Source organism: Plectropomus leopardus, chromosome 8 (assembly GCF_026936395.1).
Source record: "Plectropomus leopardus strain MGB_pleo_1.0 chromosome 8, ASM2693639v1, whole genome shotgun sequence".
NCBI lineage: Eukaryota > Metazoa > Chordata > Actinopteri > Perciformes > Serranidae > Plectropomus > Plectropomus leopardus.
In genome coordinates, this window is record NC_142183.1 from 23084030 (window position 1) to 23227448 (window position 143419).

General features: G+C 40.2%; 6 protein-coding genes and 1 long non-coding RNA gene across 11 annotated transcripts in view; 5 read left to right on the forward strand and 2 right to left on the reverse strand.

Moving 5' to 3' along the window:
- Nucleotides 1-9152: 9152 nt before the first annotated feature.
- sh3rf2 (SH3 domain containing ring finger 2) lies at nt 9153-34542 on the forward strand. Its single transcript, XM_042493205.2, has 11 exons — nt 9153-9398; nt 9721-10147; nt 16417-16713; nt 19519-19614; nt 20702-21097; nt 31317-31438; nt 31619-31789; nt 32015-32289; nt 32385-32689; nt 33491-33795; nt 33922-34542. Exons 2-11 carry the CDS (start codon nt 9722-9724, stop codon nt 34100-34102), a joined length of 2574 nt encoding a protein of 857 aa, XP_042349139.2. The 5' UTR covers nt 9153-9398; nt 9721; the 3' UTR covers nt 34103-34542.
- A 1775-nt stretch (nt 34543-36317) lies between these two features.
- kif3a (kinesin family member 3A) lies at nt 36318-53679 on the forward strand. 2 transcript variants are annotated; one of them, XM_088081198.1, is made up of 19 exons: nt 36318-36494; nt 37614-37896; nt 38105-38249; nt 39003-39087; nt 39254-39359; nt 40388-40527; nt 40672-40869; nt 42112-42286; nt 42377-42475; nt 43134-43214; nt 45430-45438; nt 47088-47244; nt 47425-47605; nt 48829-48939; nt 49169-49294; nt 50468-50521; nt 50638-50706; nt 50844-50974; nt 52574-53679. In XM_088081198.1, the coding sequence occupies exons 1-19, from the start codon at nt 36489-36491 to the stop codon at nt 52620-52622; spliced, it is 2205 nt and encodes a 734-aa protein (XP_087937324.1). In that variant the 5' UTR covers nt 36318-36488; the 3' UTR covers nt 52623-53679. The 2 variants fall into 2 exon arrangements, with proteins under 2 accessions (XP_087937324.1, XP_042349142.1); XM_042493208.2 differs by lacking the exons at nt 43134-43214; nt 45430-45438.
- Nucleotides 53680-53975: 296 nt separating this feature from the next.
- Nucleotides 53976-55053, reverse strand: LOC148188939 (uncharacterized). The gene is made up of 4 exons (XM_088081200.1): nt 54840-55053; nt 54705-54758; nt 54432-54536; nt 53976-54241 (listed from the first exon to the last, which is right to left on the reverse strand). Exons 1-4 carry the CDS (start codon nt 54990-54992, stop codon nt 54116-54118), a joined length of 438 nt encoding a protein of 145 aa, XP_087937326.1. The 5' UTR covers nt 54993-55053; the 3' UTR covers nt 53976-54115.
- Nucleotides 55054-60989: 5936 nt separating this feature from the next.
- Nucleotides 60990-70158, forward strand: LOC121947986 (uncharacterized). Its single transcript, XM_042493204.2, is given in 10 exon segments — nt 60990-61070; nt 61072-61129; nt 62442-62551; nt 62670-62737; nt 63140-66294; nt 66703-66772; nt 68036-68121; nt 68246-68360; nt 69036-69135; nt 69421-70158. Coding segments are annotated over 10 exon segments (4068 nt in total). The 3' UTR covers nt 69646-70158.
- A 2266-nt stretch (nt 70159-72424) lies between these two features.
- On the forward strand, nt 72425-115242 carry atrx (ATRX chromatin remodeler). 2 transcript variants are annotated; one of them, XM_088081202.1, is made up of 35 exons: nt 72425-72623; nt 73299-73441; nt 74805-74866; nt 75008-75057; nt 75161-75282; nt 75380-75460; nt 75642-75751; nt 75843-75910; nt 76507-78617; nt 79220-79292; nt 81180-81316; nt 81408-81563; nt 81674-81788; nt 81898-81997; nt 82282-82458; nt 84234-84375; nt 84511-84620; nt 85156-85302; nt 85456-85633; nt 86198-86335; nt 86721-86896; nt 86992-87109; nt 89059-89189; nt 89449-89543; nt 89658-89797; nt 90920-91070; nt 91222-91322; nt 92172-92280; nt 93257-93434; nt 93536-93727; nt 105767-105916; nt 109709-109822; nt 111547-111642; nt 111818-111946; nt 113642-115242. In XM_088081202.1, the coding sequence occupies exons 3-35, from the start codon at nt 74810-74812 to the stop codon at nt 113846-113848; spliced, it is 6159 nt and encodes a 2052-aa protein (XP_087937328.1). In that variant the 5' UTR covers nt 72425-72623; nt 73299-73441; nt 74805-74809; the 3' UTR covers nt 113849-115242. The 2 variants fall into 2 exon arrangements, with proteins under 2 accessions (XP_087937328.1, XP_087937327.1); XM_088081201.1 differs by lacking the exon at nt 73299-73441.
- A 3864-nt stretch (nt 115243-119106) lies between these two features.
- fgf16 (fibroblast growth factor 16) lies at nt 119107-128255 on the reverse strand. 2 transcript variants are annotated; one of them, XM_088081203.1, is made up of 4 exons: nt 127473-128255; nt 127108-127389; nt 124213-124316; nt 119107-120544 (listed from the first exon to the last, which is right to left on the reverse strand). In XM_088081203.1, exons 2-4 carry the CDS (start codon nt 127376-127378, stop codon nt 120299-120301), a joined length of 621 nt encoding a protein of 206 aa, XP_087937329.1. In that variant the 5' UTR covers nt 127379-127389; nt 127473-128255; the 3' UTR covers nt 119107-120298. The 2 variants fall into 2 exon arrangements, with proteins under 2 accessions (XP_087937329.1, XP_042349357.1); XM_042493423.2 differs by having other exon boundaries at nt 127108-128255.
- A 15135-nt stretch (nt 128256-143390) lies between these two features.
- Nucleotides 143391-143419, forward strand: part of LOC148188940 (uncharacterized) — a 29019-nt gene continuing 28990 nt past the window's right edge. For both annotated transcript variants that reach the window (XR_015777135.1, XR_015777136.1), the window contains exon 1: nt 143391-143419. This exon is cut by the window's right edge and continues 61 nt beyond it. This is a non-coding gene — a long non-coding RNA (uncharacterized LOC148188940).

A 143419-nucleotide genomic window follows, 5' to 3' on the forward strand; every position in this document is an offset into this window, starting at 1 on the left:
CTCATTTTGCTGGATGAAATATCAGCATCTGGACAATTGTGTTTTTAAAGTTACAAGAGGTCAGGTTCAAGTAAGTGAAGTCAAGGTGAGGGAAGAAAGTCAACTGCGTTAAAAGCAGAGTGCAGGTGCTGGGTAATACTGAGCTGCCTTGAGTGTGTGTGTGTGTGTGTGTGTGTGTGTGTGTGTGTGTGTTGTAAATCCACAGTTTGGGTGCCAGCCATGAGTCAGGGGCAGGCCTGCTGAGTGATTAACTTTAGATAAAGGAGACTACAGACCTGGCCAAGCAGGATCAGAGAACCTCGAGGAAACGGAGACGAGACATACATACAGGATGAAGAACACCTCACTCTCCGCAGGATCATCATTATTCTTCAGGACAGTGATTCCTAAAGTCGGGTCCATGGCACTCTGCCAGGGGTCCCTGCAAAGTTTTCAGATTCATCATTGAAATATGAACAGATATAAATATATACTCTTTATTATCATCATTTTTATAATTAAGCATAAACAGTACCTGTTGTTTATTTATGTGTGCTAACCCAAATGCCAGAAGAAAATATTTGCATTATATGTTTCTTCAAAACATTGCAAACATTTTTTTTTAAATTTGTAAATTATTTTGTAGCACATGCACTGAAACATTTTTCAACAAAGCCTGGTTATGGGAAGGAAAAGATCAAAAAAAAAAAAGTTTAATGGCACAAAAGTTGATGAAAAAGCACAGACGGGTCAGTGAAAATATATAGGTTCAGTTGCTTTAATACCATGTTGAAAATGCTAAAAACATCCAGGTTTGACGGCGCAAACTCCCTGGGAAATGATGAACAGTGGTCTGTAGCTTGACAGGTGTCCTGCCTATGTGACACATCATCCCCTCCACGTCTACATGACAAAAGTGGAAACATGCAAATGTAACATATTTGTGGTTTGCAGAAACAATTTCTTCTGTCAACTGGGCTGTGTATTCAGTAAGAGTGAAACTGTGTCCTGATGTGTGTACGTTTATGTTCTGACATGCACTTTAAATAACATTTCTTCTCTTGATTTGCTTTTGACATTTTGTTCGGATAAGTTGTTACTTGCAGCCAATAAAATCAATGTCACGATTTTATTTTTTTTTTCTAATTTTTTTTTTTTACAGGTAATTTGTGTTAAGATGCTGTAAATATTTTTTAAAACATGTCCAATATCTCTCTGATACATTTCTCTTGTTATTTTTTTCACATAACTAAGACTATAGAAGTGTAAGAAGGGGCAGCTGGTGGCTAGAGCGACGCCCCATGTATAGAGGTCGTATCCTCGCTGCAGTGGTCGCAGGTTTTTTTCTGGCCTTGGCCCTTTGCTGCATGTCCCCTCCCTCTCTCTCTACCTCCTTCATACTCAGACTGTCCTGCCCTTTACAGACAATAAAAGCCAAAAAAGAATGAAGTGTAAGAAAAGTCAAATTACTCCAAGAGACATACATTAGGGGGTCCCTGGTATATTTCTCCATCTTGCAAGTGGTCCTTGGCTTACAAAAGACGAACAACCTCTGCTTTAGGAAAATAAGTCACGTAGAGTGTTTAGAAATCCATGTCTTGTGGTAGACTACTTGGCAGAACTGTTACTAAATCACTCAAAACCATGACAGAAAGTGAGTATGACAAAAACAGTATTTGGTTAGTGCTGCTGCTGCTGGTGTGTGTGTGTGTGTTAGTGTGAGTGAGTGAGCCTGGAGCATGTACGTAAACCCCTCCGAGGGACTGGTGACATTTCCCGGTTTTGTGCGCAATACAGATTATATCCACGGTTTAACAAGGAGGCGTGATCTGGCCCCTAGTTGGCATTCACCCTAATCACTTCTGACACACTTTTCATCAGTGCCATGACCATATCCACTATCCAAGAATGTCACAGGATATTGACACTTGACTGACAGAAGGGTTTGCTAGTATTTAAAAAATCTAAACCTGATTTTCACACATATATTCACCTTTTCGTGCATCTTTAATGTTCATTTTTTCCAATCATCCACAGTAGGTTGGCCCAACAGGTAATTTCCTGAACAATAATTTAGTTGGCGTGCTGTATCGCAGATGTGTGTTTGTAATGGACGTGCATGAATAACGATGAGGCAGGGAGAGAAAGGAAGAGGTTGCATAACCTATTTTTGAATGCTCCGAGTCTTTCTCCAAAATTGATACCGAGCAAACAGTGTGACACATGTATCTGCCTACTGAATGGGAATTAGACACACACAAAAGCACATCAAAGGGTGTGATTGAGGGGGTTTGTTCCACAGGAGATGAGTGAAAGAAACTCGGCCAGTCATTTCAGATGCGAATTACTTTCATCATCCGCGCACATACGGCAGGCCATAATAATCATGTTACTGCGTTTACTTTGTGAAAGAGAATTTTCCTGTTCACAGCGTCTGCGGGGAAATAGAGGCCACTTTCATAGGCCATGCAGCATGCATGTATGCATGCCTGCTGGATTTTTGTCCCTCATGGGAAAGAGACATATCTTTGTCCGTAATGCTGCTTCACCTTTGAATTGATGCTCTGCAGAATTACACAAAAGCATTTTATTGCTCTACTTGGAAAAAGACAAAACCAATAGAAAACAACTACAAAAGTCCATCTCTATATATGCTCAGTTCCCACCAAAACACCCGTCTGACCAATAGCAAACAGCGCCACTAAACACGAGCACACGGCTCGATACACACAGCTGTCAGTTATGGCGGAAAATCCCCTTTTTGTAGAATTAAATAACTCTTTAAAACCAAAATTATTAGAAAAATTATCACTTGAACAAACATCAGGGTGATGAGAAGTACCTAAAACAACAGAAACCATTTTTGGGAAAAAATGTATTTGGCATGCACTTTCAGTTTTTAGTTTGGACCATGTCCCATTCAATAACATTTTGTACTTTTTTTTTATATACTAAAAATATTTGCATCATCTACCCAGTTTGCTAGGCTTGAAAATGTACCATTTATCACACAGGCTCCTGTGTGATCTATCTCATCTATTAATGAATCTCAAATCTGCATCTTTATTTAAATTTCAGGTCATTTAAACTTAAATTATAGCCGTAATGTTATTTTCTACATTTTATGGGTTTTTTCTTTTACTTTAACATAAAACACTTGTCCGCCAAGCTAGCTAACTGCTTGTTAACTTGATTTTCGGGGCTCTCAGGTACTTACATGTCCTCTGTTCCTTTCTCGGTGGTCCATGGTGGAAATTGGGAAAATAGCAAGTTGAAATTCTTGAAAGGTGTAGTCAGCAGCATTGTTCCCTGGGAGTTTGTAAACACAATTTTCAAATTTGGCCTCTCCTTCTGGGCGCGTCCCCACCGGAAGTGCACACCCACTGTATCTGACAGGAGTTGCGAGAACACACACACCCAGCCGGCAGATATCAAAAAGCTTGAAAATACGACAGAGAGGGCAGTAAATCAGGCACGATAGCGTGCTGAACTTCATAGCTCAATCAGCACCCTTTCTCCTGAATCACTGACTCTACCTTTAATGAAGTGTTGTCGCTGCTTACCCTTCATTTTGCATAACTATGATTTCTTCCTAATATTAGCCATTGATTCCCCACAGATATTGCAAAAAATAAGAATTTAAAAAGGTTGGTGTTGAATAGGCCTATAATAAGGAGTTTTGTAGAATCGTCCATTCCTGGCGTTCTTGTCTGGCAATATAATTTGTGGCGACATGTCACTAATCCAATGGTGAGCAGTTTTTGGACAGCAGAGGAAAAAGCTTGGGAGTTAGCTACACAGGAAATATAGTTAAATTAATTTATTGTTGGTTTGGGTCTTTTATTTTTCCTCTACACTTTTGAGCCAAAACTTGATGAATGGACAATGCCAGAATGACTATTGTCAGATGTCAGATGAAAAGTTGTCTGTTGAGATGGAAATAAGTTTTTTATTATTAAGCAGGAAAAGAGTACAAAGATAAAGCTCCAACTGCACCATGCATGCTTGATGTCCCGCCAACCTTGGAATACAAAAATATTTGGCATTTTTCTCAGATTCGATTGAAACGCATTCTTATTTTTATAATAATATCCCTTTTACCACCAGATTGTCTTTAGTAAGGATGGATATAAACTTCTATGTTCTTCTCAAATAATTGGATCCAAGACTCATGAGACAGAGACTTCACATTTTCAGTGCTGTGCCACCGTGTTCCAGTTTCCCATCAGGTTGGATAATGGACCACAGTGAGGGGAAGCGGTGTCCCATTTCAGGCCTTTCATGCCAGTGCAGGACTGGCCAGACACACAAGGCCTGATTCAGAGACTGAGAAAAGTCAGGAAACAGAGAGAGAGGGGGAACAACAGCCACTCCACGAGACGGAGAAGAGCAAGAGGCCTGAAAGAGGAGAGAGGGGAGACGCAAAGGCAGTCCCAAAGGCAGTGAAGAGGCAGCTGGCTCAGAGGTGTGTGCGTCCTATTTTTAGTTTCCCTCATGCACATCTCCAACTCAAACAGCTGCTGGAACATTTGCACACCAAAAGACTTCAGCACCATCGTTCCTGTAGACACGTACACAAAAAAAAACATATAAAACAAAACGAAAAAAGCTTAAACTTTACTCTGGCTCAGGTGTTTCAGCTCAAAGCTAAGGGCCCGCCCCTCAGAACCACTTCCCTCAGGTTGTGTTTATTAGTTAGGTTGAGCTACCTTTACACACGAACAGAAAGGACAGGTCTAGCATGAAGTCACATGATCCAGAGTGCTGCTGATGCACATTGCCTGCAGTCTGATAGGTAAGACAGCTATGAATAGCATATAGATCCCAGGTGAGTAATGTATGGATGGTCCCAGGAGGCTGAGAGAGCAGCCAAAGGAGGTCAGTAATGACACTAAGATGTCACGCTGGTGTCATCTGGAAAACCATTGAGTTTCTTTTGTTATATTTTGTGCTTGTACCCTTGTTTATTCTTCTTTTTCTGTGTTGTTTTGCTTTATTTTATTTGTGCTTTTATTTACCTAATTATTTTATTGTCTATTTATTTGTTGGTATCATTTTTACCATTTTTAGATTTTGTATATTTTTACGTTTTAATAATATCAATTATTTTGGTGGCTGTCGAGGAATGTGAGAGGAGTGTATTCATTATTTTGCTTAGGACATACTGAGACACTGCTGTGGTTACAAAGTATTTAATTTATGACACACTTTTATATGTTTTGTTTTGTTTTATTATGGCTTCTTCTTTTTTTTAAAAAAAAATTTACCAATTTATTTTATTGTCTTATTATTGTGCTTTTTTGTCGGCATCATTTTTACCCTTTTATGTTTTGTATATTTTAAAATTTTTATATGTCGTTTTTCAGTTTGTTTGTCTTTTAACTTGTGCTGTACTTTTACCTGGTGTTTTATGTGTTCTTTTTCGGCTGTGGAGGAATGTGAGAAAAGCATATTTATTCTTTTGCTAAAGAAACACTGAGATCCTGCTGTGCCTACAAAGTACTTATTCATGACATGCTTTGTTTAGTTTTATTATGGTTTCTTCTTTTTTTTTAATTTACCAAATTATTTTTTTGTCTACTTATTGTAAATATTTGTTGGTATCATTTTTACAATTTTTATATTTTGCATATTTTTTATATTTTTTACATATTGTATTTCTTTTCTTTTTATTTTTAACTTGTGCTGTTCTTTTACCTGGTGTTTTGTATGTTCTTTTTTCGGCTGTGGAGGAATGTGAGAAAAGCATATTTATTCTTTTGCTAAAAAAACACTGAGACACTGCTATGGTTACAAAATATTTAATTCATGACATGCTTTGGGAAATCTTAAAATATACCTTGATAATGGCTCCAAACTGAACAGGAGCACCCACTATTGAGGACACTTTTTGTTGTCAGTGGCAGAATGGATGCATCTGATGCACATTTGAAAAAAAAATGAAAATACCCCTGAGCCAAATCTCATTTAGGCAATGATGGAAACAATGTCAGAACTGCGATAATAAGCTCCTGCATACGTAGGTAGGGGAGCAACCAGAAGTAAGAAAAGAGGTTGTTTCATTTATTTATCAAATATGAAATATTTATAGGTTTCAATCCGCTGGCAGCGGAGGACCAGGCGGAACAAACTGTGGGTGGAAGAATCGCAAAGTTGTTTCATGGATGGATGTTAATGACAGCATCTGGTGGAGGCTGCCTGCTGCTCTGCATACATTTTTGTCCTAAATTACATTCCCAGGCTTTCAGGCAGTCAGCTGACCTGAAATGACAATGCACTGTGAGCTATTAACACAGGACTCTTTTGTCAGATGGACTTTTGTCCGTCACACAATGGGAGTGGACACCTCACCTGCATGAAAGGTGAGGTGTCTGCATATCAAAAACAACTGCAGATGTTCCAGTTGAGCTGGTTTAACTGGTGTGCTGTGTTTTACCTGCAAACATACTATAGCCTCACCTCACATGTTTACTTTGTGAGAGAAAGCTGGCTTTTACTAAAGCTCGTCAACAGTGGTGTAATCTAAGTATTAAAAAATCCTCCGTTTTTTGGGGGGAGTATCTGTACTTAACTTGAGTGTTTATATTTCTGTCAACTTTTACTTTTATTCCACTACATTTCTTACATAAAATGTATATACTTTTCCTCCACTACAATTACCCTAAGCATACTAGTTACTTACTACAAAATAGGGAAGGAAAGGAGGAAAGAAGGATGAATGAAGGAATGGGACAAAAGGGACAACAGGATTTTGTTCTTTAACCCCTTAGATTTTTAAGTCAATTTAGAAAATTGGTTTTAAAAAGACAGGGGAACATGTGTAGTGGAAAAAAGCTAAAAGATATATTTGTAATTATCATCATTACATTTTTAAAATTGTATTACAAAATTATTACAACTTTTAAGCACTTTTTTTACTTTCTTTTTCGTTTTCCTTTTATTTTGTTTTCTTCCTTTTTTCATTGACTATTTTCAAGGTAATTTTCTTGTCCTTTTTACCAGTTTGTTTTGAACTTTTGGGTCATTTCTTCTTCCATTGTTCAGTGCCCTTTTTCTCTTTCTGTTTGTTTTTAACAATTTAAGCCAGTTTGCTCAGGTTTCAAAGGGTTAATACTTTAAGTTGTAGAAATACCAAAATGTTCTTTTTTTTCATGTAACGTCGGCTCCATTTTCCAGGTGATGTTAAGAAGAAATAAACGTCATAATTCTCAAAAGTTTGACAGCTTCCTTTTTAAATGAATAGCTTGTTCTTGTACTTTCAGTACATATATCTAATATAATAAATGACTTTCTGTAAGAACTAAAACACAGAAGTAATAATCTATGACTTAAACATCTACCAATATTATTTCCTTGTAAGATATCTATACTTTTATTCAAGTTTGGCTTTCAGGTACTTCGTCCACCACTGCTAGTCACTTCATCTTTCAGAAAAGAAACAGAAACAACAATAATCAGCACCTGGCAACTGCTGCAACTACACCAAGTTTTGGGTGGAGGATTAGTTCCCTCTGAAAGAGAGAAGTTAATTACGTGGCTTTGATGCACCTAAAGTACTGTTCGATTTGTGTTTAATCCTCATCAAACTGCTGCACAAGGATTATGCATTTTGACTGACACCTTGTTCAAATTAAACTGCTGAAACACATCCTCGTGCACTTTGAAGCACATCTGCACATAACGCCGAGCAGCGTCAAATGATCAAACAGAGCCGCAGACAGAGGGGGAGAAAGAGACCCACAAAAAGAGGCAAAGGCAACGCTGAGACAGATCACATACAATGAGTTAGCAGCGCTCTCTGAGTAAGACAGCGTTTTAAATAAAACATGAAAGCTGGAGAAGAAGGCACTCCTCCTTATACAGCAACTTGTGACAAGCCATGATATTCTGAGAGACAGCGCACCGAGCTCAGAGCCCTCCCTGGGGAGACCCTTCCCTCTTCATCACATGGACGATGTATCAGAACCATCAAACAGGGGCCCTCATCCCGCTGTAGCATCCAAGGCTCCCCCGTGGAGGCCAAACTGACCGTCGGGCTCTCTAAGAAGCTGATAAAAAGCACTTAGACTTCCTCTGTGCACTTCCTCCTCTGCATCTTTGACTGGATGACAGAAGATCCATCACTCAGTCAGTGATACAGTCATCAAGAAGTTAACTTCCAATCCAGAAAAAAACATCACTCAGACACAAACTCAAATCAAGCCCTATTTAGGCTCCCCGTTTTTCTCTGCCAGAGCCATTAAACTGTGAGAGGCTTGAGGGGAAAGGCCTGTACCAACATTGATATGAACATGTAAATAAGTCATGGCTAATCTCTCTCTCTCTCTCTCTCTCTCTCTGTAAAAGCCGTGTGCACATTTTTAGAATTCCCCGAGTTCTGCTGACGTGAAAAAAGAAATGAAAGATTCATGCATGTTTAAAAAATTCAAACAGATGTCCTGAACTTTCGGTACATAGCCAATATGGATAAATTATTTAGTCTTGGGATGCCAGAAAGGGAATGTGGGGTTTGGATTGTGCGCACATCCAAACAACAATAAAGCAAAAACCAGTAATTGTGCACCATTATCATCTCATTCACTAACTGTGACCGCTTTGCATGTCCAGTTATATGGTGGCCGTCTAGAACAGTTCAGGATTATTTGATTTTCTGCAGCTCAGCTTTTTCCACTGGGACTGGTGTGATTTGTGCTGCTGGCACTTGCAGGTGAAGCTGCAGAACTGGTCAAAGAATGCACCAGCAGAGGGAGACCATGTCACATGACAGTGCTGCAAAACACTGCCTTTATTCCCCCCTTGTCCTACACGTTTTAATCAATGAAAGTCGGGCCGTTCACATAAACACTTACATAAATAAGGATATATAAATATCCTAAACCATTAACAGACTTAATTAGAAGGCAGAATTTCATAATTTAGACATTTACTTTGCCTAAAGTAACATAACTAACTTTAAAAAAAATAATACTTATTAAAAAACCAATATAGATAGCTCATAAACTTTTATCTTGACATATACATTTTTTTAAATTATTTTATTTATGTGGATTTTTTTTTAAATACGCTGTCAATATTTCCTGCCATTAAAGTTAATGATGTTATAAATTAAAAAGCTGATCAGCCGTTAAGGGTTAAACTGAGTCGGACATGGCACTGAAATCTGATACAGTTCCTGCTGAATTGGCGTGGTAATGACTGAGACCTCACAACCAGTTTGTTTCGAGTCTGCTTTTCACAGGTGGTTTTCCTGTCGTCATTAGTTTTGGCACGAGTCGCTCGGCGAAGCTCACGCGCCCGTCCTGCGTCGTACTGTCCCGTCCTCAGCGCACTGCGTCATGGCGACGGACGGCGGTGAAAAAGTTACGCATTTCCTAATCGGAGTGTGCTGAATATCACTGTGGCAGTCAGCAGATACACGTGTGAGTACTTTATGTTTCTGTACTGTGTGTTATTGAGGCGAATATGGCGATATTTCGTCTTCTTCGGGTATTTCCTGTTGCTGTCATACCTGTGCAACCAGGTGAGCTAACACCTGTAGACAAGCAGCGTGTAGTGTTTACTTCAAAGCGTCTTATCTTTGTTGTTCCTCCTTATCAAACTATTTAAAGTTATGACAGTGTCTTCTAGTATCATTTAATACACCGGAGGAGGACTTCCAGTGATGTTGTCACTCATTCATTGTAGATTATCTGACATAAACTTCTGCCATTAAATTAGCTTCTCTCTTCTCTTGTCTCTCAGTATGGTGGATTACAGTGTTTCAGATGCAGCCGGAGTCTCAAAGAGAGGTGGCCCTTTTAAAATGGAGGAGCTGGCTCTGAGTGCACTGCTGGAATGTCCTTTGTGTTTTGTGCCACTGGATGTGTCAGCCAAGGTCCTGCCCTGCCAGCACACTTTCTGTCTGTCCTGCCTGCAGAGGCAGGAGGCGGCTCACTCCCAGCTTCTCTGCCCAGAGTGTCACGCTCCTGTCCCTGCCAGGACTGTGGAGGAGCTTCCTGCAAACCTCTTGCTAGTGAGGCTCCTGGAGGGGCTCCAGAGCTCACAGGGGCCCAGCAAGGATGGACAGACAGCCCGCTACGCAGTGCCCTTGGTCAGGGGCGGTCTGACTGTCAGGGACGGTCAGCAGCAGCCTGAGAGTCAACACAGAGAGAAGCAAGGGCACAATGAGGTCAGTGCACGACCCCGGCCTAATCCTCTGCATATCTATAAGAAATATAACCAAAAACAGCAAGGTCCAGTTTGTAGGATGTAGGACCATTTTTTAAATTATTTTTTTTTATTTTTGTAGTCTTTGTTTTGGGTTTTTTTTTGTTTTTTTGAAGAAGTTTATTTTTAGTACTAAACATCCAGTTTATAGGACATAGGGGTATCATTTTAAAAAAAGATTTTACTTTGTGTATTTATTTGAAGCAGTTTATGTTTACAACAAGTATTAAAGGTCCAGTTTGTTAGATGTAGGGGCATCTTTTTTTAATTCTAAATTATTATTATAAAAAAATTTTTAAGCATCAGTTTATGTTACAGAGCATACATCAAGACGGACACAGTTTCATTTCCTCTTTTGTTCAGTTTTTCCAAAGTTTGAGAACTTTATACAGTTTGGGAGAGATTAAGTTTATGCATACAAGCTCTGTAAAATATGTCAGGAAGAGGCTTGAGAAAAAAATAGAATAGCAGTCAGAACAAAACAACATAGTGGGGTCATTTATGTGATACCTCCGCAAAATCTGGCTGGAAAGTTGGTCCAGAGCTCGATGAACACACTTGTCTGAGGGCAAAAAGAAAAAGTAATCTTTTTTCATAACATAACTAAAATTTACTATGTCTATCCACTCCTGTATCGTGGTGGGTTCATGGAGTAACTAGCACCTTGTGGGGGCTTTCTTGCAAGTAGATATCAAAATACCAAACATATATTTATCAGGGTGATTTGCCTGAAAATCAGCACATATGGAAAATTGTAAGGGTGGATCAATATTGAATGCTTTTAGTACTATGTGAAATTATGCTCAGAAAGGTCTAATCACTGGACACTCTCAGAATACATGACAATGATTGGCTTCCTTAAACCCACGTTTTCAGCATGTTATTTATAACCACAATCATTAGTTTATAATCAACTGAAAATAAGAATAATTGTGCTTTTGTCACCTTCGAATCAGCTGTTTATAGATACATCTGGAGCAGGTCCTCTTCCACAGAGTTAGCCCTGTGGCTTTACAGCAGCTCAGAACAGACAAACCAAACTCTGGCCCTAGATAGAGCCAATCTCATTTTTGTGTTGGCCACTGTAGTTTTACCACGAACACAGGAGAAGTTTCAGTTCTGCAACCTCACTGCAAGATACCAAGATACGACTAACGGCGCAATCACACTGGACGCGGTTTAGAGGCAAAGCGCCCTGATTTTTCACAGAGCACCGGCTCTTTGCTTTCAGTGCTCCTGTTGAACATTCAGACTGTTCGCACCGCCCCTGAGCTCCACACCAGGCTGACGATCTGCAGCGATAGTTTTGGGCGTGTGATCTATTTTTTCCATGAGCCGCGAGTGAAACTGGCTGGAAAACACACTCAATGCAATATTATGAACGATATCAAGAATATATTACATGTGATATACACGATCTGACCATGATCATCCACAATGCTTGTCAGTTTTGTCTAAACAGTAAGGGACTGGGTGAGCAGACATACGGAGACAAACAGGCATACAACGACGCACACACACTCATACACAAACACATAAAATGTCATACAAAAAAGACCTGAAAATTAGCTTTTAAAACAGAGAGAATCATTGAAAAAATTAGGAAAATCTGGAGTGACCACACAAAAGAAGGCTGAATTGCTACTTCTTTTTCATTAAATCTTCATTTTGAGAAACGAACCTGTTTTGCTTACAGCTTCATCAGGTTTGTTTGAACTATACTTATAATTATTTATGTAAAATTTGGATGCACAAAATACAATAATTATTATTTATATTTATTATTTTTATTCTATCACTTTTTCCAGGCCATTTCCTTTTTTGGGCAAATTTCAAGTAATTTTCTTGTAGATTTTTTAAAAATAATTTCTTGATCATTTTTGGGTCATTTCTTGTTAAGTTACTTTCCATGTTTTTCTGAGAAACCAAACCAATTTGCTCAGGTTTCAAAGGGTTAAACATGACCTCCTAGGGTATGCCACGGTATTTATACAGAAGGTTTCTCTTGATACAGTGTAAATCTTCTGGAAAGTCAATTAAAAAACATTCAGTGGATGAAATCACCAGACATGAATGTCAGTTTTTAGCCAATCCAGTTAATTAAATACAAATCAAAGCATTTAATCACATTGGTGCAATAAATCATTTTCTGAAAATCCAATATTGCCTTAAAGCAACTGTGCTCACTGGTTTGCCTCATTGCCCACAATATCCTAATATGCCCACACATGTTAAAGGGAGAGCTAGCTCAGTATAGACTTTGTGGTGGAATTTCTTACCGTTGACAAGTGTTCATTCGCTCATGTTGTTTATTGTCTTCTCGCCCAACCCTGCGATGTCTCATTGATTTAGTCCTTTGCACTTTGTGAAATTGGACCTAGTGTCTCATTTCTGACCTATTGAATTACTCACCAAACTTAAGTTTCACTGTATGAGATTATGTGAGGCATAAGAGCTGGAGTGTGATCTCACCTTCTGAAATGTTTCCTCTTACTAAGTGTGAGTCCCTCCAGGCCCGAGGCAATGAGATCTCCTCAGACCTGTAAGATTAGTGTTCGTCGTTTTTCTACAGGTAAAACAGAGGATGATTTCCTTTTCACATCACAGAGAACACAGGAAACCACAATACTCCTGAGTCTTTTACTTGTCCCCAGACATCACCCGAGTGAGGAGAGCTCTATTGTAACTTTAAAGGGGCAGTTCACCCCAAAATCAAAAATGCATAAGTTTCCTATAACCTGTAGTGCTTTTTATTAGTGCTGAATGTTTTGGTGTGAGTTGCGAGTGAGTTGTCAGTGTTGGAGATAAAAAAGCCAACATTTTGCAACCATTGCCGGTCTTCGTCAAGGTTTTAAAAACAAAGTGGCCTAAACATGTTGGCTTTTTTAATGATTTAGCCACTACAGTAAAGGCTTTTTTTTATGTCATTCCTCCTCCTTTTTCATGTTTTTCACATTTTGGGAGTGACTGGATTTCCTTGTTGTTTATTAATGCCGTCCTCCTTGGCTGAATTGTAACATTAGTGAGCTCAGTGATGCAAAGTGAGCCAGCAGTAGATGCACGTTTCCTTCTGTGTGGTGATACAGTTAGCAGATGTAGTTCGGTAGAAAGAAAATAGTTCCTACATCACGTAGCCTAACTGCTCAAAACAAGGTCTGTGGATTGTCTTGAGTAACCGGGTCATGATTTCTGGAAAGAGACATTGCTGTTAAGTTTTCCAAACATGTTTTTTTTTGTCGCGGTGAGCACCACAAGCAGAGTGCCATCTAGTTCCATCATTTTTGTGAGGAGGCAGACATCTCTACGGCCGATATCTCCGCCACTCAGCAGCTCAAATCAAATCAGTCTGAAACAATAAATTTAAGGATCTATCAAAATAGTTGTACAGTAGGAATTTGCTAAATATAGCAAATAGAATGGGAGAAATGAGTGTGTTACAAATATTCAAATATTACAGAGCAAAAGTTACGTAATGAAAGACAGGACTAAAAGAATGGATGGATAGAAAGCAAACTGCTGCATGTTTGACATAAGGGACTTGACATTACAATAATGATTTGATACCTTAAACTGAATCACACGTTCCCTGTGATTATTATCATTTAATATTGCTGTTATAGAAGTGTATATTATTTTCAAGCAAACTTTAAAAAGTCTGCACAGATATGACTAAAATAAGACTGTGGTGGTGCGTGTTTAAAAATCAATTCAGTATAAAGCAGGTCTGAACATCTGTCACCTAATATAACCCATCAGAGATCTGTGGATCATAAAGGTACTTCACCGTCAGTAAATCATACGCAGTGTGTATTTGATGCTGATGTTTTATTCTCTGAGGTGGTGAGAAACACAGAAACCTGCCTTCTTTATAGTCCTGTGCACAAACTGCTCCGAGCATTTAAGAGTTTACTTGTAATCCGTAGCTTGAGTTCAGCCAGAGTTCAAAAAGTGCAGCCAAGTTCATGAGTGTGAGTTTGTGATCATTCCGCTGTTTAACGGAGTACCTCAGAAACCCTCAGCACAAAACGATTTCATATACTATAACTTCCTCCACCATGATCCTTTAACTAAGGCTGGGTATCACAGCAGTTTTATTGCGCTGGTCTCAAAAGAAACATGTGACCTGTAGATACATTTGCCAGGAGGAACCTGATTATGAAAGAATGCTCATATATGTTATTTAAATCAGGGGCGCTGGGGATATGTTCCCTCCATTATCTGAGTTGGATGATTTTGTTCCCATCACTTTTTAAAAGTATAATTTTTTAAAAGTTCTGCTTATAATGCTTTGTGAAAGGTTGGTTTGCACAATAAGAAAACATACAATGCAACGTAAATATAAAAGAAACAAATGTGCATTGTTAAAAAAAGTAATGTAAGCTTAAAAAAAAGAAAATGCAAAACATCAATGCACCAATCAGTAAGTCATACAAATTCTTGACACAGTTTTGTCTTGCCTAACTTTTGCATGCTTTCTCTGTGAACATGACAACACATACGAGCCATGAAAGTCTAAATTAATTTAAAAATGAATTAATGTATCATTGACGTGAAAAGGTGCCACACGCACATTTAAAGACTTTACATCCCCAACAAAAGAGTATGGATGAGTAAATCATGTCTACAGGTGTGTTGACTCAGCAGAGATAACATTAAACGAGTATAGTTGACCTACGGGTGAATAAACATTTGAAAAGTGATGCAGAATTCTTTAAAGCCTTACTTTATTTGGGTCTGTGTCCATGTTATGCTTTTTTTCTGAGCACCAGTGCCTTTTTTTTACAGTATGTCAAATTAAAGAGTGAGCCCCCAAGAGAAAGGGTGCAGTTCTCTGCGTCTTTTTTTCAGAGCTCTTCAGCTTTTTTCAGAAAGGCGCTGGTGTTGTCAAAGCATGCACCAGCACCTTGGCACCTCTTTTCTGCCACAGATAAATACTATGTGGACACAGGCCCTGATGTTGTATCATATTACTATATTTTGAATTGTCACTTGCCGCCTGAATTTAGTATTTTCCAATGAATAAATAAAGACATTTCCATCATATATGTAGGCATAAAGATTCACCAGAATGCAGAAAATGAAGTGTTTGATGCTCAAAGTTTTCTGGGGGACAACCCCTAGGCACCCTGTCCCCCCCAAAATGTTAAAACAAAACCTACACCCCTGGTATTAGACGAGGCTATGCCCTATTAATGCACCGTTTTTCTCCGACCCAGTAATTATATAATAATTATGTAATAATTATGTTCCTACCACTTTTCAGCACAAAGTAACACCCTCGGCCAGGCCTCACATTAAGAGGGAAGAGTAGACTTATGTGGACAGTTTAGTAGATTCTGTTATTATTTGCAGATTGACTTAAATTCCTGAAAACCTCTATTCAAGTTATTTATATAAAGCAATCTCATTACTTTTACTGTCATCACAGAGCTGTACTTGAGTTTTTTTCAGCTTTAATAAACAGCACAAAATTGAGTTACCTGCAATGACAAGATCATCTTTGGAACTTATTTAAGGAAATTATCGCCAAATGATACTTAGCATCTGGGAAATCATTGGTATTCTGTCAGTGTGAGATGAACTGCGTATTAATTTATATTATTTTATGTTCACAGTCCATGACTGTGTGTCACTAGGATGACACACAGTCATGGACTGTGAACTGTATTTGTTATTAACACTGTATTATGCATAATTCTTTGCTAGGGCGTCTCTGTATCTGCAGTTAACAAGCAAGACTTAATGTCACCAAAAAGGTCATAAACAGCAAAGCTTGAGCCAACACTTGATATCATCTGTAAAGGGAAAAAGGATGTGTCATATTAAAGCCATCTGCATATCTAGTTAAGAACATCACACATCTATGTCCGCTCAGCACAAATCTGTTAAGAAGATGCAGAGGTTTGTCACCCTGCGCTGTTATTAATAAATGTTCTGTGTTAAAATGAATGAGACACACTGATGGAGTGACATGCGAGTCGCTGGCCACAGTTTATAACAGTAAAAGTAAAGAACAAAATAACTAGCATCTCATACCACCTCCTGAAAATGCAGTTGTATTGGCAAGACAATAGTTTTTGGTTTTCTAAAAGAGAGCGCAGTCTGGAAGGCAAAATCTTTAAAGACATTGATTTTACCATCTTCAGAAATGTGTATCATCACCACTTGGTTCGAACATATAGTACTTAACTAATTTGATTATTTTTTTTGTTTTGTTTGTTTGTTCCTCAGCTCGCTCTGAGAGCTTTGACGCGTAACCAACGAGGTGATTCGTCGGGAGAGCTGGTCCTCACACCCGGTAACAGTATCACCCTGAAGCACAAAGTGGATGAGAGCTGGCACCGCGGAAATGCCGGTGACAGTAGCAGCGCATCTGTCAATGCCAGCATGCTGCAGGCCGTCAGCCAGATGCCTCAGCTGCAGCCCTTCCAGCACTCCCAACCTCTGGCTCTCTGCAGGGCGCTGCATGACTTTAACCCCGAAGAGATGAATCTGGAAGACAGTAAATATTGTCTCAGCTTCCTCAAGGTCTGACTCTCAAACTACTGACTCAACACGGCAGGAAAAGTTACTTACATTCATGGGGTTCAGTCTTGTGTGTGTAGACTTGATCTTTTGAAGGGATGCCTAATTTTTAATTAATGTGCAAAGAAAATAACTACACTTAGCTTTAACCTACAGGAAATAATGAATCGGTAACCTTCAGGGGAAAGAGGAAAGGTGCTATTTCACCTTAATTACATTGTATTTAATGAGCCTGGGAACCAGACGAATCTGCTCACAATTTGTGAATTAGTCTGGCAATGTCAGGCTAGTAAGTGTTGCTGTTGTTTAGGCCATCATCTGTTAACTGAATGGATCTTAAGGTGAGATGCATCAAAATCCGGGCGGCTATCCAGCTCTGCTAAAAGATTACCTTGGAAAACTTTGGTGCTAAAATGTCATATGATAGATAATTCCAGTCAAGTGTGGACAAAACCTCAAATATTTTACATTATTTTGATTATTTTTTCAATTGATTGTTGTTTATAAGTGAGCAAAGGAAACATCTCAAAGGTGTTGCTTTGTCTGACAAACAATCCAAAAACCAAAGATACTCTATTTACTATCATGAAAGCCTACGAAACAGGATTGTTCCAGACTCAGTTAGGTCAGTCAAATTGGATTTGGATGTTCAAGGGGAATACTTGAGTGTTTATTCCTTTTTTTTCTATAATGAGTTTAATAGTTTGAATGGGGTTTGGTAGGACGTTTAAGGTGACAGCGGCGTTCAAGTAATTTGCTAAACAAGCCCTCCAAGCTAATGCAGGCTTGCTACGCTACCAACAGATTGGAAATGTGCAAATTGCTGACACTAATGTTAGATATCAAACAAAAGCCAGAGACTGTATCATATTAAGTTGCTCTGACTTTTTAGCAGAAAGCAAAAGATAATGTAATCTCAGAGCTTGACGGGGTGAATCCTCTCTTCCTCCGGGCAGCTGTCTCTGTCTCAGACTCACTTTGGCTCTGGGTCTGCAGCTTCCTGTATCGGAGAGCAGCATGACAGTGAGGAGGAGTCACATTGCAGCTACATCTGGGGACTGAAATATACCCAGAAGTACACTGCACACTAACGGACAAACAGAAAACAAACAAGAAATGACTGCTCAACTTGAAGGAATCTCAGTTGACTGAAGAGTCTCTGATTGATGATTTGAGTCTTTGACTTTTAGGGGGCAGCTTAAATAAGAAAATCAGAAAATATTTGCATGTGCAACTAGAATTAGAAAGTTTTTCCCATTTTTGTTTAAAAGTGACTTTTACAGTTATTTGATTATCAAAATAGTTGAAAGGATGTAACAACACATAAACCTGGATCAATTTATATATTCAGTGATCCAATACAAAGTGACGACATCAATACATATCATTTTTAAGATATGCCTTTATTCTAAAATTCCCATGACACATCTGTATCACCATCCCTGTCTAAGCACAGCTTCTTCCTAAGCATTCAAACAGCATCATATAAGGATGGATGATGCATCTCCTCTTATTCCAGCTGTACAAAATTAAGCTAAGATATTTTGGATTCCCCCACTGCCATTCTATGCCAGTGACATTTGGCACAGTCAGTCACAGTCATGACGTGAAATCCCCTTTTTATGGAATAAACTAACTAATTAAAAGCAAACATATGAGAAAAATAAAACTTGAACAAACATCAGCATGATAAAATAAACCTAAAATAGCAGAAACCATCTGGGAGAAAAATTAATTTGGCATGTACTTTGAGTTTTAAGATTGAAATGGTTCTTTTTGTTGTTTTTTTGTTTTATTTTATTTTATTTTTCTGGAGTTTTTGCCTTTAATGGATAGAGAGAGAGAGAAGGGTCGACATGCAGTAAAGGGCCAAGGCCGAAATTGAACCTTCGGCCGCTGTGTCGAGGACACAACCTCTGTACATGAGGCGCCCCGCGATCAAGATGTTCTGGCTTCACTTTGGGGAGCCGTCATATCATCCATCTTCATATACAGTCTATGTCAAACAGTGCTAGCAGTCTAGCTTTAAGTAGACAATGGTAAGCAGCCCAAAAAATACAATGAGGATATTTACTGATATTGTTTCATATCAATCACAGGCCCCTAACTTTAGTTGAATCAAAACCATATCCTGGAAGACTTTTGAATATCAGCAAATTTGGAATAATTTCCCAAAAATTGATATATCACTTATGATTAACTTACGATTTACACCCCTAAATTGCTGCAGATTAATTTTTTCTGACTAACTAATTGACTAATCGTCTAATTGTTGCAGTGCTAGAATATTTACTTCTTACAGTTTCATGAGTTCTAAAATTAGCCTGATCTCCCTGGTTAATATCACTTCTTTTTGTTCTTTTCACGGCTTTGCGAGACTTGCGGAGCTGGAGGCTCAGACCTCTGCTGCAGCGGTTGTTCCGAGCCCTGAAGGATTTCTGAGACAGTTATATAAGGGCCTCGGTACTTGTGTGCTCTCCATTAAAGCACACTTGCGCTCAGCTTTTTTCTTTTTTTTTTCAGTTTTAATGCAGATGGTCAAATGGTTTTTAGAACGATGCTGGCCACAGAGAGGACTCGGCCTGCAGACACAAAGGCAGCTGATGTCACATGCTGCAGGAGAAATGTAGAGCTCGGAGAGTTTCTGAGCTGAGTGCTCAGTCTCCAGGGCGAGCTCACAATGTTATAAGCACCTGGCATCCTGAGTTTTCATTTAGTTTTGTTTTTTTTTTTTACAGCTGTGTATCTGCCTCTTACCTTTTATTTTTCAACGTTCAGTTTTGTGTGTTTTTTACTTTTGGTTTACAGGGAGACATCCTTGCTGTCATCAGACGGGTGGATGAACACTGGATTGAAGCCAGGCTCGGGGAGAAAGTTGGAATTTGCCCTCTGCAGTTTACAGAGGTGAGTCATCCTCAGTACTCTTTCTGTCTTCCTTCCTTCATTGTTTGAATGTGTGTCATGGCCTTTTCAGCGTGATCAAGGTTGACACCTGCCGCTTGGCACTGTGGTCTGATGGTGTAGCTCTTGTAATGAATTGAACCATAGATGTCGTCCCTGGATGTCGTTAATTCCAGGTCACTGCCGGGGCGCTACCTTGATTTTTATTCAAATCTTTGATTCATCCGTAAATGTCACTCCTGCGCTGCAAAGTGCTGAGGCAGAGAGCTAATCTGTGAAGCCCTGCTGTGTCTGCAGCTGCTCATTAGTGTGTGACTATGTGGCTTACTCAGGTTGGCAGCGCTCGCTTAGCTAGCTGACTGTCATTTGTTTTCCTCTGTACTTTCTGCCTCCAGGAATTAACTTCATCCGTGCTGGGAGAAATGTATATTTGTTCCCACAGTGGGGTTAATGTGGTGCCTCATTCAGTTCTTGTTTATTTCCCTCACTTGTCATCTGTTTTGCCATAGTGTATCCTAATATTTTGTTTCTGTCCCCCTCCTCTTACGCCTCCTTTCATCTCCTGTCCGCCCATGTCTTCTCCCAAAGCCCCGCCTCAGCGGTGCTCTCCATCTTTTTCTACCTCTGTACTCTGTTTTTTTCATCCTCCTCTTTTCTCCTCTTTTCTCTCCTCTCCGAGCCTGCCTCTCCTCGTGTCGTGCAGCCAGGCGTGAAGACACAGTAATGCTTTCTCTGCTTGGGTGGCATAACAGCACATCACTGTGGGGAGTGAAAGCATTAACCCTGCCATGCCTGTCTGTCTGCCTGGCTGTCTGTGCAGCTCCTCTCTCAGCACCCTTCCTGGCTTATTGGCTGGTACTTATGCTCCTGCCTGCCTGCCTGCCTGCCTGTCCAACAAGTTGTAGGGGTGAGTGGAGTGGTGATAAGTGGGTGTATTTAGAAAGCCGTTTCGCTGATCAGCGGGAGCACAGGTTGACAGGCGCTAGTAGCAGGTAGGAGCTATTTGGAGAGGATTTTCTTGACTGAGGATTGACTGTTTTCTGTGTCAGGATTCATCCCGATTTTCTCTTTATGTTTTCATCTCTTTCAGCCAAACTCAGTGGCTGCCAAACTGCTAGAGGGAAGGAATCAGAGGGGGAGTGACTCAGCAGAATTTCACCATCGGACTGGGAGTGGGAGCAAAGACAAGGCCACTGACGTATCCAACAGGACCACCCATTACGGAGTCCCTCAGGTCCCGGCAAAGACACCCATCATCAATGCTTTGCCCCTCTCCAACCAGCGGAGAAAACCTGCAGCCAGCAACTTTTATCAGACTGCCAAAGGAGAGACGAACAACATCAGCACCTTCAACAGCGTCAACCGTCAGGGTCATCCTCAGCACCTCTCTGTGCCCCGTGCTGCCCGGGGCCACCCTCATTCCTCCAAAGTGAACTCTCAGCGAATAAGACGCCACTCTGACACTACACACAGACACCTGTTACAGGTGAGTCATGTGCCAACACCTCTGCCTTCATGCATGCTACAATGATACGCTAAACATTCTTAGTTTTATCAGATTTCTCTTTCTTGTGATCTTTGAGCTAAAATATGTTTGGCTTTGTTTTGTTTGCAGTGATTTGTTTTAACAGAAAACATGTGGTTGGCAAAAGGCATGACGGTTTTCTGTGAGATAATAGGTGTTTTTATTTGAGTCACAGAGGGATCAAGTTTTTCCTCAGGGATGCAGGGAGAGAACCGTGACACTAGGCTTAAGGAATGAGTGAGAAAGAGAGGCATCGCCCTCATGTTGGCCGCTGCATGATTAAGTGGCTCTCATTAAGACAACACAGATGTGGAAAGGGCTTGATATAAAGGGAGTGAGGGCTGGAGGTGAGCAGACCAAAACTTTGAAAGGTCTTTAATCAAGAGTCCTGGGATATAAGCCAGGGTTTCTCCTCATAGATGAATAACAGGCTAACAGGGTGTGTGTCCTTTTTGTCTTTCTACAGCTCAGGGAGATATAGCACGTGTGGGGAAGTTGAGTAATTGTCTTATTGTGTCTTAAACCTCCTCTGGCTTTAACGTTTGATAAAAGGATGAATATTTAAGAATAAAACACATAGAGGGCAAATTTAAATACTTCTATTATCTTCTAGGAAGCACACTGGAAACCTGGGCTGGCCTTTACTGCTATCATGTTGTCTAAATTACTCACAAGAAGAGTGTATGCGATAAAGTCTCTGTTTGTTTTCACAGCTTTATTTAATAGGCGTTTTTGAAACCTAACAGTTTTGGAAAACCCCCGAGAGTCTATACCAAACTGTCTGCTAGTTGGTATAGCAACGTCATTCTACTGAAGATATATATTCAGCTTTGAATCAGCTTAAACTTTTTGGTTTTCCCCCGTTGCATATGTGCTGAGTAAAGACCTGAACTTCACCGTTGGTCCATTTCTTTTTCCTTTTTTTACATTACAAGCTGTTGTTTGTATTTTGTGTTGTCTGTTGTTTACAAGGATAACAAGTTTTTGAAAATGGCGCTTACTGGTGTTGCATTGGCTCATGTTCAAGCAAACGTATCTGAACATCACTCACAGTTCCTCTTGTGCTTGGAGAGCAGGAACTAAAGAAATATCTCCAAACAGTGTTCTATAAACTACAATTGTTACTATTCTTGCAGTGTGGTGCAGATAAAAGTGAGTTCATAAAAACTCCCTTCAGTCCAAAAAGTTCATTTAGGGCCCTTCTAGCATCTCTTAGTAAAACCTTTGGTTATAATCTAGGAACATTTTGTTCTCAAGCTCTCAGGATGAAGTGCTAACCCACTCTTTTCATGTAACCAACATGATTCCTGCTACATATTTTATACATCCTGTATCACATGGCAGGATGATGGATGGATGATGAACCTTGACAGGGTTCCCACAGTCATGGAAAGCCTGGAAAAGACATGGAATTTCTCAATAATATTTTCTAGGCCTGGAAAAGTTATTGAATTAGTAAAAATCATTGAAAGTTTTGGGAAAGTCTTGGAGTTTTGTAATTAAATTTTTTGAAGGAATCATCCGTGGATAACCTTCTACTCAGTGTAACATAATAGCAAATTTATTTGCTGTAGGAGTCGATAACATAGCACTAAAATGTGTCACTGTGTGAAAACCTTTTTTTCCCCACACTGTATCTCTCTCTTCATGTAATGAGATCTTGCTAAATTATGTTCTCATGTTTGAAAAATGCTGATCAATTCGGGCAAAATTAAACTATTTTTTGTTATGGGTCCTTGAAAAGTCATGGAAAGTCTTGAAAATTTGTCCATGAAAATGTGTGGGAAACCTGCTTGAGACTGTTTTTTTTTTTTAAGTTATGTTAAAATAAAACATATCCGAGGCAACATTATAGCAACGCAATATCAATTTTAGTTTTGGTCAGCTTTGCTTAAAGGGATAATTAACCCCAAAATAATTATTTAAAACATCAGGGATTGTCAACTTTTTATTATATAAAGTGCCATTTTTAAATGTTCTTGTTAATCTGTGTCTGCATATATCAATATAACGTCAATCCCTCGCTCCGCTCCTCAAATTGGTCCATAACAACTTTGCTTATGTCCTCACCTTTTGTTGTTTGAGACATTGATGTTAAAGCAGCAGGTCTCCTCCCTTACTGTCAAATCACAGGACCTTGCCATGACTGCCAGGCTTGGTAAGGCATTCACATCCAAGCTCTTGTCAAGTTTGATGTTGAAATCAGCTATCTGCTGCACTCTAACATCTTCTCTTTTTATTACACATACTGTTAGTGTATCATTGAATAAGCTACTGGGTGCCAATAGTGGCACATGTGCGCTGGGTGGCTGACCCCTGATCCAGATGGATTTGAGTGTGTGTCGAATGTTGGAGAAATAGGCCGTAGAGTTGTCTGCCTTTTCTCAAATACAATGAAACTACATGGCACTTGGCTTGTGTTGCTAAAAGTGCCAAAGAAATACATTTGAAAAAGTCAACAGCAATGTTTCATTCCAGAAACAATGAGTTGCTCAAAATAATCTACAGACTACTAATCTACAGAGCAGTTTCATGTGGGAGCTATTTTCTCTCTACCAAACTACAGTCGCCAACTTTATCACAGCGCAGACAGAAGCTTGTATCTGCTGCTAGCACCACTGAGCTGGCTTGCATCACAACTCAGCCAAGGAGGACACCATTAATGTTCACATCATATGCTGCCAAGAGCACAAGCTTCTCATCCATGAATAGATGCACACTTCCTTCTGTGCAGTGATTGGGTGGGTGGGTGTAGTTGGTAGAAAGACTATTTGAGAATCACAAGCTGAGTGCCATCTAGTTCCATTACAATTGAAAGAAGACAGACATTTCTGCGGCCGATACGTCCAGCACTCGGCATCTCACACAAAACAATCTAGATTGATGAATGGCACTACAGGTTAAGAGATAAAATATGTATTTTTTGTTTTGGGGGTGAGCAGCCCCTTTAAATGGTTGGATACATTTCATGTCAACAATTTTTATTAAGCTGGACATAGTGGCATTCATTTACATTAAAAACAATGTTTTAAGGGTTCTGTGAATGCTGCATAAAGTCAAAGCCAGCCAGTGCCGGAGTGCAGTGCCAACATAAAAGCCTCTGCAAGGTTTAATAATGCAACCTGCTGCCAAGTGCCCTGTTCTCTGAGATAATGATTTCCTTTGATTCAGCTCAAATTTCACAGCTTTACCCGGCAATTATACATGTCAGAACCTAAAATGCAAAATCTCATGCAGGTCAGACGAAAACCAAAGGAGGAAGGGAGGTGCAGGAGACGTAAAAATTGAGAACAAGATAACAAGCAGGAAATGGGCGAGATAAGACAGGAGGATGACAAGGTGAGAGGAAATACTGGGAAAAAAAAGATGGCATAGTGCTGGGAAGAGAAACAGAAAACAAACTGTGTGAGCTGCAAAATGGCAAAACACAAGTAGGAAAAAGGAGGAGGAAAATGAGAGATAGATGTAGAGAGTGGGAGGCTCGGAGAGTCCCTCAGTGCGTCTGCTTATCTCTCTCATGCTGATGATGATGAGTCACTGGTGAAGTTGGTTACATAACAGACCCCTCTCTCCCCTGCCTTCAAACTCCTTCCTCTTCACTAAGCAGGTAACACTCACTCTCACATCAGCGGGCCAGTAATAGCAGACAGGCCACGCACCCTTTTTAAAGGAGTGGAGGGCCTCTGTCCCTAAAGCCGAGGCTGAGCTCCCCACTGTCCAAGCCAGCATGTGTGCTATTCTTAGCACTGCATCCCATCAGCCCTCACCTCTGGCTCCACTGTTTCACAGAGCAATGCTTCTTCCCACTGACTGTGGATGAAAAGATGCGTATTAGTGTGAATATTGGCATGGTTATATAAGAGCAAAATTTAGGATGGAAATGAGCCAAAAGCAAAAACATCTTCAAATGTAACATAGAAAAGTTCACATCATACTTCACTGGCAGCACTGCGCTGATATTACTGCTACAAAAAGCTTATTTTAAATGAGCTCCTCCTGAAGCCTGTCAGTTGAAGAGAATCGACCTGCGGTGATTAAACTATTACATGATCAACATGAAATGAATCGGCAATTCTCTTTGTCATTGATTATCAAGTAGGTTTATTTATAAATCACCTTTCAAGTGCAGAGCGCAACAAAGTGCTTCACAAGACAAAAATAACCAATATGAAAAAACTAAAAAAGAGTAAAAACAACATAAATAGAAATTACACGAAAGCACCTCTAAACTTGTCCATCTTGAGCAGTTTTTTTAAAGTTCCCTCAAATATTAAAGGGACAGTTCAACCCTATATCGATAATACATATTTCCTCTTACCTGTAGTGCTATTCATCAGTCCAGATTGTTTTTGTGTGAGGTGCCAAGTGCTGGAGATATTGGCCGTAGAGATGTCTGCCTTCTCTCACACATAATGGAACTAGATAGCACTCGGCTTCTGATGCTCAAAACACCAATAAATAAATAAATGTTATATATACATTTGAAAAACTAAACAACAATGTCTCTCTCCAGAAATCGTTAATGGTCCAGTTACTCAAGATAATCCAGACTGAGCAGTTTCATGTAGGAAGTCTTTTCTTTTTGCCATACCACACCTACCAACAGAATCACTGCACAAAATATGCAAAGTAAGGTCATCACCTTGGGTGCTGAGAAATTGTCCAAGAGTTTTTCTCTATTTTCTGACATTTTTACAGACCAAATGTCAAACTGATTAATCAAGAAAAAGATACCAAATTAGTCGATAACGAAAATAATCTCCCAGCAGTAGTCTGGCGACCTGTCCAGGGTGTACCCCGCCGGATTGGCTCCAGCCCCCCCGCAACCCTTACGAGGACAAGCAGTTACGGACAATGAATGAATGAATGAAAATAATCTTAAATTGCCGCCCTACCACAGTGCAAAAAAGCTGCAGTTGCTGTGTTGTTTAACTTTTATTAGTCTACCCAAAATATGACTATATACTACAGAAATTTGTTTTTAATTATTTCCTGTTCGATCAGATCCTGACCCCTAATAAAATGCTTATTTGTTAAATCTTTTCAGCTTATGTTCAAAAATATTCATATACTAAAAATGCAGTATATCTGTGATACTGACATGGCAGCATTTAAATGTAAACCTCAGTATTTAATGACTGCTTCTCTGAGCTCATAAAAGTTGTCAACAGTCACACATATATTCTGTTAAAAGAGTAAACCTATATAGTACAAAATGTGACTAATAAAATCCAAATATTTACATTTAAGCAGAAAGTAAAGACTTTCGACACAACATAGTGTTGCTCGTCAGTTACCTGACTCAGTGAGCTCTTACACTAGTGAACAACTAGGTGTTTCCCATAATGCTCTGGGGTCAAGCATTATGTGGTGATTGCTGGTGGCCTTACTCATCTAGAACAAGCCTTGAGTTACCATTTAATAGAGTATGTTGACATCATATAATTATAAAAGCTCCAACCAACTTCAACCTGATTAGAGGTTTAATTATCCCGAATGATTGAAAATACCAGTGTGGGTGTGAAGGGCCTTTACATCACTAATTAATTCTGACACATTTTTTAAGTTTGTGTTCATCTCACTCACAAAATGTGTCCAAAACCATGTTTTATTCAAAAAGTTGATCAGCTGTGGAGTAATACTTCACACATGGCCGGTATCAAAAGACAGGGGCTCCTTGGATCCAAGGGCATTTGAGACCGAATAAGGAGAGGATAGACTTGTACTTGGCTTTGAGATCAGTATGTCACAAACAAAAAATAGTCAAACTGCTTTGCAAAGCAGTGTATTTGGGCTATTTTGTGGTTTATGACATATTGATCAAAGTGCAAGTGCAATCTCTCCTTTTTTGTGTCCCACATTTTATTTACTTTTGAAAACCTTGTCTGAGTTTCACACTTTAACACACACTCATTATTAGCTTGTGTTGAGCTTTACAAATATATATTTTTTGTTGCGATTGCGATTGTGGCTATCGATTTCTGATTCTCAACAAGGAGCTGTTTACTTTTCTTTTTTTTTTTTAATTGCTGAAGGTGGCGTCGAAATCATTGAAAGTTTATTCTGGGTGCTCAGGGATGCAGATTCCATCCTGGCCGTCAGTGGACCAGTTTTATAACCTCGCAAGGCTGCTGAAGGGGTTGGGGGAGTTTGGGGTCGTTACTACAAGGTATCCAGTCCTTGTATAACCAACGTGGGAGTTATGTCTGTAAAGTTGGCACAAAGTCAAACACGTCTTCAATGGCTTTTGGCCTCTGTCAGGGGTGTACCTTGTCACAGATTCTATTTGTGAAAATTTTGAGCAGATTCTTCGGATGCAGTCGGAGTGAGAAACGTGTCGGGTTTGGGGACTTCAGAATTGCATCTTTGTTCTTTGCAGATGATGTGGTTCTGTTGGCTTAATCAGATCGTGACCTCCGCTGTGCACTGGGGTAGTTTGCAGTCGAGTGTGAAGCTTTTGTGGTGAGAGTCAGTGTCTTTTATTTCTGAGACCATGGTTTCTTTGCAGGAAAACTGAGGATTGTTCCCTCTTAGATTAGAGTGAGTTACTTTCCCAAGAGTTCTGCGTAAAATAAACAAGCAGATTGGTGTGGCATTAGCAGTGATGAGGGTGTTGTGCTAGTCCGTTGTGGTCAAGAAGTATCTAAGCCAGAGGGCGAAGCTATGTCAACCCTCCACATGGTCTTGAACTTTGCGTAGTGACCACAAAAATGAGATTATGGATACATGTGACCAAAAATTGTTTGAGTGTGAGGAGCTCAGACATTCAGAGAGAGCTTGGAGTAGAGCTGATGCTCCTTCATGTCTAAAGGGGCTACTTGAGGTGGTTCTGGCATTTGATCAGGATGGCTCATGGGTGCCTCCCTTTAGAGGCTTTCTGGGCACAGCCAACTGGTAGGTGACCCCTGGTTAGATCCAAAACAAGCTGGAGGGGATTAGATATCTCATCAGGTCTGGGAACACCTCTTGATCTCCCAGCAGGAGCTGGAAAAAGTATATAATACACTGACTATAAATATATCTCATATACATGTATATATAAGTATCTCATACAGCCCCACTTACAAAATCCCAAACTATCTATTTAATATTCTATTAATTGGTTTATTTCTGATTGCAGTGATTCTGGCTGCAGGAGTATGTCAACCATTTAAACCAAATAAAACTTTATTCACTGCATGACCAAGAGTGGAATTATTATAGCTACTGCCACTGCTGGGTCACTGCACCTGGCCATTGCGTGACTGCAGCATAACTGAAGCTGCATCAGATAAAACACAACCCAAGAATAGAAAAAGGACACAGGGTAATGAAAAGAAGTAAATAATGCATGAATAAAGGGCAGTTGCTGGGCTTGTTTGTTGTTGCATTACACAAGAATTTAGGAAGATGGCAGTGCTCTTCTGTTTAAAGACATTGATTAACAGAACAGAAAGATGTCTGCTGCTTCTGCTTTCTCATCTTTTCTTTAAAGAGAAGTGACAGAGAAATCACAAAAAGTTGCTTTTTAGTGTAAATGTGACATGAATGTCACAAAAGACAAACTTAGAAGATAGTGATGCTCATTCATCCACTCCCCTATATGATGGAGGGCTTGCGTGTCTGCAGGACATCATATCGTAACTTTACATTACTTCTGCCTCACAGCACTGCCTTTGACAACTGAGGGCTGCATTTATAGAAATAGCTTCCTCTTAATTAAGACTTCTTTTGTACTTCTTTGAGGTACAGTGTGAATGCATTGCAGCCTAATAGTGGCAGAGCTGCGGGTCCCAGGCACATGCTGTATAGAGGGAAGCCCAGGCCCACAGGCCAGTGGTTGAGTGGTAGTGCTGTAAATAGTAGCAACCCTCTGTAGACGTCACTGTAGAGATAATAGGCACTGAGAATGTTCTTGCCGCCTCTCTGCAATGATAAGAATAAGAAAATGTTATGTGAACAGGTTTTTTATGGTAGGAGAAGAAAATAAAATGCATACATGAAAGATCACTAAAAGTGTCTTTGCAGTTTGGCAGTAAAGTAATTATTGATTGAGTTTCATACTGCTGTTTTCGTGAGACACACCTTAGTGTCTGTCCCTGACTCAGTGGCTGTGTCAGGCCTGACTCACAGCCTGCTGACTTCAAGCCTGTCAGAGTTTCTGAACTTTAAAAAGACGAGCTTGGATCTGTAAGGATAAAATGCAAACGACGCCTGCTGGGAATTATATGCATTTTTACTTGAACTTGAGCAAATTGGTTCGATTTCTTGCAAAATGTGGGGAGAAGGCAATGAGCAGCATAAGAGGACATGGCCCAAAAATTAACAAGAAATTTGTTAAAAAGTTGCAAGACAATAACCTAAAATAAGCCAAACAATAAAGAAGAAATGACCCCAAAAATTCTGAAAATTTGTTATATTTGTATTTGTATTTTATTATAATTATAATAATTATGAATATATATTAATTTCCCCTTTACAAAAACAGTTTTTTTGTCACCTTTTACAAATTTCTTGCAATTTGTGGGACATTATTTGCCAGATTTTTCACTGCCCCCCCCATGACTTCAGAAGAAATAAAACCAATTTTCTCAGGGTTAAACAGCTTGTAAAAGGCTTCTGAATGCAGCACAAGAAAACTGTTGTAGATCCAGGTTTAATAGGGTTAATGCATTTTACATAAATTAAAATGTTTGCATTATAATTTTTTGTTTTGATGAAGTGAGAGCTAAAACAAAAAAATTCAAAAGAAAGCCCAACAATTCATATCTAATAAACAGACAGGGGACAAATTAAAGAGGACCACCTACAGGAGACTTTGGAGTCCCAAGTTAGACTGTCTCCACAACCATCATTAAAACACCACAATTTTAGTTTGGTTACTGCTCATTTGACATTGTGAGAAGGATATTAAAGTATATATTCACATCTTTGTCTTAAAACACACATTTGAAGCAGTTTTTGCCTGCTGTAATCATTCCTTCTGTTCATTATAGACATTAAGAAATCCCTTCCTTGCACACTGAAATATATCCCAAAGTTTATTTGAAGTTAGTTTGAGGCTTCGGGAGTCTGCGTTAGATAACTCAAGTGTTTATCTTCTGAAGTTACTCAAAAATGTCCTCTTTCTAGTACAGAGTTCTCTCGAGTCAGCCCACGACTTAAACCCATTCTGATAAACTATTAGATGCTAATTGCTGACGGCTTTGCTGATCCTGTAACTTTCCCTATACCGCTTCCTGCAGTTTGAGTTCAGGCTTTTTGTAAAAGATCTTCACTACTATGGGATGGACAGACATAAAAGTTGGTACATGCATTAATTTTCCCACATTAAATGGAGAGTTTGGATCCTTTGAAGTGGGTTTGTATGAGGTACTTATCAACCAGGGTGCCTGGTGGCTCAGTGGATAGAGCGGGCGCCCTATGTAGAGAGGCTGTGTCCTCGCCGCAGCGGCCGTAGGTTCGATTCCGGCCTCTGTCCTTTGTCCTTTGCCTCTGCCCTTTGTCCATAGTTAGTGTATTGCATATGGTTTATGTTGGTCGCCTTGAACAGTTATTTCATTTGTGCTATTGTGTGACTTTGGCGTTAAAAAGGGTTAGTTTGGGTACAACAAAGTAACACAATAACATAAACTAACTGCATGAGGCATCAGTAGAAAAGCATCTATTATGTTCAGCCAACTTAAATTTTTCAATGTTTTCTCAATGGAGCCTGGTGGCTTTGAAGAGAGTATAGATGGGGAACTGAAGTTGTTAAGAGTTTTCCTGTCAGAAAGGGCTGTCTGTGGCAAGGTAAAACTGGTTTTAAGTTGGGACTTAATTCAGGTGGCTAAAATTTGTTTTGGCTGCTGCCCCCATCCACAGAAGTACATTGCTTGGCTTCTGTGTCAGCACTGCTGCCACTTCTCCGACCTGGAAGCATGCTGACTGACATCTAGTATATGTGACCACACTGACTATAGATAAGAGTCCCATACAGCCCCACTTCAATAAGAATGTGAACTATCCATTTAATGTTAAGACAAAGTAAAATTAAGACTGTGAACATGGTCAACATTAAACCAAAACATGCCAGATTTTTCATGAACCTCCTTACAGGCTGATCTAAAGCAAGTGAGTTTGCAAACAAATTCTAAGATAATGTGGCATGCAGCATCCTTTGCATTCAGTACAGTGATCATTTGAATCTATCCCATTACAGAGTGAGAGGAAGATGACCAGTGAGACTCCACCCACCATCTCTATGGCTCTGGTGAACCCCCAAATGTCCTCTGCCTCTGCAGACAACAGAACCTCCTCCACGCAGCAGCTCTCCATCAGTGTGTGAGTCAGTGTTTTAAACATTATATTAATGATATGATAATGTAAGATCACGGTTGCAAGATAAGAACATAAAAAGAAACAAGAAGCACTCAAATACTTGTAAAAAAGGCAACATAATCTGGATGTATTTTGTACAAAGTGTGGCACTAACATAGATGAACCCTCTGTGTGACTCCTCAGGTGTGCCGTCCTGTACTCCTACAAACCTCGACGGCCTGAGGAGCTAGAGCTGAGGAAAGGAGAGATGGTAGGAGTGTACGGAAAGTTTAAAGAAGGATGGCTGCGTGGGTTATCGCTCAGAACGGGCAAAGTGGGCATTCTGCCCAGCAACTACATTACGCCTGTGCTCAGGTGAGAGGCTGTGATCCCTGACTGCAGAGAGTGGGAGCTGAATGACATCTGGGTTCAGACAGTGATTTAGTGTGGGCAGGATGACATGTCATCATGCACACATTTCAATGAATCGTGAAACTGAAATAAAACGCTAAGGCTGGTGCTTTGTTCAAAGAAACTTTTAACTAGATTATAACAATTGATATTCAGTATGTACTGAGGTGTCTCATTGCCTCACTGCAGAACCTCGGCCAGACTCCTGGAGACCAAAGCAGCTAATGCATCCTCACAGTACAACACAGTCACCGGAAAGAAACCCACAGCTGCCAAGAATCCTGCTGTGGTCCTTGCTCTTGATAGGGTAAACTCTGATGGAGCGATATACTCAACAGGACAGGTCCCATCTGTGCCAAATGGAGCACAGCATGCAGTATCATCCACTGGCGCTGGAAAACCGTCCCTCTATGGGGGTTCACAAGGTTGGGACACTGTGAGGCGCATCTTTAACCCTCATAGAGGTGAGTGATGAACTGCCACATCTACCTTCTAACTGCTTGATTAAATAAAATATTTCACCACCTGGTCAATGAATGCTTTTTAAATGCTTCCTCAGGCTCAAACCATTTCTCCCACACGTCCAATCTGAACGTCCCGTCCAACTCACAGCACTTTGCACAAGTTCAGGCGTCCGGTTACTCACCTGCCATGCAGAGGAAGAAAAACAGCAGCATCCTGTTCAACTCTGGCAAACCACGAGGCTGGATGACTGAGCCAGCAGTGCCCTCTGCTGCTGCAGTATTTAAGGAGAAGGACTTCACTACCACAGCTGAGGCAATATATCAGCAGGACAGACAGCCTCCCACTGGCCCTCACTCAATTCTTGTCAGACCCGACTCACATAAGAATAATACAGACAAGGTAATGCATGCATTTATGTGACATTAAGTATTCTATGTGCATTGGACTTCATTTACCTACCAAGAAATGTCTTTAAAAAAACACAGTTTTTACAAGTATTCATACATACACTACTGTTTTATTAATTGGGATTTATTCCTAAGTAAGAACAGAATCTAAGCACACTTGAGAGCACACTTAGACACATTTTTTGCTGACATGTTTGAGCAGAATCATTTATTGCCTTTTCTTCATTTCTACAGTTATATCATATTGTAGGATTTTAATCATAATATATTTTATCATTTATAATATTTTTTAATAATTATATTGATTTTATTTCACTTTTTCAGAGAAAATGAAATTTGTCTTGTTTCCCAGGACATCAGCTGTTTCTCATAATACAAAAATATAAAACAGCATTGAACCAAACAACAAAACCATACTACAGATCACATAAGACATTACTAAACGTGGCAGCAGTGCAACAAATGAATCATTCCTATTTTACGAGAAGCATTACTTTTCTTTTAAAATGAACACTGGGCTACACTAAAACTTCAATTAATAATAGAAAGTATCCAGTCTAATTATTTTATTTAAGTCATTTTTAGTGCATCAAATTCAATGTAGTGGATGGAAAAAAGGGATTTTTTTAGGCAATGGGATTAATCATTATAAGAACACAGGTGCAAACAATTCTGGGGTTTAAGAACATGTCATGAACGTGGCGTAGACTTTTCTTAAGAACAAATTTAAGAGAATATTGACTATTCCTGTAATTGCTGCATGTGTCTTACAGTAAATATCTTACTTTCCTAGCCGGCAAAGTCAGTGCGGTTCTTCACCGATGAAGACTCCCCTCCTCCAAGACCACGCACCTCCTCCTGGTCAGCAGGAAATCAGGTTCCCTCCAACTCCCGCCCTGGCCCCCCTCTGTTAGAAGTGTGGGCCCCATCACTCACCCTGGGAAGAGATGGACCAGGGATCATTCTCAAAGAAGGAAAAGCTCCTGTTCTCAGGAAAGGCCTTGAAACTGTGGTCTCAGATCTAAATTCAAACCCGCAGAAACCAGTATCATTACAGCCGTCCCTATTAGCCATGTCAGCTCAGTTCAGCCCCTGCAGGTACGTTGGATTTGTATGTCTGTCCTAATATTGATTATCAGACAGGCGAGGCAGATTAGACAGTTTTTCATTGACTGGAAGAATTGGACAAAAGCCTTTTACATCTTTTGCTTTTTTGTTTTCCAGACACCGAGTGACCACAACGCATTTAGCTCAGACAGACTCAGAGCTCAGTCTGCTTCAAGGAGAGTTTGTCCTCGTTCACAGACCTCGACCTGATGGACGAGTCCTGGTGACTCAGGAGAGCAGTGGGCAGACGGGCTTATTCCACAGCATGGTTCTTCAAGACCTCGAGAGGCTCAGCTGACTGTGTAGAGCTACTGTAGTAGTGTATATTTCTATGCTCCATGTGTTCAAACTGCCAAAAGACTTGACTGACCTGCTGAACAACAAGCTGCGTGTTGAGCTCCAAAGGTTAATACTGCCATTGACAATCCTTTGAAGGAGGTGTTTATTTTTGTCCTGAGTGCATATGAGAGTGTGGTTAAAATCCCCCAGAGATATATTGTGTGTTCTTCAACTTACAGTAAGTGCATGTTTGTTACACATGTAGCCTACTAACTATTATAAGATTTTGCACAAAATCCCACCTAATGACTGTTCCTTGTTCAATACCCATGTTACACGCAATGGTGAGTGCCTTTGTCAAAACCCACAAAGAAACAAACTATATTTAAATATATTTAGAGAAATCTTGAGTTAAGATATATGTACTGCTTAATGTGGTAATAAACTATACTTCCAGAACATTTGTAGTTCAGTGTCTTGCTTTAGGTACTTATTTCATCTATAGTCCGTTAACTAACAGTATCATAATTGAGGTTTACTGGCTTAAATGCAAAAGTCCTCCATTCAAACGTCAACTGCAAATTAAGAGACGTAATTATAGCAAAAACAGACCTATCTGTTCTTGCAGCAAGTTAAACTAGGTAAGCAAGAACTACTTTAGTATTGCAGAAGAGTTAACCAGTGTTATGTTGTGGGAGTTACCCCATCCTCTACATGTTAAAACTTATTCTGCAACTTTGCTGACTGCAGCACACCTGGATTACCTGTGCCAGATGGTTTGCGGTAATTTTATTAGTTAAACAGAGTGATTGGGAATATGTAAAAATAAAGCACAATATCAGTTAACATAAGGAGGAGCTTAAGGTAGGTCCTGCCTGAGTTTGTCTTGAGGAGTGTCCCTAATTAGAGCCCAACTGATTTTTGATTTTTTTTACAGCCGATGCCAGTATCAATATTTAAGAATTAAAACAAATGTACAAACATTGCATTTCATTTCATTTTTTTCACATAAACATTTTATAATGATCCCTTCCATTTGGTTATGAAAGAGTTTTTACTGAATAAGACATATTACAGTTGAAAAATGTTTTTTTTTTCCCCAGTCATTTTATGTCTTCATTCATGTAAAGCACTTCTAACCTCAAACATTCTTACCACTAAATAAGAACAAGATTTTCTTGGGGTTGTCTTTTGTGTAATTTGATTTTTCTCATTGGCTGACATATATACTATTTCAATATATTTGCAATAACCTAATATTGGCCAGACCAAATTTATTATCTGCTTATTTATCAGCCTTTGTCAAAATATAGTTTCAAGCCTTTGAAGTTTCTGCTTTATTGTCATTTTCAAGGTCATACTTTTATTTTGGATTTCTATCAGAACATGTTTCCATGCTTAAATGTTCAAAAAATCACATTATTTACCCACACTTTATGCTTGAATCTACCTGTTTTCACCCTCTGTCTGATACATTCAGTTTCAGCTCCTCTCAGCCCCCTCCCAGAAAAAGTCAAGCCTGCTGTAACTGGTCAGTGTTTCTGGGTATTGCGCATTTGTGCTCTTGACCTCTTTGCTTCATCATTGCAGCTGGGAAATGACTGTAACGTCACTGTAGCAGCTGTTTCTACCTTTTATACAGTATACTTGTGATATTACAACTTAATGGATATCCTGATGACTTAGAGATAAAGATTGGGTAAAATGGACCGTGTGCATTTCCCTGTGGTTTGAGGGGATTTGATACTTTCACAGTATTTCTAGGGCAATTGTACCTGCTTTATAATGATAAAAAAATACATAGAAATGTGACTTATTACAAAATGGGAACTTTAAGTATTTACCTATTTTGCACCTTGAGTATGTGTCAAAATGAATTTGTATGTAATCAAACTAACACTGCAGTATTCTAATGTCATACAATGCACAGCAATAAGAGTAATCATGGGGCCCAGCAAATAATTTTAACTTTTGCACTTTTGCACCTCTGTACTTTTTCCATTGCATTGCAGTAAATCACCTACAGTTAATAGTTAGTCCCGTAAATGTGTTCCCACCTTTGCCAGTGTGTGTCCCCCCTGTGAATCAAATATATAAACACAGTGATGCAGTATACAGTGCATCAGATACTGTAACCATAGACTCTAAATAAAGATACAGTACAGTTTATATACAGTCTATGACTGTAACCAACAAACTGAAGACCCCCCTCCTCCACCCTCCCCTATCACGCATGCGCAGTCTGACAGAGACTGACAACAAGCTATCGGATGTGAGCCTTTGATGAAATGGGCACTGCGCTGGCATTTAAATTCTTCGGATAACCTAGAGTCAAATGAACAAAGCCTTACAAACAATATATTGTCGTTATACACATAATATAATAACCCTTTTGCATTCCCACTATGCCGGTAAGTCGACATTATTGTTTGCATTTTTTGTTTTGCTTTGCAAAGGGGTTCCTCCCTTCCTCCAACCTCACTGATGTGATGCTAACCGGTTAGCATCGTTAGCTTACAGTAGGATACAAGGAAATGGTGCACTGTACTTCCCAACGTTGGGTTTTGCCAGTCAGCACGAATCAATTAACATGGCTTGTCAGCAATATGAGGGTTTTTACGTGTAATGTTTTTCCGCTGTTTAATGTTTAATCTGCTGTGGTTGCCAGCTAACGTTTGACCGTTTGTTAGCTAACGTGAATGTTAATATCGTTAGCGTTTGCCTGCCTAGCATCCCGGCAAACAGCAAAACAGATAACGTTCACGCGACTAACGTTAGCTCACTTAGCTTCATATTGACTGAGTCACGAGCCGCACATTGCATTTTTTACTTAAATAGTTTGCTAGCTATACCTCCGTGTCCATTTTGGTTATCTGAAATTGTAGGTTTGCTAATTAATTCATTGTCACAACATAATAGTTTCAAGGTCCCACATTCTGCAAAATACACCTCATCCTAAGGCAGGGACACTCAACTTACTTTGCTTGGGGGCCACTTTTGCAAAATGACAGGGGCCCAAGGCCCATTCGCAGCAGCCCCATACTGTACATGTTTCTACGTTTCTAGGATTTTAGGACATTTTAAGGATTTTAGGATTAAAGGACATTTCGAGGATTTTACAATGTTTCTGGGATTTTAGGGCATTTCTAGGATTTAAGGATGTTGATAGGATTGTAGGACCTTTCTGGTTTTTTAGGACATTACCTGGATTTTTGGACGTTTCAAGGATTATAGTACATATCTAAGATTAAAGGACATTAGGTTCCTAGCTAGCAGTCAAAGGGTTAGGGTGGGGTCATCTACTGGCACTGTTTTTGATTAAAAACAAAAAAGCTCAATTTTAATATTGTTTTATGCACTCTTGCACTTTTTGTGTATTGAAAGTACAAAAACAATTTCCAGTGTGAATTATTTTATTTTCCATTGTGAATTATAAAATGGTTGGGGGCCAGATTTGGCCTGCAGGCAGTAAGTTGAGTATCACTGTCCCATGGCACAACTGTCTCTCATTGTGGTCCTTTTTTCCCCAGAGCAATAAGCTTGAGAAACCTGACAAGCCGGAGGTCAATGATAATGTCAAGGTGGTTGTGAGATGTCGTCCCCTCAACCAGAAAGAGAAGATGATGAGCCACAAACAGGCTGTCATGGTGGACGAGATCCGTGGGACCATAACAGTTAATAAACTGGAGACTCCCCATGAGCCTCCTAAGACCTTCACGTTTGACACTGTGTTTGGACCAGACAGCAAACAGCTGGATGTCTACAACCTCACTGCCCGCCCCATCATTGACTCAGTGTTAGAGGGTTACAATGGTAAAATAATGTGACATGAGCTTTTCTCCTTATTAATAAACCATTGCTGTATAATGTTCTATATTAATGTAATGCCTGCATCAACAGTTGAGTACATTTCAATATATAAACTCATTTAAACCATCATATAACATAATAATTAAATTTCATTTTTAATTTTTACATATTTTATACTGGCTCTGATTTTATGCTCTGCTGTCCATTTCAGGCACCATTTTTGCATATGGGCAAACTGGCACAGGAAAAACATTCACCATGGAAGGCGTGAGAGCAGTGCCAGAACTTAGAGGGATAATCCCAAACTCCTTTGCTCATATTTTTGGTCACATTGCCAAGGCAGAGGGTGACACAAGGTAAGAGCAATTAGTTAGTAAGTACTCAGTAAAGTCCCCCTAGAATTATTTTGCCTATGCACATTATTAATCCAACTGATGACTCCAAGTGTGTACATCAGCGCCAAATAAATTGAAAACTCTAGTATGCATTCTTCACAACAAGATGTTTTTGAATAAAAAAGTAATCTTTGCAGAGCTTGATACTGTTAACAGTAATCTGTGAACTTTGTTTTGTACTGAAGCGAAAGTTTCATCTGAATTTATTGTTACAAGTTATACTGAATTAAAGGCTAACATTTGTTTAGCCCCTTGTAAGTAAGAATGTTGCCAAGTCAAAGATGTTATTTTATTTATTTATTTGTTTGTTTATTTATTCATATTTGTATTTTTGAGGAAGACAAACTTGTAAATAGCAAGTAATATAGACGAGAGACTTGTGCATTTCTAATATTACTCATGTGAGGGAGCTCATGCATATTTAGAAAATGTTAAACATTTGGACGAAGCGTTTAAAGAACACATTTCAGCTGTTAAAACTGATTATGAAAGTTTAGTCCAGCCCTTTAAAAGGACTCATTTCAGATATTTATTGAGATTAGACTACTTATGGGATGCATTTTTTTCTGATTTGGGCTTATTATCTTGTAAACAGTACTTCTCAATACGCACATTTCTAATGAGTGAAAGATGTTTTAAAAGGGGTTGTTTTGCCATATACAGCCTTGCATTTCAGCAGTAATGTGTATTTGAATACACATTTATCTTCCACAGGTTTTTGGTTCGTGTTTCGTACCTGGAGATTTACAATGAAGAAGTGCGAGACTTGTTGGGCAAGGACCAGATGCAGAGACTAGAGGTAAGACGATATTTAAAATCGGTACTACAACATCAAGTTCAGTGACTCACATCAAAACTGTCTTAAAGGGCACTATAGTCACGCTGAATAGATTTGTTTTCATTAATTGTTTGATGGTGACAGCATTCAGTTTTCCATGACTAAGGTCCTTTTTTTTTCATCATAGGTTAAAGAAAGACCTGATGTTGGCGTGTATATCAAAGACCTCTCCGGCTATGTCGTGAACAATGCAGACGATATGGACAGGATTATGACGCTGGGACACAAAAACCGTAAGCAGAGTAACTGGCAGCATGACGATGGAAAGAGATGCCCACAAAGTCAATCATTCCGCTTTTTTTTTTTTACTGAGATCTGCTTAGAGATTTGTGGTAAAACCACATCTCAGACAAGAAGAGGCTTTGTGCCTGCAAGATATGGAAATATAGACGAACATTAAAGAGGCTAAAGCAATCATTTAGTCTAGCATTATGTACAGAATTGCGTGGATTTAGTTAGATGATGTAAATAAAAGTAAATTATTTCTTTATTTAAAACACGAATGTGTCAAGTATCAAGAAATGCTCTTATGTGCAAAGACTATTTGTGCATGCTTTACTTTAGGGGTGTTACAATAACCAGATTTGATGATAATCGTGATATTTAAAAATTAAATGTTTATATCATGTTAAAAATACACATATGGGTTTGAATATGGCTTGTGGCCCCTTGCTCCGTGTTGTTCCCCCTTCTCTGTCCCACTTTTCCTATCTCTCTCAAACTGTCCTACAAAAGTAAAGGGAAAAATGTCCCCCAAAAAAAATTTTAAAAAAATAATACACATACGATAATATTGTATAAATTATCATGCGGCTCTTCAGTCTTTTCTGTTTCTTTACATTTTGGCTTCTTCTCCCTCCTCCAGCACCATCTGGTTGCCCTTTCACTCTCCATATAGTGTAATTACTCTTTATGTACACTTTTGTAAAGGTATGGTTCCAGTCTCTCTCCACATCCCTACAGTCATATTTTGAGTGTAATTCCTTTGCCAAAAAAACAATTGAAACACATAGTAAACAAAGGTAAAAATTTATCTGTATTTGATCAATAACATCATTTCTGCGAACTCTTTCAGCAGCAATAATCGTGCTGAGAATCTGATATTGTGCCAGTCCTACTTGACATGCTGTTAGTAATCAGAAAAGTCCAGCTATAATCATTCAAAGATATCTGATTTCAGCTTAGATTTTAAAATTTAGACGTATGTTACTTAATCAAATGAGCCATGTTGTCTGATCATATGATATATCACTGTGTTTAGGGTCTGTTGGTGCCACAAACATGAATGAGCACAGCTCCCGCTCTCACGCTATCTTCACCATCACCATCGAGTGCAGCGAGAAGGGTGTGGATGGAAACCAGCATGTGCGCATGGGAAAGCTTCATCTGGTTGATCTTGCAGTATGTATCTGTGGTTAGAAATTTCTGAGTAAAAGTAAGCTATTTCTTAGAAAATGAGATCATACAGATGTTTCTAGGACGTATGCCTTATTGCTTACCACCCATCTGATCACGGCCGGTAAATTTACCACTTTACCCCTACAGGGCTCGGAGAGACAGGGCAAGACTGGGGCCACAGGTCAGCGTTTAAAGGAAGCAACAAAGATCAATCTCTCTCTCTCCACACTGGGTAACGTCATCTCTGCCTTGGTGGACGGCAAGAGCACACACGTGCCCTACAGGAACTCTAAACTAACCCGGCTGCTGCAGGATTCACTTGGAGGAAACTCCAAGACCATGATGGTAGAGTAAAAGTTTGAAACCTGCAAAGGAGCTGCACAACAAACTCTTTTAAAAAACAAAAAGGGGGGTTAATTTTTACTCCAGGCCATGAAGAGAACCCATTACAGCACAGGAGTGTGTTTAAGTAAATTTAAGTTTTACAATCCTTACAGTATAATGTCTGCAGTCTGAAGATAATGAGAAATTAAATAAAGTGCACAGTACCATCATTTAAGCTCAATCACAGCCTCACACAATTCTGTACCAGAACCAAAGACACTGTCAACATGCCAAAGAGGACAGCAGATAGGTTGCTATCATACAGCATCTAGGCCTGTGTCTTACTTACATTAAAGACATAGACCAACCAATAATCTAGATTTTCAGCTGTTTTCTTACTTTGAAAATAGTATACCTTAAGGTAGGACTCAGTCAAAAGGCTCAAAATGGTAAACTAGACTCCTGTCTATTCCATTAATTCAGAAGTGAGAAACATATGGAATCCTGTAGAATATAAATTTATCAAAGTCTATTATTTTCCATTTTGTACGATGAAAAAAACTGCTGACAGTTTGATTTTTGGGTTGTCTGTGTATTGTTGTTGTTGTCTAATTATTATCAAGGCTAATGATTCAGCATTCAAAATGATTTTAAAGTAAAGGCAAGAAAGTAAAATGTATTAGTCTAGCCATATAGCTAGCTGCTTTTATTCATGTACAGCGTCTCCTGCACAATGCACGTGAGCATAGACTTTAATGAGGACAGGAGCCACTGCAATGATGGGATTAAGGCAGGCAGACAATGAAACAAACAAGGTTGTTTAGGTCATTTATGTTTAGGTTAACAAATGGATCGGTCCATTTTAAGGTTGTCTGAAATAGCTTTACAAGATTCCTCCTGTAATGAATAAGGGAAATATATGGTAAGATATATATATATATATATATATATATATATATATATATATATATATATATATATATATATATATATATACACATACACAAAAGTTTTACTCCTCAACCAGTTGTTTTTACTTCTTTTGGTACAGTCCAACTTCTAGCTGGGGGGTCAAACCCCCTAATTCGCTCTGGAATTCGAACCATGCTTCTAAGCAACAAAAGCTTCATTTTAGAATGCAATATATGTGTAAATTTAATTATCATTTTTTGTTCATCAGTAAATTCTGAGCATTTTGCTATACTTGACTCTGACATAATCATTTTTGCTTCACTTTTTAAATGACCTGCTTCTTTCCACCAGTGTGCAAATATAGGCCCTGCAGACTATAACTACGATGAGACCATCAGCACCCTGCGCTACGCTAACAGGGCTAAAAACATCAAAAACAAAGCCAGGATCAATGAAGATCCTAAGGATGCTCTGTTGCGCCAGTTTCAGAAAGAGATTGAGGAGCTAAAGAAGAAACTAGTGGAAGGTAATGAGCCAAACGGTAACAAATAATCATTCTTTTTGGGTTATTTCAAGACTGACTTTGTGTCTTTTTCTATGTTTTGTGCGATTCTAGGTGAAGAGATCTCTGGCTCTGAGGGCAGTGGATCAGAAGAGATGGATGAAGCTGATGATGACGGAGGAGAGGCAGGAGAAGGTCGCAGGAGAAGAAGGGGTAAGGATTTGTGATTGATGCCCAAATAATTGTAAGTGTGCAGTAGAGCAAATGACTGCAAATCTGCTAATGCAATCTTTGTATGCCTGTAAGGGGTGTTCATACAGTAGTTTAGTATGTGGATTTTGTAAATGGTTTGATATACATCTGCATAATTAGGATATATCTAATTTAATCGCTTGTCAGCATTTTAATTATAATATGAGTCAGCATTCGGTTCCTCAGATAATGATCAAGCTGCAGCTGCTTTTGTGTCACAAGTAAGGCTCCACTCTTTAACTGGCTTCACTAAATGCAGCACTGTTCTCATTTAGGGGTTTCCCATATCTCACCTTCTGCACATATCTGTTAATTAGTGGAAAGTGTTAAATACAGATGAAAAGCATAAGTAGGTCATCACATTACATGACATTTTCCAGTTATCATTTGTATTCTTCCCAATGCGGTAGTATTACTATAAACCAAATCATTCTGCTTCTGTGAGTATGCTCTGCTCTATCTGGAATTTGCATATTGAACCTGCAGCTGCCTGATTTGTTGGACCAACATAAAGCACCTACATTTTTCTTTAAACTCTGCAGACCAACAGCTCTCTGCCTTGACCTGTTTCTCATTGTGGGCTTTTGCGGGAGGGGTGCTTCCTCTGCTTCTTTTTCAGACAGCGGCAGCAGCAGCAATAGCTCAGAATTTGCCTGTTCCTCCTCAGTGCCACCGCCCACTGAGGATAAACCTCAGAATAGTGAGTTGGAGCAGCACTCTGCTCTACCAGCCCACCTGCCCACAAACTTAAGCCCTTTTCACACATGGAACCAGTAAAATTGCTGGTTTAAAATATAATGTAAGGTGGTATATTTGGTGTTCCATGCTAGGTTGCTCACTTGTGTGTCCAATTCAGATTATGTTCATGCCATTGTGGAATCACCGCCTGAGGAAAGTCAGTTGCGAAAAAAATGACACCAAGGATTATAGGTGTATCAGTTCTCATAGCATACAGGATTTCTAAATGACTAGAATGCAGATTTTGCTGCTGATTGGCTGTTTATCTCCATGATTTGATTGCGGACCACGGGCAGTGCGTTGGGAGGTTTGCCCTCACTTAACTATCCCCAGTAGCTGTCACCCTGTAGCTCCCCATGAGGGATGTTCTCTATAAGTTTTATCATAGATTAAATACAACAGAGGATTCTAACAGCCTGCCAATGACCAGACTGCTTTACTTAAAAAATTGAAAAGTTTTTTTTCTCTCTATTCAGTTGCTTATTTGCTTGCAATAGTTTTTCTATTTTTATTTGTAAACATTTGGCATAAAATGAAAGTTGAAATTGAGAGCAACCTGTGATGTGTGCGATCAGTGTGGCATTTCTTTTGTAAATGCTGAGTAGGTGGTTTTTTAAGGGTTTTTTCCTGATGACTTGATGTCTCATCTACAGCTTGAGTCATTTGTTGTATTTCCTCTTTTCATCGGTCAGCTTGATTAATTTGTCATCCTTGTCCTATAGAGGGAAATTGCATAATGTCGAAGATAGGCGCACATGATTAATTTTGGAAAACAGCAGGCCTGCATGAAAACTTGATTTAACTTAACACCAGAAAGCCCACTTTTTTACTTTTTGTTAAGATTATATGTTTTTTTCCAGCACAGATAAAGACTCTAGTAACGTTGGGTGAAATGTTATTTTGGACAAACAGGCCAAAGGAGAAGTGATGAGTTTTTGGTACAGACTCAGATCCAGAGGTAAAATTTGTACTTTTTTTCCTTCAGGAATTATTTTTGATATTTGTAATTTTGGGGCTCATTTTATGCCTTGTTCAAATTGGCAGTAATAGAGAGAGACAAAAGAAAGAGATTAGGAATGACTTGCAACAAAGGTCCCTGGTTGGACATAAAATGAGGACAGTGCCTTAAACAGCAGGCCACCAGCGGCCCTTTTCCATACACGTACTCGCTCGGCTTGAATCAGCTTGAGTCGGCGCTTCAGCCCAGACCACTGCCTTCTGACTTGCAAAACAATGACTTAGTCCCACCCCTGCTATCTGCCGTTATGTGTTTTAATACAGATCCATATGCAAATTAAAATTACTAGGTATTTTCTATTATAAAGATAAAGCATTTTAAATTTAATTTGCAGCCTACATAGAAGGAGGTGTGTGGTCTTTTTTGCATAATGCACTTGTTTGCATTGCGATGCTGATTAACGAATTTAGAGAAGACTCTTTCATTGAGCCAAAGTAAATACACTTTGTTGTAACCTTTTCTGTTAATGTTTATTTAACAGACACGTGAGGTGTTAAAGGTCCTGGGTATACAAAGTGCCAGGGTGAATATTCCAAGAGCATTTTTGGAATACAGTGCATGTGTGAAAGGGGCTTTATACTTTCCCCGTGTCTTTGCCACTCCTGCAGGCTCACACCCCTCACACCGCTACTGACCACATTGTCCCAAAATAGTTTTACATGAAAGCTATTGCAAAGGTTCCTGGTATGCTGGTGCTGATAAAGGATGTTTTAGGATGGATCCATTAATTTGAATGGGACTGTTGCACTATTAAACTGATCCTTACAAAGAATTGGCACAATCTGACGTTAAATTTCTTCTGCTGTTTTTTCAAGCATGACACAGGTGAACACAGTTTTGACTTTAAGGACCTGTTATGCATGACTCTTTCATTTCCCCAGTTCATCGTCACAATAAAGCCGGGCTTTATTTTGTCCACATCATGTTTCATTTTGTGGATTTATGTGTTTTTGTTTGTCATATGAAGTCACTTCTTTTATGATATTATTGTTACTGAAACTTCTCTTTCTCCCACTTCCTGTCCCATATGTGGTGTTCCACTGTACAGTCATTAGACTTTCGATATCACTCTGTAATGTGTTGCTCTTTGTCTCTCTCTCTCTCCTCCTCCTGGGGCAAATGCTGCCTGTCTGACTTGCTTTACACCTCTTAATTCAAGAAGAAAGAGGTTGGTGTAAGAATGTACATAGTTCTACTGTCCTGTAGCAATGGTGTCTCTCCTCACACAAATGATCAGGGTGGCCACCATGTGCTTCAGTAGCTATCTCACTGAAGCCTCATTTCCACCAAACAGTCCGCTTCGGTTCAGTTTGTTACTCATTATGGATATTTTTTCATTTCCAAGGCTGTGGATGGAACAAAAGGCGTTGTTCCATTCCGTCTCGTTTTCTGACCCCTAGCACAATTATCCATTACTAAAGTGGAGATCTAGAAATGCTGCATTCCATTGATTGGTCAATAGAGAATCACCACTCTTGCACGGCCTCAGTGGACTGTTTTATCTTGTTTAAAATTAGCTATAGTCCGAGAAAAAGTAATTTAATTCACTGTGTTGCTCAAGGGCAACTGGCAGCAGCTAAGATGGAGTGTTTTGTTGCATGTTACTCATTGCGTGAGTTGCATCAATCACAGTCAACACACCCTAAATATCAGTATGACAACCCTGGCAATACTTTGTGCTTCAGTGATGATGAATTTGGAACTATGAATATTACATCGCCTCATTTGGAGAAAAAAAAAAACAGTGGCAGAGCGTGGTTCCAGTGTACTCCTGCAGCACTATGCCCCTGCTCATAACACTCTGGCCTGTTCTGTTTTGTTCTGAAAATGTTGCGCAGCCTTGGTCTGTGGATGAGCAGCAAGGTGCAGACATTGTTGGTAAAGAGGAAACAGAGCTAAATGGAGCTGTAACGCGGCAATTACCATATAGTTACTGAAGCGAAAATGCAAGACAGATTTAAGCTTAGGTACATGTTCGTGTGGGTTACATATGGTTTTAAGTGTGTTTTACCAAAAGTGTTTGGTGGAAATGCTGCTTATCTCTGACTAATTTGATAACCAAGGTTTATCATACGATCACCTTTAACATTTTTCTGCCTGTCCGTGTATGACTACCACCCATGTGTTTCACACTCTCCATCTTCATATCCACCATGCCATTAAGAGAATCTTGTACCTATTATAGTTTCCCTTGTGTTATAATTTTGCTTACACTAACAATTAATTAATTAATATTGGGCGTTAGCAATTCAGATCTTTATGCGACTGGATCTCACTGGCATTCACTCTTGGACTGAGCTTCCTTAAAATAACATAAATTTGACTTCTGTAGTGCAAATTTATGATCTACAACTCGGGCTGGGCAATGTAATGATAGTACATCAGTTCTACATCAGTTTTTTTTAGAGTGTTATCTTGTTTGGTTTTAAAGGCTGCATTTCAGTAAAGTGGTGTAGTTTTCTGAACTCATGAGACCATTCGAGCTGTTTTTTTAGTTGCCTTTACCCACTTAGTCATTAAATACAAATTACAGATGATTATTTATCAGAGATCTCGTGTCAATGTTTTGTGAAAGCGGCAATAGTATCTTAACAATATAGATATTGAGTTATTTGGTTAAAAATGTTATTTGATTTTCTCCATATTGCCCAGCCTTATCTACAACAGCACATATTAATAATACTAATGCTGATTAAAAAACACTTTGCATTTAAATCAATGTAGCCCATACACAGATTAGTGTCTTGGTATAGGAAGATGCATCTAAAACAACCTGTCAATTAAAAACACTATGGTTCCCTGTGCATCTCTCTGAAGGGAGGAAGAAGGTTTCCCCAGACAAGATGGTGGAGATGCAGGCAAAGATTGAAGAGGAAAGAAAGGCCTTAGAGGCCAAACTGGATATGGAGGAGGAGGAGAGGAACAAGGCAAGAGCAGAGCTGGAGAAGAGGGAGAAGGACCTTCTAAAAGCTCAGTGAGTCCAAGAAAAGAAAATTATTTGTAGTTTTGATAAACTAGTTTTATATTTTTTATTTGGTATTCCCAATGATCCCAAATCCCAAATAATGTCAATGTTAAACCCAAATGTCTCAATGTCTTCTTTAAATGTTATTGGATGTAGTTATCAATACCCGATCCACCTCTGTCCCCTCAGACAAGAGCATCACCTTCTTCTGGAGAAATTGTCAGCCTTAGAGAAGAAGGTGATTGTGGGTGGGGTGGACCTCTTGGCAAAGGCTGAGGAGCAGGAGAAGCTTTTGCAGGAGTCCAACAATGAACTGGAAGAGCGTCGCAGGAGAGCAGAGCAGCTGCGGAGGGAGCTGGAAGAGAAAGAGGTAAGGATGGATGACAAAAATAATAATGCAACGGCCAAACATGTCACCAAGTGAGTCAGCTGTTAACGAGAACTTACTGAGTCATTCACGCTGTAGTGAATGAATGTGTGCATTAGTTACGTCAGATTGAAAACTTCAACCACTACGGTGCTGTAATTGTAGTAAATTGAAAGTTTTAACTGATCATGCTGGAGAGAAATCCTTGATGCTATATTTGTTTGTTTGCTGAGATGCTTTTAGTAAACAAAAGAATAAACTAGTTGACCCAAGTAAAGTAAGCTGATAAGCTGGTATGGGCATAAACATTTCACTTCCAAAAGTAGAGTAGTCCCATCGTCAGCTACACAGTGGGTGGTAAAATGCAACATCAGATACCACAAACATGAGATGTCAGTTTTAACCCCAGACTGATATACACTGAATCGATTTCATCACTGTGGTGGAAAAATATGGTTAGAAGCTCATACTCACTCACTCACTCTCTTTCTTTGCGGTAATGTAATGAAGCACTGTTCAGAGTAATTCCAAGGGAACTTCAGATTAAAGTGATGCAAACATCACACATATTGTATGTAGGGCTGTCAGCATAAATGTTTTAGGTCCGTAAATCACGTGTTATTTTTTCTTACCCGTGTTAATCGCTAGCTAACATTCATGTTTTTAAGAGGCTGTAGCGGGCTGAGTTTTACAGCTAAAGTGATGATACTAGTATTTAAAACTAGAAGACCTACAGAATCCAGTGGTACCAACCATGTCATGCTAGCATCTCAGTAAGGGAGCTAAATAACACTCCAAAGTCAGTCTAAACTAAAAAACAAGATATCTGAATGAACATGGATTCTTTGGGTACCCATGAGTCTCCCCTTTACAGATGTGTCCCCTTTATGCTAGTCCCATGAAGTTTTTTGCTGTCGTTTGATTCGTAATCAAGACAATGTGAATTACAAGAATCGCTTTACCTTGTCTATGGACGTATGGACTTAATAAATTTTTGCAATGCAAAACAATTAATTTGAAAACATGCTGTTAAAAAAATGCAGTTAGTCAGGATTAACTATAGAAATTCTGAGATTAATTGCGATTTTAAAAATTGATCGCTTGACAGCCCTAGTATTAAGTCATTGTTTTGACTCAAGCCTTTTGTAAGTTCTTCACAGTCGTGGCCTCTGACAGCAGCTTGCTTGCTTTTGCATAATCACTGATCCCTCTCCCTCCAAAAACAGCAAGAACGTCTGGACATAGAAGAGAAGTACACTAGTCTGCAGGAGGAGGCTCAAGGAAAGACCAAGAAGCTAAAGAAAGTATGGACCATGCTGATGGCTGCCAAGTCAGAGGTAAGCATGACATAAAAGATTAACACTCAGAGAGAACGTACAGTCATACAACACATAGGATCATTTTCTCCAACATTGTTAAGAGACTGATTTCCTATAGACAATTTCATGAAATGCCTTTTTAATCGGAGCTTAAACTGATCAGTCATTAGTCTGTCTTCGCAGCTGAAGTTAGTTTTAATTGATCAGGGGAACAAAATAGATTGATCCTTTGTGTTTTGTCCATTAGATGGCAGACCTGCAGCAAGAACATCACAGAGAGATTGAGGGCCTCCTGGAGAACATTCGCCAGCTGAGTCGTGAACTGCGGCTTCAGATGCTCATTATAGACAACTTTATTCCCCAGGAATACCAGGTGTGTATGTGTTTGTGTACCTACTTCTGTAGCACGAGGACTCTTGTCTGCTTTTCAGTATTTTTTTCAGTAATTTCCATTTAAGTGTTTTTTCTGTTCTTTGTATAATAACACAAGCTTTTGATCCATTGACAATCAATATAGATTAATTTATGTGTTATAAGATTAATGTACCAACATATATAACGTACAACCTCACAAACCAACAAAATAATGTAGCATGCTGGACACTGTTGTACATACACAAGTGGATTTTCCTCGAGAGGAAGAGAAAGTACACAGTGACACAGAATATGCTTCAATTAACAAGCGTTTTAGGTTTTTAAAATGTGAATAATAAAACATCAGAACACTCACTACCTGCGGGAGACATCCTGCAGAATCAGGAGGAACTTAAACAGCAGCAACAAAAACACTGGCTAATTCTTGGGACAGATTGTATGGCCGGCATCTTAACATTAAAAATTTGACATCAGGGAGTGTTGTCCTTCAACTTTGACTGCGCTTGAACACCAAGCATCATTGATGCAGACATAGAGTCCACCTCCTCTTGTCCCACGAGAGTCATGTGCTTTGACGGCCGGGAACATAGTCCACCCTGAAAGTGCAACAGTGCAATCCGAGATGCCATGATGGAGCCAGGTCTCTGAAAACATGTGGTCACAACAGTCTCAGATCTCCCTTTGCTGGGCCGGTCTGAGTCCTATTTCATCCATTCTACTTTCTTGCAACTACACGTCAGCCAGGAGCAGACTGAGTTGTGGAATAGGTCCAAGCTGGGCTAGCCTCGCTCTTACCCCGGCCCACCTCCCTCACTTCTCAGGGCATACACCCCACCCTCAGCTGGCCTGGCTGTGTGGGTAGAGGTTGCTATTGGCAGTGACAGTCTTATAGTCAGCTGCACCGTAACCAATCCTGTGCTTCCTATCCCTGTCACAAGCCATACATGCTTCATTGATAAAGGGGAAAACACAACAAATTAGTATGGTGAAGTTGATGGGAGTGACTGGCCGCAGCATCTGCCTGTGCTGCCATCACCATGGTAAATCTCTTCACCTGCAGTGCAGCTCTGCAGCTGGATGATATTAGCTCATCCAGCTGGGATGAGGGGGCTTGCATCAGTGACAGTTTCTGTCCTTGTTTTTGACATTTTTCCATGTTTTTTCTCTGCAGGAGATGATAGAGAATTACGTGCACTGGAACGAAGACATTGGAGAATGGCAGCTGGTGAGTTCACTTTGAATAACTCACATTTGATGAAAATCATTTTAAAGGTGCAAATTCTGAGTTAAGGACTACTTCTCAGTGATGTGTGTCTTTGTATTTTATCTTATGTGTTTTAGAAATGTGTGGCATACACTGGCAACAATATGAGAAAACAGACCCCTGCTCCTGACAAAAAAGAAAAAGACGTAAGTTATTTGCACTTTTGTTCGTTTCTACCTGAGATTATTTTTGTTGTAATGACTGATGTTCCTGATATTTTTATCTTTTCCCTTCTTGACAGTGTGCTTTTGACCTTCTCTTCTTCTCTCCCTGCCCTCTGTAGCCATTTGAGGTCGATCTGTCCCATGTGTATCTGGCCTACACAGAGGAGAGCATGCGGCAGTCAATGATGAAACTGGAAAGACCCAGAACCTCTAAAAGCGGCAAAAGTGGTCGACCCAAAACTGGGAGAAGGTAATCTACTTTTGACACAGACCACAATGGCCTGAAGCTGCACATCCTGTTGAGCTTTACTGATATAGTTCCACACAAGTTGTTTTTGTCAGTCTTAATATTTTTCATTTGTCATTTTAAAAATCTCTCATGTGGATGTGGTTTAATGCACTTTCATGAACACTTAGCCACATATATGCGCCTCGGTTGCTTAGATATCTAATCTGATTGAATCCATCTTGGTTTTCCGGTTCACATGGTAGACTGGGTTATGCACCTGAGGCTGTTTTGTAACTTTTTGTATTTCTTTAGCAAGCCAGCTAATAACTATCATCTACCTAATGAATTATTATGGATTTAGTGTTAGCAAGTCCAGTGTTAGGCACGTTCAGTTTGCACAGAGTAAAATGAACTAGTTCACAATCAATGCCTTGAGGGAATGTATTCAAATTTGGCACAAATGTCCGCTTTGAGTCAAGACAGAAGTGATGAGAATTTGATAGTCAAAACAAAAGTCGCTGTCAGTCGCATTCTCATGATTGTGATCTCTCAAGAAGACTTTGGGGTAACCAATTTGGCACAAACGTTTACTTGGTCTCAAGAATGAACTGATGAGAATTTGTTGTTCAGAAGCCACTGTGACCTCACAATACATTTTTTTGCATTAACTGAAAATTCATGTGCTAATTATGACAAATATGACAAGTTGCACAAACCATGCTGGTGTTGTGTCTAAGTCTGTTCGCCTGTCCAATAGTGTTTCCATCCTGTTAAAATGTGAGGCGCCCCTCTCTGTGATAAGGTAAAGAAAAAGGTTTGTTTAAAAATTCAATGCCTGAGCACAGATAACTGCTCTCACATTTTTTGGTTTCAGGTGGATGGGTTCAGGTCACCATTCCCCGAAAATATGAGCACATACAGTTAGCACATTCAAGCACAACACTCGCTCACCCATACAGATTTTTTTTTTTCTTTTTGCTGTTGCTTATCATGTCACAGCCAGAGAGATGGCTGATTTCAGTATAATTTCAGTGTTACTTATGCTGCCATTATCACAGGGAAATATCTTGTAAATGTCTATAGACCATTCACTGGCCCAGTTATACTTGGGGAGAGTGATGATTGGTCATGCGTCTTGGAGACACTTGATGCATTAACATCTTTGCAACATGTGGTGAAAGTCTGTCACAAACCACCAGCCAATGTGGTTTGAAAAATCAGATTTCAGTCCATCTGTAATGCTCAGTTTGCATTTTCTCTCTGTTGTTTTTTTTCATGTTAGATCTTTATCTGTGCTAATTAATTGCCAATCTTAGCTGGTCATGTACAACAGAAGTTGCTCGTAAAATTTTTGACCCTCACTGTCTAACTTATCATTTCGGACCTTGTGTCATCTGTTCTTCACTTCCACTACATCATACTGCTCCGAGTAAACAGCAGAGTTAATTGTTTGGGATGTTAGCTGCTCTATAATTTCAGTCTATTTATAGAATGTCAATATGAAGTGTTAGCATGATGGTATTTGCCGTTATCAAGATATCCTGTTATTCAGAGAAATGAGGATGCAAGAAACTTTCTGAAGTTGCTGATAACACTTATCGTGCACTTATCTTCACACAGGAAAAGATCTGCAAAGCCAGACGCTGCGATCGAATCCCTTCTGCAGTGAAGCCAGCGTAGAGCGGAGCGCCGTTTTACTGCAAGTTACATGTTACATGTTAGGAAAAGAAGTCGTTAGTCGAGAATTTATTGTTGAACATTATTAAAAAGATTATCTGAATACACTGTAAAGCTGGTAAGTTTTTAAATGTGAAGAAGCTGCACCTATGATAGCATTAAGACCTCTTGGCCAAGGGGTCCTGGTATTTGTATTATAGTGAAAGACTTCTTTGTGGATGTCCAACATTTTGATGTTGCTTTGGAGCTCATTTCAGTGGCAGCAGCCTATGTTTAAATTCAACTCTCTAAACTTAAGCATTAAGGAGGAATTCACCATGAACACAATTCAGTTACAACATCACTGGTTTTGAAACAGTCTGAAAGATTTTGAAAATAGTCGTAGACATGAACTATGAGCTGCATTCATATCATCCAAAATTTCTTGAGTGATTTTAACACACGATGTGTTTGGTGATAAACACCACACTGATTAAGGTGTAACTTCTATATGACTGATTTCCTGCTATGTGCAGACATGACTTGTTAAACAGCCCTAATACATTATAATTGAATTCTAATTGAAGTGGGAATGCCCTTTAAATTAAAGCAAATGATTCTGCTTTGGGTAAGTGCTGTAGCCCTAGTTTTCCTGCCCATTGAATACAACAAGTCTTTAACATGGAGAGAATCAAAGATAAACACTAATGTGGAGGGAACAAGGAAAGGAGGGCATGCTGCATCAAGTATGCAACTGAAAAGTGCATTTTCTGTTTTTTTACTGTAGGTCAGAAGAATAGGGGTATGCATGTCAGCCGGCTCTTATGTTAGTGCCATTTGCTAATATAAGCAAATCATGTTTTTATTCAAATGTGAGATCCCTTTGTGTTTTATTGAAATAACCATACATACTGTACGCCTTAGTCTAATGCACTAGTATGAGAATTTAATTTCATGGTGTTCTGTAGCGGAGGATAAGTGAGTTTTATTTTGTATCATAATGTATGTCAAATGTTTACTTTCATCAATCCCCTGGATATTTATTAAATTATTTTACACGTTTTATCTCACCTTCTTGTTGCTCTTTCTTGATTTCATCTTTAAATCAACGATAATCCTAATTGTTCATCAGTACTTTTAAAAAAAGATTATGAAGGCACGTAACGGCCATAAATGCATAATTGTTAGTTACATTTCCTACTGTAAGAGAATCTGTAAACCCAGTCAATTATTGGTGTCTAGGAAAAGCAGCCTTATGGCCATGGTTTCAGTGTGAAACGGCTGTTATTCTTTCATTTAATTTCATTGCAGATACCTAAAACATTATAAACATAAAGCAGTGAAAAATACTGACTTCAACAACAAATCACTGTATCATTATTTATTGATTTACAAATACAAATGGTATAAAAATAAGATATGTAGGAAAATAAATATGGTTTACAATAAATAAAAAATAAGTTATGTATATTACACATAAACGTTAAATAGCACACATGATCACACCTAACAGTTCTTGCCATACAGTGCGCAGCTCAACTCCATGTGGTCTACGCAGGTCACGATGTCCTCCAGAAGCTTGGCTAGGGTACAGTTTTTGACCGAATTCAGGGAGCAATGATTATGCCCAGTCTGAAAAAAATCATTATAACATATATTTTAGTTTTAAGCGCACCAAGAGCTATAAATGTTTGTCACTGAAGAGCATATTCATTCAGACGGATGCCTTTCAGAATCACCGTAAATCATTTGAAATGTTACTCATGACTGAGGTTAATTTAGGGCTAAAAAGCATGTTCAGTTTCTTTGAATTTGTCTTTACCTTGTTGTTGTACTGTTCCAACAGGCGGCTGAGTTTCTCCGCATGTATTTTGCGTTGGTGTGAGGCACTCTTCAGTGACTTCTCAGCCAAGCAGAAAAATTCATCCTGTCAAGAAAAAGGCAAATTAGCACTGGGATTTCACAAACTGCAGCTTGGTGCAAATCAGTCTAGGGAAACCAACTAAACATCATCTTGCAGAGTTCAAAAGTTCCATGCAGTTTCATCTATATCTCAGACATGTACAATGATAAGAATATTTAAATACACACGTACATTATAAACTGGGTCACCATCTGATGTCGCCCTCACCATTTCACCTTTAACCTGCTATGAAAAGGAAAAGACATACAGTATAAGTCGGTATAATATAAAACAAACAAACCACAGGTAGTTTTGCAGTTTTCTTACTTTATGTTTGGACACATTCATTGCCTCAGCATGAATTTCTTTCCTCAGCTCATGCTTAATGTCTCGTGGTTTTGGTGTGGTAGTAGGCAGTGATGCAGCGTAGACCATCACGGCCACGGTAATCATCGCTGTGAGACTTTGAGTGATCTTCATGTCTTTGAAAGAGACCGTGGGCCAGTGCTGTCAAGTTGAGCAGGAAAGTTGCATGCATACTCTCACTAACTGTTGCTGCTTATATATTGCCATCCTGCTGACACACTTGACACCCTGAAACCTCAGTACACAGACACGTCATAAGAGGAAAACACCAAAAAAGGACCAAAGTGTGATGTATATCTGTCATACTATCAAATGTTCCACTAGGTGCATTTAGTTATCTATTACTAAGCAATTAGCTGCTAATCCCTTATCAGCAAAGCTCTCACCAAGAACTGCATGTCATCACCCTGTTAGCATCTCATAAAGGTTGGCTTAAATGTGTACGGATGGAAAATGGCATCTTATAATCACATACTCATTTCAACTGTCAATTTCAAATTTTATTAAGTGTATTTTTACAATGGCTGTGTACAAGATGCTTACATTTTGACTTGTTGCAACAGCAAAGCCCAGCTGGAACTGACAAAATGAAAGATGAGTGGGTTTCATTTCAGTGTGTGACACTGACCCAGCAGGAAGCTATTATCATTAATATCATTAGAAAACACCTTTGTTTTTTCTGTAATGTCAAAACTTCTAAGGTGAGTGGGCAATGGGAAACATTTTGAGTCAAGCTTTGACCCACACATCAGGAAGAGGAAAATATGACTGACAGAGAACATGCCTGTCAGCTTCAGTTACTTTTGTACTCTGGGTGATAATACACTTCAATTTATTCGTCACATGAAGTCACAAATGTGACATCAGTCAAATAAATTTGCCAATTCCATTACTATCCATTAAGCTCTTTATCACCTATGAAATATTGCAAATAAGAGCTACTTGAACTTTCAGAGATGCAGAAATGGATATACTTGCTTTATCTCTCTTTTTATTTTATTTCATTTTTATTGCAACAATCTCTTTTCCTGTCTTAATCAAAAAACTCTGATTAAGATATCAAAACAAACCACTGATTGTGCAGAGCTCAGCTGCAAGGCTTTTAACCAGAGCTAAGAAGTATGGTCACATCACACCACTTCAGCCTCACTGCATTGACTGCCTGTTTGTTTTCTGATCAATTTTAACCTTTTGAAACCTTTGCAAATTGGCTTTATTTCTTTTAAAAACATGGGAAGAAGGCAATGACAATGTAAAGAAGAACTGCACCAAAAATTAAAAGGAAATTAATTAAAACAAAACTTAATTAAGTGCAAAGAAATGACCAGAAAATTAGTCAAAAACAAAAAAAAAGAAAAGCTAGAAGAAAAAAAAGACTTAATAAATAATAATTCAGTAACATTGATTTATTTATTTATACAATTAGGATAATTATAAATATAGTTTTCTGGACATTTTGCCTAGCTTTTTTCCTTTATGCAGGGTAGGGCAGCAGCTATATCTTCAGCTGAACAAACCACTTTTTGCAGGGCCTTGCAGTCCTGTTCAGTGCTGTTTTCATTCCAGGCGCTGATGTTCCCCATTAGGACGCAACAGAAGAAATTTGTCAGTATTTGAGGACATACCCTGAATTTCCTCAGACCTCTGAGGTAAAACAGTCTCTGTTTTGCCTTTCTCACCACTTGCATCAGTATGCAGTGTCAAGGTCAAGCCCTCAGTGATGTGGTCACCAGTGTAATTATACATGTCCATCCTCTCCACCAAATACCTGTTGTTTTTAATCGGGGCGTAGTTCCTTTGCTGCCTCTTCCCAAAGTCCACTGTCATCTCCTTAGTGTTGCTGACGTTCAGGAGTAGGTTGTTTTCCTGAAACCAGCGGGTCTGGTTCTCTACTTCTTTCTGGAAAAACACCCCTACAAGACTCCAAAACAGTTTTATTTATGTATCTGCTCAGCTGTCATTCTAAACCTTTAAAAAAAAAAAAAAGCAGTGGAAAATGTTTCCATGTTATTTAATTTATTTCTTTACACTTTCATTTTATTTCCTTAGGGCAAAAATAAATAAATAAATAAAATCAAGAGAGAAATTATTTTTAATAATATATATTTTTTAAACAGGGAAAGTCCAGTCCAGAAAACCATATTTATATTATTATTATCATCATTAATACATTTACATTTTTTTAATCTTTAATTTTCATTTAGCCTTTTTTTTCCCTTACCTTTTTTCTTTTCTGAACCTAATACACAGCTGGTGGATTTTTTTTTTAGCAACAAACCTAAACCAAATGGTGAAGATAGCTCAATTGGCTGAGTTTAAGTCAACACATTTTCATTAATATATGACTCAAAATGTGCTCTACCGATGGTTGAGCAGGATGTTATAAAAATACAAAAGACTTATGTTATTTACATGAAACAATGAAACAGCAGTTTTAAAGAAAACAATATTACTCTACTCAACATTATATCACTTAAAATATTTTAAATAAGGTAAGAAAACTTCATTGTTCATTATAAAACATGAAATGGAAATTTGCCCTCAGAATCTTGCAACACAGTATAAAAGCAGACAATAAAAGGCAGCAAAATAATTGAAATACATAAATGTTGAACAGCAGCAGTGTGTGTGTGTGTGTATGTGTGTTGGGTCCGTGATATTTTAATTTATTATGTCTACAGTTTAATCTATTATGTCTCTGTTTAGGATGGTCATAGCAAAGGAAACAAATTATGTTCTGTACCTATTTTTTCTGGCTAGTGGGACCTTGAGTCTCCTGCCAGACAGCAACAGTTGGATGGAGCTGATGATTAAAGAGGGTGGGAGGGGTAATTATCCCTCTCAGTAGCTCAGTAGGAACACTAGTTATTGATGCATTTGCAGAGTAGGAGAGTGACTGGATGTTTAAGCTGAACTTGCCTTTGAGTACTCTTTACAAATTTACTTCTCCACATTTTACATACTGACAACCTTTGAAGAAGAGCCCCATCTTCAGGTGACAATTGTAGCTTACAGGTTTCACAATATTTATGCCAGTACAGTTTATTTAAAGGGGCACCCAAGCCACAGCACAGGCAGAGATACTCCAGATAATCATGTTCCTTTACTTTTGTGACATTAAACTTCAGAATCTGAATTTTCATAACAATATGAAGAGTGTTTCAAACTTGAGATCATAAAGAGTAGAAATGAGTCCATTTGCATTTGCTGCTAAAATGTTTAATGCTGTAGCTGTCCCATTTTACCCAATGTCTCAAATTAACCCTTAGTTATATAGGCCTAGCCCATATGTAAATGTACTTCCATAAATGATTTAAATATTTCCTCCACAAATTAATTACTTGTGCTGTTTACGTTGTTGTTACAAACTGTTGTACAAAATAATAGGGGAACCAACTGAAAATATCAATTTTTTATTAGTAGATTGTGTGCCTTTTTTCTTGAATGATGAAGTAATTTTATTTTATTTATAACATCTTTTACTGCAGGAGCACACTTTATGTCGTAGGGAAACCTTACTGGTCATTGTAATGAGTAATCAATAGAGTGGGATGATAGTGGACGATTAAAGCCAGAGGGAGGCAGTAATGCAATTTAAAAAGATGCCAACTGCCCTAAACCCTAAATGAAAAGGGAGAAGAAGAAATGATCTGCCTTACTGGGCCTCTGATTGGCTTAACGTAAACAGCCCAACCAATCAGAGGGAGAGTAAGGCGGGTCAAAACAGCTCGTATCCGGTAAGATGGTCCCGTCGCTTTGTCTCTGGAGTTGTTTTTGTAATTTGTGGCCATTCTCGATTCAGCACCATCTCAAATCTGCAAATTTGATTGAACTGGATCACCTGTATCAAAAACCAAACGTGTGTCCGCCAGTCGGGGAATGACGAGGCTGAAGAGCAGGTAGGAGCGCTGTTTAGCTTCGTTATATTGATGAGTGCTGTTCTTTCACTGACGCTAGCAAGCTAGGCTAGCTGAGATGTAGCTGCACAGCCGGCGGCAATCTTTAAATTTGTACACGCGCAGATTTAGGTGCGCACGTGTGTACTAAATAATGCTTGTCAAAGTTGGCCAAAGATGAAAACTTTTTTTGTTTCGTTTGTTTGAATGTAAAGACTCTGCCTGTATCAAACGTTAGCCAGGTAAACGTTAATTGCCACCTTGGATAATACTAATTATCATCAGGCTGCGAACAGCGTCCTGATTAGTGCCATAGTAATGTTATCATAATAATTTTTAAGTAAGTAAGCCCTTCATTACACTACCATTGAATGAGAACAAATCCAACAAATGTGTACACACATTTATGAAACAGTCTTTAAAATACCCTCCTTTCACATGGTCATTTATAATTATTATTATTATTGCTATATTATTATTTACTATATATGATATCATAATTCGCTCGTATTTACACCGCTTCCTTATTTTATATTGCTGCGAAAACATCAACAAATGTGTCTTTCACCAGCTGTATTTATCCAAGTTGCCAGCCGAAAGCAGAATTTCACATGATAACATTGAACAAACCATGAGCATGTTATTACCTTCACCTAATGCTCATTGAATGAATGAATACAAATTGATTTCAGACATATGAAAACAAAATAATAAACAAACAAAAAGTTAAGTTAGTTCCAACAAAAAGACAGAATAAAGTGAAAAGCATGCTACAAAAAGTAAATTCAATTTACAAGCACTGTCATGCCCTAAAAGGAGTAGGAAGAGCTTTACACTCATTTAATCCCACCCCTTCTCCACAACTCAGTGATTAATCTTCATTTTATATAAATATATTGCATATACAAATATATGCATATAAACAAATGTGTACACACACACACACACACACACAGAGAGAGAGAGAGCTCAGTGAACTCTCCTGCTGATTTCAACACAGATTTGTTGGTTTTTCATCTTGTTTCTCTCCACACACTCCTCTCAGTAGTGTGACGGTAGTTGATGAGGTGGGTTTTCTAACCAGTAGATCAGCAGGTTACAGGAGGTAGTATATATATACTCTTCAATGTATTCTAATGGCTAAACATGTCCTCTGTTGTCCACACGACTTGCACAGTCCGCAGAGTGTTATGACTTACTTGAACTTTTTTTTCTGGATGCAATTTTGGCACCCCTCTCGGGATGGCACCCAAAGCGGCTGCCTTTATTGCCTATGGCAAGCACCACCACTTGCAAAACCTGCTAATGTTTACAAGTCTAAACTTGGCATAGCTACTTGATTTTCTGTATTATCAGTGTTGGAGTCATTACCTAAAAACAGTTCAGTATTACACATAACTCATTACTTTTAAAAACTAAAGCATTTCTTTACTTACACCCTGTAGAAAGTAATCATTGCAGTGCTTGTTACATTACTTTTGGGTTGCTCTGCAACATTGCCTGACATGCATTGTCTGTTAACAATATGACATAAAACTAAAGCAATGTATCATATTCTTTAGGATCACTGTATGTTTGTAACATAAGGTAAGACTTTATTTAACCCACAGAAGGGAAATTCATGTTACAGCCACTCAAGAGTCAGAAGCGAGAGGCGAAATGCAAGAAGCTGATTGAGTGATAAAAACGCTAAAAAGTATTACCAGTATACAAATCTGATAAAATAAAAACAAAATAATATGAAATCTATAATACATTATGTACACCTTCAATTTATACAGATACTGGATGTCACAGATTACTAATTTCACAGGATAAATTGATGTACACACATGGTGTGATCTGTATTTATTGTAAGATAAAAGGAAAGGAGTAAATGTATGGGCAGCAAATACACAGCATACTTGTATTTTTTTCGGGGGGGCTTATATCGGCCTTTGAAAAAAAGGCATATTGACATATATATATATATATATATGTACACAAACTCAGATTTCCATTATTCATATACAGGGTTGTACAACATGTTAATTTACCAGTATGTTCATTAAACAAATGTCTCTTCAGGTACAAATGCGCCTGGCTTCTCCTGAGTCACACCTTGACCCGAAACAAAAAAGAATAAGCAGGTAAGCATTCAGCCTCTTGGGCAGTCAGTCAATATGTTTGGACCTGTATGTTTATGATACTGACTTAGACATTTATATTAACCTATATGCCAGCTCATTTTAGGAAGCTTGCTACTGTAGCTAAGTACACCGGACTGGATGAATCCAACACCTCAGCTGAGTGTGAGAAAAAAAGGTGTCACTCCTGATGACCCTTCAGAAAATAACACAAGCAGCACATCTAAAGGTATGAACTATGGAGGTACTTGCTGGTCTCAATTAAGATATTCAGCTTGTGGAGGGATGACAGATTGCCCCCAATGTCCTTCTCTTCAGAGTGAATGAAAAACTGCAGTTTTTTCTTGTCCTCTGTGGGGGCAGTAGCATACCAGGTGATGATGTAAGGGTCGAGGATAGACACACTGACTACATTTACTTGCACAAAATATTAATGTTTTTGCCCTTATTCTGGAAAATATATTATTCTTACTAAGCTGTTTACATGTCTAATGAAGATGGATATTCCACTAATGCTCCCTTTTACGTGAAGCCCTGCATGTTCCAAAGAACGTGCCTTAACATGTCATTTATCACTTCAAAATATAGCAAAATGTGCCAGCTGGAGCAATGGTCATTTTGCTTCTTTACATCAAAATAGGATTTTTTTTTTTTCAAAGTTTTCCACTGATGTGTCACTTGCTCAAGGAGAAAACACAGCCTCCCCCTTTCATTTCTTAAAGCACCGCTTGGAAAGGTTTATGTTATTGTATTTGTGCATATCCAAATAACCTGTTGATATTTATAATGTTTAAAAGTATGTGTGTTTCTCCTCCTGACAAGAGACGTGGCATTGTCTTTTGGGCATACATCTCTCCCACAGCCTTTTGAACAGCTGAAGAGTTGGTTCGTGTTACATATTCATAACAATGCACAGAGCTGACCATAAACAGACAAGAGGCTGTGTGTCGGAGCCTGCCTTAAAAACTCCTTAAATGCACATTCCATATTGGCTGCATACATGCTGAAGTATTGCTATTAAAAACCTGAATCATACCAGTACATCCCACTATGAAAAATGAGTATTCTGAAAAACGCTTAATTCGTAATAACTAAATGGAATATGCTGTTTACGTGAGCTGTATCAAATTCAGAATATTGTCATATTTTCAATAGTAGTGGAATATTAGTGTGCACGTGAACATAGCCAATGATGGTGGTGCACCATATTATAATTCTTCAGCTGTGCTGATGGGGCCTGTGTCAGGCTGCATTCTTCCAAAAATCTACAACCATTTGTCTGTAGAGAAGTATGGTGCAAGTAATTTTTTTTCTGTCTGCACAGGGTTATGAGGTGGTCAGTCTCCCGTCTGTAAGAGATGAGTCCAGTCGAGGTGGTGTCACTGCAGTCACTGTAGTTAGTAATCAGTTTAAAATCGTTCCAGAAAGATAGTTATTTTTCCTGTAATTGGGCACTTGTGTGATCAAGAAAAATTTAGTGATTAAGAAAAAAGTGAAATGAACAAAGTGATAATTGTTGATTTCTTTTCTCTTCATCACAGATGATACCCTTCAGAAGAAAGTAAGATGCACTGCCTGTGGAACACAAGTAAACCACTGTAAGCGCAACTCTGTGTACACGCATCCTGTGCTCAAAGTGCTTATTTGCAAGGTAGGAACATTTAAAATAAATTCTGCATATTTTCATAGCCATTACAGTGAGCTCATGCTAACATTTTTTCTGTCTTTCCATTCTTGATGTATGATCACATTGTTTTCTCTTCCTCAAGTCATGCTACAAGTATTACACCACTGATGACTTCAACAGAGACTCTGATGGGGTGGATGAACAGTGCAGGTAAGGCGTTTTATAAATAAAGTGACAAGAAGATACACAATACAAGAAAAAAAGATATTAAGTTCAACATTGAAGGCTGTGGATCTCAAATGAATATAATGTTGCATTCACTCAACTATTTTTGTGACAGAATTCACACACAAGCTTCTTTTTTTTGGAGTCAAAGTTTATGAGAGTTTATGTGGCTTTTATGTTTATGATTTAAATGGCCCTTTTGGAGCAACATTTAATGAAATATTAAAAATGTTTTTCTGACCCATCTTATATATTTCCTCAAATTATTATTTGATAGATTTACATGTTTTTCTCGGTCCTTAACCAAGTAAAATTAGCTTTGGAAGCCGTATCATTAAAGATAACTTGTTTTAGATCCTAAAACTCAGTTGAACTTTTCCCCCTCAGGTGGTGTGCTGAAGGTGGCAAGCTCATCTGCTGTGACTACTGCAACAACGCCTTCTGCAAGAAATGCATCCTACGTAATCTGGGCAGGAAGGAGCTTTCACTCATCACTGACGGGAACTCAAAGTGGCACTGCTATGTCTGCAGGTCAGAACCCCTCCAGGATCTAGTCTCCAAATGCCACCGCATCATGGAAAAACAAGAACAGCAACTCAAGCAACGGACAGCGGACAAAAGAGAGGAACGCGAAAGCAACCAAGTAGCAGTCAATGGGAAAGAACACAGAGAAAGTTCAGGGACCATGACATTCTCCTATAAAAAACTGCAGGTACCTAAAGAACTTATAAAGAAAACCAAAAAACTCGTTGAAACAACAAATGGTCTGAACAACACATTCATCCAGTTCATACAGCAGGCAGCTGAGGAGCAGGGGGAGAAGTCTACCAGGTATCGGCATTTGAAAGCCTTCAAGGCCGTGCTTGCTGATGTGAAAAAGGCCCACAGTGCTTTGGAGGAGGCTTTGGAGCCCGAATTAAAAAACATGGAGCTGCAATATGGTAACGAAGAGCAAAATATTTTCAGAAAGAACAGTGAGGTTGTGGATCCAGTAGTAAAAAATTGCGTGGAAAACATGGTTGCGGCAGAGGGTGATGCGGTAGGAGCTGCTGATGCAGCAGATAAGGTGGATGCAGTAGATGAGGCTAATGTAGCAGGAGCTACCAACACAGAAGATGAGGCAGATGCAGTTGAAGTAGCTAATGTAGCAGAGGAGCCTGATGCAGCAGATAATGTGGACGCTGTAGATGAGGCTGATGTAGCAGGAGCTGCTGACACAGAAGATGAGGCAGATGCAGTTGAAGTAGCTAATGTAGCAGAGGAGCCTGATGCAGCAGATAATGTGGACGCTGTAGATGAGGCTGATGTAGCAGGAGCTGCTGACACAGTAGATGAGGCAGATGCAGTAGGAGAAGCTGATGTAGCAGAGGAGCCTGATGCAGCAGATGAGGTGGACGCAGTAGATGAGGCTGAGATAGCAGAGAAGGCTGATGCAGCAGGAGCTGCCGACGCAGGAGATGAGGCTGACGTAGCAGAGGTATCTAACGCAATAGAGGAGTCCAACAAGGAGCAGCATAATGAGCAGAATGTTGACAATTATGAAATGTTAGATGAGACTCAAATGAAAACCAACCAAACAGAAACTGATGCAGCTGAAGCATGTTATGATGGGTTAGTGTCAGCAGGTCAAATGTTTCCGGATCATGACATTATGTCTGTGCCTCCTTCTGTTCCGGAAGAGCTTTTTCAGATGGAGAGTTTTGTGGATGCCACCATGCTCTCACAGTCTGGGGCTGATTTGGTCAAAGATGCTGATACAAAGTCGATTGGACACTCAACAGACTCTCAACCCATTCAGCCCATAATGAACAATCTTGTAGTCACAGAAAACAGAGAACAAGATAGAAAGATGCAAAAACAGTGTGAAGAAAAATGCGATACGGGAAAAGGCGAAGCTGCTGATGCAGTAGATAGGACAGACAGCCCACCACCAGTCTGTCACTCAAGCAGACAGAAGACCACTCTCCTGAGCAAGCCTGAGAATCAGGACGAAAAAGAGTCCATTGATTCAAACCTTCAAATGGTGGAGAATCTTGTGGATTCCAACGTCCTCTCACAGACAGATACCAGTTCAGTCAAAGACGCTGATACAAAGTCTGATAAAGCCTCAACAAACTCTCAACCCACCTCACTAAAAATGAAGAACCTCATAATCAAACTAACTAATGTGCCTGTTCTGACTAAACATGGGTCATGGTCTTCCAGGTCCAACAACAAAGAAAGGGAGGCAGAGGCACAAAAAAAATCTGAAAAACAATACGGAGACAGAAAAGACCATGCTGCTGATGCAGTAGATGGGACAGACAGCTCACCACCAGCCCGTCGCTCAAGCAGACAGAAGACCAAGAAGCAGGCTGAGAATCAGGAAGAGGAGTCATCTCATACAAAGTTAGCAAAGGGACAACATGTTGTGAGAGGGTGCATTGATGTTGTGACCCCTGCAGAAAAATACCACATGGATAATGTGGCGGATGCAGAGGAGACTGAATTAGTGGTGGAGACCAACACAGAGCAGCATAATGAGCAGGAAGTGGACATTGATCATGTGTCAAACGAGACTGAAGTGAAAAACAACCAACCAGAAACTGATGCAACCCTCAATACAATGAAAACTGAAGCATGTCATGATGGGTTAGTGTCAGCAGGTCAGATGTTTCCAGATCATGACATTATGTCTGTGTCTCCTTCTGTTCCCGAAGAGCTTTTTCAGAGAGAGAGTGCAGACTCCACCATGCTCTCGCAGACTGACACAGATTTGGTCACAGACACCGATACAAAGTTAATTGGAAACTCAACAGACTCTCACCCCAGCCAGCCCAAAATGAAGAACCTTATAATTAAACTGACTCGAGTGCCCATTCTGTTTAAAGATGGGTCATGGTTCCCCATGTCTGAAAACAAAGAAAAAGATGGAGAGGTGCAAGAAGAGAGTGAAGAAAAATGCATGGAGGGAAAAGACAACGCTTCTGATGCTGCAGCAGGGACAGAGAGCCCACCACCAGGCCGTCGCTCGAGCAGACAGAAGACCACTCCCCTGAGGAAGCAGGCTGAGAATCAGGACAAGGAGGAGTCCTCTGAGTCAGAGTCTGAGAAAGATGGTCAAAATCAGGCGAAATCCTCCAAGAATACTAAAAAAGAGGATGGGGAGGAGACCAAGGATTCAGAGAAAAAGATGGATGACTCTGACTCGAAAGAAGAGAAAGCTGCAGAAGGCCACAGCGCAGACGAGGAACGTGGAAGCACAAATGCTAAAAACAACACATCCAAAAAGGAGACAGGCAAAGCGTCCAAACGCAAAAGGAAGTCTGAAAGCTCCTATTCAGAGTTGGAGAACAAAAGTAAGAAGACACCCAAGAAGAAGAAACAGAATGACTCAGACTCTGGCCCCAGAGCAGCCGCCAAGCTGCAGTCTTCCTCCAGCGAGGATGAGGAGGAGCAGCAGGCTGAAGAGGACTCTGGAGAGGACAGTGACGAGCAAAAGATCAAACCCATTGTGGAGGATAACTTGGTGGGAAGTAGTGGCCCTTTTCATCAGTCCTCAGGTAATTTGGTCTGGAAGAGAGGAGTGTTAAATGGTGCTCAGCTCAGTGACCGTTAGTTATAGGACAAGCTCATTTTGGGAACTGCACTTATTTGCTTTCTTGCTGAGATTACCACTTTCAGTTTCTGTAATTGTGTAAATATGTAGCGGGAGCCAGTGGGTGCTAACTTAGCTCAGCATAAAGCATTCCTGTCCTTGTCCAAAGGTGACAAAAGTTTCCTACCACCCTCTTGAGCTCACAGACGAACCTGTACTCTCTGAAAAAACTGAAGTGAAAAAGAGTAACATCCTCAAGTTTTCCAGACAACTCTTGGCAAGAAAGTAAATAAGCATGTTTTGCAAAATATCCATGTTATACTTAATTGACTGACCCGCTCCTTCATTAATTGTGTTTGCTTTTTTTGTGTAGGAGACAAAGAAGACGATAAAGAGAAAGTCTCTCAGCTTTGTGAAGATGTTGACGATGATCCTGAAAAAAGGTACGTTAAAAACAAACTTTAAGGATAAAGACAGTCAGGATTTATGTGCATATCATTTAGTTTCCACCATGAAGGATTTTTATTAGTATCTGGGCCAGTGTGCTACTTTGTTTAGAAATTTTAAGGGTTTGCATTGTCTTCCAGGTAGAGCTGTTTGACCTTACGTATTAGCTCAACTGCAGTACTTTGCGAGCCCAATGAGACAACTCAGTCTAGTCCTAACTGAGTATTGTGTTTCCATTTTAAATACTTAAGAACGTGTGCACCATTAGTGCACCATTCCTCTTCACTGTCACTGTTCCCATCAAGATAAAAAAAAATTGTAATAACATGTTAAATGAATTAATGAAACTTTGAAAAGGTTTTGCTTCTAAACTGTAAATAGATAGTGGTAGTTTTCATTTTAACAGCTCATTACATTTTAAAACAACAGACAAAATATTAATTGAAAAAATGGCAGCCCTTATTTCCCTTTGCTTTATCCCTGAGTCACTGTTTCTGCCTGTAGCAATGTCATGATATTTCTACAGGCTGCCTGTGTTTTCATCATTTACCATTAACAAGCTTCAATAGGAAATAGATATCACATCCCTGTAATACTCTAGTAGTAAATTGTTATGTAGTCTAACTACAATGGAGGGAGTCTGTCTGTCTGTATGTCTGTCCTTTTCTTAAGTTGATTGTTCATCTGATCAACTTCAGATTTGACAGCTGTGTTTTTGAGAACCCGAGAAGTGTCGCATCAAGTTCAAGCTCTTGAGGTCTATAGAATATTTATATTTATAGGACATGTTGTGCACATTGTAGTGAAGTGAGAGGGGATGACCTTCAGCTGTTTCACCTCAGAATGCCGTACAGCTCGATCTCCGTTTTCTACAAAACACTGAAGGACTGGGGAAAAGAAGCCAGACAAAAGAGACTTGAGGTGTTACACTGTAGCTAAGTTAAACATTTCAAGCATCAGTGATTTAACTTTACGATTGAACGCTTTTGTTCCCCAACGTTGTTAGTAAATGCCGAGTATACTCTGGCATTGCTAGTGGACACAACTAAGACATGGCTAATGCATTTCTTAGGACCCGAGGAAGCACAGTGTTTTGAGCGTGAAGTTATTTGGCTGAGCAGTTCTTGAGAAAACCGCTAGCTGTCCCACTGTAGGTCAAGCAGTCAGCCCATACTGAACAGGCATGTTTTGTAATAGTGAATTCAATCTGAACCTCTGTCACATTCATCTGTTTTTCATTTTTTCTTTTTCTCCTGAAGATTTGCAAAGAAAACGCCTCTCTTGTCAGGAGAGGAGGCGGCAGCCAGCAAAGAGAAGAGGAATGAGGGGGCCGAGACGAACAAAGGTCCTGTCCGAAATTTTTATTTGCCCTGTGTGTCATGTCTAAGAATATGGGTGAAAATATTCTGAAATCTGATACCAGCAAGTGACTTTTGTTTTTGTGTTTTGTCTGTCTGTCTTTTTGTCAGTGTCCAGCAATGAATCCTCAGACTCCGTCTCTGAGAAGTTAGAGTCTACAGCAGGTTTGGGGATAAGCGAGGAGCTCTGTGAATCAGAGACCGAGGGGAAGCATCCAAAGACCAGGTGAGAAGTACATTTGAGCGATATGATGAGATAATCGTTTAACACGAAATTGACAGGCCACTATAATTTTCCTTATGTGTCCATAACAGAGTGATATTCAACTATGCAATGTGTGATGTGAATTTTGCACCATATTCATTTTTTCTTTTTTTTTGTTACTTTCATCATCTCATATCTGTCATCGTTTCAAATTAGCTGAAAATCATATGTGTACTGGTATAAATGACTATCCAACAGTATTAGCCATTATTAGATATTTTTCAAACAATCTGTTATCTATTTCAAGAATTTTCATGTTAGTGCATCCCTCACTTTTGTGTCTGTTTGGCTGCTGCATGCTAATGATGCACTGTAATGCCTGTGCGTGCAAATAACAGTATGTACAATAATTCATTTTGTGAACAGCAGTGATTCACAGCTTATGCTGAGTCGGCATCTGTGCTTACAGGTGTTTCAACCTATGCATCAGGAGTACACAAATGTTTCTATTAATGTACATCTTTTTGGTGGATGTTATTTATATATAACTTGTTTCTTAACGCAATATCGTCAGCAAGGGAATTTCAATATCGCCCAACCCGAGAACTTAAACTAATATGTAGTTTATTACTGCCACTGGGTCTGTATTGATTTCCTGCCACTCTAGCTCAGAGGGATTCTGCTTTGTGTCTGTAGATCTGCGATGAAGACAGACAAGGAGAAAAAGAGAAGTTACAATCAGAAGAGGAAACGGCAAAGGATCAAAGTTCAAGACTCTTCTTCCAGCAATGAGAAGGTGCTTTAATATTCAGTGCACTCGGTAGTCGTCTTGAACCGTCCCAGAGTTTCTTTTTTTCTGTGGCAGGATCTGCCAGGTGGAGGTGATGGACCCACATAACATTTACTAGTCAAGTCATGCATGACACATAAAATGTTATTTGAACTTCCCCCTGAAGTGTGTTGTGAGGATTATTGAGGGCACAAATTAATCATATGGTTGCTTGGCTACTGATCATAGGAAGTGAATTTTTTTTCTAAGGGCTGAAGATCAGAGGGTTGAACTCAGTGTTCATTTCCACAGAGTGGAGAGGGAGTTGATGACGACGCAAACGAAGAAGGGCGCAAAAAGATTTGCAAAATCCTGAAGGATGACAAGCTGCAAACAGAGACGCGAAATGCTCTGAAAGACGAGGAGGAGAGGAGGGAACCTATAGCTGAGACAGAGCTACTCAAAGGGAAACTTCGAGAGGTAAAAACGAACTGTTACGTCAGTCTGAAGATGTTGAAAGTAGAATTGTGGACATAAAAATCTTAACTGCAATCATATCCCCTGAAATGCAAAAGTGTATTCAATACACAATGCGTTTTGCACTGAACTCCCAAACGATTGAGTTGATACTTCTGTTTTATGAACCTCCTGCTATGTGTGAAACTGATTCAGACGGCACATGCTGATTTGAATACATTATAATTACATTTTGGAGAGAACAAGGGAAAGAGGGTATGCAGTATTAAGTATGCAACTGAAAAGTACATTTTATATTTGTTGCTTTAGGTCAGAAGGATCGTTGCATGCCAGCTAGCTCTCGGGTAATGACATTTTTAAATATATTTTCGAGTGAGAGTGAAAGTAAGTCCCCTTGTGTTATATTGAAATACACTACACATACTGTATGAAGGTGGAGGTTTTTGTGTAGCTAATTTTATGATGTTCTTTCAGGGAGGCAAACTTTTTTTTTTTTTAATCATGATGTATGTCAAATGTTTACATCCTCCAAATCCCTGGATATTTTTCTATTAAACAGTTTTATACATTTAATCTCTCTCGCTGCTTTTTCTTGGTTCAGCACACTGATGATGGTCACTGCTCTCCGTTTGCATGTTAGGCACATCTCTCATTATTGTAATTTAATTGTTATTTATGAGATCTATTGCATGTCTCTCCGTCCTAAAAGAGGGATCCCTCCTCAGCCACTCTTCTTGAGGTTTCTTCCATTTTTTGACCCCGTTACAGGGTTTTTTTTGGGAGTTTTTCCTTACGTGACGTGAGGGTCTAAGGACAGAGGGAAGTTATATGCTGTGAAGCCCCCTGAGGCAAACGGGTTTGTGATAAAGGGCTTTATAAATAAAATTGAATTGAAAATGAATTTGATCATAATTTCAATGACAGACCCATGGAAGAGTACTTCATTAAACAAGCAACATATTTGATAAAACTGGTTATAGACCAGAACCTCATTTGGAATACTTTTTTTTTTTTTTTTTTAACAAGACTGCAGAAAGAGAGCGACCGGAAGTTTTAGCCGAACGCGAGTTCATATAGTTGCATTCTCTCAACACAGTCACATCTCCACATTTGACGTACACTTTGAAGAAGGGCCTCATCTTCAGGTGATATCTGTAATTAAATGATTCACAATACTCAGATTACTGAAGTTTATTTTACAGATGTATCTGAGCCACAGGACTGGCAGAGATGCTCCAAAAAATAATGTTGCTTTACTTTTGTGTAATCATAATGTTAAAGGATAGGTTTTTAATTTTAAAAAATACAAGCTCATAAAATACAATATTACAACCTCTTTTGCAATGTGACTTTAATGAAAAGGCATTACAAAGGATATTTACATTAAAAGCAGTTTTTTAAGGCATGATAAATGACAATATTCCTGCTGGTTTTCTGGATCTTTAGTCTTTTAAGGTTTTTTGAAGCACAGCTTCATTTCCTGCTTGAACTGGTCAATATTGGGTTTCCTCTCAGAACATTTGCATTTAAAACTTACAATATCAAATGAAAAGATTTAAAATGAGGACATGACCTCTGTCCAGATACGTTTCCCATTAATGTAAATTAGTCTTAGTTCCACATATCAAAAACATGTTGAATATCAATCCAGAAAATGTTCACATAAATGCACTTATTAAATTGTTATCTTATATGTTGATGCCATGTTCGGACCCCATAGGACCCCATAAATTAGGACATGCCGAATGTGTTTGTGTTTGTGCCCCCCCCCCCAAAAAAAGAGCTCCAGTCTTAGCTTTACAAGTAAATTCTAAAAAAAAAAATAAAAAAAGAATTTTGTCATAGAAAACATAAGAGTTCATAAAATCAAATGTTTTGTGATACATTACCAAACAGGTAATTAACTGTCAATTGTGATGTTGTGATATGCATGTGAGTGTCAAGCCTGTTGTTTTTTGTTTTGTTTTGTTTTGGTTTTTTGCGATTTTTTTTACTACTTTATTATTTTAGATCTTTCTGCATTGGGTATTTTTACATTTAATACTTAAAATACTTTTTTCCTGAATATACATACTTTTACTTAAGCTAAGTAACAACTTCAGTGCCGCACTTTTACTTAACCCTTTGACACCTCAGCAAATGGGGTTTATTTCTTCAAAACCACAGGAAGAAGGTGACGAGCAAATTACTTATCTTGCTTTTGTGGACATTTTCCCTCGTTTTTTGACCTAAAAATAATAATTAAAAAAAACTCAGCTAATTTTAGGTAATTTCCTTGTCTGTTTTTTACCTCTTTGAAATTCGCGGGACATTTATTGCCAAGTTGAGAGAGAGTTTCTGGGGGAAAAAAAACGAATTTCTCAGGTTTCAACGGTTTAAATGTCTGTGAAGGTGTGTGAATACAGCACAAGAAAACTGATGCAAATCCAGGTGTGAAAGGGTTAAGTAAAGGAACCGCACGCTTTTTCCACCGCTGTTGAGTTAATAATTCTTCCATGAATACTTTTGAATACTTCGTCCAACGCTTAATAATTACATTTTATATTTGTATTTATTGTTTTAATCTATCGTTTAATATTGCAAAAAAAAACCCCACAAAAACGTGTGTTTTGATCATGTTTCGGAGCTCGGATTAGAGAAACAAACTAACGCGCCTCTCACTATATCAACAAATGAATGAAATGGAAATACAGCCGGCAGCAGCATTTCACTTCCCAGAGAAAATCATTCCCTCGCCGGCTAAACGAATCAATAAGCTCCGGTGAGCCTGGTCCACTCAGAGCTGGAGGACAGCTGAGCTGCTCAGCCAATAGGAAAGCGCACAAGATTTAGGTTAGATGCGCCATTTTGCTGCGTCCACAGCCATCCGGCAAGATGGTCCCCTTGCTTTGTCTCCCCTGACCGGAGTTGGTTCTGTATTCTGTGGCTATTCTTGCTTCTGTACCACCGAAAATCTGCTAATTGGACCGAGCTGGGTCACCTGTACCTAAATCTAAACGTCTGTCTGTCTGTCGAGGAATGACGACGATAAAAAGCAGGTAGGAAAACCGTTTAGCTTGTTTGTTTAGACGAGTCAATTGTGCATTGATTACAGTGCTAACGGCGAGCCGCGCCATACTGTAGGTGCCTACTGCTAGCTAGCAAGCTACGCTAGCTGAGTTGTAGCTGCACAGCCGGCAATGTTTAAATTCACACACACGCAGATTCAGACATGCATATGCGTACTGCACAGTGTTTTTTAAGTATGACTAAGATATAAAAACGGCGTTTTTTTTTGGTACAAACTCATCACATGGCTCGTAATGCTTTTGCTAAATGTTACATTACTACTTTGGATGCTACATGGCTGGCAGTTAGCGGTCTGCTTGGTACCATGGCATCGTCAGAAGGAGGGAAGGCCTGCGCGTGCATTTTTCGGTGCATGCCCATGCATTGGACCCCCATGCACTGCTGAGATTGCAATGTTGCCAGGGCAACGTGGGGCAGTGAAAAGAAGTAGTTCTGCAGTAACGGTAACTGCTAAACCTGCTAATGTTAGCGAGCCCAAACTTGGCATCCCCGATGGTCAGGAGTTCCTGTGTTGTCAAAACACTGAAAAGCTGCGTTGGTGACAAAGAAGCAGCTCCGTGCTACAAATGCAAGAGCGTGTGCTGTTGGTAACGTGAATTGGCTCTTTTTCTTTAACTGACACCGGATTTTTTGGTAATTTTTAGGCCTGGGAGTACTGAGTGGTAGCACAACACAGCTCGTAGCGATCTAATCAGCACATTATGATGACGCAAAACGGCACAATAAACAGCGGTGCCTCTTCCTGAGGAGTGACATGCTCCCGATACATGCACTGAAAAGCATGCAGGTAACGCTCATATTTGACTGTTTATGAATGTATAATCGTAGACGTTTTGTACTCTTGCGATCGTTTATTTCAACTGCTAATGAACTGTTTCGTAGTAAAGTTGCGTTTGTTACCCATAGACTGACGAAAACAACCTAAACATCGCCTGCAACCTTTGACTTTGTTAGTAACTGAAAAAAAACAGACCCTCTGCGACTCGCATCCCCAAGGAATATAATTGTGTGCAATTGTAATTATCTTTTTGTACAAATGAATATTACAAATGTCAACATAGTTATGTTTTGTTTATGCAATTGTCCTACACATTTGAGATAAAAAAGAAGGTATTTAGGGTTAGTCATAAAAGGCATTGAATTCATCAGCCTAAAAATAAGGCCTTAATTTGTATTAAAATGACTTATATTTGTCTTTGAAAAGTCTTAAAAATGCTCCGACGTGGGAAGTAGGATTTTATGTGTAAAATCTCTTTTTTTTAAATTAAATAACTTGATAAATTAATTTCCTTAAACTTGCCATGATGGAAATCCAAGCAGTGGAATCTCACATGCAGATTTAGAAACACCAGAAAATCAACCATAGTTTTTTCAACATTTGATGGAAAAATCGATTTTTTCACAAAACAAAAAAGGCTTTGTTTGGGCAAAAGTTGTAACACTGTGGAGGTATGTGGATTTAAAAAATGCTAGTGAAAAGTTGAAATTATGGATTTTTAAAAATAATTTAATCAAAAGCTGCTGTGTTTTTTTATTTTCCTCACCTGCTACAATTTAATGGGTGCTTTCCTGTTTTTTTGGGCTGGGCAGTATATCAATATAATGTTTATCAGGATATGAGACTAGATATTGTCTTAGATATTGAATATTGTAAATACCATCTTTTCCCTGGTTTTAAAGGCTGCATTACAAGAGAGTGATGTAACTTTCTGAACCTATCCAGATGTTGTAGTTTTTCTATTATTTGCTTTAACCCTTTTATTTATCAAACATCTAATTGTATTTAATGTTTTTGAAATCACTGATAGTAAACCCCACAACATGATTGCAATATTGATATTGTGGTATTTGTTAAAAATATCATGATATTTGGTATTCTCCTTATCGCCCAGCTTTACTGTCTTTTATACAATTTGTGTATTTCTTGCTTTTCCTTCAGTTGAAGATTTGAGCCTTAAGTCTTGTTAAAGGCAGCCTGCTTTGAAATAAACAAAATACACAAATGGTTGAAATGGAAACACAAACTATGGAAATACAGAAACAGTGAAATTGCAACATCATGGATAAATCCGTACATGGACTTTGTGATTCAACATTGTTCAGCATCTAGACATGCCAGGATGTTAATTTGGAAACAAATCTCTCTCCAGGTAAAATGAGTCTGGCCTCTTCTGAATCACACCTTGACCAAATGTCAGAAAAAGCAGATGAGGTAAGTATAAAGCCTCTTTGCAAGTTAGATAATATGTTTGGACCTCTATGTTTATGATACTGAAAAAAATAAACCAAGCATTTTAGTCATACATGTACTGGTTCTGTCACAGTATTAAAATAAATCTTGTATCCTTGTCAGCCTGGTAGCTCAACAGAAACAATGAAGCCCTCCTCTTCTCGCAACAAGAGGTGAGAAGCCGTTTTCTTTAATGTGACTGTTATTTTGTTTGCAGTTGGATGTTCTCAAAAGACACAACTTGCAATATTAAACTCATGTGCCAACTCATTTTAGGAAGTCCACTACTGTAGCTAAGCACACTGGACTAAATGAATCCGACACCTCAGCAGAGAGTGAAAATGAAGGCGCCACCTCTGACGACCCCTCAGACAATAACACAAGCAGCAAATCTAAAGGTATGAACGGTGCAGGTACTTGTTGCTCATGATCAAAATATTGTTGATGCTGACTAGGATGCTGATTTGAGAGATTTCTGCTTTTGCCTCTGATTAGGCACTTTAGTGATGAGGCCAGCTGGGAATGAAAATAAAGGCGCCATGAAGCTCAGAGTGGATTTTAAACAGAAACATACAGGTAACTTAATTTCAGTTTTTGGAGACTATATACTTTTGGTATGTGGATGTTCACAAGAGAACATGCATAGGATCTGATGTAAATAAGGTGGATGGCCTTAAAATAGTGAATCATTTAGTGATCGAGAAAAAAGTGAGAGGAAGAAAATCACAATAATGAATTTCTTTTCTCTTTGTCACAGATGATACCCTGCAGAAGAAAGTAAACTGCACTGCCTGTGGAAAACAAGTAAACCAGTTTCAGCGCAACTCTGTGTACGAGCATCCTGCACTCAAAGTACTTATTTGCAAGGTAGGAAAGTTGAAATAATTACGTATTACAAATACTTTCATTCATTCTCTCCGTTCTTGATGTATGATCGCATGGTTTTCTCTTCCTCAAGTCATGCTACAAGTATTACACAAGTGATGACATCAACAGAGACTCTGATGGGATGGATGAACAGTGCAGGTAAGGCATTTTAATCAAGACAACAAAATAATTACATATATTTTTTCAGGTGACAAAGATGAACAGTAGAAGTACAGAGCAAACTTCTTATATTGATTACTTACATCCTGCTCAAATTCATTACAAGAATACAATTATTATAGCAACTTTATTTTGATTTGCTTTATTTTAAATTCAGATTATCTAATTGACATTTGTATATTGATTATATCTATGCAGCGCAATGAAATGTACAGCCTCACTACATATTGAATTTTAGTTACAGTTTCAAAGCACACTGCAGCTGCATTATCAATGCATTTTTTGAGGGCGGCTTCAACCACAGGTGCTTTCCCTGGGTACATTTGTTCTCTGTCGCCATCAAGGCTGTTTTTGAGGGAAGGGAATTATTTTAACCACATTTCCACTGTTAAAAGACATGTAGTCTAACACTGTAGCCTTCGCTGAGGATCAAAAAAGGATTAAGACATTGGACGTTGAGTTGATCTTGATCATTTCTGTATGACATGGAATTAGCACAAAAGCTTGTTTTTTGGAGCGGTGTTCAAAGTTACTTGCTACATACCCTAAAACTCAGTTGAACTTTTCCCCCTCAGGTGGTGTGCTGAAGGTGGCAAGCTCATCTGCTGTGACTACTGCAACAACGCCTTCTGCAAGAAATGCATCCTACGTAATCTGGGCAGGAAGGAGCTTTCACTCATCACTGATGAGAACTCAAAGTGGCACTGCTATGTCTGCAGGTCAGAACCCCTCCAGGATCTAGTCTCCAAATGCCACCGCATCATGGAAAAACAAGAACAGCAACTCAAGCAACGGACAGCGGACAAAAGAGAGGAACGTGAAAGCAAGAGACACAAGAGCAAACCAGTCAAAGAGCACAAAGTAGTAGTCAATGGGAAAGAACATACCGAAGGCTCAGGGACCATGACATTCTCCTACAAAAAACTGCAGGTACCCAAAGAACTTATAAAGAAAACAAAAAAACTTGTTGAAACAACAACTGGTCTGAACAACACATTCATCCAGTTCATACAGCAGGCAGCCGAGGAGCAGGGGGAGAAGTCTATCAGGTATCGGCATTTGAAAGCCTTCAAGGCCGTGCTTGCTGATTTGAAAAAGGCCCACAGTGCTTTGGAGGAGGCTTTGGAGCCCGAATTCAAAAACATGGAGCTGCAGAATGGTAACGAAGGACAGCATATTGTGAGAAAGAGCACTAATGTTGTGGCCCTGGTAGAAAACGACCATGTGGATAATACGGTGGTTGCGGTTGAGAAGGTTGAAGCAGCAGAGGAGGCTGATGCTGGAGAGGAGCATGACGTAGCTGAGGAGGATGACGTAGTGGAGGATGCTGACATAGCCGAGGAGGATGATGCAGCTGAGGAGGATGACGTAGCTGACGAAGCTGACATAGCTGAGGAGGCTAATGCAGCAGAGGAGGCTGACGTAGCAGAGGAGACCAACGAGGAGCAGCATAATGAGCAGGAAGTGGACAATGATCAAGTGTCAGATAAGACTCAAGTGAAAGATAGCCAAACAGAAATTGATCCAACCAAAAAGATAATTAAAACTGAAGTATGTGATGATGCACTAGTGTCGGCTGGTGAGCTGTCCCTAGATCATGACATTATGTCTGTGCCTCCTTCTGTTCCCGAAGAGCTTTTTCAGATGGTAGAGAGTCTTGCAGACTCCACCATGCTCTCGCAGACTGACACAGATTTAGTCACAGATGCTGATACAAAGTCGATTGGAAAAATGACAGACTCTCAACCCAGCCAGCCCAAGGTGAAGAACCTCATAGTTAAACTGACTCCTGTGCCAGTTGTGACGACACGAGGGTCAAGGTCCTTCAGGTCCAAAAACAAAGAAAAAGATGGAGAGGCGCAAGAAAAGAGTGAAGAAAAATGCATGGAGGGAAAAGACAACGCTTCTGATGCTGCAGAAGGGACAGAGAGCCCACCACCAGGCCGTCGCTCGAGCAGACAGAAGACCACTCCCCTGAGGAAGCAGGCTGAGAATCAGGACAAGGAGGAGTCCTCTGAGTCAGAGTCTGAGAAAGATGGTCAAAATCAGGTGAAATCCTCCAAGAATACTAAAAAAGAGGATGGGGAGGAGACCAAGGATTCAGAGAAAAAGATGGATGACTCTGACTCGGATGAAATTCCTAACATACTGCTGGAGAAAGCTGCGGCAGGCCACAGCACAGACGAAGAACAAGGAAGCACAAGTGCTAAAAAGTGTTTATTCAAACTAAACAACACATCCAAAAAGGATGCAGACAAAGCGTCCAAACGCAAAAGGAAGTCCGAAAGCTCCGATTCAGATTTGGAGAACAAAAGTAAGAAGACACCCAAGAAGAAGAAACAGAATGACTCAGACTCCAGCAACTCTGACTCTGACCAGGAGGAGGAGACAAAGAGTAAAAAGGTAGCAAAACGAAGATCTAGCCGTGTAAAGAAACAAGACGAAGCAAAAGAGGAAGACAGAAAGTCACCGGAGAAGAAGGGAGCCAAGTTGAAAAGGTCTTATGAAAAGAAGCGCAAGGGAAGTAGCCCCAGAGCAGCCTCCAAGCTGCAGTCTTCCTCCAGCGAGGATGAGGAGGAGCAGCAGGCTGAAGAGGACTCTGGAGAGGACAGTGACGAGCAAAAGATCAAACCCATTGTGGAGGATAACTTGGTGGGAAGTAGTGGCCCTTTTCATCAATCCTCAGGTAATTTGGTCTGAAAGAGAGGAGTGTGAAGTGGTGCTCAGCAGTTTTGGTACTGCACTTATTCTCTTTATTGCTGAGAGTTGGCTAAAAAATATGGATATTCCTCTCTGTGTCTGTACGGTAAATATTTAGCTGGAGCCAGTAGGAGGTGAGTCTAACTTAGCACAGGGGTTTATAAATTGCGGGGCAGGCCTCGCTGGGTGGAGTTTAGAGCCTCTGTGAAGGGGAGTGTGATCAGGGGAAAAATATGGAGTGAAACAAACTTGAAGGGAAAATATGAGCTTGCGTAATTGCTTTCACAATTATTGTCAATGATTGATTAAAAAATTGTCAGGTTGGGAGCATGAAGTTTTTTACTTTTCTGAAGGGGGGGGGTGACAGCAAAAGTTTAGGAAACTACTGGCTTAGCATAAAGCCTGGCTGGTTTTGTCAAAAGGTAAAAAACCACCCACCAGCAACTCTAAAGCTCACTGCCTGAAATAACTGTGAAGTTGTCTCTACCAGTTTGCAGACAATTCTTGACAAGACAGAAAATAAGTATGTTTTGCAAAATGTGAAATTACTCTTTCATTAACACTGAGTGTGCTACTTTTATTGTGTAGGAGACGAAGAGGACGATAAAGAGAAAGTCCCTCCAGTTTACGAAGATGATGACGATGATGATCCTGAAAACAGGTACTGACAAAGCAAATTGTAAAGATCAAGGGTTATGTGGAGATCATTTAAGGTCCACAATGAAATGATTTCTATTACTGAGTAGTTGCTGTTGTGTTAGTATTTAGAGAAAAGCGAAGGATTTGAATTGTCTGTCAGGTAGAGCGGTTTGACCTTATATATGAGGGGGTCCAGTGCTAAGACTCCCAATTTGGTTCTCACTGAAGAGAGCTGTGTTTTCATTTTTAAATACTTAAGAACGTGTCCTTAGGGCAGCATTTCTCTCTGTTTAATCTCTTTGAATCTGTCTTGCAACCCATAGCAATGTCATAATTTCATGATATTTCTACAGACTGCTGTGCTTCCATCAGTTATTCATTTATGAGCTCCAAGGAGAAATGGATGATCACATTCCTGTAATATTCCAGTTGCAAATTGTTGTATAGTCTACTTATCTAATCTAATGAAAAGAGTCTCAGACTGTATGTCCTTTCGATTCTCGTGACAACCCTTCATCTGATCATTTTTATACTGAGGACCCAAGTGCGAGTTCTTGAGATCTATGGGACATATTTATCGTGACGACAGAGTGATGTTGACACCTGCAAAGCAAATTCTGCCTGTTACACCTCTGCAGGGTCTTCAGCTGGCAGCGAACCTTCTTTGATGTTTGGCCCCTGACCATCTCAGGGTGGCGGGGCAGCGGTCAGGGACATTTCCCTGGAGCTACCTGCAGCTGGATTTAGATAGTCAGGTGGTCCCACTACAATGTTGTTTCTCAGTTCTTTCGGCTCTTCTTGTAGCCAGAGCCGAAAGCATTCCTTTTAAGCATCTTCTGAGAGATCTTTTAGGACTTAATTGACTTTGGCTGCAGTGAAGCCAATATCTCTCAGCTTGATCAGCGTTTGGTTGATGGGGTCACGAAGCAACAGAAGCTGACTTTCACTGGATAGGTTGTTGTTCTCCAGCTTGTCTCTTGGTATTCTTCTGCCACTAGTTCAGTATACCGCAACTTTTTCCTTTCATACAGATTGTAAGATGGGACTCTGAATGACAGAATTATTGTTAGGTCGCACTAAGACCAACAAACTGATTTATTTCTGTGGTCATTTTCAGCCCAGTAACTGTAACGTTCAAAGATCTATTTTTAAACATGGTGGTCTGACCTATCTGATGTTTCTGCTGTGTGTATTTATCTGCTGTGTTGCTTTGCTAGCATCTTTGATAAACCTAATCTCAGGGCAGTGATGCCAAACAGTGTATTGCTTTGGTGTTCACAGAAAAATGTATTTTATCCACCTAAAAAGATGAACCTAAAAAAGACAAATCGATATCAGTCTAAGTGTGCGCTGTATTTTAAATATCTCCACTGCTTTACCTTAGACATGACACAGACCAGAGTCTGGACATGTTATATTGTAGCTAACTAAAACAACGTAATTTTCAGAATGTTGTTCCCAGAAATAGCCTGGTCCCAAACAGGTAGCTGTTAGCAAATCACGAGTATGCTTTAGCATTGCAAGGGGAAGCAGCTAAGTCATGGCAGGTGTATTGCACAAGAAAGCACAGTGTCGAGTGTGAAATTGTTTGGATGAGTGGTTCTTGAGAGAGAGCTGAAAGCAGTAATCAACCCAACAGGCACATTTTGAATGGGCACTGCACTAGTAATAGTATATTGCAGGAAATATATATATTTTTTCTTGCGAGATATTGCATTTTTTCAATTATATGTTCACAAAGACTAATTAATTATTTGTTAAAAGGTCACATGATTTAAGCCAATAATCATTTTAAATTTCAGTCTTTATTTGTGATTTTTTACTTGATTTTTTGGGTGTTAATGTGATGATGTAAACCTACTTCACATTATTTTTTCTGTTTGTGTTTTTCTTTCTTTTTCTTCTGAAGGATTGCGAAGAAAATGCTTCTTGCCCAAATAAAATCTAACTACTCTTCTGGAGCAGAGAGCTCCTCTGATAATGAAGACGATAAGGATGAAAAGTCCCCCAAGAAAAGTAAAAAAGATGAAGATGAAGAGCAGCAAGGTAGCATACATGTGCTAAATATACCTAGTGGTTTACAGATGAGCCTCTTTTACTGTGTACCGACTCAAACTATTTGCTTCTGTTTTTGAAGATGAGGATTCAGAAGACTCAAGCTCTGAGGTTGAAGTGAAGAAGCGTGGAAGACGCCACAGATTGCTTCGCCATAAACTCTCGCTGAGTGAGGGGGAATCAGGGGAGGAGAAATCTTCCAGCAAAGAGAAGAAGAAAAAGGGGTCCAAGAAGAAAGGTTATTTTCAATGTTGTTATTTACCCTGTGTGTCATGTGTAAGAAAATGGGTGCCTAAATTGTAACTCTGATACGGGCAAGTGACTTTGTTCTTTGTGTTTGTCTGTCAGTGAACAGCGATGACTCTTCAGATTCAGACTTTGAGAAGTCAGAGTCCAGTGCAGAGTCAGGGATAAGCGAGGAGCTCAGTGAATCAGAAAACGAGGGGAAGCGTCGAAAGACCAGGTGAGAAGAGGGAGAACTTCACCTAATCAGTAGTAATATTTTTATGCCACTGGATCTGGATTGATTTCTTGTTGCTGTTGCTCAGAGGGATTCTGTTTTGTGTCTGTAGATCTTCGAAGAAGAAGGATGACGAGAAACAGAGAAGTTACAATCAGAAGAAGAAGCGACGAAGGATCAAAGTTCAAGACTCTTCTTCCAGCAATGAGAAGGTGCTTTAATATTCAGTGCACTCGGTAGTCGTCTTGAACCGTCCCAGAGTTTCTTTTTTTCTGTGGCAGGATCTGCCAGGTGGAGGTGATGGACCCACATAACATTTACGAGTCAAGTCATGCATGACACATAAAATGTTATTTGAACTTCCCCCTGAAGTGTGTTGTGAGGATTATTGAGGGCACAAATTAATCATATGGTTGCTTGGCTACTGATCATAGGAAGTGAATTTTTTCCTAAGGGCTGAAGATCAGAGGGTTGAATTTAATGTTCATTTCCACAGAGTGGAGAGGGAGATGATGACGACGGAGACGAAGAAGGGCGGAAAGGACGCAAGAAGATCCGCAAAATCCTGAAGGACGACAAGCTGCGGACAGAGACGAGAGATGCTTTGAAAGAAGAAGAGGAGAGGAGAAAACGTATAGCTGAGAGAGAGGCACTCAGGAAGAAACTTCGAGAGGTAAAAATGAAATTTTCTGCAGTTCATCTGAAGCACAGACTGTGTGTTCAAAGCCCTGAGCTATTACATTCCCGACACCCGTGTTGGTTAGTCTCCTCATAATACTGCATTCCAGGTGAATTGTCCCAAGACCTCACGCTACATTATGATACAGTTTGAAGATTTTCCCCAGTTTTTAGAGGAAGAACTTGCTGGCTGAGAAGCGCTCTATTGTTTAGATACTGAAACAAATGATGGATGTGTGGACAAGATATAACCACTCTGAGTCCAGCAGACTGTTAACAGTCTAGCGTGCTGCTGATTTACTGTCTGTCAGATCAAACAGTTGGAGAGTCCACTTTGCTTAAAGTAATTAAACTCCAAAAATGTGCTCATCAGTCAGACTGAGCAGGATGGCATTAGTCTGATAAGAAGCTGTTGTTTTACACCTGTGATCAGTATGTGCATCTACAACTGTTAAATAACAGCACAGTTAACCTGTACCTTTTCACGTGTGTTTTACCGTGATTTTGCAAAATAAAAGACCCAGCCATTAGTCTTATTGGTGTCACCTAAAATCCAGAAATTTAGTCATGTATAGATATAAATGTATCTGGCCAGTCAGGTAACAAGTCAGATTTATAGCTGGCAGCCAGACCTACTAAGTAACAGTCTTGTGAGAAACCCTGTAATTTAAATTGAACTATGTCGAAATACAATTTTGTGTTTGCTGTTTATTTTTGTATAGTGTTACTAAATAGTTAGGGATGCCATGGTAAGGAAATTTCCCACCGGATTTAAACTCGTGACAACACTATTTTTACCGATTACATTTGATATTTTACAAGAGAAGATATTTCCCAATGACACACAATGTCTGTAGAGCACTTTATTAAGTTACTGCTAATGCTAACCAAACAGTTCTTACTGCTGCGGCTTCAGATGAAAGCATTTAACTGGTAAAACACAATTCGACTTTTATTGTGAAGTAGTTAGAGGAAATGCAATGTGCTCACCAGTGAGATTAGCACTAATGCCATCATTCATTAACAATCCATCCACAAAACAAGACGGTCATCTTGGCGGTTGTTAAAGCAGATCAGTTTGAGTGATGAAACAAGAAGTAGCAGCCACAGTGATCTTACAGATAAAGAGCTGCAGGTGACAGTTGCACACCTCTGACCTCTTAGACATGTAAACAACTCCTTATTCCTTATTAATGTTATCATGATCTCTGTTAGCATTGGGTTTTAATCTGAAATATTGTCAAATAGCCATTTTTTGCTTTTCTGTTTAACATCAAATAATCAACCATCATCTTGTCAGTCAATTCTCTTCACTCTCATCACACCTATTGCTATTATAGTACTAGCTTGCTTGCACTAACAACTCTGTAACTTAGCATGCCTGAGTTAGGCTCTGATAGTTGTGCTTTGCTTTCCTGATTATTAGATTTTAAATCATACAGTATAACCACACACTTGTATAGACTGTAGATGTTATAAACTTGATGAAGCATCAGAAGTTGTGTAATCTGGGGTGGAAGGACTGCATGATGTGGGGCTCTCATGGAGTCTATCTGTATAAACACGTATCTTATGTGTACAAATTAACTAAACATAGAAACGTTTTAATTAAATTGAGATGACAAATTATATCTTGTGCATAAAAATTAATAAAATGCAGCCTCAATTTCTTTATTTTTTGTGTGTATGGCAGCCTGGGTAATATAGTTATATGATAAAATTGTGATAAAATTATATTTGTTTGACTCCTCTGCCTCGATCCTTCTTCAGGTGATTATGGTGGAGGAATCTTCCCAGATTACGTGTCCCATTACGACCAAGCTAGTGCTGGACGAGGATGAAGAGACCAAGGAGCCGCTGGTGCAGGTGCACAGGAACCTTGTCACAAAGCTCAAACCTCACCAGGTGGATGGTAAGTGAATTCGGTCACACAAAAAAAAAATCAACATGGATGAACTAGAATATTAGCCAACGCAACCTTGCATGTGAACCTTGCCTAGATGCTCTGGACTAATGTCTGCCCCTCTGTTTTTGTGTTTTGTTCCAGGGGTACAGTTCATGTGGGACTGCTGCTGTGAGTCTGTGAGGAAGATCAAGAAGTCCTCTGGCTCGGGCTGCATCCTTGCCCACTGCATGGGTCTGGGGAAAACTCTGCAGGTATGTAGGAGAGAGCAGCATGCCTTTCTACACTAAAGCTTTGCAATAAAGAAAAACAGAAGCATTACATTAATCTGAAGCTGATGATTTCAGAAATGACAAGACTATGTATGTCTGTCTTTCCCTCTGATAATTTAGTACATATTTATGTACCTGGAATTGCTTATTTAGTTTTAAAGTAATGAAATGGAATTGGATTGTCTGAGCTAAATAAAACAGCAATAAACTCATTTGTAAAACATTGTTTTTTCACACTTTCTCATTAAATCACTAAATTCATCATCTCATTCATCATCTCATGTTGACTGCTTTTACTTTATGGAACTGCCAGCCTTGTGCAAGCATCAATACAATTGTGTTATGTGTCACAAACCTACATTATACACACATGACATATGCTATATATGTCATAACTCTGAATTTCACATGTGTACTGACACCTTGAGCCTGTTTCACTCTGAAGAGTTATGTCAGTGACCTGAGTGGTGTCTGGTGTTAAACCATGTAAAAGTGTAGTTCTGTTTTTGCCCTGTAGGTGGTGACATTACTTCACACCTTGCTGCTTTGTGAGAGGCTTGACTTCTCTACAGCACTTGTAGTTTGTCCCCTGAACACTGTCCTTAATTGGCTCAATGAGTTTGAGAAGTGGCAAGAAGGAATGAAGGATGATGAGAGTTTAGAGGTAAGGACTTGTTTTTGTAACCTTTCAAAGTTGTTTCTGGTTGTCAAGGCTGCCATTGTGTTTTTTTTTTTTTGTGTGTGTGTGTGTCTGTGCGTGTGTGCGTGTGCGCTCGTTTATCACCCTCTTTATTTATGTGTATCTTTCATTTACCAGGTGACGGAGCTGGCCACAGTAAAGAGGCCACAGGAGCGAGCATACGCCCTCCAGCAATGGCAAGAATCGGGTGGTGTAATGATTATTGGCTATGAGATGTACCGAAACCTGACGCAGGGCAGGAACATCAAGAGCAAGAAGCTCAAAGAGACCTTTCAGAAGACACTAGTAGATCCAGGTACAGTGATGTGTAATGCTTCTGTATTTAAGCTCTAAGTTGGGGCAAACAAAAGTTTAAAACAACTCCTTAATACACAAGCTATTAATAATGAGAGTGTGTATAGAATCCCTTTGTTTTGTTCTAATGGGAACCACTTTGACTTAAGTGATCTCAAAGAGGACAGTTTTGTAGCAGTGTCCTTACGCTGATCAATCATATCTTAAATTAATGCAGCTTTTAATCGCTTAATGACATTTCCATTATTGTTGGTTCAGAATACAAAATGTTGGTTGTGCTAGTAGAAAGGATTAAGGACTGCTGTTAAAGTTCTTCAACTGATGAGTCTTTTAAGCATGACTGGTTAGTGTTCAAAAACAATTTGCTATAATTGGCCTTAAATCTTTGCATTCAAGCTGAACTGATCATTGAAAGATTAAAAGGGGGAGGAGAAGTCCAAAATACATCACTTTGTTGTTACACTACTTTCCAGCTTATAATGAGTGAATATGTATTTTCAAATATGTCTCCACCTATACATTACTGTGATGAGCTTTTCTTTTTCTTCTCCTTTATTCTCTCCAGGTCCAGATTTGGTAATCTGTGATGAAGGTCACATCCTGAAGAACGAGGCGTCTGCTGTGTCCAAAGCAATGAACTCCATCAGGACGAGGAGGAGGGTTGTGCTGACTGGAACGCCTCTGCAAAACAACCTTGTTGAATGTGAGACTCCATTGTTAAATTTTATGTGTTTGTGTAATCCTAATTTAATTAGATAGTCTCATTGTGATTAAGTTATTTTTTTATGACTTGAATAGAAATATTCACAAGAATATAGTCAACAAAACTGAAAAGGGAAACCATAGCAACACAACTACACAATAAAAAAGCAGTTATAAAAATAAAAAAAATAAAAAAAAGTCTAAATAAAGATAATAAAGTCTCTGAGGGGAATGTAAGACTCTAGTGTGAGGTTAGTTTGCAGTTCCTTTCATTGTGCATTATACCGTAATCCAGTTCTGCCAACATCAGTGGTTACAGATGGGACATCTGAGGTCAAGTGTGGTTGTGGATGTCTCATCTGAAACTGTCGTTATCTCCTCACCAGACCACTGCATGGTGAACTTCATCAAGGAGAACCTACTGGGGTCAATTAAAGAGTTCAGGAACCGCTTCATTAACCCCATTCAGAACGGTCAGTGCGCAGACTCCACACTACAAGATGTCCGGATTATGAAGAAGAGAGCTCACATCCTCTATGAGATGCTGGCCGGCTGCGTCCAGGTGAAAAAAACTGTCTAGAATAGTTGATTTTTGTTCTTTTTTGACCTCCTTCTCTTTGCTTCCTATGACAAGTGATTTATTTTTGACTCCCACAGAGGAAAGATTACACGGCTCTCACCAAGTTCCTGCCTCCCAAACATGAATACGTGTTGTCTGTCAGAGTCACTCCGATCCAGTGTAAACTCTACAGATACTACCTGGAGCACTTCACAGGTGAGAACCATGATCAAATCAACAGGAGCTCAGAGCAGTGAAAATGGCAGTGCCACTTGCTCTGATCTTCTTGGGTGTTAGGAGCTGCAGAGCCTCAAGGGGCTGCTAGCAGAGCTTAACAGTGTCAGGTCTGACTGCCCAGACAGGGATTAAGTCGAGTCTCAGACTAGAACAAAATTCAATTGAGAATTTCACTGGAAAACATGCATAGACTAGGACAAGGCTAAATCGTTCTGCTGTTTCTCTTAAAAGTGCTCTCTTAACTGGATGTCTTTTACTCGGACAAGGTTTTTAGATAAGTGGAAGGCCTTTCTGGTCTCTCGCTTTTTCATGCTGCATTGTTAAGTCGTTTAGTGGACTTTCCTCTCAGAATGTGGCCCGGGACATGTGTGTGTGTGTGTGTGTGTGCGTGCGTGCGTGCGTGAGTTAGAGTGGCAGCTGGCAGAGTGCCGCAGGCAGGGTTTAAGCCCAGTTTCCCACGTCTCCCTAATGAAGAGCTCTGGGAGAGAGAGGGAACAGAGGGTGGGGGGTAAAAGGGGGGAATGTGGGGGCATAAAGGAAAGGGAAAGAAATTTAGAGAAAGGAGGGGCCAGAGGTTTTACTCCAAAAGCGAAAACAAAGAACAGGAGAGCCGGTATGTAAGAAGAGCAGTGATTGGGGGGGTTAGGTGTTACGTGCTGTGGCTCATTAGGCCAGGTTGTGCACAGGGCACAGCACCGTAGTTGTGACTGTGGCTTTGGACCTCCACAGTGGTGTTTTTGGACCCAAGACAACCGGTCAGAGTGGGGAAAGGCCGCAAATGTTTCCTCCTTTTGCTGCTGCTTATGTAAAAGCTAGGGTAACTTCTGACCCCTGTGGGTCAGTGCAGTTACCATTACTTTTTATATCAGACTTCATAAGTTATAGTTCTGGATATATATCTGACACTCGATGCTTAGTATGATTTGATTTTGTGTACCTGACTCAGAAATAGGCCAGTCAAGTCTGATATGGCTGTTTCAAATACAAATAAAAATACTGAATATATTTTTATTATTATTATTATTATTATTATTATTTTTACAAGTTTAAACGAGCTGCTCTGCACACTGACTACCAAAAAAAAAAAAGGGACCGCTCAACTTGAAGCAATTTCAGTCGACTGAGGGGTCTCCGACTAATGATTTGAATCTCAGCCCTTGTTTGTTCAGTGTCAGGTGGTTAGGGGCAGACATCAGTGTTAAAGGCCCATACTAGTACACCCTGTGCCCCCACCACGTAGCTTTTACCCCTCTGTTTTGCGCATTCACAACTAGGGGTAGGTTGTCCCGATTTGTTTTGGGATTTAGGGGTTGGGCAAAGTGTTAGGGCAAAGTGAAGCACACCTGAGTGTTATGAGAAATTATTGGCAAGAAGGCTGCATAAGCAACAAAAGAAACCTACAAATGTTTTTTTTTCTTCATTATTAAAGACTTAAAAATTACAAAACCATTGTATTATCTTGGTTTAATGTCATTTCTCGTTTGCTGATTTCTTGGTAACTAACTAGCTTTACTAGTTTGAAGTTTTTTTTTCTTTTTTTATCTCTAATTTGATGATTTGTTTGATCGATTGATTGCATGTAGCTTTATTTGTGAACAATTCATTAGCGTACTGGCACCCTCAAATGGCTGCCTGTTGCCCACGCAAGCGAATGATCATAGCAGAAGACGGCATATTCACAATGTCCAACACCAGTCATTTTATGTACTGATGGTGCATCGAGGTCTTGAGTGGTTGTCCCATTTCACAGGGGAATATTCCAACCACTTCCCCTTTTCACTCTGTTCTGAGGCACAAGGTGGCATCTAAAAATGAGGCACTACATTTTCCACGAGTCTGTATGTATGAAGAGATTGAGGGCACACTTTCAAGTTCATAATGCAAACACACATCCATCTTCCTCCTCACACTCTTTCCCTTGTGTGCAGGTGTGGGGAATGCTTTGGAGGGGGGCCGGGGCCGCACAGGGACCAGACTCTTCCAGGATTTCCAGATGCTCAGCAGAATCTGGACCCATCCCTGGTGCCTTCAGCTGGACTACATCAGTAAAGAAAACAGGGTAGGGCTGGGGAAGACAAGACTAAACCACACCAAACACTCACTCCAAAACTGGGAATAGCGCAAATCACACACACTGCGGGAGAACAATAGAATCATAGTGCTGACAGGTCATGCACCAGAGGAGATCAACACACATATTGCCACTACGGCAAAAAAAAAAATCTCTTACGCATCATTTCTGCTACCCACAATCCAGCTCTAAGTGTTTGGTTGTCCTATATGGCCGCAGAGACTCACTCGAGCTTACTCTGTTGCAGGGTTTCTTTGACGAGGACAGCATGGACGAGTTCATCGCTTCAGAAACAGACGAATCATCCATGAGTATGACCTCTGAGGATGAGAAGTCGAAAAAGTAAAAAAAAAAAAAAGATCTTGCTTCCCTTTCATTTCATTTAACTGCCGTTTTTTTCTTGCATCTGTCACTGTCGCTGACCCCGTCTCCTCCATCATTCCTCCTTCCTAATAGGAAAAAGAAGCAAGGAAAGGGAAAAAAGAGAGGTTCTGATGACTCGGACAGTGATGATGTGGAGGTCATCAAGGAGTGGAACACCAGCTCGCGGGGCAAAAATGGAGAGGGTCGAAACAGACCAGAGCCTGTGGAAGAACGTAAGTTTGTTATACATGTGGGAGCATTATGGGAAAGTTGGCTGGGTTTTAGAGAGACCAGAACTGCATGTACAGGAATATCTGGGATGTTTTGTCTCTGCTCAGAATGATAACTCTTAAACCTCACTCATATTTAAAAAGGGAAAAAAAGCCTTTTAATACTCATTTCCATTTCTAATTAGGAAGAGTAGTCGCTTTGTGGAAGCCAGCCTAATTATTACAAGCTCAGTTTTTGTTCCTAGATGGCCTGAAAAATATCCACTGAGAGATGATTGAGCCTCTCAGCCAGAAGTTGGACAAAAGATACAGACTTTAGGGACTAGTTTTTTATGACGACGACAAGCAGTGCAATGTCCTAAATTGTGAACTGTGAATTGTGAATTGTGAATTAGAGCTGCAGCGATTAATTGATCAGTTATCAACTATTAAATAATCAAGTGATTTGATAACAGATGAAAGAGTTTGAGAAATGAAATTTTAAAGGGGAAAGAAGTAAAAAATTTCTAATTCCAGCTTCTTGAATGTTAAATTTGGGTTGTTTTTTTTTTAAACTCCTTTATGAAAATGAATTGAATATATTTCAGTTGGGAACAAAACATTTCAGGATGTGATCTTGGACTTTGGGAAACAGTAACTTTTATTATTATTATTCTTAACATTTTCTGAACCAAACAATTAATCAGTTTATGAAGAAAAAAACATGACACATTAATTGACAATGAAAATAATGATGAGTTGCAGCACTAAACTGACTGGTTTAATGTGAAAAAAAAGAAAAAAGTTGTCCTTTATGGTATATGCTGTATTATGGATATCATTTTGTTGTTAAATCTATAATGTCATTTTAAAATGTGTGAATAAGTTAACCCAAAAGTTAAAAAAACAAAAACAAGAATGAGCAAATCAGCGGGCATTAGGGAGCTTGACTAAAATTTGAGGAAAATCAATTAATTAAGGACATATTTACTTTGGCAATTAACATCTGCACACACCGCAGCTGAAGTGTAGCAGAGAAACGTGTAATAGTGCAGCTCTGTTTCGGAAGCTTGATGTCTATTACTGCTTGTTGTGAGACCACTGACTGCCTGAAGACTAATCTGTCACTTTGTGTATCACAAACAGCTCGGGCCACTAGCTCGGCACCAGGGAGTCCCACTCCTGACTGGCACAAGGAGTTTGTCACTGAGCCTGACGCCGAGATCCTGGAGCATTCAGGAAAAATGATGCTCCTCTTTGAGATCCTGCGAATGGCAGAGGAAGTAGATGAAAAAGTGTAAGTGTGTCTGCACTTTATGTGCAAAGAAAGTCTTTTTGGCCTTTTCTCTTATAAAGTGTTGGGTTGTTGGTGTTTGGGTTAATCACAGAGTGACATGAAACTGTGATAAAGTGACACTGGTATATCTTCTATCCTCATCCATCCTCAGGTTGGTGTTCAGTCAGTCTCTCATCTCTCTTGACCTGATCGAGGATTTCCTGGAGTTGTCTTGCAGAGCTAAAGATGAAGAAAAAATCTCTCCATACAAAGGTCCATTTCTTTAGTGCAGCCTGTCAGGGCCTCTTATCCAAGACGTTTTCACTGTACCCAGTTGACATGCCTGCTAGTGTGTTAACCTTCACGTAATGAGATATCTATGATCAACCTCCCTCTTAATGTTATGACATGAAAGGCTGCTTATAGTTTCATGATGTGCTAAATTCACAGAGCAGTGTTCAATATAAGAACCCAGCTACTAACTTATGGAACTCAAGGAGCCCAGTTGTCTGTATCAAGGTCATTTTTGTGGTTTTACACTGTAGTTTTGAACTGACTTGACTGAATGTGAAATATAAAAAAATGCTGACATTAGCTTTGGAAAAGGCTGAAGTATTTTCATACAGAGATGCAGGTTTCACACTCGTAAGACAGCCCACATGCAACATGTATTCTTGTACGTGCTGGAGTGCTTATTATCCTTAAACACACACAGACCCACACACACACCGCCGCTGGTGTAAGGTCATGTTCCTAATTAAACTCCAGCAGCTGTTTTTACTTTCATTTTGAAAATGATTAGACCTTGACTTTTTATTCCACGAAAAAATGTTTGCTCAAGGGTTTGTAATTTGTAATGAAAAGATCACAGTGCAGTAATTGGAAACATACTGAAATGTTGGTTATGAAGGCTGGTAGGGGGTTGGCCATCTTGAAGGCTAAACACGGCTGGCCTCAAACCAACACAATCATCTATCTGCTGTCTGCTAATACCCAAACGGAGTCTTTTTGACAAGAAAAAGGCCTAGTTAATGGTGACATGCATTTTTTATGTTTTGTGGAGCATAGATGTACATGTTAAATAGTCATAGAAGATTTCTAAACTATGACATTTCTGTGTAGGTGAAGGCAAGTGGTACAGGAACATTGACTACTATCGCCTTGATGGCTCCACTAATGCTACAACCAGGAAGAAGTGGGCTGAAGAGTTTAATGACACCAGTAACACAAGGTAATATACTTTTGCTTACTTATGGTCCCCTCCATTCAAAAATGTGTTTTTCTGATTTTTATGTCCCTTTAAATGTCTGATCTTGACTATACTGACTTGTATCAGTGCAAAGTTTGTCACTTATGGGGTGTTTTCACATTCCTCTACTGAAGGGGGCGATGTCTTTCCTAAAATCTGAGATTCAAACGTATGTTAGGCAAGATACATTAGCTATGTCACTAATACCAAAGCCAATCACGGTCTAATACAGGAAACAGACATTGATGAGGAAACAGACTTTGACATAACACGGCAGAGAAAACAACCCTGAAACCTCCAGCACAGAGCAGACTTGTCAATACAGAGTAAGAGTTAGCATTAGTGTGGTTAAAGTTTTGATAGAAAACAGGGTTAAGTCTGCAATTTTTGGATGTAAACATACCCTGAACCTCCCTTCCTTCGATGACTCCTGCTGCACTCAGCCTCTTTACAAAAGTTTATCCAGTCAAATGAGACTTTGGGTGACTTGTTTGCCACACTGGTCGTATAAAAGCTCACTTCAGCACTTGTGAGTTGGCATACTTAACAAAGATACTTAACCGAGCACTAATGAGTGTTTGGATATCAGTAGGCAAAAACTTTGTTTTTATTTTAAAAGCAATACTGCAGAGGTCAAACTCATTCATTTTTCTGTACTGCTGACCGAACTGTGAGAGAGGTGTGTGTGGACCCAACACTCTGCACAGCAGCACACTCCTCTGTAGATCCATATTGTGCTTAACTCTAGGCCCGCCCACTTTTTAAAGATCCAGTTAAATGCAAAGGATTTGATTTAAATCCCTCTTATAGCAGGATACAACTCAAATATTCTTTTTCACTTGGAAATACGTTACAAGACACTCTAACTTCCATTTTACAGGGACTTAAAAATATAAATGGTTCTGTTGTATATTGAAAAGCACTAACTCACCTCTTTCTCACCTGCTCTCTTTCCCAGAGGTCGTTTGTTCCTCATTTCAACACGAGCTGGCTCACTTGGCATCAATCTGGTGGCAGCCAACAGAGTCATCATCTTTGACGCCTCCTGGAACCCCTCCTACGACGTCCAGAGTATCTTCAGGGTGTATCGCTTTGGCCAGATCAGGACTGTGTATGTGTACAGGTTCCTGGCCCAGGTGAGATTATCGAACTGTTTTTGGTCATTTCTGTAAAAAAAAACAAAAAAGCTGTAGTTATTCTTCTTGGCTGTTTTCTCATTTCATTCTCCTTTCTTCAGGGTACGATGGAGGAGAAGATTTATGACCGGCAGGTAACCAAACAGTCTCTGTCATTCCGGGTGGTGGACCAGCAGCAGATTGAGAGGCACTTTACAACAAACGAGTTAGCAGAGCTCTACACCTTTGAGCCGGACTTGCTGGATGATCCCTCAGAAAAGAAGAGCAAGAAGGCCACGCCCTTGCTTCCTAAGGTAAGAAATGTCATGCACTTTCTTCATGTTCGCCTTCTATGCACCTAGATTGCTCAAACATGCTTCTAAGTAGGACTAATCATATTTTTAAAATTAAATTCAGAATAAATGATACATCTTATTGGGCTTTGACGAACCATTGACTTGGATTTCATGGTTTTCCTTTGACTAATCCCCAAAGGAAATGCAAAAAAGCAGGCTAAAACCTATTAACAGTAGTAAAATAGTCTTTTTATTCCTTTAACAAACATGGCACAGAAAGGCAGTTTGAATGCCAAGCTTGTTTTTCCAAAGTTGCACCAAGTAGTATGTTTTTCCTTTTGAAGTTTAGCACTTCAGTGATAAACTGTTATTTAGATGCAGTGCCAGCTTGTATCCTGTTTGGCCTTTCCCGGATCTTTCTATTTCTTCTCGTTTCCTTTCATAATCCTGCGCTCGCCTTTTCTCCACTTTATGCAGGTGCTGTGTCACTATTTGGGCCCCCTGGGGTTTAATAAGAGCACACAGCCCTTACATGGGCCATCCAACCCCGCACAGCTGCACAGATTTGTGTGTTTACTGCTATTTACTAAATAGTCTTCTCATTGCAACACTGCTTCTGCCCTGCTATAAACCTGCACTCCTCTTTTTTCTCTTTTTTCTTTAATTCCTTGCTGTCTTTTACTTCTCTGTTGATCTTTGAATTACTCCCATCCTTTCCCACTCCTTCCCTTTTTGCAGTCTCTGGGTTTATTCAGATAGTCTTAAGTGGTTTTACCTCTTGGTTTGACCTGGGTTACTCTGCAGAAGTCTGTAAACAGAATGGATAAAAGAAACACTGTATATCCAACTCGGTTGCTTTTTCACCAGAAAGTGGAGAGGCCTTTCAGTGCACCTTAATGGAAAATCTGTTTTCCATTTACACTGTCAAAAGATCTTTGTCACTGTTCCCTTTGTGGGTATTAACAGGTAAGAGTGCTGCATGAATCCGCTCAGCCGGCAGCTGATATCATTGCGCTCACCTTCCATATTTCTCCAAACCAGAGGTAGCCGGCTTATGGTGCGGCGGAGCACAGTTGGAGATTTGAAGAGGAAAGATGTGTTCATTGAGCCGCGGCCTGTTAGATGTGTATGATCTTTAATGAGCCCAGTGACATTTATGTGACACAGTATTAAAGACGGAGAGGCTGACAAGCTCTTTAACAAGCTGACCTGTTTTGGCCAGGGGGTTAACTATGATGTGGCAGCAGGACTGCAGTATTACGGAAGGAATTTGCCGTCTGGAATGATGTTGAAGATGAGTCAGACACCCTCCATCACTTTCAGCCAACAACGCTCTGCACAGAAGGAGAGAATGATTCGAGCCAAGGCAGAGGGAGTTTTGTTCTTCTATTTCTAAACTCTTCTCACTGGGAAGTGCTGTTACCCCGTCAGAGAGCGGAGATTGCTTTAAAACTCAGGTCACGCAGGCCGCAGAGGCAGTGTTTGATATTTGTGCTGAAATGTATTTTACTGCTGGAAAGATGGTTCTTTAATAAAACTGGGCTGTCTATGCAGTAGGAAAAAAAGATACTTAGGAGGAGTAGGAGCTATGTAACCAGAGAAAAAAGGGCTGACATTTGTTTTTTCTTATGAGTTAGAAGACCTACAACTTTCAGATGGCACTGCGCTGCTCCAGACCAGTGAGCGCTCTGCTGGTGGGAGACGTAATGCGAGCTTGTCTATTTAGACACAGAAAACAATATGGTGGCCAGCTGGTAACAAACAATCTTGAATTGCAGTTTAACGGTAAGCTGATATATGTTTCTGAAAGCCAAAAATCGAAATTGAAATTCAATTCATTCCACAGCCCTACAATACAGTAACATAATCTTGGTTTATGGCTGATCAGCACCGCCTAGTTTTACCTTTTGATTGGAGTTTAGTCTGAGTTTGAGCAAGAGAGAGAGAGAAAAAGGCAGCCCACTCCCTCCCACCCTCCCTTCTGTACTCTCTCTGTCTGTGGTGGCAGCAGATGAAAATGTATAGAAGTACAATTTGTAGTTTTGAGCAACAGCCCAAAAGCAAATTTTGCCTCATCCAGTGGATTTGAGCAGTAAACATGTGGGCTGGTAAGATGAAGAGAAGTTTGAGGTTTCCTGCGGTCATGAAACATTTGGAAAAATAATAGAATTTCACAATTGTGGTTTCCACATCAGTGAAATCAGTTAGTAAAAACTAGTTAGTAGACTTACCAAAAAAAACCACTGTGTTTTTATAGTGTGTAATAAAATTGTTACAGTAATGTTTCATGGATAACCTTCAAAATATTGTAACATGACAGCAAATTTATTTTCTGTTGCTGTCGCCGAAACATAGCTCTAATGTGGTCGATGTGTGACGTGTTTATTGTCACATACGTTTCTTCATTTTCTTCCCTGCCCTTTGTCTCTCCCTCCATTTATTCCAGCTAGCTGAAATTATGTTTGAAACTGACATGACATGAAAAACATCTTTTCAAGAAGATGAGTTTGATTAATTTTTCAACTCAGCTTTAGCTTGTGTCGAGCCTTGTAGCAATCACTTCCACCTACTTCCTGTTCAGTCCCCCATTATGTCAGCGACCTGCCAGTATCCTGGAAAGGTTATTTTTGCACCACCCTCATTTGTATCTTACCTTTATCTCCACGTTCCTCCCCCTCGTCCTTACTGTTGTCCTCACTCTTGTCCCCGTCCACCATTTTCCCTACCATCTTCACGACCATCTGTTGCCCTGACTCACCACTCTGCCTCCGAATTTTCAAAGTAGTTTTTCTTTTTCTCCCTCTGGCCTACCCTGCATGATGAAGGGTCATTATTTAAACCCCTCTCTTAAAGATGTCTCTGCACTCTTCAGAGAAACTAATTGGAGACAAAGAAAGCAGGAGCACTTCCTCCTAATGACAAAGAACGTCCTCACAGTCCAGACATGAGAGTTTGACTCCCCACCCACCCATCCTGAGACACCCTCACCTACTTCCTGTTCATCACACTCGTCTCTTCCATCTAACATGCGGCCACTTGTAAAATGAGCAGTCAAGTTTTTGGACACTTTTTGTACAACTCTGCAGCGCTCTCTGCAAATGTTGCTTCATTGTGTGCTGTCGGTCAAGCCGGCATGCTGTGGTCATACCTCACTGTATGTGCTCTCAGCAGGTGATGGCTGCAGTGGTCATTAGGCTCTGTGAGGTACATTGAAGGCTGTGGGGAGGCTGCACTTGAACCACAGTATAGACAGGAGCAGACTGGAGCAATAAGCCACACCATGCTTGTCTCATTAGGGATAGGAAGTCACTTTGACCTTAAAAGAAAATCCCCCCTTGAATCCTCTAAGCATTATATATCACCCGTCAGTGATGTTCAGTGGATTATTGGGGTTATTTTGTGCTGAAAGTTTTGTGAATTAGTTTTCTGGTGTAACCAACCTCAGCTTGCCCAATCTATTTCTACTTGGGTATGTGGTTTCTCATACTTCCCAGAATGCTTTTTTCCAGTTTTCAGAAAACATGCCTGAACTTGTTTCATTACAGGTGGAGAGAGCACTAATGATAGTAACAGCAAGGGACCGAGTTGCTGCAGGAGAGGAAAAAGCAAGAGCCATGACGCTCGTTGCTGCTTCCTGCTCTGTGAAGATATTGGTGTCGCTGCCTCATATATGATGAATCTCTGTATTTGGGGTGGGGATCACATGGTTACTCCATATATTGTCCATGCTAATGATGATACCATGATCAAGTGATTCTGAGATACTTGACACATCGCAGCACAATCATGCTACTAATGTAACTGATGATGACAAAATATCCCCGAAAAGGTATCAGGCGATCCGAATATCAGTAATTATAGTTATATATGTAGTTCTACAAATCGTGATGTTGATGTAAATGAAATGTAACAGAATGATAACTCAATAGGTTGTACCTGCAGTGTTCGCAGTGTTCAAAAAATCACTTGAGGGTCTGAAAAGTTGCTTATTGTAACCAGAAAGACAGCAAGTAGGCAATACTTAACAGCTGTAAAGAAAAAAAGATGCGCAGGATTTATAACACAAGACAAAACAAGAGCGTTATTGCAAAACAGAATGCAGCAGAATAATCTTTTTTTCAATCTTTTCTTTGTACCTTATATATCTGGTATTCTCTCTTAAACAACTCAGATGAGACACAGTGGGTCTCATCTTTGATTTGAAAGATGACGGTGCCTCTCTAATTTGTTTTCCCCTGATGCCTGACTCGGCACTGTTTGCCATTTTTCCCCTGTGAGTTTCTTCTTCACCGTATGTTGGTTAACTTGCGTTTACTTTATGTATACTTAATGTATCGTTAACGTATCGCAAGAGCAAGTCATGCAGTATATTCCAATATCAATGTTTTGTCTTTCCCCTGCTTTTAGACTTCATCATGCAAAGAGATGGTCACTGTTTGTTACTGATTTTATTGGACTAGGCTCTGGTTTTTCATTGTCAGTGAAAGATTTAGATCAGTGTCCGATAATTACACAGCTTCTGAAACTCCCTCCCCCCACACCTTTGCAACACTGATATTAGGGGTCTGTGTCTGACACAATTGATCGAAACACTTGTGATTTGCGACATGGTTGTATAAAACATCGTATGAGCCACTTCTTTTCCAGCATTACCAGGCTCTTAGTCTACAGAATATTAGAAACGGCCGAGCCTGGCAGCTGTAAGCCGGGCTGTCAGTGGACTGTGGGGAACAGCTCTTTACATCAAATTTGAACTGAGCTACACCTCTCCACTCCCACACTTTCTGATCAACTACTACAGCCAGTGCACAGCCTACTTCCCACGTAAGATTTATTCAGAAACTGATTTCCATTTTTTTTGACAGTTTCACCATTATACTCTGACTCTTGTGAATCCCTCCTGACCCGTCCGTCCAGCTCCAGCTGGCTGGTTCTCGTAGCGAGCTCTTGTAGAAATACGCCCCCCTACTGCTGCTAGCTGAGGCTTGTTTTTATAGGAATGTGGTATGTTTATTGTCTTTGTTTAGCCCTTTGTGACATGCGTGATTTTGTTTCTTTGTTAATTGACTGACAGCTAGATAAACCCACTGACTTGTGTGCAGCCCCTGGAGGGTGTAAAGACAACGTGGTCCTGAGGGCAGGGGTGGCCTCCTGATGTCAGGCACAGCGCCCACAGTTAAGTGCATTTCTGCTGAGAAACTGTTCAGAACAGGCCAGTAGGGTTATGTGTATCATTTGTGTGCAGCTGGGGGGGAGAGAGTTTTGACTGGCTATGTTTAGGTATTGCAAATATCTCAGCCACTCGCATTCCTGCTGATGGGATCCTGTTTTGGCCCCCTCTGTTGCTATGGTTAGCGCACCTGTGAGTCAAAAGTAGTTTCTGGCAGAGACAGCCACTTTGAATACATTCAAAAACTCCAGAACAACTCAACTATTTGCTGTAGTTTGACAACTGGGGATCTCTGTCACTTTGCCGCTTCAAGGCTCTTTTTTTTAAAATTAATCTATGTGTTTTTTTATTACCCATAACTCTGTATTATTTTCTTTTTATGTTGGAATCCTATCAGATATTTTTTCTTCCAAGCTCCTTAACTTTCATTATCTTGCACATTCAACTCCTCGTGTTTTTTCTCTCTGTTAAGTAGGGGTTTATTATTGTGGCAATGACAGAAATAAAATACTGTGACTGCAGAAGTATGGTTAAAGCAGTGTCTACACAATAAGTGACCGTTTAGGTGCAGGAAATTGGCTTAACATTGTTGAGAATGTTCTCAGCTCAAGAAAATATCTGATAATACGGCCAAAAATCCTGCCGGCATAGAACCTAGAGCTATTAATGCAGGCGGGTGTTTAATTGCATCAGACCTTTTACAGTTCAGCGTCACCTAAAGTCTATTGGTAAAGTACGCGTTGGTGCCTGTGCCAAGTAGTAAAATCTACATGAGGCCCTCTTATGTCGACTCCCAAGTTTTCATCTTTCTGATGTGAGAGCTGCTGAATTTGAAAACTGCTTTACATCATTTATGGACTGCTGGCAGTCAAGACATTTTCATAATATATATATGTACAAGAATTTGGCTTAAGGAGGGCATAAATTGTTCTCTCAATGAAAAGGCTTTCATGCAGTGGTAAATGTCATGCATGTTGGATGCCTTGTGTGATCAGTATAGTACTTCTTACATGAAGTTTTTTTGCTCTGCTGACCCTGTTTCACTGTGTTTAGCAGTCAGCTGAAGCCAAGACTTCCAGCTTAGAACTTGTTTTACATTAACAGCACATTTGCAAACCCTTTGTGGAATAAAAGTGCTGGTTAGAAACAAAACAGCAGATTATAAAGCCCTCGTTGACACTGAATCTGTGGGGATTCTTTGGTCTTGAGCTTATCCTCAGACATGGACATCGGAATAAGTTTAAAAACAGAGTAGGGCCATTGAGGTGTGACTTTGTTGGGATTGATTGGGATTGGCTTGGTGTCAGATGTTAGCTGTTGCTGCTGTCCTGAGTAGCAGCACCAATAGAGTATGCTGATCCAGGAGGGAACTGGGGCGACCCCCAGTCACTGCAACTACAAATAGAATCTAATTCTTTGGGAAGCACTAAACCGTCAATGCTGACCTCAATTACCTCCATGTTTACTTCTAACGACAGTGTATTGCATGTGATGTTTTTGTTCAGGACCCTGACCAGTTTAGACTGGAATCTAATATTGGTGACATTTAAAAAATAATGTAAGCAGCCAGACAGAAGACCTCAGAGCTCAGCAATAAATCAGAATTGAGCAAACAGTCTTGCAGTGTGAACACAGCCAAACACACTTTGTGATGCCAAATGCCAAAACTCTTCCCCAAATTTGACCTCCAAGAAATCCTCACCCTGTTCCCTATATTTTTTCTCGGAGGGTAAAAAAAAAACACAAGTCGAGTTGAGTGGGATAATTTACTTCTTTTTGCCCACCCAGCGTCTCTGACTTTCTCTCGTCCGCCGCAGTAAAGTGATAGGCTTTAGCATGCAGCTCCATAAGGATGACAATAGCCCAGGTCAGTTTACCGACGATCATTAGTGCTGGCTTGCACACACAGATTGAGTATGCTGGGATTGGAGATGGACCGGACCACCCCAGAGCCATTGCTGGTGGGGATTACTTGGCTATCCCAGAATGCATCAGATCCAGTGGGAGCTGTACTGTCATTTGACCTGCAGCTCTACTGACCGTTTACTTGGTCGACAGTCAAAAATGCTCCTCTTACACACATTTAAATCACACCCACGCACATTCTTTTCTGACACGTTGCCGTTCCATGTACAGTTTAAACTTTAGTAGTTAAAATTACAGCATTAACCCAAAAAATAACTCCCATGTCTGGTATGCTTTTATTAAGGCTGTGGCTTTGTCAGAGGAGGTGAATGGCTGGGGTGTTTATCACAGTTTGACAGATTCTGTCTATGCCAGCAAACAGGCAACAAACTGCCAGCTCTTGTTGTGGACTCGAGCCTGTTGGCTGTAGTTGTCACGGACTTAAAAATAGTCCTGCTAAATCTGTTTCATTAGGAGTCAACTGCATGCTGTGCAAAAACATTTCAGGAATTGGTTTCTTATTTCCAACAATTGAATTTCTAATTCCGTGATGCAGAGGACTGTTTGTTTTTGCGTCATTTACCCCTTTTCCACCAAAATTAGCGAATGTACGTGGGGTTTTGTAAACGTGGATATAACTGCTAAAAATAGGCTGTAGACTGCTTTCCCATTGCCAGTAGACCAGAACTGTGTACATGGCTCTGCAGCAGATGAGTGTATCTATCTGTATGTGTGGGTCTTTTTGGTGTGTCATGTTCGACATCACAGAGAGCCTTGAACACATGCAAGTTAACAGAAGAAAGCAGCATGGACAGAGGCCTGTGAAAACCTATAGTGGTCACTTCCTTTTAATTATCTTTATTTATACACTTAACACATTATACATATTAATATTTTTTAAATATTCACATACTAGTGGTAATTGTTTTTATTAATACTGTGTTTCTGTTTTATATTTTAATATGGGTAGTAGTGCTTGTACTTATTTCTACTTTCTATAATTCTCAGTGCTTGGCGTGAGAGCGACTGTAACGAAACCACAATTACTCCCCAGTGTGTCAATGCAGCTCGCGAGTGAAGACGCTAAAATTAGCGCACTTACCCAATTGTTGTGGTTCCATCCTTCACAGTCGTAGAGCAGAGAAGTGACAGTTTACAGAGTTAGTATAAGCATTTTCTTTTATCTGTGATAAATCAACTTGCACAGTTTAACCTCTGAGTGGCCACAGGACAATCCTTTTTGTCATTACTAAGTCAGATTTGAGGTTTGAACTTAGTCATACAGTGTTATAGGGATGTAACAATGCACTGCGAGGCAGTTTAAAATTGATTAAGAAAATGTGAGATTCAAATTGGTGAGATGAGAAATTAACCAGGATACTCTTTTTGAACAGCAGAGCTTTTGACTTTTCTTGCTCGACGTGCCATGTCACATGTTAAACGTCCCACATCATGTTTGAGACGAGAGACAGTTCCCCAACCTAAACAAGACAATGCAAAGGCTCTGCGACAGATTCAAATCAGAAGTGTGGCGGCATTTGAGCTTCCTTTAGTCAGAAAGTAATAAAGGCGAGAAGATAACAGAAAAGACAAGTCTGCAGATATTGCAAGAGAGTGTTGAACTACACAAATAGTACAACTAACATGATGCAGCATGTGAGCCGGCATTGTAGTGAGGAGCTCCAGTCGACACCACCTACGCACGTTCTTCCTTTACGACAACTACACGGCCAAACCACACTGACAAGCACAATTGCTACTCCGCTCGCTCAAACCAGTACAAGAGCAAATGAGAGTGCCCAACTTATCACCCATGAGTGGGAAATGGCCAACTTAGTTCTCCAAACTCACCCTCTCTGCTGTCCCCTCAAACAAAAGCAAACCTCTCCGCATCAGCCACCTCTGTCCCAAGTGAGAGGGTTTTTTTTAACAGCAGGGGACATTGTCAATGTCCAGAAATGCATTCATTGCATAGTTTGTATTTTGCATTTATACCCTACCTCAGAAATAAAAAGGTATTCTTTAATTTGATATAGAAAAGAAGAGAAAATTTTGTATAATTTTTGTTTGAAATAAGTAATAAAATATTTTCTATGTAATCTAATTTTGTATTTAAAAATCGTATTGTGAATTGTATCGAATCGTGAGTTGAGTGAATCGTTACATCACTATAATGTAATCATACAGGCTTCCCAAGGGCCCTTGAAACCCTTGAAAGTTTGCGAATTATAGAATAAAAATTAAGGCTTTGAAAGTGTTTACAAATAGACATAGGTCATTGAAACTTCCTGAATTTGTATATCTTGAGCAAGATTAGAAATACTTTCCTTACTTAACATTGGCAAAGAGGCTATGTTCTTCTGTCTGCACGTGTATTTCTCACTAGGGTTGGGCCAATGGCTGTCAGTCATAGCCATCAACCCCTGAGCCTGACATCACGATTTTAAAAGCACGCTCACACACCAACACAGGGGCACAGGTTTGTAGTTGTGCTAATGGCATTCATTTCATGCTTAAAAGGGAACAATACGAATTTATCCACCAGAGGATCTGTAGGCTGCCAGATGGGCGAGATGGTGTTGTTCTTTAGTGACCAAATTTGTCTCCACCATTGTAAAGATATGCCGCTGTCACTGATCAATATTCACTCACGCTGCGCTCAGTCTTAATTATCTCTGTCCTTGTTTCAGTCCTAACAAATGTGGCACTCATTCTCCTCCTGAGCCTCTTTAAAGGCTGCTTCTTCTTATCCTAAAAATTCTGTTTTAGAGCATTAATTAGCCTTGATCCACATCTCAAACAAGGTAGTGTTGGGTCCTTGATTTGTGGTAATTGGAACTGGAAAGTCATTGAAAAGTTCTTGTAGTTGACGTATCAGAAGCTGTGGATCATAATAACTCATGCTGTATCAGTGCCAACGTATTTTCCTCTGCTGTCATCTACTGTGGCCTGTATTTCACCTTATACTCACCTGCACTGGCAGAATAAAACACGATGGATGCCCTTTTTTATCAGACTCAGGCAAACACGCTCTTCTGTGCTTTTATGTCCTAATTAGAGAGCAAAACAGCAGTCGAATCACTGGCTGTGCTGCTGCTCCAAAACGTCTAGCTTTTCAGGGTGGCCTGATTTTGTCTTGACTGAGTGTGATGGCTGGAAAATACAAACATGTCAATGAGGAGAACAGTCGGGTCCAGGGCCCAAGTGTTGTCAGCTGATGGGTATACGGGTGTGAAGCTCTGTCCCTGTCTGCTCTTACCTGTTTCAGCCACCTTATCTGTCAATCTCTGGAGTTGTGAGGCCTAAAAATAGGTTCTTGTCTGGTTTTCTTGCAGCTTACATCTCCCCCCTTTCAGGGATCCAATTTCACTCCGTCTGGTCTGGTGTTTATTTTCTGTTTATTCAATACCGGTCTGCAATCACTGCTTAATTTCATACTTTGGTGTTTCTTTTTTCCCCTCCTTAATACCAGTGACATCTATAATTAATTTTGTTTGCAACTTCACACTGATTGTCTCAGTTCAAAGCGAGGCGGAGAATGGCAGGAGAGGAAAGCAGAGCACCTCTGCGAATTGGCCCGTGTTGAGGTTAATGATGCAACTTCTGTATGACGTTGTTTCCAGATTGCAAAGTTCCAGTTTAATTTAAAGCTAAGTCAAGACAAAGAAAAGCAAACGTGCTGCAGAGAGAGTAATTTAAACCATGTTTGTGTGAGCAGAGCCTGGCCCAGCTCTCTTAATTTTACTCAGGTATTGTTTTCAATAACAGTGTAGTCATGGAAACCAGAGCCCCCCCCCAAAAAAAAACTTTGTTTATTGATTTATTTTGTGTGGTTGTTTTTTTACATATCCTTTTAATCCTCCTTAGAGGCAAGTCCAAGTTTTTTTTCTTAAATCCAAGCTTTAGAGCTGAGATGAGGTTGGATCTGTATATTCAGGTCTGGTTGACCTATTTGTATTTTTTGCCACAGTAACAATGAAGGTGCACACATGCTAACTGGTGCTTCATTTTTCCAGTCTGAACATGAAACTTCTGGGTGCCGGCTGGATACTGAATGGAGATCTTCCTGCTCTTCAAACTTCAGCAATGTCCAGTTTATCTGTCGCTTAGGCTGTTTGGTGTTTTAAATTCAGTAACAGTGTTGCGTATTGCATTGGGGGTGACTTCAGAGACAGTCTTTGTTGCCTAGTTTGTTGCCTAAAGATGCATATCATCTACTGTGATATTGCTACGTCCCTCATGTGCATTGTGGACCTTTTGTAGAATGTAATTCTTTTCACATCCCTCTCATTTTCTGTCATCTCTCTACTGCTGTTCTGACTTCAGAAGGAAGGCAAAAGTGCAAAAATAAAATTTAAAGTCTTGCTTTTGAGGACATATTGAGACACATTTTGAAGTTGGATTTGAGATGGATTTCAAACCTCCTATGTATTTAGCCAAAATCACTTTTGCATGTAGGGAGTTTCTGAACATCTCAGGGGTCAGCTGCCAACAGAACAAAGGATCTATAAAAAAAGAATGTTTTATTAAGAAACACATTGTTTTGATCTAGCAAAGACTTACCTCACATGCCCTGTTGAAAACGGAGTTAAAACATGTAGGCGCTAAGCCCATTTATTAAAGGCTTTTTAATTTGTGCAAAACATTGTGCATTGGTATTTTTGGTTATGATGTAATGATCGCTAAGCAAACATCTAACTTCTCTTTTTCCCCTTTTGAGTTCTTATATGTCCCTGAATCCAAAGAGCACCTGTTTTTGATACCTCCATTTGTGAAATAACACTCAGCCAGTGTACTGCTCTCTTTAAAGACTTGATCTCTGTTCCTGAGTTGTCGTGCTACATGCTACGTATAGTGCGTTAAACCTTGTGTAAAGTCTTTCTTAAAGCAATCACCAGATATTCAGCATTGAAACAGGCTTTTCTTTCTGTAACTATTCCTCCTCTTCATATTGACCATTATTGTCATCTTTCCTTCTGTAGGATCCCTTTTTGGCTGAGATGCTGCAAAACAATAAGGACCAGATCGTGTGCTACCACGAACACGACTCCCTGCTGGACCATAAGGAGGAGGAAGCCCTGAGTGAGGAGGATCGCAAGGCTGCCTGGGCCGAGTATGAAGCAGAGAAAAAGGTAGGCGAGGAGAGAAACACACACACACACACACACACACACGTCAGGGTTTTTCTAGGGTTAAAATTAGGCAGAGGTGGTATCGACCTTATCATGTGCACACAGGTGCATGTGTACCGTGCCTTCAACTGACTCCAGGAAACAATTTATACATGCAACGTACTTACGAGTTCAAATAATTACATATGATTGAAAAAAAGACCATTATCAATAAATTGTGGCCAAATTGTTTCATGGATAGCGAGGGGGATTTAATGTAAATCCCCAGAAATTTTAGATTTTCAATATTCTTTGGTCACAATAACATTTGTTCTTAAAGTGAAGTAGATCTCATGACCTAGTTAAGCTATGTTTGATATAGAGAACATGACTACAAATACTGTTATGCTAAATATTTTGTAAAACTATTAGATTCTGCTTACAACATATTATTTTTACACAGATTTTTAAAAGGCAATTAAAAGTATTTTTAAGTTATCCCCTTCCACACACTTCTACAAAAAGGCAGACTGCCGTTTGTAACATTTATAAAGCTAGCAGTACAAAAACTATGTTCAAACATTACATGGCAGGAAAAAAGACACTTTGTTAGTGATTGTTGTTGTGGTGGCAAAGATGTCGTCAGCGGGACACTGTTGCCCCTGTGGTCTGGCTAAAATCAGACAGCTCTTTTCTCCCTCTGTGTCGATTACAATTAAAGCTAGGCGAAGTACATGTGTATGTCACCAATGTACCTTTTTTCCTCTTCTTTTTTTGCACTAACTCAGAAAACCTAAAATTTGTGTTGTCATTGATATGTTACAGTAAGCGAAGGTGTTTTGGGGGTGTGGGGGTTGGACTACCCGAAGCAACCTAAAAAATGTTGTTTGTATTTTTCTTATCATAATTAAGGAAATAGATTTTTTTATGCCTCTTAATTTTAAAAATATTTCCCCCCCTGTGGTATGGAAAATGATATCGAGTATGAAGTATTTTTCTGGGTATCTATATTGAGTTAGAAATTCTAGTATCGTGACATCCTTAGTCACCACACTGCACAGTTACAGATGACACAGATCCCCAAACTGCAAAGCTTGTCAGAACTGAACATTTTCTATGCAGACACCTAATAGAGCTTTGTCGAGAGCTGGAGGTGGCAAGGTATTTGACAGACGGGGCCACCTCGTAATTCTCAACGCAGGAAAATTTTAGGACATGCATGCTTCACACTGGCATATCCGTCAGTTTTAAATATAAAGGCACACACATGCAGCACTTGTGTCCATCTTTCTCCAAATCATTGACATCAAAGTGCAAGGTGAAGCAAAGCGAGGCCTCGCTGTTGTTTGTAATGATGTGTGAGTTAGGGTTTGACTGTACAATCCTTTCATCACTCAGAGTAAGCAGATGACAGGTCCTACTCCCCTACAGCTGTGATGGTCACTGTGGCCACCAGCAGGCTGATGATCTGCGGTACAAATCACTAAGAGGCTGTCCCCGCATCGTCTGTGCTCCTTCTGTCTGCGGCACACTCTTCTCTCTTTTCCTCGTGCACCTTCCTCATTGTTCCCTTCCCTTCCTTCTCCTTTCTTGTGGGACAAAATCAATGGACAATTAGTGGGGTTTATTTAGAGAAGTGTATTAGGGGGGTAGATTTTGTAAGAGAGCAGGAGCAGGTCTCCTCTCCCCCCCTGTGTAATCCTAGAGTCTAATTCACCCTAATGATTATTTTTCCAACACACTCTCCCTCCTCTGCCCTCTGTGTGCCTTAAGCGGCTTTTCCGTCAGAGCTCCTCTGCTTTTCAAGAGAACAGAGGCTTCCCAGTCACCACAAAAAACAGTGGCGCTGAGGTCAAATGTGAGGATTTCAATTGCGTTCGCATCACTGCAGTCTGTCGTAGACTTAAGATGCACCAGTAGAGACTTTTATCCACGAGAGGAGGTTCAGTATCACATTGTATACTGAGCTTTGTTGGAGAAACAACTGGAACGTAACCCGGCCTCTGCTAATGTCTTCACAACTTAAGGGTTGGCCGGCTGTGGCCAGGGAAAGCTTTGTGTATGAATATCAGATTTGCAACTCAGGAAATGGGAAAAACTGTGAGAACATGATCAGGCGCCCAAAACTAAACTGAACCCAGGAGCCCTCGGTCTCTCTGGGATGACTTCAGTTCGGCACAGAGCGTAGAGAGGCTCATGTCATAAAATTTTGGTTTTGGAAATGAAGTCAAGTCTAGATTTTGTGTCTGTCTGTCTCTTTCTGTCTGTCTGTCTCAAGATGTATGAAGTCTGCAGAGCATCTGAGAATGCAGCTGAAGTCCAAGAATGGCTGCTTGTTAATAGTAAACCCAAAAGTGAAGTGTATGTGTGTATGTGTGTGTGTGTGTGTGTGTGTGTGTGTGTGTGTGTGTGTGTGTGTGTGTGTGTGTGTGTGTGTGTGTGTGTTGTGGTTTTGCAGTTGTTTTGAGGTTTTGTACTGTTTAGGCCTGCACACCTGTCTTTCTGACCAGGTCCAAAGAACCCCCACTGGCCCCCAACACACACATACACACACACTCACACTCCTACATACCGGATGGCCAGATTACAGGGCACAAGAAAACCATCTGCAGCAGAGGCTCAATTACACAGAAACATCGGCATCCTGCTGGCCTTTACTGGGACAAAACTGTTTACTTCAGGTCACTTCTGTCACACACACACATTTAAAGAATACTTCACCCCCACACATGATCATTTGTGTATCTAATATTTACACCACGTTATGTTGAATTTAGTAAGAAAACTGTTTTTCTTATTCATTCCTCCACATGACAAATAACCTCCCTGGACGAGGGATCCGTCTCAGTCGCTTAGGTTTCTTTGGTTTTCACTATTTTCTTTACTATTACTATACTTAATATATTACTATATTCTACTATATATTATTCTTTATTTTGGGGGAAATGTGATTTTAGCAGGATTTCTACAGCTGAATCAATAATAAACCCATCTGCTAATCATGAAATATTTCCACAATCTCGTAGTTGATCCTGCAAACGGCCAGCCCTGCTGCTGCTACGGGCATGCGCAGCAGCACAGCAGCACAGCAGCGAGGGCGTGCTTTTAAGTTATTATCAGTTACTAAAACAGTCAGATGCCTCTGCTGAGCAAAGTTTTTCAAAAGTTAAGCTTATTAAAACATACCTGCGTTCAGCAATAGGACAGGAAGGTCTAACTGGCCTCTCTGTCATCAGTGTCACTGCAGAACTCACTCAGAAGCCGTCATATCACCTGATCGCCGTCATATCACCTGATCGCCGCTCTCTCAGCAGGTGATGCAGACGTGAGTCTCCAGCAGCTGCTGAAAAATGCCTGTTTTGTAGCTCTTCTGTAGTGGAACATATATGCAGAGTTCATAAAGTTTTGTGATTTGTCTTCTATAATGTGTGAGCATTACGAGCGGTACGAAATATGTTTTCCTCACAAATTCAGTGTAAGACAGGATGAGTAACTGATATGTTAGTTTGGGGAGTTACCTTTTTTTTTTTTAATACAACAACGGGAGCTGGCTGATTCCAGGAATTTTTACACTCACAGAGTGAAACGAAATATCTGTGAGGAGTTGAAAGCTTTGTTGTCAACAGAACCGACTGAACATGAAGTCACTGTGCTAATGAGGTCAGCAGGTGAAGTAACTATCCTCTCTGGTCAACCACAGTGATGGCATACAGTCTCTCCCATCATGCCCACGGTGGCTCTTAACACATGCTCAGTTGAAAAGTTCTAATCCCGCTCTTGTCTTGTCGTGTCACCCTCTGTCTCGTCTCTTAGGGTTTGTCCACGAGGACCAACTACCAGGCAGGATACCTCCAAAGTAACATGGGCTCTAACTACTTCAGCTTCAACATGGCAGCTTTGGCCTCCATGACCAACCAGCAGCTGGAGGTAAGTAATGAGCTCCACATGCCCCTCTCCTGCCTCACACTCCTCCCTCTCTTTCCCCCACGGCATGGCGCCCCAAATTCCTCAGACCCCACTGCTAATTGTGACAACAGTCTAGTAGCAGACATGCCCGGCTCTGCCCCGCTCCTCCGCCATATAGTTTGTAATACTCCATGTCTGGGCCAGCAGCTATTTATACACATCTGAAGGAGGGAGAACACTGGACTTCCAAGAGGCAACTGCTGTTTTTCAATAAGGACATCAAACGAGTGTTAAAATACGGCTCTATCTTTGAAAGTAGACTGACTCAGTAAGTGATTCTTCCTCTTGTAAAACTGTAGATTTTGGAGCTTAAAATTATCAAACATACTGATGGAGCTTCAGCTACCGCCATATTAACCTTCACATCCAGCACACAACAGCATGATTAGCATTCATTTTTGTCATGTTTTGAATGTAAATATAATATTTAAACTCCCTTTAGCTTTTTTTTCCGTCTTCACCAACTCCTATGAAAAATATTTCTTTACCAGCCAGTCACTAGTTTTGTCTCTCTGCCATTTGACGCTGGGCAGGGTTTGTCAGTCGCAGCTTTTTTGTTGGTATTCACTGCCACATTGGGAGAAACCGAATGATACAGGAAAAAAAGCGAGCTAGAGGAATTTCTTTAGAGCTGCATATTTGGCAATATTTCTCAGAGGGAGAGTATGGTCAGAAAATGTAGACATGCTACGAAAACTGTCCTGGTCCAAAGGCCCAATTGTTACTCAGGCCTATAATCAGTTGACCCCTCATAATTATTTGCCAGTGAACTTGAGGGGTGTTCATAATGACTAATTTCGTAGACCTTTAAACAGAAGTTCGAACTTAGAATAGTCGACTAGTCTAAAAATGAGAAAACAGTCGAAGTTAAGCACAATCTTAATCGATAAGCTTAAATATTGTCTGAATAATTATTATGTTTATTACCCATATGAAATCATACACTTCTTTCAATAAACAAATTGTGTTTTAAATGCTGCTTGGATATGTGGCTCTATGTCCTGTGCATTATGCACATTGCACTTTTAAAAAACATGAGAACACATGAAATAAAAAACAACAATTTACATTTTTTTACTGCGTACTTAACTTCCCAACTCATCTTCATTAGAAAAACACACACACACATACTCAAGTGGTAACACTCTAATGTATGTGTGTGCATGCAAATTGACACACACGCGCGCACACACACACACACACACACACACACACACACACACACACACACACACACACACACACACATCCAGGCTTGTGGAGATCTCCCTTGCGCAGTGTGAATGAGGCTGGGCCATACTTCTCACCTTAAATGTCCTCGGACAGCTGTGGACTAGTGCTGATTGTGCGGACATGGTTCCATCCATTGAGTCTGAGAGTGCACGTGTGTGTTTGTGTGTGTGAAAGAGAGAGAGAGGAGAGCACATGACGATCAGAGCAACAGGGAAGTATCCCTTTCCGATCCAAACTGCTCCCGTTTTCCTCTGGGTGTCTTACTATTACGTTTAACCAACTAGTAATTCTGGTACTGACTAGTAGGGACAGAAATATTTGATGGACAAGTCGACCTATCGCGTACGTCCCCAATGACGAGCCACAGTTATTTATCCATTGTTCATGGTGAAAATTAGATGAGCTCATCTGCCAGTTGTCTCATGTTTTCCGTATTCTTTCTTTGTGTTCAGGAGCTCATAAACCAGGGACGACAGAAAGTCATTGAGGCAACAAATGCATTGAAGAGTTTAGCACGAGAGTCACTGGAAGATACTATCGCCAGAGTGGTGAGTGTTTCAGTCAGCCTTCAAAACTTCAAACCTTTTTATAGAGATACATCTGAATTTGTTCTGTTAGTGCTTTTAATGAAGTCACATTTCTGTCGCAGGTCAGCAACATGCTGAGTTTTATAGTTGTGATGGTAGTTGAGGTCAACGTATGAACTATCCTCTCTCCCCACAGTGGAAGGAGAACCCTTCACTCACGGAGAGTCAGGTCCAGGCCATGGCTCTGGGACGACAAGCCAGTGTGGAGCTGGAGATCAAGCGCAGGGAAGTCACGTACAGGGATGTTCTCACCAGGCAGCAGACGGTAAGACTTGCTCTGTGTACGAGCCACAGTAGCTGATAACAAAAGTAAATATCTGCTGTTTACAATTTTAACAGAAAACTTGCTGTTTTATTATAAAACTAAACAGTAGCAGGTAGAGGTGACCATATAGAAAAAACTACTTATGAAAATACTTTAAAATGAAGGTATTTTATTGACAGTGCTTAGAGGAGATGGTACACAAAGTAAAATTTAATCAGATCAGATTATATTTTTGGGAGGATTTTTCAATGCCTTTATTTGATAGGAGAGATATAGCGTGAAAGGGAGAAAGAGAGAAGGGATGACATACAGCAAAGGGCCGAAGCAGGACTCGAGCCCACGGCTGCTGCGATGAGGACACAGCCTCTGTACACGCGGCACCTGCTCTTCCAGCTGAGTCACCAGGCGCCCCCTTTATGATCATCTTTGAATGAGCAACACGGCAAACATGCAACTTTATAAAACAGCCTTTAATATAATCTTTTCTTCCACATGAAAAACATCATTTTCAGAGAAAAACCGTTTCCAAACCTGTTTACTATACATAATAAATCATATTTCCTTTTTTTAATATCTATTTTATATTGCTGTGAAAACATCAATAAATTTCTCCTTCAAACAACTGCCTGTATGCAACTTCCCGCCACAAACTGCATTTTAAAAGATTACGTTCCAACACGTCATGAAAATGTTTTAATTTGCTCTCTTCTAATACTAATTTTAACTAAAAAGAGCTTGAACACATCATAATGTAATAGTGCAACCTCCATGAGCTGTGAGTTCCAGCCACCTGCTGCTAACAGCAGCCGTTAGCACCTGCTGACGTCAGCGCAGATTTGGGAAACAAAAGGGCACATCCCCTGATGCATCGATAGTGAATTTAGTGCATCCTTTTGTCTGGAAGGCGTCCCAGAGAGGATCTCTGTTCATCCCAAACATTTTCTATTGTCCCTGGCGGTCTGGGGCGCCATCATTCTGGAGATATTGCTTTTTAGGAAAAGTGATGGTACGCAACGGAAAAACATCTGCCACTGCCATCGGTGAATGTCATCCTATTTGCCGATGATAGCTGAAAAGGTTAGTTCAGAGTTTTTAAAGTGGTGTTGTATGAGGCACTTACACAGTCACTGTAATAGTTTTACAGCTTTAGCTCGCTGTCACACGGCTGTTATCTTTACTCTCTTCAAAGCCACCATTCTCCTTTCACAAAAAAAGTTATGTTACCTCACAGGACACAGCACCTGCTGCTCTAATGCTACCTCAGTGGGTTAGTTAGTGTGTGTTACTGTGTGATTTTCAGATAAGAACTAATGCGGTGTACACAGCACACTGCTTAGCTACTGTGCTGGTTAGGGGATAGAGTCATATAGTGAATTTGGAAGATCGCTAACACTCATATCAAGGAAAGCTGGTCTCAGTCATGAAGAGGCACATTTGGCAGGCTAGGGGGTCTATATGTAGCAAGTTCTGCCATTATGCAGAAATCTACGTCAGATCACCTGGGACATTTTTAGAAGGGCCTTAGGAAAATAGACACTATAACACAAGTGCTTAGTCCAGAATTTGAATGTTTGGATTTGAATACATAAAGAGCACTACTGAGAAGCTGCAGGATGATTTAATAATACTGCTCTTTAACTGCTGTGGTGATTTTGCAGTTATTCTAACTGTCCCTACATGTTTGTGTCTGTCCAGCTGATGATGTACGTGCAGAAGCTGATCACCAACAGGAAGGTGCAGGAGCAGCAGCTGGCCATGGCGAACCAGGCCACCTACCTGAACCAGCTGGCTATGCAGAACGGCATGATGGGAGGCAGCGGGCTCAGCCAGATGGACCTGCTGGGGCTTTACCAGCAGCTCCACGGCCTGGGCAAGAACCCCGGGCCCTCAAAGGGCCTGTAGGGCAGAGGGAATCTGTCTCATCCTCCCCACCCCCACTCAGCTAACCGGCTCCCAGTGGGCCAGTCCCAGCAAGGCCCAGTTCTCTGTAACAAACGCACTGTGACACCACCAGTCAGAGCTCAAAGCATCTGGTGCACCAGGCAGAGGGTGGAGTAGTTTTGAGACTAGGCTGCTGTCCACTGGGGCCTCAAGTGGGATAGACTCTCAGTTCTTTATTCTGTAGTTCACTGAGAGAAGGTGGAATATAGTGTATAAATGACTGTGTGAAAGGGGTCTAGGTATTTCAACAACAACAAAAATGTATATACCGCCTTAATGTTATTCAAGTTCTATATCTTCATTTTTCATGTATTTAAAGACAGATTTTACCCCCAAAGCATTGTATTGTTTTCTCTTAAAAGAGGGTTCCCTTATTATTTAAACTCAGTTTTTTATACTGTTTTAAATGCATAACTAAACCTGACTGGGACCAGTGTCGTTGGTGACAGGACTCTGATGTAAAGCTCTTCATGATTATTAGCCCCAGTAGGTTCCTTCACCAATATATAGCAAAGCAGACAGTCCAGGGTGCTGCTTAGTCCTGCTCTTTTTGGGAGACAAGAAATTGATAAGTCAACAAAAACGTTTAAAAAAATGGCCTTATATTAATTTCCTAAAAAAAAAAAATAAAAAAAACGCTCTGTAAAGTTCTGAGATTTGAGATTTGTTGAGAGTCTTTTCTATATGCTTTTAAGTGTTTACATTAGTTGTCGCTGAACATGGTAATGGAATGCTTGTGTTGTTCAAAACTGCCTGCCGGTTCCTATGACCTTTTTTTGTAACATCATCCTCATTGTCACGTGTTGTCTAGCATAGCACTGTGCGTCCTGTCCATTGTTTATGTTACATGTGGGTAAGTGACTGGGTCTCACAAAGCACAGCCGGGTCAGCGGGATATCACAGGGCCCAAAACGTCTTATTTTACTCATCAGTCAAAGGTGTTTTCAGTGGATTTGACGGAAAAGAGTAAAAAAAGAAAATCTTTTTCTATATCTGGCTGATTTGTGTCCTCTGCTTTGTGAGAAGTGCCTTCTGGACACTTGTCTCACCAGGCAGGCCCCCCAGTCTACCTGTATTCTACTTTGGCACATTTTTTGCTTCTAAATGCTTATGCTGGTGTAGCTGTTAATCAAGAGGAAAACTGTTCATTTCTCACAGAGACACCTGTTGTCTCTAGTTGGCTCCTGTGTCTGCACAAGGTGTATTTCATAAATGTAGAGAAACTTTTTTGCCCTCCTCTAAGAATGTTCTTATGTTTGCAAATACACCAACATGATTTGCCATGAATCTGAACTGCTATTATCTTGATAAGTATTTAATATAACATTTAATAAAGTGACCAAAAGGATGAGCAACCCCTGTGTTTGAGTCATTTGTTTTGAAAGACTGAAATTCTGTCAGTGCATTCCTTTGCGCTGTCAGAATTCATTAATGTTTGGTGGAAGATGTGGTCAGTCTGGTTAACTACAAATACTTTTTAATACATTTGCATAACACACCGGTCAGCCACAGCACTGAAACCAGTGACAGGTGAAGTGAATATCATTGATCATGTTATTACGATCCTCTGTTTGCAAAACCTCGGGTCCTGGCATTCATGTGAGTGCCATTCGACAAGCCCAACCCTCCCAAACACTGCAGACAGATCACGTCCCCTCATGGCAGCAGCACTCCCAGGTGGCAGTGACCCCCAAGCAGGACTGTGATCCATGTCACAGAGCAAAAACCGCTCAGGAATGACCTGAGGAACATGACATAGCTCAAGGAATCAACCTAGCCTCTAAATTCCCCAGAGCTTAATCTGACGGCGCATCCATGGTCCATACCTCGACAGGTCTGATTCATGGTGGAGCTATTGACCTGTGTTTGACCTTTCACTTTGTCCTGTGGTGTCAAGCACCACAGCGTTGGATCCTTGAACTCCTGTTGGTTGTGAGGCAGGTTACTGTTGCGTCCTGCTGCTGCTCAACTGGATTGGGATCTAGAAAATTTGCAAAGTTTACAGCTTGAGCTCTGTTCTCTTTCCTCGGCCCATTCCTGAGCACTTTTTGTAGTGTGGCATGGTGTATTGTCCTGTTGGAGAGTGCGAATGCCATAAGGGCGCTCCTTGTTCTGCAGCAGTGTTAAGGGGTAGATGTTATACAGTTCACCTCTCACTGGTTTTAATGTTGTGGCTGATTGGTGCACAAACATGGGCATTGTTTTGGAGTTGGATCCCTCTTTGTAGTTATATCAGACACCACTCTGCTGTGAAGACTTTCCACGGGATCTGGAGTGTGCAGGGGGCCACAGTCATGCTGCAACAGCAAAGAGCCTTCCCTGAACTGTTGCCACCAAGCTGGAAGTGTCCATTTGGCCAAAATGTCTTTGTATCATGTTAATAAGACAAGAATTAAGAACATAAAAAACAGTACCAGACCACTATCCCTCCTCCACCAAACTTTACAGTCAGCACTGTGAATTTGAGCAGCACCACTCCAACCTGCACTTGACTTTGTGCATGGAAATGTGAGATTTGCATGCAGCAAAAGAAACAAACAGGAAATTACCTGAAAAAGTGCTCAAATAAAATGAAAATAATATATGGAAATAATAATGCATATTTTTTATTTCAATAATGTTGAATATATAATTATAATTATTATTCATACAGTTTTCATGATATTTTCCCTATTTTTTGAGAATTTCCGAATTATTCCCTTTCCCCCTGTTTTTTTGGCAAATTTTCTGGTCACCTTTTACTATTTTTTTTCTTTGTTTGTTTTTGCGGGACAGTTCATGCCAAGTTGCTGATTGCCTTTTTCCATGATTTTGAAAAAAAATTCACAATTTAAAGGTGTTAATGCTTGTGAAAGGCATCCGAACGCAGCACAAAAAAAAATGATGTCGCTCCAGGTTTTGAAGGGTTAAAGTCACTGAGCTCATTCTAAATGTGTCTGTGGAGCTTTGATGGCTGTGTGCTGGACTGTATGCACCTGTTTGTAGTAGGTGTGGTTAAAACCCCTGAATTAAATAATTGATACATTTGTCCACTGACTTTTGGCCATGTTGTGTATCTGAAGCCCGACTGGCTCATATGAGGATCCAAAAAAAAAAAAAAACTGACAAAAAATACTGGCCAGTATTTTGGGGGGCATTTTATGTCTTTATTAGAGAGTTGAAAGATGAAGATGAGAAGAAATAAGTAGAGAGAGCCAGAATGATATGCACCAAAGGGACGCTGTAGTTTATGATCAGTGTCTAAAGCCCCCCACCCCCCTCCCGGCCACCTGACATGGACACAAAAAATAGCCTACATATTATTAATATGGGTACTATAAATTTGGTTATTAAAGAATTGCAATGTGTCTTGAGCAGGAAATTTGGGCAGTAAAATAAAATTTTCAGTGCTCTCTTGTGGACTAACTATAGAACATGGACAGATTTATTTTACCTTCGAACAGAGCCAGGTGAGCCGTTTCCCCCGGTCTCAATGCTGAGCTAAACTAACCGAAGACTGGCTCCTGCTCAGTATTTACAGATAAAAGAGTGGTTTCAATCTTCACTTCTTTTTCTGGGCAAAAAAGCCAAGTATATTTCCCCAAATTTAGAGCTAGTCCTTGAGCAGATGGAAGGCAGAGAGCTGATACAGATGATGCAGTGTCCCTGTATTTCACACCCACAGCACTAAGTGCCTTTTGTCCCACTCTCTTCTCCCTTCAATCTTTCATCTATTTTTCCCTCTCCCGGTATTGTTTTCATTTCTCAGTCTGCCAGGGTTTTCCCCTGCATGTCTTTGACTTTTCCATTCCCTCCCCCCCAGGGGAGCTTGCTCTCACAGCTTACAGATATCTGCCAGTGGAGAAACATTACAACTATTGCAGATGTTGAAATGTTGATCCCATCCCCTCTCAGCCCCAGATTACCACCACTCCAGGTTTGCCGCACATCCCCGCTGGTTCTCTGTGCAGCAGGCAGCTGTTGCTGTCCATTGAAAAGGCTGCAGACTACACTGTGTTGGAGTCTGTGAGGCCCCTGCAATGAACAACCAATCACTTCTCTAAATCCATGCTGATGTGTAAAGCCAATTAGGAGCCAGGATCCAGTTGCATAAGGAATCTGATTTTGTACGGTGGATGTAGGCTGACTAAGACCTTATGGAGACAGAGAGGGCCTGTGCACATAACTCGGTAAAGGGTTTATGAGGGCAAATTGGCATAGGATTGTATCGTGTTCTCCTCTGGAAAAAAACAAAAACAATCTGCTGTATCTTTTTACCTCCATCTTTTGGACAGCGGGACAAAATGCCTGCAGTCATTCCTTTTAAAGGCATGACATTGGAGGTATTTTAATAATTTTGAGAGTGGGGCATCATTATGGTCTAACATCAACTTATCTCACATCAACAAATCATTTTTGTTCAGACAATTGAAAATGACTTTTTAAAGGTACACTGTGCAGGATTTTCCTAAAAAAAACCCCAATGTTGAGTCATACGAAAGCAATCCCTCTTAATCATCCACTAATGTGCCAGTGTATGTTTCTGAAGAGACTGCCTTTATTTTTTATTTTTTATTTGGTGTCTGCACCAAAAACACTGTGCAGGTAATAGCAGCACACATTCAGAGAAAGGTAGAAAAATCGTACGCTCGACATTGAGAAAATGGCCAGCAGACAAAGCTTGTGGGCTTTTGCGGGCAAGCATTTAAGGAGAGGATGAGGAGCAACACAGAGTTGGCCTGTTTTCTGTTGGACAGCAGGGAGGTTAGCTTACTTGCTAAGGTGTCAGCTTTTCCAACACATCTTACTTCCAACTCCTCAAATACCCATGCTTGGTCTGTGGCCCTCTTGGTTAAACTGTGACACTGTAGGTACCCTTCTAGCATCAGTTTTAGACACTCAGGGATTGCGTGTTGCTACAAGAGGTCTGTTCACTATCAGGTGAAAACCACAAATGCCAACCTCATTTTTGGGCAGTAAGGAAAGTCAGGGGATCATCACTGTGATTAAGATTCATCCTCTGGGGATCATGAATGTCTTAAATTGTATGGCATCCCATCCACCAGTTGTTGAGATAATTCAGTCTGAACCAAAGTCCAGCTGACCCAAAGTGTCATCCTGCTAGCGTGGCTGAAAATAAAAGAAAAGAAAAGAAATGCAACATTTATGTAGATTCTACATCTGGTTTTTAATTGGTACATCAGATTTGTATCCATGCAAAAATAGTCTCTCACAATGAGTTCTTGATAGCAGGACAATTTTATTGTCATGTTCATTGCAGTTTTTTCTTGTGTGTGTAATTTCAGTAGAATCTACAGTCCAGATAACTTCAAGTTCATTACAAAATAAAGTCTTTGCAATAAATAAATATATAGATTTATATTTATACTTTATATGTAGAAAATAAATATATTGTACATCTCATAAATAGGATCACCCATATGTACACCTCAGCTGCTTGCATTTTTTTTAGTAATGTTCCTGACACTCTGAACATTACAAGTCACCATCCTTTAAAAAGCCCATCATGATTCTTTATAACCACAGTCAGAGAAGTGCTTTTGTCCCGAGCTTAATCGCTTGTTTTGCACACAGTTCCTACAAGACGCCGCTTGATATTATATTTAAATGTGATGAATGAGATCGTTACACTCGGCTGATAACATGGGGGAACGAGTGAGCCTAGAGCTGGGTTTGGGGATGTGCAGTAAGTGCTCTTTCATCTATCACACATTCATCTTAGAGATTTTATTTCCCTCTTTCATCTTTGATTTTGAAGACAACTTAATAAAACTCTGGTTCTCCTTGTAACAGCTTGCTCTCTGCCTCACAGACATTCTTCTTCTTTAGTACCTGACTATCCCAACCTGTCACTTAACATGCATGTAGCACATAGTTTCCTCTTCTCCCATCTGTCTCTGTGTATGTGGAATGTGCCCTCTCTTACATTTAACTGTGTATAGTGCATGACAAATGCAAAATCTGCAGTGCTTTCCGTCATATGGAACTCTTGAAAGTCTCTTCTTGGTGTTCTCAGGCGTTCATTTCTTCTGCCCCCAACAGCTTAGTGTTACTCAAAACCATGTGTTGTTGCATCTTGCTTCAGTATCTAAACATCTACCTCTATAAAGTGGTTATTGAAAAGACATGGCACCTGATTTGTTCACCCCGCAGCTGGGCAGTCACGCGGGCCTCCTCTGTCCATGTCCATGCAGTGGTTTTACAATATAACTTTCCTGCAGACGTCCAGGAACATGCACAATGTTTATGTCAGTGCTTGGCAGTGGGCCGAGGCGCAAACACAGTGACCTCAGGGGGAGCTGAGGGTAAACAGTTCTGTACTGGGTCCAAAATATCCGCAACACCCCCTCTCTCCTCTTCTTTTATCTCTGTTCCTCCCAATGTAATCGGTTCTCCAAGTGTAAGCACTGGTCACCTGTACTGGAACAAGTCCCTGTACGCCTGAGGGATCTTTTCAATCTCCACAGGCCTGGGTAAGAAGTGGGTGAGTTTCTGGTGTTTTTTAGTCCTGCCGCCCTCCCTGGGCGAGCCATCTTTGTTTAAGGCCACGTAGTAGAACCGTCCCGTGTCTGTGTGCTTGTACAATGTTGAAGCGTAGGTGTTGTACCAGTTCTCCTCAAACTGCTCCCTGAACACACATTCTGCCGTCAGCTTCTTCTGCAGGACAGAAAACAACAAGTCAGTCTTATGCTAAAATCCTGCAGGGGCGTAGCACCAAATTCTGGGTCCACTGCATAAGCAGTCTCTGTGCCCCTCACTGCCTTCCTCTCTTGACCCATGTCTCTGTCACACTTTTTTTTTTTTTAAATATGACTTGACAGTATATATTGTTGCTCACTTGGCTTCAGCTGTTTAGAGACAAATCCTAGAGCAACAGTGGACTAAACCACTTTGCACCTTTTGTAAAGGGTGAGAGAGGAGAGCCTTTTTTCAAACCAAATATAATCTCTCAACTGATTGGTTCAACAAGTTTTATTTAAAAAAAAAAAGAATTGCAAACATAACCAAACTTTTTATTCCAGTTTTTTTTGAGGGCCCCCTTCATTTTGGGGCACTGGGTAATCAGTCCTCAGCTGTTGGACAAAAAAGTTGTACCCTGTTTGAGATAGATGCCCTTTTAACACAGGGATCGTGCTTCAGAGCTTCTATGAAGTCCCTTCTTTATGCCCCCTTTGCATTTTTGCACAGAACTAAACAACGGCGGCATCCTTCAGCTCTAGTGTGTGATTATAGACAACATGCCGGCACCGTGGAATCAGAAGAGCCGTTGTGTTTAACACAACAGCAGCGGCCTCTAGTGTGACATAAAACATAGCCTAACATGGCAATAACAGTCATTTACCATCCCTGTTACATGGCGGCTGATGTCATCCTCTCCTCAGAAGTTAAGGAGCTCCCAAACCTCATTCTTTCCCAATTTTAAGACATTTGCAGCTGCTGTCCTTCTTTTTTAAGTTAGCCACTAACTGCTAACAGCTACTTTTTAAATCTCACATGGTGGGTTGCACGCAAAACACAATGTCAAATTGTCCCTTTTGGTCCCTTCTTGCTGGCTTTCGTGTTTATGCAGACACAGTTTCTTCACTGTTACTACCTCGTGGTGACTTAAAGGTGAGACCACTCTGTCCCCCATCCCGCAGTCATAGCTTATATACAGGACAGTGAGGCAGCAAAACGGCGCAATAGTCCCGCCTTGAACAGGGAGTGCAAAAGGGGCTAGAAAAATGATTAAATAAACCTAAAATGCAGCTGAGATTGAGACAGATGACGTGTCTTTGCATGCAGATATTAGTCTTCCTGATGTGCTTGTTAAAATATTCCATTACCTATTCTAGACTGCGCTTGAAAGCAGTACAAACTCATTAAGGCAGGTGCTCATCATGACAAAAGAAAGGAAGTCATTACGAGCTGCTTTCCACTTGACACCCCTCACTCATTCCTCAGACCTGTTGACTTCTCGTTGTACAAAGAGAATTATTTCCCTCCCTGTGATGCAACAGGAACAGCGAGCGAGCATGCAATCTTTTCTCACTTTGTTACACACACACACACACACACACACACACACACACACACACAGCAGCTCACAAAGTCTTCACTGACAGTGTAGGATGAGCGATGGCTGCGGGTTCAGCAGGTGAGAGTGTGCTGGCTGAGTGAGTGTGTGAGAACAATAAGAGACATCAGGGCTGGAGCTGCTCTCCTGCCAAGACCAGTCAGTCATGCAGCAAGAGGCTCAAACCTCAGTCGAGGCGGGGGTATCACCGAGGGCCAAATGTGAACCCCTTTTTTTGAGGCTGTCACTATCTCCGTTCTTGGCTTTTTTTTTTGGCTAGTAGGATGTGGCTTCTCTGAACAGCACAGTTGGCCATCAGTCAGCCTTTGCCGTTAACACACGTTAACAGTTCTAGTAAGTGTTTGTGCAACAGTCCTGGATTTTTATTCCAGCAGCAATTTTGTTGATTGGCTGTCAGGCTCTGCTTGGCTGCGGCTATGTGGTGAAGCTGTTGTCTGTAAACACAGGCCCGAGGGCACATGACTGGGCCAGCTCCATCTTAACACACACACACGTACACACACACAAACCTCATTGGATCAAAAGCTCGTCAAGGTCTGGCAGTTGTGGGACGGAAGCACCCTTCTACCTGTTCCCCTCCCCCCTCCACCTCCTGGCCTCTCAGCTCCAGACAGACGTGTCTACATCGCTCCCTCTGTCAGTCAGGTGACTTAGTCAGGTGTGCAATTACCCCCCCCACACACACACACACACGCAAATCACTGCCTCTCACCATCGCCCCCCTCCCCTTCAGGGTCAAAGCTCCAGGATGCCAGACTCTGATAGCACGCAGTAACAATATCTGCACTTTCAACATAATGGCCGTGCTTTAAAGTAGCCTCTCTGTTCGAAATGTTCAAAGCCAGGGGGAGTCAGAGCCCGGAGGGGCCCTCAGGTAATGCCCTGGGACACCTGATACAGGTAACCCTCACATACTTCCCCTCCATTGTCTTTATCTCTTCCCTTTCCTCTCAAGATAGCAACCACATATGAGACAAAGTCAGCCAGGACGAAGAAAGACTTCAGGTTCTGTAGATACATTTACTGATGGAAAAGCATGAGATATTCCTTCTATATTTAAAGTTGAAAGCGATAAGATTTCAACTTTTCAATTCTACCCCCACCTAGCGTCCCTTAGTGATATTATTGTTGACGCCACTGTTGTGAAAACTAGCAGGATCGTTTTCCGTTTTCCTCAGAGCGTAGCAACTATCGTAGCGATCGCTGCCTAACAATATCATCAACACAAACAACACTGAAAAGTGCAGAAAAACCATGATCACTAAAGGGGTAAAGTAATTTTGAAATTATTTAAGATATTTATATTTATTTGTTTTGAAATGAAAGAAACCGATACTAACCTAGTATTACTTGATTTTTGCTATGGACTCCGTTCATCGTGGATCACCTACATTCAGTTGCTGCGAGAAATAGTTCCGCCCTCTGCCCTTTCCTCTACTACTGTTGACAGTAATTACAACTGCAAAATCTCTCGTTCATTGCAAAATTACTCCTTTGCCGAGGATAGCTAGCGCTAGACTTGAGGAAACAAACAGCAAAGTTCTCTAAGTTCTTTAACACATTTTTTCATTGTTGTATAGCCATTGAGCAAACAACATTCAATTCAGAATTAAATGTTTCAACAAAAAGGCTTTAACACTGCAGTCCAAACTTTAGTCCAGCTGTGCACAGAGAGGTAATCTCTACCAAAATCATCCACAGTGACACATCCACACTGACTCCAAACATCCCTGACTCCACTTTGGGGAAATATGTAAATATTTCTGCATATCTCAAAACTAAATTAAGAGGTTGGTTTGTGCACTAAAGCTGAAAAATCTGCTTTCCTTGAATCCCTTCACATGGGAAACAAGTCTCTATTTTTGCCCCTTTTTTTTTGCTGCTGTTATTTATTGGATCTATTGTCTTTATTAGCGTCTCTGGTCCCTATACTGAAGAAAAACAGCAGCAATATGTGATGGACAGTGTGAGACTCTGGAAAGAAACACATTCTTGTTTTGTCTCAGTGAGGTTTTTCCCATCTGCCACGTACGGGAACCTTGATAACGACATGGCTCTCAGGTTGTTCCTGAATTTTTTTGATAGCTCAGTATTGACGTATATCGTGAAAAAAAACCCAACTTTTTTTCACATGTGGCTGGGAGTCAAGTCACGTGAGTCAAGTGCCAGACTTGTTGTGAATGAGACACGGGGCTCACTGTGTGGCGAGGGCGGGACTTTGAATGAAAGGAGGAGGTTTTCGACTCACCGACCCATAGAGCTCTCCTTTCTCATTCATGCCGAGGTAGAGTCCAGCGTCCACCCCTCTGATGCTGACCAGACCCACCGCCAGACTGATGAACTCCAGGATGCCTGGGGTCAAACAGCGCACACACACACACACACACACACACACACACACACACACACACACACACAACACACACACACACACACACACACACACACACACACACACACACACACACAATCAGTTAGGAAAACCCACAACACACACCCCTCCCCTGCAACAAGTGGCCTCCATTTATGTGACTGCGGACCAAAATCAAAATATGCATCAGTTAACCCCCTGAATTCTGTATCAACATCAGTTTTCTTTTGCTACGTTCAGATGCCTTCACAAATATTTAAACCTTTGAACAAAATGCAATAAATTTTGAAAATTATTTATGTTTTAAAGCTCGGGAAAATGTCCAAAAACTATATCTATAATTATTTTGTTTAAATTTTACAGAATTATTATTTTTAAGCACATTTTCCAGGTCATTTCCTTGTTTGTTAGGTTTTTTGGTTTGTTTTTGCTTTTAACTTTTTTGTGCTTTTTACAGTTTATTTTGCTAATTTCTCAGATTTCAAAGGGTTCATTGGTTTGGGGAGCTTTTTTTTTTTTTTTTTTTTACTGCTTATTGACATTTTGTGTCCTGCCTTATAGTTTTTTGTATGGGTACGTTTTGTTTTAAAACATGGGGGTTTGGAGGGTCCTCTAAAGGAACATTTTGAGCATTTTAAGCACACTTAATTTAAAGAATTCTGGTGATTTTATGCATCAATTTATGCATTTTTAACATCACTTTGTTGTGCTCCACCTGAAATCTATGCCTATGTTCCTATGTGTTAAAGAAAAAAAACTTGCATCTTCACTCCACAGTTAAAAAAAAGCTGTTTTAAGGCCACTACATAACTTATTTTGTCATTTTTTTTAAGCAGAAAAGACACATGTTTGGACCGGATGCACCAGATAAAGATTTCTTTGATTTCCTAGCTTTTTAAAGTGTGGCCTAAAGACCATACATCACTCATTGAATCGTAAAAGGTTGTGGTGTCTATAAATGTGTGCATCCTGTCTTTGAGACTTCCCAGTGGCTACTAATACAGGCTGAGAAGTGACTTTTATGAAGCTGAGATGTGGGTACGTTGTTTCGCGGGCTGCTGACTCACTGGAAGTTACAGTAAAGTGTAGCAAACACTTCAAAGGCAAGGAAACAAACCGGTAAAATTAAAAGCTATTGGCTGTTGTGATGCAGAGGTTAGTCAGAGAGGATCCAGCTGGCTGTGCTGACTGGCAGAGGCCGGCTTACAGCCACCTGGTCCCCATCTCCCCGACCTCATCTGATGCCAGAGAATGACAGAGAAGATCCCTCTAATTTTTTGTGGGGTGAAGAGTGTGTTTCATATCCCTCTAATCAAAGCCATGTCTTCCTTGCAGCTCTGACAAAGACCTTGCATTTTAAAGCTAAGTGAAGCCAGAAACAAACACGCGGACCACCCATCCCTGTAAACCGGCTTGTTTTGGCTCAAGTCTGAACATTAAACCTTCCCTGAATTCCGCAGTGGTCATGCTTTAATTTAGGGTTATTCCGCGAGCGAGCCGGCCTGCACCTGTGAGATGACTGCATGGATATGAGGCGCGAGACATGTGCGTATCTGCCCTCTGACCTCATTTGTTTATCGTTCTCCCGCGAGCCGCACCTCGCTCCATTTACATTAATGGTACCAAATCTTCAGAGCTGCGGGCGCACGCGCGCGCAGACAAATCGTTGCCGTGACCGCGAGACGCGCACGCGCTGCTTGTTTGCAGCTGAGAGGAGAGACACCTGCCCCCACGCGCAGCGGGGACTGCCAGAAAAAGGTGTGTGTCGCTGCTTTGCTGCTCGCCAGGTGACAATGACGCACGACTGAGAATTCACTGGGGATGAGCGGCAGGGAAAAAGCCTCTTAATTAAACTCACTTCACCCAGTTTGAGAGTGACAGCAGTGAAAATTATCTTAAGTGATAGTACAAGATATTGTAGCGACGCCCACAGCTCCCATCATGCAGTGCTGGACGTTGCTGACAAGTTTGTAGGTTGCTGTTAATTTCCCTATTTTATGTTCTAAAACACAAATGGCACTTTTTTTTGTTAGTGTGAGCAATGAACCTGTGGTTTATATTGTTATATTTGTGATAGTTTTACTTTTACCCCTTCAGTGAGTTTGTGGTTGCATTTAATCAGTCCATGTGTATTTTGCCTTTGGTTTTGGATGAAGTTATTATCTGTTTTAGTAATGATAAGTAGTTGATACTGCGTGGATCCGCCTCTAGTCTACACTAATACTTTAAGTGCCAAAAATGTGTCATGGTAAGACATTAAGTAAGTTTTGTGATGATGACAACACATTTCGTTAGGATTACAGAGGCTACAGTTCATCCCTTTTCGTTATTGATATAAGTGTGCAGGCCTATAATAAGTTGTTTATGGTTAATTGCTATAAACTATAGAACTATTTCTGTCAGTTAAGGCAAATTATATGACTGAATCTTAAATATTGTCTATGTTTTTCAAAATGTGAAAAAATGGCTTATTCCTATATATATATATATATATATATATATATATATATATATATATATAGAAAGGTCGCACACCTCAAATCTTCAAGTCAAGGAGGACAACATACTAGCGAAATTTTTATTAAATTAAGCGAAATGTGAGTATTTTGTCCTCCCTGACATGAAGATTTGAGATGTGTTACCTTTTCTTTTCTTTTTTTTTTTTTTTTTTTTTGGAATAAACTCACTGGATTTGGGGTTTAGCGCTCCACTGAGAATCCCATTGTTGAAGCGCAACCTCTTTTTCTAAACACGCTGAAGAAATTGTCTCACCAAATCTGCTGTGGTCCTGTCTTGTCCCATGCACAGTCCCATTGGGGAATATCTCCAGCTGAAAGCCGGTCCTGCAGTAGAGCTGCCGCCGCCTCAGGATCCCTTTGAGGTGCCCGAAATCCGTCGGCGACCCCCGCTGCAGCCTCCCTTCAATCTGCCCCAGCCGCTCATTCAAGCCCACTGGAGACTCCGGTAAGGGCATATTCCCGAGTGCAGGAAAGCTTTGTAAATCCAAGTCGAGTGTCCCCAGAAAACTCCCGACCTCTGCCATTGTGTGCACAGCTGTCAAATTAAGCGAAGGCATTTAAAATGTAGTACGGTGCCTCAAGGAGGGAGAAAAAGTTTTACACAAGTCCGAAGCGTACCCAGCGCGCCGTGCTCCTCCAAAATCAGCAGCGTCCCTTCACTTTATTGATCGTCCTTCGCTATAATCATCAGTTTGATATCTGTTTATCAGATGGAAAGACTCTATTATATACATACTCCCCACGCATTCTCACATTGGATATTCAAACACAAGCCACGCCTGGCTGGCATCCCTTCTTACGCGCATCAGTTTCCTCACTGAATATGTACTTTCAGTCCAACTTTTTCACCACTGATGATGCCGCTTGTCTATACCTTTGTGTCACTGCTCTTTTAGAAAGTTGTATCTATCTTCCGACCGAGCAGATCCAGGTCCAAAAGTGTCTTCTCATAGCTGTTGCGCTCGTGACTGCGGTCCGAGGCTCTCTGGTAAAACCACATCGCCCATCCTGGCGCAGGAAACTCTGTTAACAGTTTGCGGTATATTAAAATGCGACACAGATGCAAAGATCATCCTTGTTCATACACAAATGGCAGCTGATGCAAAGCCGAAAAGCTGTATCATAAACTGTAACAACCACTCCGCCACAAAGGCAATCCATAATTTACTCTGACTGATTTTTAGTAATACCAGAGCCTCTCCTGGAAACAAAAAAGGAAAGCCACAAAGCATCAGGCAAGCGTCTTCCCCCACAAGATTATCAAAATAACCTGTGCATAATCTCAGAGCAATCCAACCTCCTGCACAAGTGTCAATGCCAACCACTGCAGTTGGACGTTTTCATGAGAGCATTTTCTCCACCTCCTTGCTGGAAGCAGGTGCTTCCTCGCCCCTCTGCACAACGTTTGCAATGTGCTCCAGCAAACCAGCAGCTTAACCACTTGTACTACTGGCAAGGAAGGAGGGAGGAAAAAAAGGAAAAACCAAATGCTGATGACGTGTAGTATCAAATCTGACTGCTTGCAGAGACTATATAAACTTTTCAGACTTTTCAGAGGATCTTTTTAGATGCAGTTTTTTTTAAAACCCTCTGCAACATTAATTTTACAAAATGTTAATTTCCTCAAGTGAGTTTTGCGCAAAGTTTTTAAAAAGCTGCTGCTTAGTACTCACTTAAAACAGGACAGAAAGCACCACCCATTGTGACAATTAAGAGATATTTAACTACTTTAAATGTAATAATTCACAACAAATGTCCTTCCTAAATAGTTCCTAGTAGTGTAGTATTCAGACAAGTTACTTGTAAAAGTAGCAATAGTGCATTGTAAAAATAGTTATGAAAGTTCCACATTCTGCAGGAGTAGTAGAAAAAAGTACTCACTTTATATGTTAAACCATTACCAGAAAATAGGCTTAAGATGTCAGATATTTAAAGTGGCATAAGATTTGAATACTTAGGTAAAGTACAAGTGCATAAAAGCAGTACTTTAGGAGTGATTTGCAAGTAAGAGACTACAGTGAATCATAGAGGAGGACAAAATATACATGAATAGTGACATCTGGAATCTTGTAAAACATATAAAATCCTGCATCAACTTTTAAATAAATCATTTTTGGGAAAGGTTTTATACAGTGGCCCTGAGGGTCAAAACACTACAACATTTCAGAAAACAAAACAACATTTTAGAAAACATAACAATTCACAACACATGACATTTTAGAAAACACCAAAACATTTCAGAAAACGCTCCTTGTTGTTGGTGTGTTTTCTGGAATGTTTTTGTGTTTTCTTATCATTAATATTTTTATGTTTTGCAAAATGTTTTCTTTTTTTTAAATGATGTGTTTTTTGAAATGTTTTTGTGTTATGTAAATTATTGTTGTTGGACATGTTTTGTCCATCAGGGCCACCAGTTTCATATAGAATTCATAAAATATCAATCGGCGAGCTGCTCTTAAAGTAAATTGCTAGAGTAAATAATCATAATTACCTCCACTGAAGTCAAACATTTTGATATTGCAGGTGCACAATGCCACCATGCACTTGAAAGGGAACACAGAGAAAGCCACAACAGGAATAATGAATAATAGGTGTAATTTATGATTGAATGGGGATTTTGCATCTCTTCTGTGCACAGAGGGGCAACGGGTCCTAACTTGTGGCTTCGCAGAAAAAAAGAAAAGAAAAAAGAACTGTGCAGCTGTTTAGTGAAGACTTTATTTCTGTGTGAGGATCGAAATGAAAACAAACTCCAGGAGTGTTTTAATTAGTTCACTGTTCTTGAGATATCAGTGACAGCAGGGCAGGCGGGAGGGGAGGGCATGATTACATCAATAACACCGTTTAACTATTAGGCATGTTATTTTAGACCTCCTTCAAGCTGTTTTCGGAAACCCCCGTCTTGAGGGGGAGTTCTCTCTTCAGTGCTGCTCATCACGAGCAGCAGCAGCAGCAGCAGCAGCAGCAGCAGCTTCCCTGTAGAGAAATGGGAGTTATGACAGCTTCCCGCTCCCATGAATGGTGACAAATAGTATGTTAAAATGACCCAAAGTATGTACGATTGTTTTGATGTCACTGTGAGGCTTTGATGAATTTCCTGGCTTCTTGTTTTTGGCTAATTCATCAACTTTTGTAGTGGCGGTGCAATCTATTTAGAAGCAGATGTGACTTTCTTTGAGAGCTCCTCTGACTGGGATACAGTATAAGTGACCCTCCGAAGCACGCAGGCCTTTTTCACTGCTACTAATTATGCCACTATAAATCTTACGGGTGTGTCATGGCTGCATTGAAGTCAGAGGAGGGACAGTGGCTTTCAGCTGGTGCGGGATATGAAAGGTGGTAGGGGTGATGAATGCCCATGGGCCTCCGCTTGATGAATTGGGCAAGGGGTTGACGAGGAGTCAGGGATGGTCAGGCTTTGTGCGAACAGACACCAGGGCCCACGCTGCAGAAGAGTATGAAAGGAGGATTCGTCTCAGCTAAAGGGTGGAAGGACGGAGATTAAAGAAAAGAGAGAAGGGGAGAAAGAAAGAAAGAAAGAAAGAAAGAAAGAAAGAAAGGGATTGAGCAAGTGAAAACAGAGTAAAAGAAAATTAAAAGGAAACACCCAACCCCCTTTTCTTCGCTCCTCATGAGCATGTTCTGACTTTTGCTCACTGTCCATCTCCTGTGCACATAACTGAAATCAGTCTTATAGGCTATTAAGTGTAAGAATAAAAATCTAGTGGTGGTAAATTTTAATTTCATTTCTCTCTTTTTTTGGTAGCTATAAGAGCTACATCTGTTGCTGGTCAGCTATATTTTATAGTTGACATGGCAGATTTATGGCTGCAGACACACACACACACACACACACACACACACACACACACACACACAAATCCAGAGTTAAAATGTTCCCATATGCTGAGAACCTGCAGAGGATATAGAAATGAAGATAATGACCTCAAGTGCATGGCTGCAGCTTTGAAGTTGCTCTCCCATGACTCACAACCAGAGAGTCAAAATTGAAAATGAAGTTACACTTGCAGCAGGAATTGGAGGCTAATAAGAGCCTCACCTGTTTATTTGGTTTAGACAAACTTCATATGTGTCCTCTTCAGAGGACAGAGCAAAGGTCCGTGTGTTGTACAGACTGATGCGTTTGATTTGATTATGGAACACGCTGGAGGTGCTTGTCTGTAAGAGTTATTGTTGAAGTTGGAGAAATAGTTCAACATTTTGGGAAATAGGCTTTCATGCTGAGAGTTAGATGAGAAGATTGATACCACTCTCATGCAGAGAAGGACCAGACACATTTAGCGCTACAGGTCCTCCTCTGGGTGGCGCCCTAAGCAGCAGCCTAGTTCACCTCGTAATGTCCTCCCAATTGTCATACGCCTTTTGTCCTCTGGGGTCATTCTGACCTCGCCCTGTTTTGACTGTTATTAAAGCATTTTATATAAATTATCAATCAGTTCTGTGTTACACCTTTAGTCTTACTTCAGTCCAACCCATTACCACACATTTTTCACTTCTTTTTGGAATGTAGGGCCAATAGACCTTGTTTATGTTTAAGTATAAAAATATATTTTGATAGCAAAAGATTTCATTTGGGGTCAGATGGACCCCAAGGACAACACGAGGGTTAAGAAGATCTGCCACTGCTTTCACATCTGTATGATAAATATGAAGCCATAACCAGTTCGCTTCGTTTACAGTACAAAGACTGGAAACAGATAGCCTGGCGATGATACCAACCACAATTTCTTTCCGTACCAAAACTATGCGGGGGTCAACAAAAACTAACTGCTGTATGCAAGATGTTAAAAAATTACAGATGAACTTCCAACTTTGTTTGACATTGGAAGAAAGAACAGTAGGCCTAAGTACAGGCTAACGTTAACATAGTTAGCAAGCTAATTCTTAGGTAAAATCGTTTGTTGTCAAACTGGCATCATGTTTGGAGAAGTTTGGGGCTCTGGACTTGTCAGTCTTGACAAGTCATTCAGGACTTGAATGCAAAGACTTGAGTCTTACTTGTGACTTGTAAACAATGACACCTGAATAAAATATAATGGGGAAGCCTAATTTGTGAGCTTTATAGGTGCTAGTAGATGTATTTTTGGTGTTCAGGGCATAGGCTGTATAAATATTGGGCGTAGCTGAGTCACCCACTGGTTTCAGCTGTTGCCATCCTAGGTTTTTGGAGCCAAAAATGGCCATATTTGGGTGAGAGGCTGGAACTGTGGAGCTGCCTGCCCTTAATGATTTGTAACTGTAAGCCTTAACAAAATGTAAATGGGTAAGTTATTTATAAAATTCATCCCTTGTACAGTTGTCATGAAAGTTGAAATTTTCAACAGGAACTACAACCAGAATTAGCACTGAACTGTAAGTGTGTTTTTTTATGACATAATGTTGGGCATTTTAACATGGGGGTCCATGAGGGTTCTCAAACTTAAATTTATGACTCTTTATGACCTTTTTAATATCACCTACTATTAAACTGAATGCCAACTTCAAGGCCAGGTTGGCAGAAATCTGAAGGATATAATGCAAAATCGATGTCAATTACTAGCCCTAGAAAGAACTATTTACCAAATACATGTTATTGATACTCACATTCATATGTAACTTATGTAGCTTTGTGAGACGTTCGTCTGTACTCTAACAAAATCAAATTTAAAAAAGATATTAATTTGTTGCATTAGGAGTCCTACCCTTCTCAATGACCTTACATAGTGCCTTTTGGTAACAACATAAACTCCATTTGAACTGAAGCAAAGTAAGTAGGTAAAAAATGACACAAGTATTTTACACACAATGGTTTTGCGTGTCTTTATAAAATAAGTCTTCTAAAATTAAATGAAAAAGCTGTGTATTTGTTGCATTTAAGAATCCCAACCCCTCTCAGTGGCCTCACATAGCTCCTTTTGATCAGAAAATCTCCAACTTAAACTGAAGCTGACTCAATACAAAGGAACAGAAATAGCATGAAGTAGATTAGGATCAGAAAGTGCAGCGATCCACTCTCGCTGTAAAGTAAGAGTGTGTGTCAGTGTGTGTCGCCAGATACAAGAGACTACAGTTTTTGGAGCTCTTCTCCATATATGTGTCTTATATGCAGTCCATGTACCAAACATACAAATGTCACATCTGGAGTTGGGCACAGAGCACCGAGGCCATCTACCTAGTATTAAGTTGGCCTGAATCAAATCCGATATGATTGTGACTTTATGTAGTGTTTTCTTCTGTATGTAAAGAATGAACTCTTGAGATTTGGGGTCTCATACTGGTTCTAGTGGAGCCAGTTACAGCCTCCCTCACCTGTGATGGATGCCCAGTTTAGACGGCGGCCTCCTGCTGCTCCTGATTCTTCACACATAATCATCAGATCTGGGATCGGGTTCCTCGAACCCCTCTTAACCTTAGTCAAGTGAGAGCATGAAAAAATGGCTGACTCAATGTCGGCGGCTATTAGGAACGAGACTGTGTATCTCATACCACCCGGTTAACAAGGCGACTAAAGGGGTCAGACCCCTACGTCTCCTGGCGAGCAAAGCAGCACGACAAAGTGCACAGACTGTTGAGTGTAGCTGCAGAGCAGAGTGAGGGAGAGGAGAGGGAGGACATCATCTGTTCTTATTTTACCTTTTGTCGAGCAGCATGTGGAAAATGATCTTCACTGCGAGTTATTTGCAGAGCTGGATTCCGTGTTATTTCATTCCCTAGCAGAGACATAACAGAGAGGGTCTCCTCTTTCACGCAGGTGGTCCTTCGGCCTTGTTCAAGGGCGCTGTGTGCGCCGGGGCAGGGGTGGGCGGGTACGCAGCGGAGGGGGGGACACAGACAGATGCATGCGAATTTAGGTAATGGTGTAACATTTCAGCGCCTGCTTTCCTTGGCCACCCCATGTAAAGATAGTGTTAATTAATTTGTTTGCTTTGCTTTCAAGCACTAACGAATGAAGCCCTCCAGGTTTCGAGAAGCCACTAGTATGCAAGGAACACGGTCTAAAACCAACATTTGTTGTACAAATTGCTTGCATATGTTCTTGGGAGAGGGAAAAAGATCCTTGTCATGACACACCAACAGAGATGTCCCACTATTTTTTTTTTAACTCGATGGGAAACCTTGGTAGGAATATTTTAAGCTTGTCTCCAACATTTTGGTTTAGCAGTTAATTATCCGTACTCCAAACTTGTGGTTTTGCTGTTTTCATTAGTCGGCCGACTTGCATATAAACTGGAACTCTAAATGCTGCAGTTCATGGTGTAAACTTCCTACTTAACCATGATACACTCTTAGAAAAAAAGGTCCCAAAAAGAAGGGCTGAGGCTCTACCCAGGACCATTTCCTTACGAAAAACATTTAAAGAAAGGGCTCCTGAAGGGTTCTTTGTAAGACGAAAAGCTCCATTAAAAACTAAAACCATAGATAGTTGGACAGAGATCTGTTGGTAATGTAATTAATTACTATTTTTTTTAAATGGATTTTTGGTTAGAATTCTGAAATAAGCTCTGTGGTTAACACAAGCTTAAGAGACTGTCATGTTTGATTGTATATATGTCAGTAAATACCCCACTGTGAACTCTTAAACTTTTATGTGTCTTAAAAAAGACAGTTGCTAACAAGTGGCTGAATTAGACTACAGAACGTCAAAGCATTTATGCTTCAAAAATCCTGAAAATGGTGTTCATTGTGAAGATAATGTTGCTCAACAAATCGTGTGATTGTCATAAACATGTTAATCATGTTTGTTTTCACAATGATCCAAAAATCTAATTGTAAAATCCCATAGGCTTTTTGAAGAGGGAACCAGGGCGGCGTTAGCTTCTGGGCTGACCTACAGAAAAACGTGATTCCTGGGGCTCTCGATATGCAACAGTTCTCGGTAGAAACCCCTTGGTGGGTTCTAAATAAAACCATTTGAATATGAAAGGGTTCTCAGTGAAATCACCTGCGTGGGTTCTTGTTAACACCCTTAGAAGGTGGAAACGTTCTGGATAATGCACCCACAAAGGGTTCTGGCTGGAACCTTTACACCATAAAAAGATTCTCTGTAGAACCTCTCACTGGGGGTTCTGGGTGCAACATTTCACAGATGGTTCCAGATAGGTACCTTTAATGTTGGGTTCTTGGTAGAACACTCTGAAAGTGCAGTTGGACCCTTAATTATAGGTTCAGTGGGAACCAAAAGGAGTTCTTCCATGAGAGCAAGCTGTAGAAACGTATTTGGTTCTTGTTAGCTCCTTTATTTCTAAAAGTGTATGAGTTGTTTTTTTTACTTTTTTTACTTGCTGATTCATCACTGAATTTGCATCTTTCAGGCCGTTCTGCCTCTAATGACTCTAATTAATTGCAGCCTCACATTAGTCTGCTGGTTGGAAGGAACCCCCACTACCTGAGCGATGTTCCACCTGCCTGTCCCCGCTGATGACTGAGTTGTGGTGTAATAACATCAATAACAGCTCGACTTGTGTGTCTCAGCTCTGCAGGGCTGCGGTCTGATGTTAGAGAGTGTATATGCGTGATCATGATCCTGTCTGATGAGGGAACAGGCCCTCAGAGCGAGACTATTATTCTTACAACAACACAGAGCAGGAATCTACCCTCAAACAGATGTTAGGAGCCCTTTGTAGAGCCTTTGGCACGGAGCCCAACCCTACCTATCTGCACAGCTATTTACATGGCAATCCAGCTGCTCAGTCTCTCTTTTCTTCTTCTTCTCTCCTTCTTTCCCCCCTCCCTTGCCCTCTCACTCTGCCTGCGTCTTTACATTTACATCCCCTCCCTCCTTCTCCCCCCCTCACTGTTTGAAATCAAATACCCCCTCTCATATAAACTTTGATCAATCAAACGTACTAATTTGTTTAGCCGGGGAGACAGTGACATAGTGATGCAGGTTCAGTTACACAGAGATGAAAAAGGCCAGGCGTCCCGTATCTCAGAATATCTCGGTGCTGACGCAAACCTTTACCCCACACTTTATATTTAGTCATTTGCTTTCACAGAAAAGCCAAATATATCCCCAAAAAATTCTACCTGCTGCTATGCTGACTTATTGTCCCCTCCAGTCCAAGCAGATGTGGGAGGGAAGGATTTATAATGATAACTGTTCCTGGAATCAGAGTTTATATTTGCTTTCTCACTAATCTTGCGGGGTGATGTAAAATGCTTTTCACGTCTATTTTAGTCAGCATGGCCTTTGATATGTACATAGCTGAAGGAAAGTCATTTTTTAAATTTTATTTAGTTCATCTATCAAGTTCAGAGTACTTAAGGGACCATACAAAAAATTATAGGAGTAGGGAAGAAGCTTTATACCAGAAAAAAGAAAGAAAAGATAGGCCCTCCCCAGTGTTAGCAGTAAATTTTTCTTTGGACCTTCCCCTTGAGGAAAGGACAGACAATCCCCTTAATGTCTAAAAATAATATAACAGTAAAAAAAGGGTACATTTTTTTCACCACTGATTACTAAATATGGATTAGGAGTACAAAATAATTATGCAAAAAATCAAAATGCTAACCTGGGATGAGAAAAAGTTACAAGGATTACCATCTCTGTGGAAAACTTTTGTCTACCTTCCACTAACCAATAACAAAAATACATAATGCTTTCTCTTTTCTAACAAGAGTTTTTTTTTTCATTAGTTACCTTTTTTAATATTTTGTTCAGTTATTTTTAAGTTTAGGTCTAGTTTTTCTTTATTAGGTGCACTATGTATTTATTATAATTTGTCAGTGGCAAGATTTAAGAAGGTCACGATAGGTATTGCAATACGAACATAACACTTTGTGAGGGCAATTGACTAAAAGTCATGTAGACATCCACGTCTCAATAAACTTTTATTGTGACAAAATTGAAGACATCTTCATTACAAATTGATGCAGAAAAAGAAAAAAAAAATTTTAAAAATCAAAATTCTTTGGCGTAGGACCCCCAAACCTCCATATATGTCCTCCACCCCCAGTGTTTAATTAAAACTTACACCTTTTCATGCTTGTTTTGTTAATAGATTTGACCAAATTGAGCACCTTTGCATGTTTTTTGTTTTAATTTAGTTCGTTTTGTAAGTACACAAATATCATTTCAGTTATTTTTATTTTTTTCTAAAGTCTAGTTTTTATTTGTATTTCTGTAAATTAAAATGTTTTTTCCACACCTACTCTTAGTTTTTCAGTTAAGTTTTCGTTAGCTATAGTGACCTTGTTTCTGACCCATCCCTCCCTCTAATAATTTGTGGACAGCCCTAAAAACAAAAGCCAAATTGTGGTTGTTAGAAACTGTGCAGTAAGTGTGAACAGCCTGTATTTATCCACTTATTTAAGACCAACTCCTAAATGTGTAGCCTTTGTGTGGTTCTGACACTTTTGTTGACTTCATTGTCATTTTCATAATCCTGAGGGTTTAATAACAGCCACAATGACTTAAATGATGCAAAACAGCCGAGCGTTTTCTTGCTCAGAGGATGGATCTGGTCCTCATTAGCAGGCAGCTCAGTGGCTGCATTATCATAAGATGATAATTAGACAAGCAAACCTCATATAAACGAAAAGAGATGAAATCAAAGTCCGCTGGGGCCCTGAAGCTGGCCGGCTCGTCAGTAGAGGGTGCTGATGTTTTCCCCTTTCATAGCCCAGCCAGCATCTCAGATTGCCTCAGAATCATGCAATGTCACGCTATGACAAATGGAGATACATTAGTTAATTAAAGTAGGGAGTTCAGAGCTGGGTGACGCAGGTCGTCCTGTTTTTTTTTTTTTCTTGCTTTCATTCTTAAACATTCCTCCGTGTCACGACACAAAGGCAGAGTCCAACTCGCTGACTCTCCTGGCGTGATTGGATGACTTCTTTCTCAGTTTCTGTAATCAAGGCCGCTTCAGCTTCTGACGTAGTTTTGCTGCTATTCTCCCCTCTGTTGTTGACTCAAGTGAACACTCAGATCTGGTATATTAGTGGAGGTAATTTACTGTCTAGAGTGATTTACAGTTTAGGGTGATTGTGTGGAGCTGTGCATGTGAATGCTTAAAGTTTGTTTACCAAATAGGATTAACAGAAGGCATGTGTTTTGCGTGCTCATTGACATTAAACAGTTCCTCCACCAGAGACGTTTTAATTGACTTAAAGTGATTTTTGGCAAATGAGGAAACGCCAAACGAACTAATGGGGGCAGCGGGTTCACTGTTGATGATTTGTATTGGGAGGCTAAAATGGAAAAGAAAGCACAGAAACCCACTGTTTTCATCTGAAGTCTTCAACTTCCCCGTCTTTGATGTCATGGGGGCGAATAGTTGTTAGGTTGAGACAGTCTCTCCGCTGCCAGAAACAAGGCTGGAGGCTGAGACAGGTGCACCACGTTCATCACATCCTGATGGAGGAGACCGAGGGCCAAGATGTTGTTCTCAACATATTGGAAGTGTTTGTTAACAGATGGAGACATGTGCTGGCAAGCGTTACCTCACTTTGTCCAGAAAGAGGGGAGAGAAAAAGGATGGGGTGGAAAGCAACATTTAATTTCCAATGGCATGAAAGACATCAAGATTGAAAAGGAGAGATAAGAGAGAAATCAATCGAGATTTCATTTTAATATTTGCATGTCCAAACATTGTGATTAAGTATAACATATAGTAGTAACCACAAAAACCTCTTAGCTGTCAATCCAGTCGGATAGAAAATGGTCGAGACTTTGTTTATTCCCAGGTTTTGACGACAATATCCAGCTGCAAATTGTGCAAAACCACAAGCAGGTTAAGGATTTTCCCCCAGGAAATCTTTTTTTATCCAATGCCTGTCATACTTCTCAAGCACGTCTTAGTCACATATGTTCCTCCACAGTCCACTCCTCTATCTGTGTTTGTATCGCAGCTTTATTTCTCTTGTAAGGTCATGCAGCTACAGCTGGCATCAATATGGCAGGGCTTTTTTCTGTCTGAGTCCAGCGCTGGAAAGTTATATTCATAGGGCTAATCAGTTTAAAAGATAATGAAAACAGAGATTGTTTACAGAGATTAGGCCCTTGGAAATGGAGTAATCAGTGCTTTGAAAGGGCACTGACAGCGGCGGGCTGGATTACTGTCTGTAGAAACCGAGCAACGCCGCTCTAACTCTCCATCTCTAACAAGCTCTCAGAGCCCTGATGTCATCGCAGATAGAAGATAGAGTACCTTATCCTCCACTCCTCTCCATTTGCTCCTCTTTGCTGGAATGAAATTACTCAACGTTTAACAGACGGGGCACCTGTCAGCCAGATGTGTTTCAGTAATGAAAAAAGTGTAGGATGAAGTAAGCGTTTTGACAAAAATGTCCACAGAAAAATTAATCATGGGCTTAATTTCTTCTCAGCCCACATTGTTTAATATGCTGTATGATTTATGTGGCAATGGACTGATTTATTTCAGAGCAGAGATTTCTGTCTGAAAGTTGAGGCTGAACTCTTGAAATATTCGGAACACGTTACGCTTTTATAAGCATATGGATTATACTTATTTTGATAAAAAGTAGAGGCCAGCTATTGTGTTTTTCCCTCTCAAGGGTAGGTTTTAATTTGTGTGGCTTACATCGCGTTGTTTGTTGGCCGAGCTATTCGATCCGGTTCCCATTTTATTGATTGGAGAGACACATGGGGCCCCAGTTTAATTGGGGAGGGGTTCCCTCATAAGAGCTCACCCCTGAAAGCCAAAAAAGCCATGAAAGTAATTATCAGTATCTAAGATCTCATCCAGTGAGGGGGGGAACATATGTTTAGGATTTGGACTTACACAGGGTTGCCCCCTTCACCAGCCAAACACAACTTGTATCCTTTCGCAAACTGGGCGCACAGTGCAGTACGTATGTAGCAACATGTCTTCTGACAGAAAAAAAGATCTGGGGGAAAGATAGATGGAGGGTTTGTGTCCAAGAAGATAGTATGATGTGCCAGGACAAGAGGTAGAGCAGCTTGTTTTTGGCTCAGGATTTGACTCAACATTTGGCTGTTCTCAAGTCTTTCCTCTTGTTATTGATGGGAATGAAGAGGGGGGACACCAGAACTACATTCCCACCTTCATCCTAATATGTTTTCCTCCAGTGTTACCATCTGCTGTAAATATTATGAATGTCTTCTGTTAACCATTAATCAGTGAACTGCAGAGAATATTTTTGACCAGTTACATATGTGGGTCTATTGGTCAGTTTTGCACTATGCACCACTTGGGTCTGATAGGAGCTAGCTAGCTAGCAGAGCCACTCATTTGGTGATTATGGCTAATAGGCTTGGGTGGTATGTAATATTTCATACCTTCATACCTTTCAGAAATTTCACTGGGGTATACAGTATATGACAGTATGAATGTGTGGCACTTACAGCTTTTCAAACTAATGAATACACAACAGAAACTCACAAATGTTAAAAAAAGTAATGTTCTCACACCCATTTTCCGTATTAAACAAAGAACTACAGCTTTACACCTTTTGAATTCAATGTTCTTTTGGTCACAGAAGACTGACGAGGCTTAATTACCTTGTTGACTCATCAGAAAAACACACTTTCACTTTCAAATTCAGATTTGACAAAAATAAAATAAAAGTTGCCCAAATTGTCTTGTAAGCAACCGAGTCACTAATTCCACAATTGCAACAATCACAAGCTCTGGTTTGTTGACATAAAAACGAACCTGTTAGTGGCCAGTTAATGGATGTCTGCCTATCAAAAGCAAAATCATCAAATCATCAAAAGCAAATATCAAAACTGACATTTCTGGTAAATATACAAAAGATAATTTAGGAATAAGCAGAACACAGACCGAAACCGAGGGTACTTGGTGGCTTTGTTCGCCTTATGACTGCTCACTTTAGGGAAGGGATCCTTCTGGAGAGAAGAGGATGGGTGTGAGTCTTTTGTCTTAGTCTGAGTCCACTTTTGGCGACGAAGCACTGTCAGTTGAGCAGCCCAGCGAGGCTAACCCCCGGCCCTCCGCCTCTGACCAATGGCTCTGGCATCCTCAGCTCTGGCACTTCAACATCCTGGGGGAATCTTTATTCTGATCAGAATACAGGGCAGAAACCTCCTATAAACTCCCACAATAAAGTGAAACAGAGACTACACTGGAGAGGCAGAGGCGACAGATCACCATAAAAATGACATTTATCTTCCAAGATTCTACTTTTACTGATCACACTATCCTATTTTTCCTAAAGGATGCCTCTCTGTGCTTCAACAAAGAGCAAGGAAAAGAACTTTTTTTCTGTTAGTGCTGCTGCTGTCACATTTTAAGCTGTCTTAAGACGGATGTAAAGGTTTGGATTTGTAAAGCACCGCATGTATTCCAGAGGTATCCATTAGCGTAATGCCGTTGTTTAGGAAATCTGGCCGTTTGATTGCGAAGGAGACCCTGACAGTGTACTTGACAAACAGTCGGCTGATCCATTTCCTTCCCAAAGGAGAATGACAGGGGGCTGCCTTTGCTGCGAGCGGCCCCACTGTGTGCCTACAAGAGCTGAGAGTTGGGTGGTCTGTCCATCAACGGCAGATTTGGGGTTAGGTCTGAGAAAAGCAGCTCACCCATATCAGTTTCAAAGAGTGAAACCCTAAGCGCCGGCCGCTCTCTGCCCGCTGCAGCCTCATATGCACAAAGACACCTGTTGTTCGACTCTCATACAAAGGTTTAATCAATCTAGGTGTTTGCAGCCAAACAAACACAAATGCCATCTTGTATTCAGTTTGTTAACTTTCATGTGATTAAAAAAAACTGTACATCTTCGTGCTTTGCTTTTGGCCAGTTGCAGCAATGCCAAAGCACTGATTACACACAATTTTTAACATCAGGCGTCGTGACAGTATATTATAAAGCTATTTGAACCAGATATGACTTTCCACTCACTGTCAGTCTGCAAGGCAGTTATGCAGTGCGAAGCTGCTCGTTGCTTGAAGTAAGGTAATATATTTTCTGAGCAGGAGGAAAGTTCTGCGCTGCAGGACATCAGGATGCACTCTCTGTCCTCAAACTCAGCAGCTTTGTGCAACTCCCAAAGGAAAGGAGTCTTCCAGAACCTTCTTGCTGCTCCGTTCCTGTGGTCTATTATTAAAAATGATAAGCACTCCCAAAATGCACCAATTTCCTGCATTTTCATTCATGCCGGTTTGACCCCATATTTGGCAGAAAAGTATTTTTTCTTGTAACACACTGGGTTATTAATTTCTGAGTCAGCAAGCAAAGCTGAGCTGAGATGATGTTTGCATGTTGCTATTGCAAAGACAATGCTTGATTCGTGGCTACTTGTCTCTTTTCTTACTTGTTATGAGAAATGACATGCGCAGTAATTTCATTGATTACCTTTGGACAACATTGGTTGATTGTGTTTCTACTCTGGGGAGCAGCAACTAGGCGTCGCCAGCTTGTGAAGGCCAAAATGGAAATTTTCTTCAAGTCGAACAAACGGAACACAAATTTGATGGCGTTTGTTTTAAGTACATTTTTAAAAATATTGATCTGTTTGGGGCATCTTGCAAATGTTTTGTTGCAGACAATTGGAAAAATGCCATTACACTGGCATTAAGCAAGTCTTTCTTCTGCTTCTGTTTTCTCAGCAAAAAGGGGGCTGTAATCTACAAATAAACTTTGTGCCTTCCTCTGGTGTAAACAAGTTTCATACAGCACAACTGGGAAACAACAGTGATGGGAATTAGACATTAATGTGTGAAGAAATGAAAAAAAAACATGTTTGAAACTAAAGTTTAATGACTGTGAAAGAGAAGTTTTTTTCATTAGTGTTAGCCTTCATTAAGAAAGTCTAATATCATTCCTGCTGGCTATATGTCTGATGCTATTTAATCCAGTTGTTAACCAGTGAACAATTAAGAGAGAATGAGGATTGTTGAGGAAAGATGGGATTGGTTTCTACCTAAATCTTTCCAGTAGAGAGTCGGCAGATATGAATAGCTGTGGTAATTTGATGAGGCTCTGCGTCTCTTTGGGATCACACACTGAGAGGAGGCCTTGTTTATGTGCCAAATGGATTTATGGAATCAAATAAGAGTTTTCATTTCCTTGTTTGAGTCAACGTGCGGGGGATTAGGAGGGGAAAAATGTGGGCAAAGATAAAAGTAGTTATCAGACACACCGTGGCGGAACAAAGGCTCTTTGGTTTACCTGCCGGTTGTTCTGATTTTCCATTTTGCTTTGAACAGGGTCTTTATGGTGCACTGTTGCTTTGGTCGAGAGTTCAACAGGGTTGGATTGTTCATGGAGTTTTGTACCAAGCCATGCTTTACTGAAAAATAATACACAAAAATAACAAAATACACAAAACAAATGATTTAAAAAAAGAAATGAGCTGGTGAGATTGTCATGATCCTGGGTTTTCTCTTTGTTTTTCCTTGTTTCATTTAATAATTCATGTTTTGTGCATGTTCTGTTTTATTTTGTAGGGTCACTTCAAACGTGTCATGACTGGTTTTACTTCCTGTCTTTGTGTGTTTTCCTTAGTGATTGTTCAACCCTGCCCTGATTAGTTTCACCTGTCCCTCACTGGTCCAACTCACCTGTTCTCACTCCCCCAATCAATGTTTCCCTACTTATACCTGCCAGTTCCTTTGTCCTTTG

What these genes read in the sequence shown, in the direction of transcription:
- sh3rf2 (XM_042493205.2), top strand. Translation starts at nt 9,722, where the DNA reads ATGGTGGATTACAGTGTTTCAGATGCAGCCGGAGTCTCAAAGAGAGGT. An exon ending in AGAAGCAAGGGCACAATGAG is followed by an intron (nt 10,148 to 16,416) that starts GTCAGTGCACGA and finishes TTTGTTCCTCAG; the next exon opens with CTCGCTCTGAGAGCTTTGAC. An exon ending in ATAAGAATAATACAGACAAG is followed by an intron (nt 32,690 to 33,490) that starts GTAATGCATGCA and finishes TTACTTTCCTAG; the next exon opens with CCGGCAAAGTCAGTGCGGTT.
- kif3a (XM_088081198.1), top strand. An exon ending in AGTGTTAGAGGGTTACAATG is followed by an intron (nt 37,897 to 38,104) that starts GTAAAATAATGT and finishes TGTCCATTTCAG; the next exon opens with GCACCATTTTTGCATATGGG. An exon ending in GAAACTCCAAGACCATGATG is followed by an intron (nt 40,870 to 42,111) that starts GTAGAGTAAAAG and finishes TCTTTCCACCAG; the next exon opens with TGTGCAAATATAGGCCCTGC.
- LOC148188939 (XM_088081200.1), bottom strand. Translation starts at nt 54,992, where the DNA reads ATGAAGATCACTCAAAGTCTCACAGCGATGATTACCGTGGCCGTGATG. An exon ending in TGAATGTGTCCAAACATAAA is followed by an intron (nt 54,759 to 54,839) that starts GTAAGAAAACTG and finishes TCCTTTTCATAG; the next exon opens with CAGGTTAAAGGTGAAATGGT. An exon ending in TGGAACAGTACAACAACAAG is followed by an intron (nt 54,242 to 54,431) that starts GTAAAGACAAAT and finishes GATTTTTTTCAG; the next exon opens with ACTGGGCATAATCATTGCTC.
- atrx (XM_088081202.1), top strand. Translation starts at nt 74,810, where the DNA reads ATGAGTCTGGCCTCTTCTGAATCACACCTTGACCAAATGTCAGAAAAA. An exon ending in GGGATGGATGAACAGTGCAG is followed by an intron (nt 75,911 to 76,506) that starts GTAAGGCATTTT and finishes TTTCCCCCTCAG; the next exon opens with GTGGTGTGCTGAAGGTGGCA. An exon ending in CTACCTGGAGCACTTCACAG is followed by an intron (nt 87,110 to 89,058) that starts GTGAGAACCATG and finishes CCTTGTGTGCAG; the next exon opens with GTGTGGGGAATGCTTTGGAG.
- fgf16 (XM_042493423.2), bottom strand. Translation starts at nt 127,411, where the DNA reads ATGCCTTCGCTTAATTTGACAGCTGTGCACACAATGGCAGAGGTCGGG. An exon ending in ACAGGACCACAGCAGATTTG is followed by an intron (nt 124,317 to 127,107) that starts GTGAGACAATTT and finishes GTTTGACCCCAG; the next exon opens with GCATCCTGGAGTTCATCAGT. An exon ending in AAGGAGAGCTCTATGGGTCG is followed by an intron (nt 120,545 to 124,212) that starts GTGAGTCGAAAA and finishes TCTGTCCTGCAG; the next exon opens with AAGAAGCTGACGGCAGAATG.